The following is a 144,179-nucleotide window of genomic DNA, read 5'->3' on the forward strand; positions in this document are numbered from 1 at the left end:
TTTTTTCCACGAAAAATGCATCTTACATCGGTGAACGTTCAGAATATGTTAGCAGCTCAAAAAAGGCCTTAAAATGCATCTTAGGCCTGCAAAAATGTAGAAAACCTTGGAGGCCCTAAAAAGGGGTTTACAGGCATCCTAGTCCCCCTAAAGTCCAGAAAATGTTGGTGGGCCAAAAACTGAGTCAGAGAGCTCTGAATGTCCCAAAAACATGTGAAGCCTGAAAGGGGCATTAACCCGCATCCTAGACGACTGAAATTCCCAAAAATATTTTTGGCACGAAAAAAGGAATCCTACACCCCTAAAAGTTAAGAATATGTTAGCATCCCAAAAAAGGCCTAAAAATGCAACTTAGGCCTGCAAAAATGTTGAAAACTTTGAAGGCCCAAAAAAGGGGTTTACAGGCATCCTAGACCCCCTAAAGTCCAGAAAATGTTGGTGGCCGACAAACAGAGTCAGAGAGCGCTGAATGTCCCAAAAACATGTGTAGCCTGAAAGGGGCATTAACTCGCATCCCTAGACCACTGAAATTCCCAAAAATATTTTTTCCATGAAAAATGCATCTTACATCTGTGAATGTTCAGAATATGTTAGCAGCCCAAAAAAGACCTTAAAATGCATTTTAGGCCTGGAAAAATGTTGAAAACTTTGGAGGCCCAAAAACGGGTTTTACAGGCATCCTAGACCCCCTTAACTCCAGAAAATGATGGTGCCCAAATACTGTGTCAGAGAGCTCTGAATGTCCCCAACGCATTTGCAGCCTAAAAGGGGCATTAACCCGCATCCTAGACCACTGAAATTCCCAAAAATAATTTTGGCACAAAAAATGCATCCTACACCCCTAAAAGTTAAGAATATGTTAGCAGCCCAAAAAAGGCCTAAAAATGCAACTTAGGCCTGCAAAAATGTTGAAAACTTTGAAGGCCCAAAAAAGGGGTTTACAGGCATCCTAGACCCCCTAAAGTCCAGAAAATGTTGGTGGCCAACAAACAGAGTCAGAGAGCGCTGAATGTCCCAAAAACATGTGTAGCCTGAAAGGGGCATTAACTCGCATCCCTAGACCACTGAAATTCCCAAAAATATTTTTTCCATGAAAAATGCATCTTACATCTGTGAATGTTCAGAATATGTTAGCAGCCCAAAAAAGACCTTAAAATGCATTTTAGGCCTGGAAAAATGTTGAAAACTTTGGAGGCCCAAAAACGGGTTTTACAGGCATCCTAGACCCCCTTAACTCCAGAAAATGATGGTGCCCAAATACTGTGTCAGAGAGCTCTGAATGTCCCCAACGCATTTGCAGCCTAAAAGGGGCATTAACCCGCATCCTAGACCACTGAAATTCCCAAAAATAATTTTGGCACAAAAAATGCATCCTACACCCCTAAAAGTTAAGAATATGTTAGCAGCCCAAAAAAGGCCTTAAAATGCAACTTAGGCCTGCAAAAATGTTGAAAACTTTGAAGGCCCAAAAAAGGGGTTTACAGGCATCCTAGACCCCCTTAACTCCAGAAAATGATGGTGGCCCAAAAGGTGCGTCAGAGAGCTCTGAATGTCCCAAAAACATTTGCAGTCTGAAAGAGGCATTAACCCGCATCCTAGACCACTGAAATTCCCAAAAATAATTTTGGCACAAAAAATGCATCCTACACCACTGAAAGTTAAGAATATGTTAGAGCCCAAAAAAGGCCTTAAAATGCATCTTAGGCCTGCAAAAATGTTGAAAACTTTGGAAGCCCTAAAAAGGGGTTTACAGGCATCCTAGACCCCCTAAAGTCCAGAAAATGTTGGTGGCCCAAAAACAGGGTCAGAGAGCTCTGAATGTCCCAAAAACATTTGCAGCCTGAAAAGGGCATTAACCCGCATCCTAGACGACTGAAATTCCCAAAAATATTTTTGGCACGAAAAAAGGAATCCTACACCCCTAAAAGTTAAGAATATGTTAGCAGCCCAAAAAAGGCCTTAAAATGCATCTTAGGCCTTCAAAAATGTTGAAAACTTTGGAGGCCGAAAAAAGGGTTTTACAGGCATCCTAGACCCCCTAAAGTGCAGAAAATAATGGTGGCCCTAAAACTGTGTCAGAGAGCTCTGAATGTCCCATAAACATTGGCAGCCTGAAAGGGGCATTAACCCGCATCCTAGACCACTGAAATTCCCAAAAATAATTTTGGCACACAAAATGCATCCTACACCCCTGAAAGTTAAGAATATGTTAGCAGCCCAAAAAGGCCTTAAAATGCATCTTAGGCCTTCAAAAATGTTGAAAACTTTGGAGGCCGAAAAAAGGGGTTTACATGCATCCTAGACCCCTAAAGTCCAGAAAATGATGGTGCCCAAATACTGTGTCAGAGAGCTCTGAATGTCCCTAACGCATTTGCAGCCTAAAGGGGGCATTAACCCGCATCCTAGACCACTGAAATTCCCAAAAATAATTTTGGCACAAAAAATGCATCCTACACCCCCAAAGGTTAAGAATATGTTAGCAGCCCAAAAAAGGCCTTAAAATGCAACTTAGGCCTGCAAAAATGTTGAAAACTTTGAAGGCCCAAAAAAGGGGTTTACAGGCATCCTAGACCCCCTTAACTCCAGAAAATGATGGTGGCCCAAAAGGTGCGTCAGAGAGCTCTGAATGTCCCAAAAACATTTGCAGTCTGAAAGAGGCATTAACCCGCATCCTAGACCACTGAAATTCCCAAAAATAATTTTGGCACAAAAAATGCATCCTACACCACTGAAAGTTAAGAATATGTTAGAGCCCAAAAAAGGCCTTAAAATGCATCTTAGGCCTGCAAAAATGTTGAAAACTTTGGAAGCCCTAAAAAGGGGTTTACAGGCATCCTAGACCCCCTAAAGTCCAGAAAATGTTGGTGGCCCAAAAACAGGGTCAGAGAGCTCTGAATGTCCCAAAAACATTTGCAGCCTGAAAAGGGCATTAACCCGCATCCTAGACGACTGAAATTCCCAAAAATATTTTTGGCACGAAAAAAGGAATCCTACACCCCTAAAAGTTAAGAATATGTTAGCAGCCCAAAAAAGGCCTTAAAATGCATCTTAGGCCTTCAAAAATGTTGAAAACTTTGGAGGCCGAAAAAAGGGTTTTACAGGCATCCTAGACCCCCTAAAGTGCAGAAAATAATGGTGGCCCTAAAACTGTGTCAGAGAGCTCTGAATGTCCCATAAACATTGGCAGCCTGAAAGGGGCATTAACCCGCATCCTAGACCACTGAAATTCCCAAAAATAATTTTGGCACACAAAATGCATTCTACACCCCTGAAAGTTAAGAATATGTTAGCAGCCCAAAAAGGCCTTAAAATGCATCTTAGGCCTTCAAAAATGTTGAAAACTTTGGAGGCCGAAAAAAGGGGTTTACATGCATCCTAGACCCCTAAAGTCCAGAAAATGATGGTGCCCAAATACTGTGTCAGAGAGCTCTGAATGTCCCTAACGCATTTGCAGCCTAAAGGGGGCATTAACCCGCATCTTAGACCACTGAAATTCCCAAAAATAATTTTGGCACAAAAAATGCATCCTACACCCCCAAAGGTTAAGAATATGTTAGCAGCCCAAAAAAGGCCTTAAAATGCAACTTAGGCCTGCAAAATGTTCAAAACTTTGAAGGCCCAAAAAAGGGGTTTACAGGCATCCTAGACCCCCTAAAGTCCAGAAAATGATGGTGGCCCAAAAGGTGCGTCAGAGAGCTCTGAATGTCCCAAAAACATTTGCATTCTGAAAGGGGCATTAACCCGCATCCTAGACCACTGAAATTCCCAAAAATAATTTTGGCACAAAAAATGCATCCTACACCACTGAAAGTTAAGAATATGTTAGAGCCCAAAAAAGGCCTTAAAATGCATGTTATGCCTGCAAAAATGTTGAAAACTTTGGAAGCCCTAAAAAGGGGTTTACAGGCATCCTAGACCCCCTAAAGTCCAGAAAATGTTGGTGGCCCAAAAAGAGGGTCAGAGAGCTCTGAATGTCCCAAAAACATTTGCAGCCTGAAAGAGGCATTAACCCGCATCCCAGACCACTGAAATTCCCAAAAATATTTTTTCCACGAAAAATGCATCTTACATCCGTGAACGTTCAGAATGTTAGCAGCCCAAAAAAGGCCTTAAAATGCATCTTAGGCCTGCAAAAATGTAGAAAACTTTGGAGGCCCAAAAAAAGAGGTTACAGGCATCCTAGACCCCCTAAAGTCCAGAAAATGATGGTGGCCCAAAAACTGTGTCAGAGAGCTCTGAAAGTCCCAAAATCATTTGCAGCCTGAAAGGGGCCTTAACCCGCATCCTAGACCACTGAAATTCCCAAAAATATTTTTTCCACGAAAAATGCATCTTACATCGGTGAAGGTTCAGAATATGTTAGCAGCTCAAAAAAGGCCTTAAAATGCATCTTAGGCCTGCAAAAATGTAGAAAATTTTGGAGGCCCTAAAAAGGTGTTTACAGGCATCCTAGACCCCCTAAAGTCCAGAAAATGTTGGTGGGCCAAAAACTGAGTCAGAGAGCTCTGAATGTCCCAAAAACACGTGAAGCCTGAAAGGGGCATTAACCCGCATCCTAGACGACTGAAATTCCCAAAAATATTTTTGGCACGAAAAATGCATCTTACATCGGTGAAGGTTCAGAATATGTTAGCAGCTCAAAAAAGGCCTTAAAATGCATCTTAGGCCTTCAAAAATGTTGAAAACTTTGGAGGCCGAAAAAAGGGTTTTACAGGCATCCTAGACCCCCTAAAGTGCAGAAAATGATGGTGGCCCAAAAACTGCATCAGAGAGCTCTGAATGTCCCAAAAACATTTGCAGTCTGAAAGGGGCATTAACCCACATGCTAGACCACTGAATTACCAAAAATAATGTTGGCACAAAAAATGCATCCTACACCCCTGAAAGTTATGAATATGTTAGCAGCAAAGGCTTTAAAATGCATTTTAGGCCTGCAAAAATGTTGAAAACTTTTGAGGCCCAAAAAAGGGGTTTACAGGCATCCTAGACCCCCTGAAGTCCAGAAAATGATGGTGGCCCAAAAGGTGCGTCAGAGAGCTCTGAATGTCCCAAAAACATTTGCATCCTGAAAGGGGCATTAACCCGCATCCTGGACCACTGAAATTCCCAAAAATAATTTTGACACAAAAAATGCATCCTACACCCCTGAAAGTTAAGAATATGTTAGAGCCCAAAAAAGGCCTTAAAATGCATCTTAGGCCTTCAAAAATGTTGAAAACTTTGGAGGCCGAAAAAAGGGTTTTACAGGCATCCTAGACCCCCTAAAGTGCAGAAAATGATGGTGGCCCAAAAACTGCATCAGAGAGCTCTGAATGTCCCAAAAACATTTGCAGTCTGAAAGGGGCATTAACCCACATGCTAGACCACTGAATTACCAAAAATAATGTTGGCACAAAAAATGCATCCTACACCCCTGAAAGTTATGAATATGTTAGCAGCAAAGGCTTTAAAATGCATTTTAGGCCTGCAAAAATGTAGAAAACTTTGGAGGCCCTAAAAAGGTGTTTACAGGCATCCTAGACCTCCTAAAGTCCAGAAAATGTTGGTGGGTCAAAAACTGAGTCAGAGAGCTCTGAATGTCCCAAAAACACGTGAAGCCTGAAAGAGGCATTAATCCTAGACGACTGAAATTCCCAAAAATATTTTTTCCACGAAAAATGCATCCTACACCTCTTAAAGTTAAGAATATGTTAGCAGCCCAAAAAAGGCCTTAAAATGCATCTTAGGCCTTCAAAAATGTTGAAAACTTTGGAGGCCGAAAAAAGGGTTTTGCAGGCATCCTAGACCCCCTAAAGTGCAGAAAATAATGGTGGCCCTAAAACTGTGTCAGAGAGCTCTGAATGTCCCAAAAACATTGGCAGCCTGAAAGGGGCATTAACCCGCATCCTAGACCACTGAAATTCCCAAAAATAATTTTGGCACAAAAAATGCATCCTACACCCCTGAAAGTTAAAAATATGTTAGCAGCCCAAAAAAGGCCTTAAAATGCATCTTAGGCTTACAAAAATGTTGAAAACTTTGGAGGCCCTAAAAAGAGGTTTACAGGCATCCTAGACCCCCTAATGTCCAGAAAATGTTGGTGGCCCAGAAACAGGGTCAGAGAGCTCTGAATGTCCCAAACACATTTGCAGCCTGAAAGGGGCATTAACCCGCATCCTAGACCACTGAAATTCCCAAAAATATTTTTTCCACGAAAAATGCATCTTACATCAGTGAATGTTCAGAATATGTTAGCAGCCCAAAAAAGACCTTAAAATGCAGCTTAGGCCTGCAAAAATGTTGAAAACTTTGGAGGCCCTAAAAAGGGGTTTACAGGCATCCTAGACCCCTAAAGTCCAGAAAATGTTGGTGGCCCAGAACCAGGGTCAGAAAGCTCTGAATGGCCCAAAAACATTTGCAGCCTGAAAGGGGCATTAACCCGCATCCTAGACCACTGAAATTCCCAAAAATTATTTTGGCACAAAAAATGCATCCTACACCCCTGAAAGTTAAGAATATGTTAGCAGCCCAAAAAAGGCCTTAAAATGCAACTTAGGCCTGCAAAAATGTTGAAAACATTGAAGGCCCAAAAAAGGGGTTTACAGGCATCCTAGACCCCCTAAAGTCCAGAAAGTGATGTTGGCCCAAAAGGTGAGTCAGAGAGCTCTGAATGTCCCAAAAACATTTGCATCCTGAAAGGGGCATTAACAGGCATCCTAGACCACTGAAATTCCCAAATATAATTTTGGTACAAAAAATGCATCCTACACACCTGAAAGTTAAGAATATGTTAGCAGCCCAAAAAAGGCCTTAAAATGCATCTTAGGCCTGTAAAAATGTTGAAAACTTTTGAGGCCCAAAAAAGGGGTTTACAGGCATCCTAGACCCCCTGAAGTCCAGAAAATGATGGTGGCCCAAAAGGTGCGTCAGAGAGCTCTTAATGTCCCAAAAACATTTGCATTCTGAAAGGGGCATTAACCCGCATCCTAGACCACTGAAATTCCCAAAAATAATTTTGGCACAAAAAATGCATCCTACACCACTGAAAGTTAAGAATATGTTAGAGCCCAAAAAAGGCCTTAAAATGCATCTTAGGCCTGCAAAAATGTTGAAAGCTTTGGAAGCCCTAAAAAGGGGTTTACAGGCATCCTAGATCCCCTAAAGTCCAGAAAATGTTGGTGGCCCAAAAACAGGGTCAGAGAGCTCTGAATGTCCCAAAAACATTTGCAGCCTGAAAGGGGCATTAACCCGCATCCCAGACCACTGAAATTCCCAAAAATATTTTTTCCACGAAAAATGCATCTTACATTAGTGAACGTTCAGAATGTTAGCAGCCCAAAAAAGGCCTTAAAATGCATCTTAGGCCTGCAAAAATGTAGAAAACTTTGGAGGCCCAAAAAAAGAGGTTACAGGCATCCTAGACCCCCTAAACTCCAGAAAATGATGGTGGCCCAAAAACTGTGTCAGAGATCTCTGAAAGTCCCAAAATCATTTGCAGCCTAAAAGGGGCATTAACCCGCATCCTAGACCACTGAAATTCCCAAAAATATTTTTTCCACGAAAAATACATCTTACATCCGTGAACATTCAGAATGTTAGCAGCCCAAAAAAGGCCTTAAAATGCATCTTAGGCCTGCAAAAATGTTGAAAACTTTGGAGGCCCAAAAACGGGTTTTACAGGCATCCTAGACCCCCTTAACTCCAGAAAATGATGGTGCCCAAATACTGTGTCAGAGAGCTCTGAATGTCCCTAACGCATTTGCAGCCTAAAAGGGGCATTAACCCGCATCCTAGACCACTGAAATTCCCAAAAATAATTTTGGCACAAAAAATGCATCCTACACCACTGAAAGTTAAGAATATGTTAGAGCCCAAAAAAGGCCTTAAAATGCATTTTAGGCCTGCAAAAATGTTGAAAACTTTGGAAGCCCTAAAAAGGGATTTACAGGCATCCTAGACCCCCTAAAGTCCAGAAAATGTTGGTGGCCCAAATACAGGGTCAGAGAGCTCTGAATGTCCCAAAAACATTTGCAGCCTGAAAAGGGCATTAACCCGCATCCTAGAGCACTGAAATTCCCAAAAATATTTTTTCCACGAAAAATGCATCTTACATCCGTGAACATTCAGAATATTAGCAGCCCAAAAAAGGCCTTAAAATGCATCTTAGGCCTGCAAAAATGTAGAAAACTTTGGAGGCCCTAAAAAGGGGTTTACAGGCATCCTAGACCCCCTAAAATCCAGAAAATGTTGGTGGGCCAAAAACTGAGTCAGAGAGCTCTGAATGTCCCAAAAACATGTGAAGCCTGAAAGGGGCACTAACCCGCATCTTAGACGACTGAAATTCCCAAAAATATTTTTGGCACGAAAAATGCATCCTACACCTCTGAAAGTTAAGAATATGTTAGCAGCCCAAAAAAGGCCTTAAAATGCATCTTAGGCCTTCAAAAATGTTGAAAACTTTGGAGGCCGAAAAAAGGGTTTTACAGGCATCCTAGACCCCCTAAATTGCAGAAAATAATGGTGGCCCTAAAACTGTGTCAGAGAGCTCTGAATGTCCCAAAAACATTGGCAGCCTGAAAGGGGCATTAACCCGCATCCTAGACCACTGAAATTCCCAAAAATATTTTTTCCACGAAAAAAGCATCTTACATCCGTGAACGTTCAGAATGTTAGCAGCCCAAAAAAGGCCTTAAAATGCCTCTTAGGCCTGCAAAAATGTTGAAAACTTTGGAGGCCCAAAAAAGAGGTTTACAGGCATCCTAGACCCCCTAAAGTCCAGAAAATGATGGTGCCCAAATACTGTGTCAGAGAGCTCTGAATGTCCCTAACGCATTTGCAGCCTAAAAGGGGCATTAACCCGCATCCTAGACCACTGAAATTCCCAAAAATAATTTTGGCACAAAAAATGCATCCTACACCTCTGAAAGTTAAGAATATGTTAGCAGCCCAAAAAAGGCCTTAAAATGCTTAGGCCTTCAAAAATGTTGAAAACTTTGGAGGCCGAAAAAAGGGTTTTACAGGCATCCTAGACCCCCTAAAGTCCAGAAAATGTTGGTGGCCGACAAACAGAGTCAGAGAGCGCTGAATGTCCCAAAAACATTTGCATTCTGAAAGGGGCATTAACCCGCATCCTAGACCACTGAAATTTCCAAAAATAATTTTGGCACAAAAAATGCATCCTACACCACTGAAAGTTAAGAATATGTTAGAGCCCAAAAAAGGCCTTAAAATGCATCTTAGGCCTGCAAAAATGTTGAAATCTTTGGAAGCCCTAAAAAGGGGTTTACAGGCATCCTAGACCCCCTAAAGTCCAGAAAATGTTGGTGGCCCAAAAACAGGGTCAGAGAGCTCTGAATGTCCCAAAAACATTTGCAGACTGAAAGGGGCATTAACCCGCATCCCAGACCACTGAAATTACCAAAAATATTTTTTACACGAAAAATGCATCCTACACCACTGAAAGTTACGAATATGTTAGCGGCCCAAAAAAGGCCTTAAAATGCATTTTAGGCCTGCAATAATGTTGAAAACTTTGGAGGCCCAAAAAAGGGGTTTATAGGCATCCTAGACCCCCTAAAGTCCAGAAAATGTTGGTGGCCGAGAAACAGGGTCAGAGAGCCCTGAATGTCCCAAAAACATGTGCAGCCTGAAAGGGGCATTAACCCGCATCCTAGACCACTGAAATCCCCAAAAATATTTTTGTCCACGAAAAATGCATCTTACATCGGTGAAGGTTCAGAATATGTTAGCAGCTCAAAAAAGGCCTTAAAATGCATCTTAGGCCTGCAAAAATGTAGAAAACTTTGGAGGCCTTAAAAAGGGGTTTACAGGCATCCTAGACCCCCTAAAGTCCAGAAAATGTTGGTGGCCCAAAAACAGGGTCAGAGAGCTCTGAATGTCCCAAAAACATTTGCAGCCTGAAAAGGGCATTAACCCGCATCCTAGACGACTGAAATTCCCAAAAATATTTTTGGCACGAAAAAAGGAATCCTACACCCCTAAAAGTTAAGAATATGTTAGCAGCCCAAAAAAGGCCTTAAAATGCATCTTAGGCCTTCAAAAATGTTGAAAACTTTGGAGGCCGAAAAAAGGGTTTTACAGGCATCCTAGACCCCCTAAAGTGCAGAAAATAATGGTGGCCCTAAAACTGTGTCAGAGAGCTCTGAATGTCCCATAAACATTGGCAGCCTGAAAGGGGCATTAACCCGCATCCTAGACCACTGAAATTCCCAAAAATAATTTTGGCACACAAAATGCATCCTACACCCCTGAAAGTTAAGAATATGTTAGCAGCCCAAAAAGGCCTTAAAATGCATCTTAGGCCTTCAAAAATGTTGAAAACTTTGGAGGCCGAAAAAAGGGGTTTACATGCATCCTAGACCCCTAAAGTCCAGAAAATGATGGTGCCCAAATACTGTGTCAGAGAGCTCTGAATGTCCCTAACGCATTTGCAGCCTAAAGGGGGCATTAACCCGCATCTTAGACCACTGAAATTCCCAAAAATAATTTTGGCACAAAAAATGCATCCTACACCCCCAAAGGTTAAGAATATGTTAGCAGCCCAAAAAAGGCCTTAAAATGCAACTTAGGCCTGCAAAATGTTCAAAACTTTGAAGGCCCAAAAAAGGGGTTTACAGGCATCCTAGACCCCCTAAAGTCCAGAAAATGATGGTGGCCCAAAAGGTGCGTCAGAGAGCTCTGAATGTCCCAAAAACATTTGCATTCTGAAAGGGGCATTAACCCGCATCCTAGACCACTGAAATTCCCAAAAATAATTTTGGCACAAAAAATGCATCCTACACCACTGAAAGTTAAGAATATGTTAGAGCCCAAAAAAGGCCTTAAAATGCATGTTATGCCTGCAAAAATGTTGAAAACTTTGGAAGCCCTAAAAAGGGGTTTACAGGCATCCTAGACCCCCTAAAGTCCAGAAAATGTTGGTGGCCCAAAAAGAGGGTCAGAGAGCTCTGAATGTCCCAAAAACATTTGCAGCCTGAAAGAGGCATTAACCCGCATCCCAGACCACTGAAATTCCCAAAAATATTTTTTCCACGAAAAATGCATCTTACATCCGTGAACGTTCAGAATGTTAGCAGCCCAAAAAAGGACTTAAAATGCATCTTAGGCCTGCAAAAATGTAGAAAACTTTGGAGGCCCAAAAAAAGAGGTTACAGGCATCCTAGACCCCCTAAAGTCCAGAAAATGATGGTGGCCCAAAAACTGTGTCAGAGAGCTCTGAAAGTCCCAAAATCATTTGCAGCCTGAAAGGGGCCTTAACCCGCATCCTAGACCACTGAAATTCCCAAAAATATTTTTTCCACGAAAAATGCATCTTACATCGGTGAAGGTTCAGAATATGTTAGCAGCTCAAAAAAGGCCTTAAAATGCATCTTAGGCCTGCAAAAATGTAGAAAATTTTGGAGGCCCTAAAAAGGTGTTTACAGGCATCCTAGACCCCCTAAAGTCCAGAAAATGTTGGTGGGCCAAAAACTGAGTCAGAGAGCTCTGAATGTCCCAAAAACACGTGAAGCCTGAAAGGGGCATTAACCCGCATCCTAGACGACTGAAATTCCCAAAAATATTTTTGGCACGAAAAATGCATCTTACATCGGTGAAGGTTCAGAATATGTTAGCAGCTCAAAAAAGGCCTTAAAATGCATCTTAGGCCTTCAAAAATGTTGAAAACTTTGGAGGCCGAAAAAAGGGTTTTACAGGCATCCTAGACCCCCTAAAGTGCAGAAAATGATGGTGGCCCAAAAACTGCATCAGAGAGCTCTGAATGTCCCAAAAACATTTGCAGTCTGAAAGGGGCATTAACCCACATGCTAGACCACTGAATTACCAAAAATAATGTTGGCACAAAAAATGCATCCTACACCCCTGAAAGTTATGAATATGTTAGCAGCAAAGGCTTTAAAATGCATTTTAGGCCTGCAAAAATGTTGAAAACTTTTGAGGCCCAAAAAAGGGGTTTACAGGCATCCTAGACCCCCTGAAGTCCAGAAAATGATGGTGGCCCAAAAGGTGCGTCAGAGAGCTCTGAATGTCCCAAAAACATTTGCATCCTGAAAGGGGCATTAACCCGCATCCTGGACCACTGAAATTCCCAAAAATAATTTTGGCACAAAAAATGCATCCTACACCCCTGAAAGTTAAGAATATGTTAGAGCCCAAAAAAGGCCTTAAAATGCATCTTAGGCCTTCAAAAATGTTGAAAACTTTGGAGGCCGAAAAAAGGGTTTTACAGGCATCCTAGACCCCCTAAAGTGCAGAAAATGATGGTGGCCCAAAAACTGCATCAGAGAGCTCTGAATGTCCCAAAAACATTTGCAGTCTGAAAGGGGCATTAACCCACATGCTAGACCACTGAATTACCAAAAATAATGTTGGCACAAAAAATGCATCCTACACCCCTGAAAGTTATGAATATGTTAGCAGCAAAGGCTTTAAAATGCATTTTAGGCCTGCAAAAATGTAGAAAACTTTGGAGGCCCTAAAAAGGTGTTTACAGGCATCCTAGACCTCCTAAAGTCCAGAAAATGTTGGTGGGTCAAAAACTGAGTCAGAGAGCTCTGAATGTCCCAAAAACACGTGAAGCCTGAAAGAGGCATTAATCCTAGACGACTGAAATTCCCAAAAATATTTTTTCCACGAAAAATGCATCCTACACCTCTTAAAGTTAAGAATATGTTAGCAGCCCAAAAAAGGCCTTAAAATGCATCTTAGGCCTTCAAAAATGTTGAAAACTTTGGAGGCCGAAAAAAGGGTTTTGCAGGCATCCTAGACCCCCTAAAGTGCAGAAAATAATGGTGGCCCTAAAACTGTGTCAGAGAGCTCTGAATGTCCCAAAAACATTGGCAGCCTGAAAGGGGCATTAACCCGCATCCTAGACCACTGAAATTCCCAAAAATAATTTTGGCACAAAAAATGCATCCTACACCCCTGAAAGTTAAAAATATGTTAGCAGCCCAAAAAAGGCCTTAAAATGCATCTTAGGCTTACAAAAATGTTGAAAACTTTGGAGGCCCTAAAAAGAGGTTTACAGGCATCCTAGACCCCCTAATGTCCAGAAAATGTTGGTGGCCCAGAAACAGGGTCAGAGAGCTCTGAATGTCCCAAACACATTTGCAGCCTGAAAGGGGCATTAACCCGCATCCTAGACCACTGAAATTCCCAAAAATATTTTTTCCACGAAAAATGCATCTTACATCAGTGAATGTTCAGAATATGTTAGCAGCCCAAAAAAGACCTTAAAATGCAGCTTAGGCCTGCAAAAATGTTGAAAACTTTGGAGGCCCTAAAAAGGGGTTTACAGGCATCCTAGACCCCTAAAGTCCAGAAAATGTTGGTGGCCCAGAACCAGGGTCAGAAAGCTCTGAATGGCCCAAAAACATTTGCAGCCTGAAAGGGGCATTAACCCGCATCCTAGACCACTGAAATTCCCAAAAATTATTTTGGCACAAAAAATGCATCCTACACCCCTGAAAGTTAAGAATATGTTAGCAGCCCAAAAAAGGCCTTAAAATGCAACTTAGGCCTGCAAAAATGTTGAAAACATTGAAGGCCCAAAAAAGGGGTTTACAGGCATCCTAGACCCCCTAAAGTCCAGAAAGTGATGTTGGCCCAAAAGGTGAGTCAGAGAGCTCTGAATGTCCCAAAAACATTTGCATCCTGAAAGGGGCATTAACAGGCATCCTAGACCACTGAAATTCCCAAATATAATTTTGGTACAAAAAATGCATCCTACACACCTGAAAGTTAAGAATATGTTAGCAGCCCAAAAAAGGCCTTAAAATGCATCTTAGGCCTGTAAAAATGTTGAAAACTTTTGAGGCCCAAAAAAGGGGTTTACAGGCATCCTAGACCCCCTGAAGTCCAGAAAATGATGGTGGCCCAAAAGGTGCGTCAGAGAGCTCTTAATGTCCCAAAAACATTTGCATTCTGAAAGGGGCATTAACCCGCATCCTAGACCACTGAAATTCCCAAAAATAATTTTGGCACAAAAAATGCATCCTACACCACTGAAAGTTAAGAATATGTTAGAGCCCAAAAAAGGCCTTAAAATGCATCTTAGGCCTGCAAAAATGTTGAAAGCTTTGGAAGCCCTAAAAAGGGGTTTACAGGCATCCTAGATCCCCTAAAGTCCAGAAAATGTTGGTGGCCCAAAAACAGGGTCAGAGAGCTCTGAATGTCCCAAAAACATTTGCAGCCTGAAAGGGGCATTAACCCGCATCCCAGACCACTGAAATTCCCAAAAATATTTTTTCCACGAAAAATGCATCTTACATTAGTGAACGTTCAGAATGTTAGCAGCCCAAAAAAGGCCTTAAAATGCATCTTAGGCCTGCAAAAATGTAGAAAACTTTGGAGGCCCAAAAAAAGAGGTTACAGGCATCCTAGACCCCCTAAACTCCAGAAAATGATGGTGGCCCAAAAACTGTGTCAGAGATCTCTGAAAGTCCCAAAATCATTTGCAGCCTAAAAGGGGCATTAACCCGCATCCTAGACCACTGAAATTCCCAAAAATATTTTTTCCACGAAAAATACATCTTACATCCGTGAACATTCAGAATGTTAGCAGCCCAAAAAAGGCCTTAAAATGCATCTTAGGCCTGCAAAAATGTTGAAAACTTTGGAGGCCCAAAAACGGGTTTTACAGGCATCCTAGACCCCCTTAACTCCAGAAAATGATGGTGCCCAAATACTGTGTCAGAGAGCTCTGAATGTCCCTAACGCATTTGCAGCCTAAAAGGGGCATTAACCCGCATCCTAGACCACTGAAATTCCCAAAAATAATTTTGGCACAAAAAATGCATCCTACACCACTGAAAGTTAAGAATATGTTAGAGCCCAAAAAAGGCCTTAAAATGCATTTTAGGCCTGCAAAAATGTTGAAAACTTTGGAAGCCCTAAAAAGGGATTTACAGGCATCCTAGACCCCCTAAAGTCCAGAAAATGTTGGTGGCCCAAATACAGGGTCAGAGAGCTCTGAATGTCCCAAAAACATTTGCAGCCTGAAAAGGGCATTAACCCGCATCCTAGAGCACTGAAATTCCCAAAAATATTTTTTCCACGAAAAATGCATCTTACATCCGTGAACATTCAGAATATTAGCAGCCCAAAAAAGGCCTTAAAATGCATCTTAGGCCTGCAAAAATGTAGAAAACTTTGGAGGCCCTAAAAAGGGGTTTACAGGCATCCTAGACCCCCTAAAATCCAGAAAATGTTGGTGGGCCAAAAACTGAGTCAGAGAGCTCTGAATGTCCCAAAAACATGTGAAGCCTGAAAGGGGCACTAACCCGCATCTTAGACGACTGAAATTCCCAAAAATATTTTTGGCACGAAAAATGCATCCTACACCTCTGAAAGTTAAGAATATGTTAGCAGCCCAAAAAAGGCCTTAAAATGCATCTTAGGCCTTCAAAAATGTTGAAAACTTTGGAGGCCGAAAAAAGGGTTTTACAGGCATCCTAGACCCCCTAAATTGCAGAAAATAATGGTGGCCCTAAAACTGTGTCAGAGAGCTCTGAATGTCCCAAAAACATTGGCAGCCTGAAAGGGGCATTAACCCGCATCCTAGACCACTGAAATTCCCAAAAATATTTTTTCCACGAAAAAAGCATCTTACATCCGTGAACGTTCAGAATGTTAGCAGCCCAAAAAAGGCCTTAAAATGCCTCTTAGGCCTGCAAAAATGTTGAAAACTTTGGAGGCCCAAAAAAGAGGTTTACAGGCATCCTAGACCCCCTAAAGTCCAGAAAATGATGGTGCCCAAATACTGTGTCAGAGATCTCTGAATGTCCCTAACGCATTTGCAGCCTAAAAGGGGCATTAACCCGCATCCTAGACCACTGAAATTCCCAAAAATAATTTTGGCACAAAAAATGCATCCTACACCTCTGAAAGTTAAGAATATGTTAGCAGCCCAAAAAAGGCCTTAAAATGCTTAGGCCTTCAAAAATGTTGAAAACTTTGGAGGCCGAAAAAAGGGTTTTACAGGCATCCTAGACCCCCTAAAGTCCAGAAAATGTTGGTGGCCGACAAACAGAGTCAGAGAGCGCTGAATGTCCCAAAAACATTTGCATTCTGAAAGGGGCATTAACCCGCATCCTAGACCACTGAAATTTCCAAAAATAATTTTGGCACAAAAAATGCATCCTACACCACTGAAAGTTAAGAATATGTTAGAGCCCAAAAAAGGCCTTAAAATGCATCTTAAGCCTGCAAAAATGTTGAAATCTTTGGAAGCCCTAAAAAGGGGTTTACAGGCATCCTAGACCCCCTAAAGTCCAGAAAATGTTGGTGGCCCAAAAACAGGGTCAGAGAGCTCTGAATGTCCCAAAAACATTTGCAGACTGAAAGGGGCATTAACCCGCATCCCAGACCACTGAAATTACCAAAAATATTTTTTACACGAAAAATGCATCCTACACCACTGAAAGTTACGAATATGTTAGCGGCCCAAAAAAGGCCTTAAAATGCATTTTAGGCCTGCAATAATGTTGAAAACTTTGGAGGCCCAAAAAAGGGGTTTATAGGCATCCTAGACCCCCTAAAGTCCAGAAAATGTTGGTGGCCGAGAAACAGGGTCAGAGAGCCCTGAATGTCCCAAAAACATGTGCAGCCTGAAAGGGGCATTAACCCGCATCCTAGACCACTGAAATCCCCAAAAATATTTTTGTCCACGAAAAATGCATCTTACATCGGTGAAGGTTCAGAATATGTTAGCAGCTCAAAAAAGGCCTTAAAATGCATCTTAGGCCTGCAAAAATGTAGAAAACTTTGGAGGCCTTAAAATGGGGTTTACAGGCATCCTAGACCCACTAAAGTCCAGAAAATGTTGGTGGGCCAAAAACTGAGTCAGAGAGCTCTGAATGTCCCAAAAACATTTGAAGCCTGAAAGGGGCATTAACCTGCATCCTAGACGACTGAAATTCCCAAAAATATTTTTGGCACGAAAAATGCATCCTACACCTCTGAAAGTTAAGAATATGTTAGCAGCCCAAAAAAGGCCTTAAAATGCATCTTAGGCCTTCAAAAATGTTGAAGACTTTGGAGGCCGAAACAGGCATCCTAGACCCCCTAAAGTGCAGAAAATAATGGTGGCCCTAAAACTGTGTCAGAGAGCTCTGAATGTCCCAAAAACATTGGCAGCCTGAAAGGGGCATTAACCCGCATCCTAGACCACTGAAATTCCCAAAAATATTTTTTCCACGAAAAATGCATCTTACATCCGTGAACGTTCAGAATATGTTAGCAGCCCAAAAAAGGCCTTAAAATGTATCTTAGGCCTGCAAAAATGTAGAAAGCTTTGGAGGCCCAAAAAAGGTGTTTACAGGCACCCTAGACCCCCTAAAGTCCAGAAAATGATGGTGTCCCAAAAGGTGCGTCAGAGAGCTATGAATGTCCCAAAAACATGTGAAGCCTGAAAGGAGCATTAACCCGCATCCTAGACGACTGAAATTCCCAAAAATATTTTTGGCACGAAAAATGCATCCGACACCCCTGAAAGTTAAGAATATGTTAGCAGCCCAAAAAAAGGCCTTAAAATGCATCTTAGGCCTGCAAAAATGTTGAAAACTTTGGAGGCCAAAAAAAGGGTTTTACAGGCATCCTACACCCCCTAAAGTGCAGAAAATAATGGTGGCCCTAAAACTGTGTCAGAGAGCTCTGAATGTCCAAAAATACATGGGCAGCGTGAGAGGGGCATTAACCCGCATCCTAGACCACTGAAATTCCCAAAAATAATTTTGGCACAAAAAATGCATCCTACACCCCTGAAAGTTAAGAATATGTTAGCAGCCCAAAAAAGGCCTTAAAATGCATCTTAGGCCTGCAAAAATGTAGAAAACTTTGGAGGCCAAAAAAAGTGTTTTACAGGCATCCTAGACCCCCTAAAGTGCAGAAAATAATGGTGGCCCTAAAACTGTGTCAGAAAGCTCTCAATGTCCCAAAAACATTTGCAGCCTGAAAGGGGCCTTAACCCGCATCCTAGACCACGGAAATTCCCAAAAATATTTTTTCCACGAAAAATGCATCTTACATCCGTGAACGTTCAGAATATGTTAGCAGCCCAAAAAAGGCATTAAAATGCATCTTAGGCCTGCAAAAATATTGAAAACTTTGGAGGCCCAAAAAAGGGTTTTACAGGCATCCTAGACCCCCTAAATTGCAGAAAATAATGGTGGCACTAAAACTGTGTCAGAGAGCTCTGAATGTCCCAAAAACATTGGCAGCCTGAAAGGGGCATTAACCCGCATCCTAGACCACTGAAATTCCCAAAAATATTTTTTCCACGAAAAAAGCATCTTACATCCGTGAACGTTCAGAATGTTAGCAGCCCAAAAAAGGCCTTAAAATGCCTCTTAGGCCTGCAAAAATGTTGAAAACTTTGGAGGCCCAAAAAAGAGGTTTACAGGCATCCTAGACCCCCTAAAGTCCAGAAAATGATGGTGCCCAAATACTGTGTCAGAGATCTCTGAATGTCCCTAACGCATTTGCAGCCTAAAAGGGGCATTAACCCGCATCCTAGACCACTGAAATTCCCAAAAATAATTTTGGCACAAAAAATGCATCCTACACCTCTGAAAGTTAAGAATATGTTAGCAGCCCAAAAAAGGCCTTAAAATGCTTAGGCCTTCAAAAATGTTGAAAACTTTGGAGGCCGAAAAAAGGGTTTTACAGGCATCCTAGACCCCCTAAAGTCCAGAAAATGTTGGTGGCCGACAAACAGAGTCAGAGAGCGCTGAATGTCCCAAAAACATTTGCATTCTGAAAGGGGCATTAACCCGCATCCTAGACCACTGAAATTTCCAAAAATAATTTTGGCACAAAAAATGCATCCTACACCACTGAAAGTTAAGAATATGTTAGAGCCCAAAAAAGGCCTTAAAATGCATCTTAAGCCTGCAAAAATGTTGAAATCTTTGGAAGCCCTAAAAAGGGGTTTACAGGCATCCTAGACCCCCTAAAGTCCAGAAAATGTTGGTGGCCCAAAAACAGGGTCAGAGAGCTCTGAATGTCCCAAAAACATTTGCAGACTGAAAGGGGCATTAACCCGCATCCCAGACCACTGAAATTACCAAAAATATTTTTTACACGAAAAATGCATCCTACACCACTGAAAGTTACGAATATGTTAGCGGCCCAAAAAAGGCCTTAAAATGCATTTTAGGCCTGCAATAATGTTGAAAACTTTGGAGGCCCAAAAAAGGGGTTTATAGGCATCCTAGACCCCCTAAAGTCCAGAAAATGTTGGTGGCCGAGAAACAGGGTCAGAGAGCCCTGAATGTCCCAAAAACATGTGCAGCCTGAAAGGGGCATTAACCCGCATCCTAGACCACTGAAATCCCCAAAAATATTTTTGTCCACGAAAAATGCATCTTACATCGGTGAAGGTTCAGAATATGTTAGCAGCTCAAAAAAGGCCTTAAAATGCATCTTAGGCCTGCAAAAATGTAGAAAACTTTGGAGGCCTTAAAAAGGGGTTTACAGGCATCCTAGACCCACTAAAGTCCAGAAAATGTTGGTGGGCCAAAAACTGAGTCAGAGAGCTCTGAATGTCCCAAAAACATTTGAAGCCTGAAAGGGGCATTAACCTGCATCCTAGACGACTGAAATTCCCAAAAATATTTTTGGCACGAAAAATGCATCCTACACCTCTGAAAGTTAAGAATATGTTAGCAGCCCAAAAAAGGCCTTAAAATGCATCTTAGGCCTTCAAAAATGTTGAAGACTTTGGAGGCCGAAACAGGCATCCTAGACCCCCTAAAGTGCAGAAAATAATGGTGGCCCTAAAACTGTGTCAGAGAGCTCTGAATGTCCCAAAAACATTGGCAGCCTGAAAGGGGCATTAACCCGCATCCTAGACCACTGAAATTCCCAAAAATATTTTTTCCACGAAAAATGCATCTTACATCCGTGAACGTTCAGAATATGTTAGCAGCCCAAAAAAGGCCTTAAAATGTATCTTAGGCCTGCAAAAATGTAGAAAGCTTTGGAGGCCCAAAAAAGGTGTTTACAGGCACCCTAGACCCCCTAAAGTCCAGAAAATGATGGTGTCCCAAAAGGTGCGTCAGAGAGCTATGAATGTCCCAAAAACATGTGAAGCCTGAAAGGAGCATTAACCCGCATCCTAGACGACTGAAATTCCCAAAAATATTTTTGGCACGAAAAATGCATCCGACACCCCTGAAAGTTAAGAATATGTTAGCAGCCCAAAAAAAGGCCTTAAAATGCATCTTAGGCCTGCAAAAATGTTGAAAACTTTGGAGGCCAAAAAAAGGGTTTTACAGGCATCCTAGACCCCCTAAAGTGCAGAAAATAATGGTGGCCCTAAAACTGTGTCAGAGAGCTCTGAATGTCCAAAAATACATGGGCAGCGTGAGAGGGGCATTAACCCGCATCCTAGACCACTGAAATTCCCAAAAATAATTTTGGCACAAAAAATGCATCCTACACCCCTGAAAGTTAAGAATATGTTAGCAGCCCAAAAAAGGCCTTAAAATGCATCTTAGGCCTGCAAAAATGTAGAAAACTTTGGAGGCCAAAAAAAGTGTTTTACAGGCATCCTAGACCCCCTAAAGTGCAGAAAATAATGGTGGCCCTAAAACTGTGTCAGAAAGCTCTCAATGTCCCAAAAACATTTGCAGCCTGAAAGGGGCCTTAACCCGCATCCTAGACCACGGAAATTCCCAAAAATATTTTTTCCACGAAAAATGCATCTTACATCCGTGAACGTTCAGAATATGTTAGCAGCCCAAAAAAGGCATTAAAATGCATCTTAGGCCTGCAAAAATATTGAAAACTTTGGAGGCCCAAAAAAGAGGTTTACCGGCATCCTAGACCCCCTAAAGTCCAGAAAATGATGGTGGCCCAAAAACTGCGTCAGAGAGCTCTGAATGTCCCAAAAACATTTGCATCCTGAAAGAGGCATTAACCCGCATCCTAGACCACTGAAATTCCAAATATAATTTTGGCACAAAAAATGCATCCTACACCCCTGAAAGTTAAGAATATGTTAGCAGACCAAAAAAGGCCTTAAAATGCATTTTAGGCCTGCAAAAATGTTGAAAACTTTGGAGGCCAAAAAAAGGGTTTTACAGGCATCCTAGACCCCCTAAAGTGCAGAAAATAATGGTGGCCCTAAAACTGTGTCAGAAAGCTCTCAATGTCCCAAAAACATTTGCAGCCTGAAAGGGGCCTTAATCCGCATCCTAGACCACTGAAATTCCCAAAAATATTTTTTCCACGAAAAATGCATCTTACATCCGTGAACGTTCAGAATATGTTAGCAGCCCAAAAAAGGCATTAAAATGCATCTTAGGCCTGCAAAAATATTGAAAACTTTGGAGGCCCAAAAAAGAGGTTTACCGGCATCCTAGACCCCCTAAAGTCCAGAAAATGATGGTGGCCCAAAAACTGCGTCAGAGAGCGCTGAATGTCCCAAAAACATGTGTAGCCTGAAAGGGGCATTAAACCGCATCCTAGACCACTGAAATTCCCAAAAATTATTTTGGCACAAAAAATGCATCCTACACCCCTGAAAGTTAAGAATATGTTAGCAGCCCAAAAAATGCCTTAAAATGCAACTTAGGCCTGCAAAAATGTTGAAAACTTTGAAGGCCCAAAAAAGGGGTTTACAGGCATCCTAGAACCCCTAAAGTCCAGAAAATGATGTTGGCCCAAAAGGTGAGTCAGAGAGCTCTGAATGTCCCAAAAACATTTGCATCCTGAAAGGGGCATTAACAGGCATCCTAGACCACTGAAATTCCCAAATATAATTTTTCCACGAAAGATGCATCTTACATCCGTGAACGTTCAGAATATGTTAGCAGCCCAAAAAAGGCCTTAAAATGCATTTTAGGCCTGCAAAAATGTTGAAAACTTTGGAGGCCCAAAAAAGGGGTTTACAGGCATCCTAGACCCCCTAAAGTCCAAAAAATGTTGGTGGCCCAGAAACAGGGTCAGAGAGATCTGAATGTCCCAAAAACATGGGCAGCCTGAAAGGGGCATTAACCCGCCTCCTAGACCACTGAAATCCCCAAAAATATTAATTCCACGAAAAATGCATCTTACATCGGTGAACGTTCAGAATATGTTAGCAGCTCAAAAAAGGCCTTAAAATGCATCTTAGGATAGCAAAAATGTAGAAAACTTTGGAGGCCCAAAAAAGAGGTTTAAAGGCATCCTAGACCCCCTTAACTCCAGAAAATGATGGTGCCCAAATACTGTGTCAGAGAGCTCTGAATGTCCCTAACGCATTTGCAGCCTAAAAGGGGCATTAACCCGCATCCTAGACCACTGAAATCCCCCAAAATAATTTTGGCACAAAAAATGCATCCTACACCCCTGAAAGTTAAGAATATGTTAGCAGCCCAAAAAAGGCCTTAAAATGCATCTTAGGCCTGCAAAAATGTAGAAAACTTTGGAGGCCCAAAAAAGAGGTTTACAGGCATCCTAGACCCCTTAAAGTCCAGAAAATGTTGGTGGCCGACAAACAGAGTCAGAGAGCGCTGAATGTCCCAAAAACATGTGTAGCCTGAAAGGGGCATTAACTCGCATCCTAGACCACTGAAATTCCCAAAAATCTTTTTTCCATGAAAAATGCATCTTACATCCGTGAATGTTCAGAATATGTTAGCAGCCCAAAAAAGACCTTAAAATGCATTTTAGGCCTGGAAAAATGTTGAAAACTTTGGAGGCCCAAAAACGGGGTTTACAGGCATCCTAGACCCTCTTAACTCCAGAAAATGATGGTGCCCAAATACTGTGTCAGAGAGCTCTGAATGTCCCTAACGCATTTGCAGCCTAAAAGGGGCATTAACCCGCATCCTAGACCACTGAAATTCCCAAAAATAATTTTGGCACAAAAAATGCATCCTACACCCCTAAAAGTTAAGAATGTTTTAGCAGCCCAAAAAAGGCCTTAAAATGCAACTTAGGCCTGCAAAATGTTGAAAACTTTGAAGGCCCAAAAAAGGGGTTTACAGGCATCCTAGACCCCCTAAAGTCCAGAAAATGATGGTGGCCCAAAAGGTGCGTCAGAGAGCTCTGAATGTCCCAAAAACATTTGCATTCTGAAAGGGGCATTAACCCGCATCCTAGACCACTGAAATTCCCAAAAATAATTTTGGCACAAAAAATGCATCCTACACCACTGAAAGTTAAGAATATGTTAGAGCCCAAAAAAGGCCTTAAAATGCATCTTAAGCCTGCAAAAATGTTGAAAACTTCGGAGGCCCAAAAAAAGAGGTTACAGGCATCCTAGACCCCCTAAAGTCCAGAAAATGATGGTGGCCCGAAAACTGTGTCAGAGAGCTCTGAAAGTCCCAAAATCATTTGCAGCCTGAAAGGGGCATTAACCCGCATCCTAGACCACTGAAATTCCCAAAAATAATTTTGGCACGAAAAATGCATCCTACACCCCTGAAAGTTAAGAATATGTTAGCAGCCCAAAAAAGGCCTTAAAATGCATCTTAGGCCTGCAAAAATGTTGAACACTTTGGAGGCCCAAAAAAGGGTTTTACAGGCATCCTAGACCCCCTAAAGTCCAGAAAATGTTGGTGGCCGACAAACAGAGTCAGAGAGCGCTGAATGTCCCAAAAACATTTGCATTCTGAAAGGGGCATTAACCCGCATCCTAGACCACTGAAATTCCCAAAAATAATTTTGGCACAAAAAATGCATCCTACACCACTGAAAGTTAAGAATATGTTAGAGCCCAAAAAAGGCCTTAAAATGCATCTTAGGCCTGCAAAAATGTTGAAATCTTTGGAAGCCCTAAAAAGGGGTTTACAGGCATCCTAGACCCCCTAAAGTCCAGAAAATGTTGGTGGCCCAAAAACAGGGTCAGAGAGCTCTGAATGTCCCAAAAACATTTGCAGACTGAAAGGGGCATTAACCCGCATCCCAGACCACTGAAATTACCAAAAATATTTTTTACACGAAAAATGCATCCTACACCACTGAAAGTTACGAATATGTTAGCGGCCCAAAAAAAGGCCTTAAAATGCATTTTAGGCCTGCAAAAATGTTGAAAACTTTGGAGGCCCAAAAAAGGGGTTTATAGGCATCCTAGACCCCCTAAAGTCCAGAAAATGTTGGTGGCCGAGAAACAGGGTCAGAGAGCCCTGAATGTCCCAAAAACATGTGCAGCCTGAAAGGGGCATTAACCCGCATCCTAGACCACTGAAATCCCCAAAAATATTTTTGTCCACGAAAAATGCATCTTACATCGGTGAAGGTTCAGAATATGTTAGCAGCTCAAAAAAGGCTTTAAAATGCATCTTAGGCCTGCAAAAATGTAGAAAACTTTGGAGGCCTTAAAAAGGGGTTTACAGGCATCCTAGACCCACTAAAGTCCAGAAAATGTTGGTGGGCCAAAAACTGAGTCAGAGAGCTCTGAATGTCCCAAAAACATTTGAAGCCTGAAAGGGGCATTAACCTGCATCCTAGACGACTGAAATTCCCAAAAATATTTTTGGCACGAAAAATGCATCCTACACCTCTGAAAGTTAAGAATATGTTAGCAGCCCAAAAAAGGCCTTAAAATGCATCTTAGGCCTTCAAAAATGTTGAAGACTTTGGAGGCCGAAACAGGCATCCTAGACCCCCTAAAGTGCAGAAAATAATGGTGGCCCTAAAACTGTGTCAGAGAGCTCTGAATGTCCCAAAAACATTGGCAGCCTGAAAGGGGCATTAACCCGCATCCTAGACCACTGAAATTCCCAAAAATATTTTTTCCACGAAAAATGCATCTTACATCCGTGAACGTTCAGAATATGTTAGCAGCCCAAAAAAGGCCTTAAAATGTATCTTAGGCCTGCAAAAATGTAGAAAGCTTTGGAGGCCCAAAAAAGGTGTTTACAGGCATCCTAGACCCCCTAAAGTCCAAAAAATGTTGGTGGCCCAGAAACAGGGTCAGAGAGATCTGAATGTCCCAAAAACATGGGCAGCCTGAAAGGGGCATTAACCCGCCTCCTAGACCACTGAAATCCCCAAAAATATTAATTCCACGAAAAATGCATCTTACATCGGTGAACGTTCAGAATATGTTAGCAGCTCAAAAAAGGCCTTAAAATGCTTCTTAGGCCTGCAAAAATGTAGAAAACTTTGGAGGCCCAAAAAAGAGGTTTAAAGGCATCCTAGACCCCCTTAACTCCAGAAAATGATGGTGCCCAAATACTGTGTCAGAGAGCTCTGAATGTCCCTAACGCATTTGCAGCCTAAAAGGGGCATTAACCCGCATCCTAGACCACTGAAATCCCCCAAAATAATTTTGGCACAAAAAATGCATCCTACACCCCTGAAAGTTAAGAATATGTTAGCAGCCCAAAAAAGGCCTTAAAATGCATCTTAGGCCTGCAAAAATGTAGAAAACTTTGGAGGCCCAAAAAAGAGGTTTACAGGCATCCTAGACCCCTTAAAGTCCAGAAAATGTTGGTGGCCGACAAACAGAGTCAGAGAGCGCTGAATGTCCCAAAAACATGTGTAGCCTGAAAGGGGCATTAACTCGCATCCTAGACCACTGAAATTCCCAAAAATCTTTTTTCCATGAAAAATGCATCTTACATCCGTGAATGTTCAGAATATGTTAGCAGCCCAAAAAAGACCTTAAAATGCATTTTAGGCCTGGAAAAATGTTGAAAACTTTGGAGGCCCAAAAACGGGGTTTACAGGCATCCTAGACCCTCTTAACTCCAGAAAATGATGGTGCCCAAATACTGTGTCAGAGAGCTCTGAATGTCCCTAACGCATTTGCAGCCTAAAAGGGGCATTAACCCGCATCCTAGACCACTGAAATTCCCAAAAATAATTTTGGCACAAAAAATGCATCCTACACCCCTAAAAGTTAATAATGTGTTAGCAGCCCAAAAAAGGCCTTAAAATGCAACTTAGGCCTGCAAAATGTTGAAAACTTTGAAGGCCCAAAAAAGGGGTTTACAGGCATCCTAGACCCCCTAAAGTCCAGAAAATGATGGTGGCCCAAAAGGTGCGTCAGAGAGCTCTGAATGTCCCAAAAACATTTGCATTCTGAAAGGGGCATTAACCCGCATCCTAGACCACTGAAATTCCCAAAAATAATTTTGGCACAAAAAATGCATCCTACACCACTGAAAGTTAAGAATATGTTAGAGCCCAAAAAAGGCCTTAAAATGCATCTTAAGCCTGCAAAAATGTTGAAAACTTCGGAGGCCCAAAAAAAGAGGTTACAGGCATCCTAGACCCCCTAAAGTCCAGAAAATGATGGTGGCCCGAAAACTGTGTCAGAGAGCTCTGAAAGTCCCAAAATCATTTGCAGCCTGAAAGGGGCATTAACCCGCATCCTAGACCACTGAAATTCCCAAAAATAATTTTGGCACGAAAAATGCATCCTACACCCCTGAAAGTTAAGAATATGTTAGCAGCCCAAAAAAGGCCTTAAAATGCATCTTAGGCCTGCAAAAATGTTGAACACTTTGGAGGCCCAAAAAAGGGTTTTACAGGCATCCTAGACCCCCTAAAGTCCAGAAAATGTTGGTGGCCGACAAACAGAGTCAGAGAGCGCTGAATGTCCCAAAAACATTTGCATTCTGAAAGGGGCATTAACCCGCATCCTAGACCACTGAAATTCCCAAAAATAATTTTGGCACAAAAAATGCATCCTACACCACTGAAAGTTAAGAATATGTTAGAGCCCAAAAAAGGCCTTAAAATGCATCTTAGGCCTGCAAAAATGTTGAAATCTTTGGAAGCCCTAAAAAGGGGTTTACAGGCATCCTAGACCCCCTAAAGTCCAGAAAATGTTGGTGGCCCAAAAACAGGGTCAGAGAGCTCTGAATGTCCCAAAAACATTTGCAGACTGAAAGGGGCATTAACCCGCATCCCAGACCACTGAAATTACCAAAAATATTTTTTACACGAAAAATGCATCCTACACCACTGAAAGTTACGAATATGTTAGCGGCCCAAAAAAGGCCTTAAAATGCATTTTAGGCCTGCAAAAATGTTGAAAACTTTGGAGGCCCAAAAAAGGGGTTTATAGGCATCCTAGACCCCCTAAAGTCCAGAAAATGTTGGTGGCCGAGAAACAGGGTCAGAGAGCCCTGAATGTCCCAAAAACATGTGCAGCCTGAAAGGGGCATTAACCCGCATCCTAGACCACTGAAATCCCCAAAAATATTTTTGTCCACGAAAAATGCATCTTACATCGGTGAAGGTTCAGAATATGTTAGCAGCTCAAAAAAGGCCTTAAAATGCATCTTAGGCCTGCAAAAATGTAGAAAACTTTGGAGGCCTTAAAAAGGGGTTTACAGGCATCCTAGACCCACTAAAGTCCAGAAAATGTTGGTGGGCCAAAAACTGAGTCAGAGAGCTCTGAATGTCCCAAAAACATTTGAAGCCTGAAAGGGGCATTAACCTGCATCCTAGACGACTGAAATTCCCAAAAATATTTTTGGCACGAAAAATGCATCCTACACCTCTGAAAGTTAAGAATATGTTAGCAGCCCAAAAAAGGCCTTAAAATGCATCTTAGGCCTTCAAAAATGTTGAAGACTTTGGAGGCCGGAACAGGCATCCTAGACCCCCTAAAGTGCAGAAAATAATGGTGGCCCTAAAACTGTGTCAGAGAGCTCTGAATGTCCCAAAAACATTGGCAGCCTGAAAGGGGCATTAACCCGCATCCTAGACCACTGAAATTCCCAAAAATATTTTTTCCACGAAAAATGCATCTAACATCCGTGAACGTTCAGAATATGTTAGCAGCCCAAAAAAGGCCTTAAAATGTATCTTAGGCCTGCAAAAATGTAGAAAGCTTTGGAGGCCCAAAAAAGGTGTTTACAGGCATCCTAGACCCCCTAAAGTCCAGAAAATGATGGTGTCCCAAAAGGTGCGTCAGAGAGCTCTGAATGTCCCAAAAACATGTGAAGCCTGAAAGGAGCATTAACCCGCATCCTAGACGACTGAAATTCCCAAAAATATTTTTGGCACGAAAAATGCATCCGACACCCCTGAAAGTTAAGAATATGTTAGCAGCCCAAAAAAAGGCCTTAAAATGCATTTTAGGCCTGCAAAAATGTTGAAAACTTTGGAGGCCAAAAAAAGGGTTTTACAGGCATCCTAGACCCCCTAAAGTGCAGAAAATAATGGTGGCCCTAAAACTGTGTCAGAGAGCTCTGAATGTCCAAAAAAACATGGGCAGCGTGAGAGGGGCATTAACCCGCATCCTAGACCACTGAAATTCCCAAAAATAATTTTGGCACAAAAAATGCATCCTACACCCCTGAAAGTTAAGAATATGTTAGCAGCCCAAAAAAGGCCTTAAAATGCATCTTAGGCCTGCAAAAATGTAGAAAACTTTGGAGGCCAAAAAAAGTGTTTTACAGGCATCCTAGACCCCCTAAAGTGCAGAAAATAATGGTGGCCCTAAAACTGTGTCAGAAAGCTCTCAATGTCCCAAAAACATTTGCAGCCTGAAACGGGCCTTAACCCGCATCCTAGACCACGGAAATTCCCAAAAATATTTTTTCCACGAAAAATGCATCTTACATCCGTGAACGTTCAGAATATGTTAGCAGCCCAAAAAAGGCATTAAAATGCATCTTAGGCCTGCAAAAATATTGAAAACTTTGGAGGCCCAAAAAAGAGGTTTACCGGCATCCAAGACCCCCTAAAGTCCAGAAAATGATGGTGGCCCAAAAACTGCGTCAGAGAGCGCTGAATGTCCCAAAAACATGTGTAGCCTGAAAGGGGCATTAACCCGCATCCTAGACCACTGAAATTCCCAAAAATATTTTTGGTACGAAAAATGCATCCTACACCCCTGAAAGTTAAGAATATGTTAGCAGACCAAAAAAGGCCTTAAAATGCATCTTAGGCCTGCAAAAATGTTGAAAACTTTGGAGGCCAAAAAAAGGGGTTTACAGCATCCTAGACCCCCTAAAGTCCAGAAAATGATGTTGGCCCAAAAGGTGCGTCAGAGAGCTCTGAATGTCCCAAAAACATTTGCATCCTGAAAGAGGCATTAACCCGCATCCTAGACCACTGAAATTCCAAATATAATTTTGGCACAAAAAATGCATCCTACACCCCTGAAAGTTAAGAATATGTTAGCAGACCAAAAAAGGCCTTAAAATGCATTTTAGGCCTGCAAAAATGTTGAAAACTTTGGAGGCCAAAAAAAGGGTTTTACAGGCATCCTAGACCCCCTAAAGTGCAGAAAATAATGGTGGCCCTAAAACTGTGTCAGAAAGCTCTCAATGTCCCAAAAACATTTGGAGCCTGAAAGGGGCCTTAATCCGCATCCTAGACCACTGAAATTCCCAAAAATATTTTTTCCACCAAAAATGCATCTTACATCCGTGAACGTTCAGAATATGTTAGCAGCCCAAAAAAGGCATTAAAATGCATCTTAGGCCTGCAAAAATATTGAAAACTTTGGAGGCCCAAAAAAGAGGTTTACCGGCATCCTAGACCCCCTAAAGTCCAGAAAATGATGGTGGCCCAAAAACTGCGTCAGAGAACGCTGAATGTCCCAAAAACATGTGTAGCCTGAAAGGGGCATTAACCCGCATCCTAGACCACTGAAATTCCCAAAAATATTTTTGGTACGAAAAATGCATCCTACACCCCTGAAAGTTAAGAATATGTTAGCAGCCCAAAAAAAGGCCTTAAAATGCATCTTAGGCCTGCAAAAATGTTGAAAACTTTGGAGGCCGAAAAAAAGGTTTTACAGGCATCCTAGACCCCCTAAAGTGCAGAAAATAATGGTGGCCCTAAAACTGTGTCAGAGAGCTCTGAATGTCCCAAAAACATTGGCAGCCTGAAAGGGGCATTAACCCGCATCCTAGACCACTGAAATTCCCAAAAATTATTTTGGCACAAAAAATGCATCCTACACCCCTGAAAGTTAAGAATATGTTAGCAGCCCAAAAAATGCCTTAAAATGCAACTTAGGCCTGCAAAAATGTTGAAAACTTTGAAGGCCCAAAAAAGGGGTTTACAGGCATCCTAGAACCCCTAAAGTCCAGAAAATGATGTTGGCCCAAAAGGTGAGTCAGAGAGCTCTGAATGTCCCAAAAACATTTGCATCCTGAAAGGGGCATTAACAGGCATCCTAGACCACTGAAATTCCCAAATATAATTTTTCCACGAAAGATGCATCTTACATCCGTGAACGTTCAGAATATGTTAGCAGCCCAAAAAAGGCCTTAAAATGCATTTTAGGCCTGCAAAAATGTTGAAAACTTTGGAGGCCCAAAAAAGGGGTTTACAGGCATCCTAGACCCCCTAAAGTCCAAAAAATGTTGGTGGCCCAGAAACAGGGTCAGAGAGATCTGAATGTCCCAAAAACATGGGCAGCCTGAAAGGGGCATTAACCCGCCTCCTAGAGCACTGAAATCCCCAAAAATATTAATTCCACGAAAAATGCATCTTACATCGGTGAACGTTCAGAATATGTTAGCAGCTCAAAAAAGGCCTTAAAATGCATCTTAGGATAGCAAAAATGTAGAAAACTTTGGAGGCCCAAAAAAGAGGTTTAAAGGCATCCTAGACCCCCTTAACTCCAGAAAATGATGGTGCCCAAATACTGTGTCAGAGAGCTCTGAATGTCCCTAACGCATTTGCAGCCTAAAAGGGGCATTAACCCGCATCCTAGACCACTGAAATCCCCCAAAATAATTTTGGCACAAAAAATGCATCCTACACCCCTGAAAGTTAAGAATATGTTAGCAGCCCAAAAAAGGCCTTAAAATGCATCTTAGGCCTGCAAAAATGTAGAAAACTTTGGAGGCCCAAAAAAGAGGTTTACAGGCATCCTAGACCCCTTAAAGTCCAGAAAATGTTGGTGGCCGACAAACAGAGTCAGAGAGCGCTGAATGTCCCAAAAACATGTGTAGCCTGAAAGGGGCATTAACTCGCATCCTAGACCACTGAAATTCCCAAAAATATTTTTTCCATGAAAAATGCATCTTACATCCGTGAATGTTCAGAATATGTTAGCAGCCCAAAAAAGACCTTAAAATGCATTTTAGGCCTGGAAAAATGTTGAAAACTTTGGAGGCCCAAAAACGGGGTTTACAGGCATCCTAGACCCTCTTAACTCTAGAAAATGATGGTGCCCAAATACTGTGTCAGAGAGCTCTGAATGTCCCTAACGCATTTGCAGCCTAAAAGGGGCATTAACCCGCATCCTAGACCACTGAAATTCCCAAAAATAATTTTGGCACAAAAAAATGCATCCTACACCCCTAAAAGTTAAGAATGTGTTAGCAGCCCAAAAAAGGCCTTAAAATGCAACTTAGGCCTGCAAAATGTTGAAAACTTTGAAGGCCCAAAAAAGGGGTTTACAGGCATCCTAGACCCCCTAAAGTCCAGAAAATGATGGTGGCCCAAAAGGTGCGTCAGAGAGCTCTGAATGTCCCAAAAACATTTGCATTCTGAAAGGGGCATTAACCCGCATCCTAGACCACTGAAATTCCCAAAAATAATTTTGGCACAAAAAATGCATCCTACACCACTGAAAGTTAAGAATATGTTAGAGCCCAAAAAAGGCCTTAAAATGCATCTTAAGCCTGCAAAAATGTTGAAAACTTCGGAGGCCCAAAAAAAGAGGTTACAGGCATCCTAGACCCCCTAAAGTCCAGAAAATGATGGTGGCCCGAAAACTGTGTCAGAGAGCTCTGAAAGTCCCAAAATCATTTGCAGCCTGAAAGGGGAATTAACCCGCATCCTAGACCACTGAAATTCCCAAAAATAATTTTGGCACGAAAAATGCATCCTACACCCCTGAAAGTTAAGAATATGTTAGCAGCCCAAAAAAGGCCTTAAAATGCATCTTAGGCCTGCAAAAATGTTGAACACTTTGGAGGCCCAAAAAAGGGTTTTACAGGCATCCTAGACCCCCTAAAGTCCAGAAAATGTTGGTGGCCGACAAACAGAGTCAGAGAGCGCTGAATGTCCCAAAAACATTTGCATTCTGAAAGGGGCATTAACCCGCATCCTAGACCACTGAAATTCCCAAAAATAATTTTGGCACAAAAAATGCATCCTACACCACTGAAAGTTAAGAATATGTTAGAGCCCAAAAAAGGCCTTAAAATGCATCTTAGGCCTGCAAAAATGTTGAAATCTTTGGAAGCCCTAAAAAGGGGTTTACAGGCATCCTAGACCCCCTAAAGTCCAGAAAATGTTGGTGGCCCAAAAACAGGGTCAGAGAGCTCTGAATGTCCCAAAAACATTTGCAGACTGAAAGGGGCATTAACCCGCATCCCAGACCACTGAAATTACCAAAAATATTTTTTACACGAAAAATGCATCCTACACCACTGAAAGTTACGAATATGTTAGTGGCCCAAAAAAGGCCTTAAAATGCATTTTAGGCCTGCAAAAATGTTGAAAACTTTGGAGGCCCAAAAAAGGGGTTTATAGGCATCCTAGACCCCCTAAAGTCCAGAAAATGTTGGTGGCCGAGAAACAGGGTCAGAGAGCCCTGAATGTCCCAAAAACATGTGCAGCCTGAAAGGGGCATTAACCCGCATCCTAGACCACTGAAATCCCCAAAAATATTTTTGTCCACGAAAAATGCATCTTACATCGGTGAAGGTTCAGAATATGTTAGCAGCTCAAAAAAAGCCTTAAAATGCATCTTAGGCCTGCAAAAATGTAGAAAACTTTGGAGGCCTTAAAAAGGGGTTTACAGGCATCCTAGACCCACTAAAGTCCAGAAAATGTTGGTGGGCCAAAAACTGAGTCAGAGAGCTCTGAATGTCCCAAAAACATTTGAAGCCTGAAAGGGGCATTAACCTGCATCCTAGACGACTGAAATTCCCAAAAATATTTTTGGCACGAAAAATGCATCCTACACCTCTGAAAGTTAAGAATATGTTAGCAGCCCAAAAAAGGCCTTAAAATGCATCTTAGGCCTTCAAAAATGTTGAAGACTTTGGAGGCCGAAACAGGCATCCTAGACCCCCTAAAGTGCAGAAAATAATGGTGGCCCTAAAACTGTGTCAGAGAGCTCTGAATGTCCCAAAAACATTGGCAGCCTGAAAGGGGCATTAACCCGCATCCTAGACCACTGAAATTCCCAAAAATATTTTTTCCACGAAAAATGCATCTAACATCCGTGAACGTTCAGAATATGTTAGCAGCCCAAAAAAGGCCTTAAAATGTATCTTAGGCCTGCAAAAATGTAGAAAGCTTTGGAGGCCCAAAAAAGGTGTTTACAGGCATCCTAGACCCCCTAAAGTCCAGAAAATGATGGTGTCCCAAAAGGTGCGTCAGAGAGCTCTGAATGTCCCAAAAACATGTGAAGCCTGAAAGGAGCATTAACCCGCATCCTAGACGACTGAAATTCCCAAAAATATTTTTGGCACGAAAAATGCATCCGACACCCCTGAAAGTTAAGAATATGTTAGCAGCCCAAAAAAAGGCCTTAAAATGCATTTTAGGCCTGCAAAAATGTTGAAAACTTTGGAGGCCAAAAAAAGGGTTTTACAGGCATCCTAGACCCCCTAAAGTGCAGAAAATAATGGTGGCCCTAAAACTGTGTCAGAGAGCTCTGAATGTCCAAAAAAACATGGGCAGCGTGAGAGGGGCATTAACCCGCATCCTAGACCACTGAAATTCCCAAAAATAATTTTGGCACAAAAAATGCATCCTACACCCCTGAAAGTTAAGAATATGTTAGCAGCCCAAAAAAGGCCTTAAAATGCATCTTAGGCCTGCAAAAATGTAGAAAACTTTGGAGGCCAAAAAAAGTGTTTTACAGGCATCCTAGACCCCCTAAAGTGCAGAAAATAATGGTGGCCCTAAAACTGTGTCAGAAAGCTCTCAATGTCCCAAAAACATTTGCAGCCTGAAAGGGGCCTTAACCCGCATCCTAGACCACGGAAATTCCCAAAAATATTTTTTCCACGAAAAATGCATCTTACATCCGTGAACGTTCAGAATATGTTAGCAGCCCAAAAAAGGCATTAAAATGCATCTTAGGCCTGCAAAAATATTGAAAACTTTGGAGGCCCAAAAAAGAGGTTTACCGGCATCCAAGACCCCCTAAAGTCCAGAAAATGATGGTGGCCCAAAAACTGCGTCAGAGAGCGCTGAATGTCCCAAAAACATGTGTAGCCTGAAAGGGGCATTAACCCGCATCCTAGACCACTGAAATTCCCAAAAATATTTTTGGTACGAAAAATGCATCCTACACCCCTGAAAGTTAAGAATATGTTAGCAGACCAAAAAAGGCCTTAAAATGCATCTTAGGCCTGCAAAAATGTTGAAAACTTTGGAGGCCAAAAAAAGGGGTTTACAGCATCCTAGACCCCCTAAAGTCCAGAAAATGATGTTGGCCCAAAAGGTGCGTCAGAGAGCTCTGAATGTCCCAAAAACATTTGCATCCTGAAAGAGGCATTAACCCGCATCCTAGACCACTGAAATTCCAAATATAATTTTGGCACAAAAAATGCATCCTACACCCCTGAAAGTTAAGAATATGTTAGCAGACCAAAAAAGGCCTTAAAATGCATTTTAGGCCTGCAAAAATGTTGAAAACTTTGGAGGCCAAAAAAAGGGTTTTACAGGCATCCTAGACCCCCTAAAGTGCAGAAAATAATGGTGGCCCTAAAACTGTGTCAGAAAGCTCTCAATGTCCCAAAAACATTTGGAGCCTGAAAGGGGCCTTAATCCGCATCCTAGACCACTGAAATTCCCAAAAATATTTTTTCCACGAAAAATGCATCTTACATCCGTGAACGTTCAGAATATGTTAGCAGCCCAAAAAAGGCATTAAAATGCATCTTAGGCCTGCAAAAATATTGAAAACTTTGGAGGCCCAAAAAAGAGGTTTACCGGCATCCTAGACCCCCTAAAGTCCAGAAAATGATGGTGGCCCAAAAACTGCGTCAGAGAGCGCTGAATGTCCCAAAAACATGTGTAGCCTGAAAGGGGCATTAACCCGCATCCTAGACCACTGAAATTCCCAAAAATATTTTTGGTACGAAAAATGCATCCTACACCCCTGAAAGTTAAGAATATGTTAGCAGCCCAAAAAAAGGCCTTAAAATGCATCTTAGGCCTGCAAAAATGTTGAAAACTTTGGAGGCCGAAAAAAAGGTTTTACAGGCATCCTAGACCCCCTAAAGTGCAGAAAATAATGGTGGCCCTAAAACTGTGTCAGAGAGCTCTGAATGTCCCAAAAACATTGGCAGCCTGAAAGGGGCATTAACCCGCATCCTAGACCACTGAAATTCCCAAAAATTATTTTGGCACAAAAAATGCATCCTACACCCCTGAAAGTTAAGAATATGTTAGCAGCCCAAAAAATGCCTTAAAATGCAACTTAGGCCTGCAAAAATGTTGAAAACTTTGAAGGCCCAAAAAAGGGGTTTACAGGCATCCTAGAACCACTAAAGTCCAGAAAATGATGTTGGCCCAAAAGGTGAGTCAGAGAGCTCTGAATGTCCCAAAAACATTTGCATCCTGAAAGGGGCATTAACAGGCATCCTAGACCACTGAAATTCCCAAATATAATTTTTCCACGAAAGATGCATCTTACATCCGTGAACGTTCAGAATATGTTAGCAGCCCAAAAAAGGCCTTAAAATGCATTTTAGGCCTGCAAAAATGTTGAAAACTTTGGAGGCCCAAAAAAGGGGTTTACAGGCATCCTAGACCCCCTAAAGTCCAAAAAATGTTGGTGGCCCAGAAACAGGGTCAGAGAGATCTGAATGTCCCAAAAACATGGGCAGCCTGAAAGGGGCATTAACCCGCCTCCTAGACCACTGAAATCCCCAAAAATATTAATTCCACGAAAAATGCATCTTACATCGGTGAACGTTCAGAATATGTTAGCAGCTCAAAAAAGGCCTTAAAATGCATCTTAGGATAGCAAAAATGTAGAAAACTTTGGAGGCCCAAAAAAGAGGTTTAAAGGCATCCTAGACCCCCTTAACTCCAGAAAATGATGGTGCCCAAATACTGTGTCAGAGAGCTCTGAATGTCCCTAACGCATTTGCAGCCTAAAAGGGGCATTAACCCGCATCCTAGACCACTGAAATCCCCCAAAATAATTTTGGCACAAAAAATGCATCCTACACCCCTGAAAGTTAAGAATATGTTAGCAGCCCAAAAAAGGCCTTAAAATGCATCTTAGGCCTGCAAAAATGTAGAAAACTTTGGAGGCCCAAAAAAGAGGTTTACAGGCATCCTAGACCCCTTAAAGTCCAGAAAATGTTGGTGGCCGACAAACAGAGTCAGAGAGCGCTGAATGTCCCAAAAACATGTGTAGCCTGAAAGGGGCATTAACTCGCATCCTAGACCACTGAAATTCCCAAAAATATTTTTTCCATGAAAAATGCATCTTACATCCGTGAATGTTCAGAATATGTTAGCAGCCCAAAAAAGACCTTAAAATGCATTTTAGGCCTGGAAAAATGTTGAAAACTTTGGAGGCCCAAAAACGGGGTTTACAGGCATCCTAGACCCTCTTAACTCCAGAAAATGATGGTGCCCAAATACTGTGTCAGAGAGCTCTGAATGTCCCTAACGCATTTGCAGCCTAAAAGGGGCATTAACCCGCATCCTAGACCACTGAAATTCCCAAAAATAATTTTGGCACAAAAAATGCATCCTACACCCCTAAAAGTTAAGAATGTGTTAGCAGCCCAAAAAAGGCCTTAAAATGCAACTTAGGCCTGCAAAATGTTGAAAACTTTGAAGGCCCAAAAAAGGGGTTTACAGGCATCCTAGACCCCCTAAAGTCCAGAAAATGATGGTGGCCCAAAAGGTGCGTCAGAGAGCTCTGAATGTCCCAAAAACATTTGCATTCTGAAAGGGGCATTAACCCGCATCCTAGACCACTGAAATTCCCAAAAATAATTTTGGCACAAAAAATGCATCCTACACCACTGAAAGTTAAGAATATGTTAGAGCCCAAAAAAGGCCTTAAAATGCATCTTAAGCCTGCAAAAATGTTGAAAACTTCGGAGGCCCAAAAAAAGAGGTTACAGGCATCCTAGACCCCCTAAAGTCCAGAAAATGATGGTGGCCCGAAAACTGTGTCAGAGAGCTCTGAAAGTCCCAAAATCATTTGCAGCCTGAAAGGGGCATTAACCCGCATCCTAGACCACTGAAATTCCCAAAAATAATTTTGGCACGAAAAATGCATCCTACACCCCTGAAAGTTAAGAATATGTTAGCAGCCCAAAAAAGGCCTTAAAATGCATCTTAGGCCTGCAAAAATGTTGAACACTTTGGAGGCCCAAAAAAGGTGTTTATAGGCATCCTAGACCCCCTAAAGATCAGAAAATATTGGTGGCCCAAAAACTGCGTCCGAGTGCTCTGAATGTCCCAAAAACATTTGCAGTCTGAAAGGGGCATTAACCCGCATCCTAGACCACTGAAATTCCCAAAAATAATTTTGGCACAAAAAATGCATCCTACACCACTGAAAGTTACGAATATGTTAGCAGCCCAAAAAAGGCCTTAAAATGCATTTTAGGCCTGCAAAAATGTTGAAAACTTTGGAGGCCCAAAAAAGGGGTTTACAGGCATCCTAGACCCCCTAAAGTCCAGAAAATGTTGGTGGCCGAGAAACAGGGCCAGAGAACTCTGAATGTCCCAAAAACATGTGCAGCCTGTAAGGGGCATTAACCCGCATCCTAGACCACTGAAATCCCCAAAAATATTTTTTCCACGAAAAATGCATCTTACATCGGTGAAGGTTCAGAATATGTTAGCAGCTCAAAAAAGGCCTTAAAATGCATTTTAGGCCTGCAAAAATGTAGAAAACTTTGGAGGCCCTAAAAAGGGGTTTACTTGCATCCTAGAGCACCTAAAGTCCAGAAAATGTTGGTGGGCCAAAAACTGAGTCAGAGAGCTCTGAATGTCCCAAAAACATGTGCAGCCTGTAAGGGGCATTAACCCGCATCCTAGATGACTGAAATTCCCAAAAATATTTTTGGCACAAAAAATGCATCCTACACCTCTGAAAGTTAAGAATATGTTAGCAGCCCAAAAAAGGCCTTAAAATGCATCTTAGGCCTTCAAAAATGTTGAAAACTTTGGAGGCCGAAAAAAGGGTTTTACAGGCATCCTAGACCCCCTAAAGTGCAGAAAATAATGGTGGCCCTAAAACTGTGTCAGAGAGCTCTGAATGTCCCAAAAACATTGGCAGCCTGAAAGGGGCATTAACCCGCATCCTAGACCACTGAAATTCCCAAAAATAATTTTGGCACAAAAAATGCATCCTACACCCCTAAAAGTTAAGAATATGTTAGCAGCCCAAAAAAGGCCTTAAAATGCAATTTAGGCCTGCAAAAATGTTGAAAACTTTGAAGGCCCAAAAAAGGGGTTAACAGGCATCCTAGACCCCCTAAAGTCCAGAAAATGATGGTGGCCCAAAAGGTGCGTCAGAGAGCTCTGAATGTCCCAAAAACATTTGCATTCTGAAAGGGGCATTAACCCGCATCCTAGACCACTGAAATTCCCAAAAATAATTTTGGCACAAAAAATGCATCATACACCACTGAAAGTTAAGAATATGTTTGAGCCCAAAAAAGGCCTTAAAATGCATCTTAAGCCTGCAAAAATGTTGAAAACTTCGGAGGCCCAAAAAAAGAGGTTACAGGCATCCTAGACCCCCTAAAGTCCAGAAAATGATGGTGGCCCGAAAACTGTGTCAGAGAGCTCTGAAAGTCCCAAAATCATTTGCAGCCTGAAAGGGGCATTAACCCGCATCCTAGACCACTGAAATTCCCAAAAATATTTTTGGCACAAAAAATGCATCCTACACCTCTGAAAGTTAAGAATATGTTAGCAGCCCAAAAAAGGCCTTAAAATGCATCTTAGGCCTTCAAAAATGTTGAAAACTTTGGAGGCCGAAAAAAGGGTTTTACAGGCATCCTAGACCCCCTAAAGTGCAGAAAATAATGGTGGCCCTAAAACTGTGTCAGAGAGCTCTGAATGTCCCAAAAACATTGGCAGCCTGAAAGGGGCATTAACCCGCATCCTAGACCACTGAAATTCCCAAAAATAATTTTGGCACAAAAAATGCATCCTACACCCCTAAAAGTTAAGAATATGTTAGCAGCCCAAAAAAGGCCTTAAAATGCAATTTAGGCCTGCAAAAATGTTGAAAACTTTGAAGGCCCAAAAAAGGGGTTAACAGGCATCCTAAACCCCCTAAAGTCCAGAAAATGATGGTGGCCCAAAAGGTGCGTCAGAGAGCTCTGAATGTCCCAAAAACATTTGCACCCTGAAAGGGGCAATAACCCGCATCCTAGACCACTGAAATTCCCAAAAATAATTTTGGCACACAAAATGCATCCTACACCCCTGAAAGTTAAGAATATGTTAGCAGCCCAAAAAAGGCCTTAAAATGCATTTTAGGCCTGCAAAAATGTTGAAAACTTTGGAGGCCCTAAAAAGGGGTTTACAGGCATCCTAGACCCCCTAAAGTCCAGAAAATGTTGGTGGGCCAGAACCAGGGTCAGAAAGCTCTGAATGTCCCAAAAACATTTGCAGCCTGAAAGGGGCATTAACCCGCATCCTAGACCACTGAAATTCCCAAAAATTATTTTGGCACAAAAAATGCATCCTACACCCCTGAAAGTTAAGAATATGTTAGCAGCCCGAATAAGGCCTTAAAATGCAACTTAGGCCTGCAAAAATGTTGAAAACATTGAAGGCCCAAAAAAGGGGTTTACAGGCATCCTAGACCCCTTAAAGTCCAGAAAATGTTGGTGGCCCAAAAGGTGAGTCAGAGAGCTCTGAATGTCCCAAAAACATTTGCATCCTGAAAGGGGCATTAACAGGCATCCTAGACCACTGAAATTCCCTAAAATATTTTTCCACGAAAAATGCATCTTACATCCGTGAACATTCAGAATATGTTAGCAGCCCAAAAAAGGCATTAAAATGCATCTTAGGCCTGCAAAAATATTAAAAACTTTGGAGGCCCAAAAAAGGGGTTTACAGGCATCCTAGACCCCCTAAAGTCCAGAAAATGATGGTGGCCCAAAAACTGCGTCAGAGAGCGCTGAATGTCCCAAAAACATGTGTAGCCTGAAAGGGGCATTAACCCGCATCCTAGACCACTGAAATTCCCAAAAATATTTTTTCCACGAAAAATGCATCTTACATCCGTGAACGTTCAGAATATGTTAGCAGCCCAAAAAAGACCTTAAAATGCATCTTAGGCCTGCAAAAATGTTGAAAACTTTGGAGGCCCAAAAAAGGGGTTTACAGGCATCCTAGACCCCCTAAAGTCCAGAAAATGATGGTGGCCCAAAAACTGCGTCAGAGAGCTCTGAATGTCCCAAAAACATGTGCAGCCTGAAAGGGGCATTAACCCGCCTCCTAGACGACTGAAATTCCCAAAAATATTTTTGGCACGAAAAAAGGAATCCTACACCCCTAAAAGTTAAGAATATGTTAGCAGCCCAAAAAAGGCCTAAAAATGCAACTTAGGCCTGCAAAAATGTTGAAAACTTTGAAGGCCCAAAAAAGGCGTTTACAGGCATCCTAGACCCGCTAAAGTCCAGAAAATGATGTTGGCCCAAAAGGTGCGCCAGAGAGCTCTGAATGTCCCAAAAACATTTGCATCCTGAAAGGGGCATTAACCCGCATCCTAGACCACTGAAATTCCCAAAAATAATTTTGGAAAATGCATCCTACACCCCTGAAAGTTAAGAATATGTTAGCAGCCCAAAAAAGGCCTTAAAATGCATCTTAGGCCTGCAAAAATGTAGAAAACTTTGGAGGCCCAAAAAAGAGGTTTACAGGCATCCTAGACCCCCTAAAGTCCAGAAAATGTTGGTGGCCGACAAACCGAGTCAGAGAGCGCTGAATGTCCCAAAAACATGTGTGGCCTGAAAGGGGCATTAACTCGCATCCTAGACCACTGAAATTCCCAAAAATACTTTTTCCATGAAAAATGCATCTTACATCCGTGAATGTTCAGAATATGTTAGCAGCCCAAAAAAGACCTTATCATCGAGTTTATCATCGGCTTCAGTCTGTTTGCCATTACTGCAGTGAGGATCTTGCTATCTTGGTTTAGCGTCGATAGCGGTCTATAAGATCCACAAGCGGTACTCAGTTTATCTGGCTTGAGGAGCGGGAAGATAATCGCCTCCCTGGGGGTCCATGGCAGCCATTCCTTTGTCGAACGCATAGCCAGAATTGGTGGAAGCAAGTCAGTCATATACGTTTTGAAAAACTCGCTCGGGAGGCCATCTGCCCCTGGAGCTTTATTGGTGGGTAGGGTTTGGATTACGTTTTCCAGCTCTTCCAGTGTGAGTGGTGCATCTAATCTCTCTCTATCTATAGCCCCAAGCTTACACAGGCAAACCTCCTCCAACATCTCCAGTATATCAATTTCCTCTTCCTCACTCTTCTCTGTGTATAACTCTTGATAGTATCTATAGAAGCAATCATTCACCCCTTCCTGGGTGTCCTCTATCACGCCATCGCCCCTGTGTATCTCCCTGATTGCCTGTCTTGGAGCCTCACTCTTGCACAACCACGCTAGCAGCCTGCCTGGCTTATCACCTTCTGCATGCTACCTTTCTATATATCTTCTATAGTTTAAGTTGCTTAATCTTTCCCAATGGGCTTTACATTTCTCTTGTAGTTGGCGTATGGCCTCGGCTTCTCCTGATGAATCTGCCCCCCCTTGCATTCTGTTCTCAATCTCACTTTCTGTGATTTGCAGATCCTTCAATATACCTCCTTGTAGTCCTTTCAACATTGAGATTGCCTCTCCTCTCACTACCACCTTAAATGCTTCCAACAGCGTACCTGCCAACCTCACACTCCCCGTATTAAGCTCAAAGTATTCTTGTATAGCCTTCCTCAAGTCTTCTCTAAATATAGTATCTTTCAGCAGTTCCGCTCTGAACTTCCACGTTGGTATCCTCGGTCTGGGCGGGGAAACCCGCCATGTCACGATCAGCGGCGCATGGTCCGGTAGGACTGCCGCCTTGCACTCTGCACTTTTCATCTCCTCTACCATTGCACTGGCCACAAACATGTAATCCAACCTTGTATGTAAATTATGTGGGGCTGATTAAGGTGAGTACCCCATGTGTTGTGAGTGAAGCCTCCTCCATATCTCCATCATACAAAACTCCTGTGCTAGTGTGTCTAAGGCTTTCGCCACTGGGTTTGGCCTAGTAATTTTCCGATCAGATCTGTCTTGCCTGGGGTCCAGTGTACAGTTGAAATCTCCTCCCATTATAACTGCTCCATCTATATATGAACTGATCTTCGCATACAGGTTTCTGAAGTATAGCACAGTATCATTGTTTGGGGCATAAATATTAATTATATTCACCTCTCTGTTCCCTACTTGTCCTTTCAATAACACCAGTCTGCCATCTGTCTCTACCTCCCATTGTACCAATTTGAAAGAGATATGAGGTGCTATCCATGTTATAACACCTCTGGCATACGCCGAATACGTTGCACCAACTGTGGTCCCTTTCCATTTCCTCTTTATGACCTCTAGTTTATGTTGGTCAAGTGAGTTTCTTGTATCAATGCTATATCTATTTTGTCCCTATTCAGGTACATCATGACCTTTTTCCGTTTGATATAACTATTTAACCCCTGCATATTCCATGTCACTATCTTCAGGTCCCCCATATCAACCGTACCCTACTCCTCCCACCTCTTCTCCCCACTTCCGTCTAATTGATCCGGGTTGTATCTGCAGACTCTTCCAATTAAACTCCCCCAATTCCGCCCTCCCTCCCCTCAACCCCCCAAACCAAACTACCCTTAAGTCTACCCTGCCCTTAATCCCAACTTCTCCCAACTTTTTCCCAGCTCCATCCCTGGATCTCACACACCCCCGCATCTCGCCGTCCTCCCGGTCTACACTGGTACTCAGGTCGCAGGAGGTGGATACTATACTACTAATATCCTAACTAAACTATATATGGAGGGTTGAGTCATGTTCCTCAGTGTCGCTCCACTGCTACAATATTAGTGCTTCTCACATTTTGTTGTTTACATAACATCAGCCAACTGGGGTCCCTAAACCATTCTAGAGCTTCCTCTGTTAACTCAGCTTCTTTTAAACAATGTCTCAGTCTCTTACTGCCTATGGCCCACGTACGGCCGCTATTCAGTTTGTACCCCACAGTCCTGTGACTCAACCAGGAGAAAAGATCAGTTCACTTATCCGTTTCATCTGCTGTCGGGCCTTCTGCTCCATCAGGACAGTTCATCCCGTCCATCCATGTCGCTTCGTCTTCTGGAGTCTCGAAGAAGTGTCCTGCGTCGCTGCATAAGGCCTTCAGTTTCGCTGGGTATAGCAGTCTATACTTCAGGTCAGACTCTCACAACTGCCTTTTAACAGCCACGAAAGTCAAGCTTTGCTTCTGCACTAGGAATGTATAATTTGGGTATGCTGTAACAGACGCCGACTCTCCGCTGATCGCTCCGCTCTTCCGGAAATACTCCAGGATCTTCTCCCTGTCCTTGTAGCTTAGGATTTTTGCTATGATCGGCCGAGGTGGAGCACCTGGCGGGGGTTTCCTGGTCTGGGCTCTATGTGCCCTTTTCACCGTGAACCCTTGGGAGAGCCCCCCACCCTATTTCCTGTTTTAGCATATTTTCAATATAATCCGTAGGGTTGGGATTCTCTTCTCCTTCCGGGAGCCTCCCAATGCGAATGTTACTGCTGCACACTCTCCTTTCAGCTTCTTCTGCTCGGTTCTCCAGGTTATTTACTCTTTGTTGCAAGGTGTGGATCTCTCTGGTGCTTTGTGGGATATTTTGACCCATTCCAATGTGACTCACTACATCACTTAACGGCAATGGTGAAGAAAACAGCCCAAAATGACCGCTCTGACTCCTGTGCACGCTAAAATCTTTAAAACAGCGTTTGTGTCACAACCAGAAAAAGGCTGCACACCCTGCCACACACAGTTCAGGGGGGGTGAAAACAGAGTCATCACTGCAGGAGCATGCCAGTGGGCTATGCCACAGTCAACATGGAGCAAAGTGAATGAAACAGCATCATTGTGCTGAAAACCCGAAAACGCCTTTTTAAAATTACATTTTCTTAACTTTAAAAAGTGCTGTTTTTGGTGCCAAATCCATTCATTTCTGCTGAATCATTGAGATTAAAGGGCCCTGCAAGGACCAGGATCGTCAAAGTGTGGCTAAGAGGAACCAGGCCTCATTGGAATGACAGCTCCTACAAAATGTATCTATGAAAAAGCAACCCAGGAACACTGGTTTTCATTTTCCACAGGAATAACATGGCTATTTCTTTGCAAAAAATATCAGGAAACAGCTGTCCAGAGAAACTCTAAACAAAGGCATGATACATGTAGTCATGCTGCAAACAATTCCAGCACTCAAGGGAAGAACTAGTGCTGACTAAAATGTGTATTTGCTGCAGATGAAAACCGGATTTAAAGAAATACGTTTAATGTGCTTTTTCATGAATGAAGAACAAAATCACCTATTTTTAAAGTATATTCTTGTGTAAAGGATTAATTATATAAGAATGTCAAGGGATTTGCTAATGTTAAAAATCCACCTATAAACTCTTTTAATTTTATATGTTTAAAGCAAAGATTTAAAAGGTGAAAATTAAAGCTAAACCCAGTCTGAGTTAATCAACTATATAAATAAACACCTGCTCTGACAGTTCATAGCCCTGAGAAAGGTTGACACCTCCACTGCTGGCACAGGAAAGGCTAATAGCTGCTGGGAGGCCTTGAATACTCATGACAAAGGGACTTCATTAGATATTCGTCTTTGCCCCAGGTGAAGACAATAGCAGGCTTGAACACTCACCCTTCCAAGGGGTGGGGCAGGAAGCTCCACTCTCAAGGGAGAAGCACCTCATTCAACATCAAAGAATTTTACATTTACTTACAGTTCAGAGAAAGAAAAAAAAACTGACATGTGACTTTTGGGTTTAAAATGCTTATTTTGCCACCGAACTTCAAGACAATTAACGTGGTAGCAAGAATGAGAAAAAATGTGAAAAGTGCATACATCTAAATCTGAATTTATGCTATTCATGTGAAAACTTGGTAGAATTTCTTACTGCGTAAGGAACAGAAGTTACAAAGAATAACCAATTGCGCAGAAACTATTAATGTTGCAAACCTAACATTGTGTACACATATTCTAGGGGTAATTACGCATGTATGTACAGAATTGGGAAATGTTAGGCCAAAACTTTCAGGGTTAAAATAGCCAAAATCCAACAGGAAGACTAAACAGACTTGGGGGTTGGACTGAAATGTGACCCACAAAATATGTAACTTGGGTATCTGGTTTTCTTAGAGGGCATAACTACATAAATGTGTATTTGTGGGAAAGTTAGATTTTGGTTCCATTGGCTAGGGGAGGTTCTAGTCATTTTTAAAAAATCATCCCATAAACATGACATCCCTTTCTGTCATCCAACCAGTGAAAAGTAAGGCGGAAACTGTGCTCCTAACCAATCATAGCATTGTGGCTGTGGGTTGTAAATCTGCCCCTAACATAAACTTTAGTGATGTCATTTGGCATGATAAATAAGGGAACCTCACAACACACACAGACACCGATTCCTGACTTCATCCTGATTTCTGTGTGGCACCCTGCTCCTGAATTCTCCATCTTTCTTCTTTATTCCAGATTTCTTTGCAAAGGCAAGACCTCTGCATTGCTGAACTCCTTTCCAGCTAGGCCCAAATTCTGAAGCCATCCCAAAAACCTAAGGGAAGCATGTTTGATCCAGTCTGGCTTGCTCCACTAAATGCTTGTCTGCTCCAAACTCGCCATCCCACTGATCTTCGGTCTCCAGTAACCAGTCCAGTCTGAGGTGCCAGTGCAGGTGACCAGAACCACCCAGCTGAACCTGTTGTGCCAGATGTGCCCTGCTGTCCTTTATTAGACCCGATCCATGTGATGACCAGAACCTTTGACGGTCCAAATTTTTAAATTAAAGTGGACTGTAAGTATTAATAGGGATCATAGTAAACCATAGCATATCTTGCCATGCCTTGTCCTATCCCAATCTCTAAACCATCCTATCTTTACCTTAAGAACCTGTAATATTGTCACAACCATTTTTGCAACCCTGTCTGTGATTACTAGTGTTAGCACCTATTTTCTCTTCATTTTTGTTTTACTAGAACATAAGCCATTAGTGATTTTGATTAAATAAAGTAATTTCCCTAAAGAAAACGGGGTATCCACCACGTGAATGGTTACAACGGCCGTGTAACTGTGGAGATTCACAGGTGGCATTCTCTTTTTCTTAGCCATTAAATCTAGTTTAAGTCAAATTAACCTGTCATTTTAAAACCGATTTTCTGTTTTTCTCTGCTCTATTTTTCTAAAAACGCCTGTCATTCAACATTGCATAACTTCCGCAATTTAATAGCTAGAGACTTTGTTTCAACTCTGACTTGTAAAATCCGTTTAGTTAATTTTAGGGGGGAATTTGCATTTTTGCAAAGTTTTACACGTGTGATTATTCTTTTCAATTATTTTCAAACTTCCATTAAGATTCAAAGTGCATAATTCTGCTCAACCTACAGCTCATGTTTGTAAGGATCCTTCCCATGTTTCTCCCATAGAGATTTATATTGATTGAAGGACTTTTGAACACTTTTTCATTGTTTTGGTAAGCCATTTTCGATTGTCATTTTAAAAGTGTAAGATTTGCAAACCGTTTTTCTCTCTGGTTTGCGGAGGGAATGTTGTATTCAAATCCTGTACACTGTTCTTTATTCCTTACGCACATCTGTTTAGAATTGTTCATTTGTGAGTGGAGGAACATTGCAGGGGGAAATCCTGACCGAAGTGCTATCTTTCCAAACAAGCCAAAAGTGTTTTTTCTCTTGTGTTTTATATTCTGTGTTGCTAAAAGTGAATTTAACTACCCTACATACCTTTTTATCTGTTATTGTCACCACATTGGTGATTGCTGCTCCCTATTATAAAGCATATGTGTGATTTGAATTTTAAATAAATAAATAAATAAATAAATAAAATAAATAAATAAATAAATAAATAAATACATAAATATTACCTTTACCAACCAGCCTGATTCCTGGTCCATTGTGACCTGGGGGTATTTTAAGAAGGGGCAGAATATTGAACCTATAGACATTATAAAATAAGTATTTCATTTGTGCATTGCATACTAGGCTGAGACCAGGGTGTGTAGCCTGACTGAAATCCTTAACAGATTTGGGGGCTTGTGCCTTGATTTTGAGTTTGAGATACCACCTGTGACAGTCTAGCACAGCAGACTAACCTGCAGGGTAGAGACACCTTGTTTGGTTGGTGTACTGTGCTACACTGTACAAGCACCTCTCAAAACAAATACTCCAAAATCAGGCCTGTTGGTAAAAGTGAAAGTAAATCAACCCTGAAATAATTCATAAAGAAATTGATAGTTCCAAAATGGCGATTCCTGTAGAAATCAATATGGCTAGGGAGCATAACTGCAGTAGCTTTTTGTCGGGGGTGAGTGGCCAGAACAGAATGAACATGTCTGGCTGCAGGAAATCAAAGAACAAGTCACTGCCATGGACCTGGGTACATCGCAGGACAAGGGCCCATTACACCATGCTCTTAGTGTATTGTACATGGCCCCAAAAGTGAAAGAGGAGTAGGATAAAATTGCCAGAATAGCGGCCTACCTATACCTCCACATAGGAGTAATGGAGGAAAAGTACGCTGCAAACATGGTTCTGGCAAAGAACCAAGTTGAAACACTAGAGAGAATCCAGAATGATCTAGACTCTGCAGAACAAAGGCTACTGAAGAGCCAAGAATTAGAGACAGAATCTAGAGATTATGTCACAAAATTATAAGAAGAGCTGGCTCTCCTACAGCAAGAGAATGCAGAGCAAACTACCCAATTACATACACTTAAAGAGGAGTGTCAGGAAAGGGTGGACTCTCTGCAACAGAGTCAACAGAAACTGGCACAACAATTACATTTTAATAGAGTCTGCGTAGAACGGATGGTCATCCTACAAGACCAGATAGACAAATTAAAAGAGGAAAATAATAAATTATTAAAGACCTCCACTTTCAAGAGGAATTTGATGAGGAGCGCCAGAAATCCTATGTATTCGAAAAACAAAGGGATGAGCTGGCTGAACAGAGGGGCACTCTGAGTCAGGAGAGAGACACCTTAGGCCAGGAAGTAAGCCAATTAAAAACAGAGCTAGAGGGAAGAAAGCTGGCCCTCCAGGGGTTCAATGGATTAAAAACAGAATATGAGAAGCTACTAGAGCAAACCAGACAGGTGGAGGATGCTCTGGAAAAGAACACCCAGGCCAATGATGCTAAAACTCAGGAGGTGAGTCTCCTGCAGCAGAAATTGGTCCAGTATTCCTGGTCCCGGCAGGAAGCGCAGCGAGACAAGGAGGCGCTCTGTGAAAAGAATGATGTGCTCCACCAACAGGTAGCAATGCAAGAATTATTGAGACCAGTAAGGCCTCGATAGAGGAACAAAAGGCTGGATTTTTGCTTATCACCAGGGAATAGGGGCTGAAAGGGAAGAGGTAGAGAGGGATAGAGCAACCCCTGATCCTAACATCAGGACCCCTGTAATCAGGGACTCTAACCCCTTCAACACCATGAACTCTGCCACTTTCATGTCCACTGTCCCATATTAACCAGCGGCCATGGGGACAGTAGACTTCAACAGAATTTGTAAGATGGGACTGACAGATCATCGCCCCCCACAAATTGATGGACGGGCACCCCTGTACAGATCCCCAAATGTTGGGACTAATATCTCTGACCAGGAGGACTCATATGAGGGGAGAGTCAGGGAACTGGATTCACCAAAATACCGCCTTCCAAAAGATCAGTTTGTTACATTTGGTGGGAACTCCCAGAAATAAAGCCCAAAAAGAGTATCCTAAAGACATTTTCCCAGGTATGGCAGTGGGGGGTGTACTCAGCCAATCCTGGGAGCAGGGGAGAGTCAGAAGAATCTTCTAAGTACCACAGGCATAAGGAAACTAAGCCCCCACATTCTGCAAGACATTCTCAAGCTCACAGAATCAGGGAGCGCCTAGAGGATCAAGAAGCCACCTCCAGTAGTAGTGCCTCTGAGTCGGAGGACGAGTGGACTCGGGTGACTAAAACCAAAAAGGCAAACAAAATCAAGAGAGCTATGCAAAAACATCCCTTGAAGCAGATCAAGACCATTAGGAGTGTGATAACTCCCTATCATAAAAATGCAGAGTATTCGGTCTGTGAACACCTTCATTTATATGAACAGATGGACACTTTTCATCTGAAAGACAGTCAGAATAACATCCAGAATGTGAAATGGACATTCTCCCCTGAGTACTCCAGCTTCTTTGTGGGACTGGAGGATCAGAACCACTCAAGATGGTCCACCTACAGGGCAGCTATATTAAAACACTTCTCTGGTCATAGAAACCCACAAGAGGCCCGCAAGGCTGCCTAAAGTCTGCAGTGTGGGGAACATTAGGCCCCACAAGAATGTGCACAGAGCTCAAACGTGCCTTTGCGCAGACCACCAGGAGGGTGCGCACAGATATTAGGGAGTTCATCAACACCTTCTTCCAAGCACTCCCAAAATACATAATGACCCAGCTGGTGAGGGACTTTCACGAGAAGAGATCAATGGACTGGCTCATAGAACAGGCGACCCATATTTATGAGGTGCAAAAACCTGTAGATAACAAGAACACCAATAAAAAAAAACCAAACCAGCCAACACCCCTGCTGCTGCTAAGGTGGCGGAGGTGAAGGTTGTCCCCATTCTAGATCTCGAGATGGGGGGGCCTAAAAATATATCGGTACAAAATGTATCCAACCAAAGAACCAGAAGGTCCTCAGGCCAATCCGAGACAGGTAGTCAGGGAGGTAATCCCACAAATGGGACCCCAACTCCCCTGATTACATTAGCCCCTGAAACAAGGATAAGAAACCCATCCTGGGGTATGTGTGGACTCCCCCAGCCCAAGGGGGGATCCAACCAGGAAGGTAACAACCCAGGAAACTTCCCTTCTAACTTTCCCCAGGAGGGCAGTAATCCCCCAAATGCCGGGTTGTTTCTTTCCTCGGTACCCTCAAAACTTCAACCTACAAAACAACCCTCCTTTCTTTCCCCACTTTCCTGAGCACAGACGGCCCAATCTGAGACAGGGGAGGCCAAAGGTGGAGGGTTACCCCAATTTTCCCAGCCCAGGGTATTATGGGAGAAGGGATAGCTACCCTTCCCATGAGTCACCAAGAATGGCCCAAAGACCCCCTTACCAGCCAGAGCGGGTGTCACAACTGGAGCACCAGGTCCAGAACTTGTCCCAGGATCTGGGTCGCATGTTGAGGGCTCAGCAGAACCCTCAGGTGAACATGGCGACTCAGAACTCCACAAACCAAGGGACTGGTACTCCAGAACAATGACGGGGAGAGAACCCCGACAACTCACCGGTTCCAAAGGAGGAGGCACAGGGGGAGAAGGGGTTTGTAAAGCCTTAGAGGAAGCTTCCTTCACTACTTGTGAAAAGTCACTGGAAACCCAGGAACCGGGACCAAAATCTCCTGCCCCCGAAAGTCTGCAACCCAAGGAACAGAGGGCGGGTAGGAGAAATGAAGGACCTAAAACGACCCATTTTGTGGAGTAGGTTTGTGTCCTCCAATTTGAAGGAGAGGGGTCCTCAGAGGATTCTGGAAGAAAGATCTTCTCCTTCAGGGATGGGAGAACTCCTCCCAAAGAAAAATGGGTCCCGAGAGATCCTAATGAAGACTGGGTGAATGTGGTGACTGAGTTAGGATCGCCCATCATTGAACCCCAGAATGATAATCCAGAAAACCACCTTGCCCAAACCTATTGTGGGGACTGCCTCCAAAAATGGGGGGGCGGCCCAGAATCAGAGAGCCCAAAACTCTCCCAATATCCAACTGCCACATTTTTCTTACAGATCCCCAAGCTCCCACACAGAATCATGTCCAAACCTATTCTGGTGACTGCATCCAAATAAGGGGGGGGGCAGAATCAGAGAAAGAAGATTGTCCAGTTCCCCAAAGCCATTCAGGTGACTGTCTTCAAAGGGGGGGGGCAGCCCCAAATCAGAAAAGGAGGAGCCCGAGACTCCTCGAATCCCGAGTGTGAAATTTCCTGTTCAGATTCCCAAACTACCCAACTCCATTCTGGGGACCGCCTCCTAGAAGGGGGGGCAGCCCAGGACCAGCACAAGAGGAACCCCAAACTTCACCAACCACTTCTGTTGACTGCCTCCAAAAAGGGGGGGCAGCCCAGGATCAGAAAAAGGGGAGCCCGAAACTCCACAAATAGCGGTTTGCCAAAAATCTTTGTCAGATTCCCCATCTCCAACACCGAATCATGACCAAACTATCCCTGTGTTGGAGTCAGAAATATGGAAATTGACCACCCAGCTTACCCAGAATATCCATTACCTTTGCCCATTGAAGGAGAAAGAAGGTAGATTCTACGCCTCCATCCAAGTGCAAGGGCAATGTGCAATTCCAGCACTGGTGGACACTGGATCCCAAGCAACTCTGCTGTCAAAGAGGACCTTTGAGCAGCTAAATTCAGGAAGGGGGGAGAGATACCAGATCCCTCTCACCCCTCTTCCTTGATAACTCCAGAACTTCAACAGGAAGGAAATTCCTGTCGAAGGGTCTGCAGAGCTGGAAATTAAAATAGGTTGACACAAGATGAACCACCCTGTCATAGTCATGGCACCAGAGGGAACCCCCTGTCTATTAGAGAATGACATGTTCCGTAGGTTGTCTCCCCTAATAGACTGTGTGAATAAGGTACTCTTGACCCAGACTCACAGGCCAATCAAATTAAAACGGAGTGCCAACCACGTTAGTCTAAATGGCACATGCCACATGGTTGAACAAAAACCAGACCAAATTAAGTTTCATCTTCAAAATAATGGCATACCTGAAATTACTATAATTGCTATGGGACAACAAACTGGTGATGGGCACTCCTCTCCATTTCTGCAAATCAACCTTCCCTCCAGTCTCAAGTGGCATTCCACACTGGAAGGAAATACTCTGAAATTCTATACTAATTCACAATCAGAAAATCCCAATTCCATAGCCTAAATTGATAACAAACCAGCACCAAGTGTAGCTGGCATTCAGAAGAAGGGCGAACAGCTCCTCCTCCCGATTCAGTTAAATGATGGGAAGGAGTCTGTCCTCGCCGAGTTGACTTGAATAGCGAAGAAAGCTTCATCAGCAAAGTATTATTCAAGAAACTCCCAAAAGACCAGACCCTGTCCACCGTTGAGTCAATTTGTCCATGGGTCCTGGGCCTGGAAAGCCCCCGTTCCACACATCGTCTGCTTAGCAGTTATATGATAAAAATTTCTAGCGGTGATAAAACCATATAACACAATTTTTGGGTCGTGCAAGGTGTTCCTTTCTGCCTTTTATATGGGCAGTCACATCCTCAACTGACTCGAGATTAATTTGGACCCCAGTTATTGCCAAGCCTGGTCCCAACTGGAGAGTAATCTCAGGGTCCTGTCCATCCTAAAGAAAGCCTTCCGGTTAGCCCCAGTGCTACGGTAGGAAATGGAAGTTCAGAAATGGAGGAGAGGTCACCATCTCTGGCCTCGCCTGCAGAATCTGCATCCCCAAAGGCCGACTTGACAGAAAAAAAAGTGGGTCTACATCAATCAGCTAAAGAGTTGCCACCCCAGGCACACTTTGCGGCAAATAGAGGAGCCTGCAGAAAACCCAGTGGGAGAGAATTCTGAAGCATAGGAATATTTCAAATTGCCACTGAATGCATCCATGGAATACTTCAAATTGTCACTGAATGCATGCGTATATCCCACTGCTGAAATCCAAATTGGAGGACAGTAGGGGGGAAAATTGCCATAACTGGTTTGTGTTCTGATGTATAGATTTGCACTAATTATACCCAACAACCAAGGAGGACCTCCTCTGGGACCCGGAAGGAAAAACCCAAAGAAATCCAGAGTGTCGCTTCACACCAGCAAAGAAAACCTGAGAGAAGACGGGGTATCGTTCCTATTCCAACCAGAGCCGGCGAAGAGAGCTTGTCGCATCATTTGCTGATGGAAGAAGAACTTACACCTGAATAAACCTGCGTTTTCACAAAAAGAAAGAAAAATACTACTTGCCGACTTCCCCACTACTGGAAGTCAAGCCGAAGAAGGGGGTGGGGGGTTCTGTGGGATATTTTGACCCATTCCAATGTGCCTCACTACATCACTTAATGGCAATGGTGAATGAAACAGCCCATAATGACCGTGCTGACTCCTGTGCACGCTAAACTCTTTAAAACTGCGTTTGTGTCACAACCAGAAAAAGGCTGCACACCCTGCTACACACAGTTCAGGGCGGGGTGCACACAGAGTCCTCACTGCAGGAGCATCCCAGTGGGCTCTGCCACAGTCAACATGGAGCAAAGTGAATGAAACAGCATCATTGTGCTGAAAACCCAAAAATGCCTTTTAAAATGACATTTTCTTAACCTTAAAAAGTGCTGTTTTTGGTGCCAAAGCCATTCATTTCTACTGAATCATTGAGATTATAGGGCCCTGCAATGCCCAGGATCATCCAGTGTGGCTCAGAGGAACCGGGCCTCGTTGGAATGACAGCTCCTACAAAATGATCTATGAAAAAGCAACCCAGGAACCCCTGTTTTCATTTTCCATGGGAAAAACGTGGCTATTTCTTTGCAACAAACGTCAGGAAACACCTGGCCAGAGAAACTCTAAACAAAGGGATGATACATGTATGCATGCTGTGAACAATTATTCCAGCACTCAAGGGAAGAACTAGTGCTGACGAAAATGTGTATTTGCTGCAGATGAAAATCAGATTTAAAGAAATAAGTTTAATGTGCTTTTTCATGAATGAATAGCAAAATCGCCTGTTTTTTAAAGTATATTCTTGTGTAAAGGCTTAATTATTTAAGAATGTAAAGGGATTTGCTAATGTTAAAAATCCACCTATAAACTGTTTTAATTTTATATGTTTAAAGGAAAGATTTAAAAGGTGACACTTAAAGATAAACACAGTATAAGTTAATCAACTATATAAAAAAACTGCTCTGACAGTTCTTAGCCCTGAGAAAGGTTGACACCTCCACTGCTGGCACAGGAAAGGCGAATTGCTGCTAGGAGGCCTTGAATACTCACGAAAAGGGACTTCATTAGACATTCGTCATTGCCCCAGGCGAAGACAATAGCAGGCTTGGACACTCACCCTTCCAAGGGGAGGGGCAGGAAGCTCCACTCTCAAGGGAGAGGCCCCTCATTCAACTTCAAAGGATCTGACATTTGCTTACAGTTGAAAGAAAGAAAAAAAAACTGACATGTGACTTTTGGGTTTAAAATGCTTATTTTGCCACTGCACTTCAAGACATTTAACTTGGCAGCAAGAATGAGAAAAATATGAAAAGTGCATACATCTAAATCTGAAGTTATGCTATTCATTTGAAAACTTGGTAGAATTTCTTACTACGTAAGGAACAGAAGTTACAAAGAATAACCAATTGTGCAGAAACTATTAATGTTGCAAACCTAACATTGTGCACACATATACTAGGGGTAATTGTGCATATATGTACAGAATTGGGAAATGTTAGGCCAAACCTTTCAGGGTTAAAATTGCCATAATTCAACAGGAACAAAATATGTAACTTATGTATCTGGTTTTCTTAGAGGGCATAACTACATAAATGTGTAATTTTGGGAAAGTTAAATTTTGGTTACAGTGGCTAGGGGGGGTTCTAGTCATTGTAAAAAATCATCCCATGAACATGACATCCCTTTCTGTCATCCAACCAGTGAAAAGTAATGCGGAAACTGTGCTCCTAACCAATCATAGCATTGTGGCTGTGGGTTGTAAATCTGCCCCTAACATAAACTTTAGTGATGTCATTTGGCATGATAAATAAGGGAACCTCACAACACACACAGACACCGATTCCTGACTTCATCCTGATTTCTGTGTGGAACCCTGCTCCTGGATTCTCCATCTTTCTTCTTTATTCCAGATTTCTTTGCAAAGGCAAGACCTCTGCATTGCTGAACTCCTTTCCAGCTAGGCCCAAATTCTGAAGCCATCCCAAAAACCTAAGGGAAGCATGTTTGATCCAGTCTGGCTTGCTCCACTAAATGCTTGTCTGCTCCAAACTCGCCATCCCACTGATCTTCGGTCTCCAGTAACCAGTCCAGTCTGAGGTGCCAGTGCAGGTGACCAGAACCACCCAGCTGAACCTGTTGTGCCAGATGTGCCCTGCTGTCCTTTATTAGACCCGATCCATGTGATGACCAGAACCTTTGACGGTCCAGATTTTTAAATTAAAGTGGACTGTAAGTATTAATAGGGATCATAGTAAACCATAGCATATCTTGCCTTGCCTTGCCCTATCCCAATCTCTAAACCATCCTATCTTTACCTTAAGAACCTGTAATATTGTCACAACCATTTTTGCAACCCTGTCTGTGATTACTAGTGTTAGCACCAATTTTCTCTTCATTTTTGTTTTACTAGAACATAAGCCATTATTGAACAACGGCCGTGTAACTGTGGAGATTCACATGTGGTATTCTCTTTTTCTTAGCCATTAAATCTAGTTTAAGTAAAATTAACCTGTCAATTTAAAACCGATTTTCTGTTTTTCTCTGCTCCATTTTTCTAAAAACGCCTCTCATTCAACATTGCATAACTTCCTCAATTTAATAGCTAGAGACTTCATTTCAACGACCTTATACCTATAGCTACATCCCAACATAAAAACCTATCTGCCCTACTAGGGGTTGCACCTATATTGTCCCCCTACTTCGGCCTCACAGGGGTTGCGTAAGTGTCCGCAGGAGTGGAACAATCCTAGGTATGCCTTTTTCGTGCCTTCAGGAGTATGTGCACTTCCCCTACGTGCAGGGAGTGATGGCGCTCAGTTCTTCTCTGGTGTCCCACTTCTCTGTGTCGTTCCTCATTGGTGTCTTATTATTCCGTGGCTCCCAATATGACTGTGGTCCTTCAACTGACTTAGTTCCTTATTCATGTCTCGGTCGGGTGGTTTGTGCACTACCTTGCAGCCATTCAGTGTCCGCCTTATTCAGCTAGGGCTGGTGTCACATCAGGCTTATGTGGGCCCACCGACTTCTCCAGCCTGTGATGACAACAAGGAGGTGTGAATTGGGGGCACTCACATTCCTGGTTGGGCCTGAGCTTCTTTGTTCGGGCCTGTACTGGTGTTTAGTGTGGACACCAGTACCCAGTAATGCCCTTTCTTGTGTTCTGTCTCTGGGCACTTCTTTGACAGGGCTAGATCGAGCACCGCGCCCCACGCACATCAGTTAGGTGCCACGGTGCTCTTTGTTTGTGACTTTCAATGTCCCCAGTACTTGCATGGAGTGGCCACCAGGGGTATATTATGGTCTTGCCATTGCATGTCTCACACCGTGGTATAACACTTTACAAACAGTGCTAATATTAATTTAGCAGGCCATGTACTATTCCCGTGCATATGCTCGACCTGCAGAGGCAGCTGCATTAGGTGATCAGCAGAAATTAATGATGTCCCCTGTCAAAACACACTAATCTCATTCCTGCTATAAATAACATCCTTTGTTTACTTCTTCCATTATATTAACTAGTATGGTTTCCCCACTTCAGGCTGCCACTCTAGCTGCTTATTTTTAATGGATACTCTTTTCTAGGAATGTATAAAAGATCTGGATATAGAAGTGGAGGCACGTGGATCAGAGTCGGTGGACCAGCTTGCTGGTGCTGTTGTTACAGTAAAGAAGAAGGTTTCATAGAAAAGCAAGAAAGATACGGTAAGTTACAAACAATTTCATTTTCAAACAGTGTTTTGTGCTGGTGCCTTCATAACATGCTTTTTTTTAAAATCTAAGTTGTCCAATACTGTATGTTGGATTTACATTGAACATGTTTTTCAAACCTATCTTCTAGTTGCCCGATGGTGTACGAACTATGCCGACAGCGACAGAAATCAGAGATGCTGCTTGCCAAAGGGATTTCACCATGGAGCAACTATTATTTGAGGCACAGCATGTTCAAATCAATAAGCAGACTCAAGGTGCTTTTGCCCAATGGCCAGAAAATGAATTTAATGTGACCAGCGAAGCCAGCAAAGTGTTGTTGGACCATTGCTACAATGTGACTGCTCCACCAGATGAAGATGAAACTGAATGTAATGAAGGTGCTTTTGAATTAGTCGCAGACCGCATGACACAATCGACACTCGCCAAACAAAGGCCACCCAAAAACCAATCAACATAGATGTTTTCTCAGATTCATGTTCAAGTAACATATGCTGAAATGACCGAGACTGAAGCATCAAAACAATTGACAGAGGAACTAGACCAAGATCCCGACTACAGTATGTCCAGTTTGGCTGATATGTCAACCACAGTTCAGTCAGAAACAACATTAAAACGGGATGATAATCTAGTAAAGGAGCTTTGTATTTGACAGCTGCTTGATGGAGATTATAATGATGCTGAAATGTGTGCATTCAGTGAGAGGGGCAGTATGTGGGAAGCCATTGGTGAATGTGACTTGTGTATCACAAGGCAGTAACCTCAAAATATATGCCACCTGTGAAATGCTCCATGAAAAATGTTCATGGTCCGCTCAACCAATGCTGGGGAAACTGCCAGCTGGGAATCTACTGTGTGCAGCTGCTTTACTTTTCAGTGGGTCTAGTTTCAGTAAGTTGTCCAGTTTCTGTGAATTTGTGGGACTCCATTTTATTTCTAAAATGCAGTACTATAAATATCAACGTCAATATCGATTCCTTGCCATTAGTGAAGCTTGGAAAATTGAACAATTGTCTATTCAAAGTACATTCTCTGAAAAACGGTTCAGGCTAGCTGGCGATGGACAGTGTGACAGCCCTGGATTTTCAGCAAAGTACTGCGCATACAACTTTCAGGACATGGAAAGTAAAAAAAATTGTGAGTTTGGTGGTCGTGCAGGTGTCTGAATGTAAATCCTCAGTGGCCATGGAGAAAGTTTGTTTTATAAAATCACTGGAAGATCTCCAATCGGGGGAATGCAAATCGACCTCATTGCCATGGACAAGCACGTTTCAATAGCCAAGACAATACGAGAGCAGTTCCCAAATACTCGCCATCAATTTGATGTATGGCACGTCGCCAAATCCATCAATAAAAAAATCTCAGCAGCAGGGAAAAAAAAGGTTTCGAAAATATTTTACAGTGGTCCCAGTCTTTCAGCAACCATCTTTGGTGGAGCTCCAAAACTTGTGATGGGTCTGTGGAAATTCTACTAGAGAAATGGCGGTCACTAATGCACCACTGTTCCAACATTCACTCTTCCACCAATGTGAACATGGCCCTTTGTCGCCGGAGCAGGAACGGAAGAAGAAGTGGTCGATTCCATCTTCACCTTCACGCAAAGCCCTTGAGAAGATTGTGTTTGATAAAACTATTGCAAGAGATCTGAAGGGACTTACAGAATTCTGTCACACAGGAGATTTGGAGGTGTTCCACAATATGTGCCTAAAGTACAGGCCAAAGAGATTGCATTTCGGCATAGACGATATGAAATATAGGATATTACTAGCGGTATTAGCGGATAACAAGAATGTAGGCCGTGAACAATTGGGGACTGCAGGAAACTTTGGGATGCTTCGCTACACAATGGCCTTTACAAAAAGAAGCAAAAAATGGGCGGTCAAGCCAGTATATGAGGAAATGGAATTCGATTTTGTGAAAGATCTTATTATGATTGTCTTGGCGATACATGCTCACGGAATTGTGCGCGATTTTGTTCCAAGTACATATACATTGCCACAAAACATTGCCAAGGTGCCCTGTCCACCTAAAGCAGAGCTCGTGGAACAGTTCACTTCCAGGTTCAAATGACTACTATCTGTTTTTTTTGATGAACAATGTTTTTATGAAGTGTCCATATAAAGCATCCAATTTGTCTTTTGAAATCTATCCCCTTTGTCAATTTTTCAACAAGTTCCATTTTTACGAATACCATACAATCTAACGCTGTGCTTTCACACTTCCGAGTTTCGTCAACCTACTGTGGGACATACACTGATCGAAGTGGGTTGTTGGTGAGAAATAGCTGCACTCTGACCAATATGTGCATGGGGGCATTGTGTTGGGGGTCGTTCCTAATGTAAAGAAGGAGTGGGTCGGTTGAGCTGCCCGCCACCATACATTATACGCGAAAGTGACACCCTGCTCTTGCACTCATGGGGGGCGCCTCCTTTGCCCTTCTGCCACCATGGGGAAGAAGGCCCTGACATAAGCACAGGTGGGGCACTGACAGCCCCCAAATTTTTCCTCCTGAGCCTATGCCTCACAAGTCCCTTTTTCATCGATGCACCGAGACAAGATGTTGCCAACTAAGAATGTATCTTTATTCTGAGTGAAGGTCAGCAGCTTTGATTTTTAGCTTGCGCGCTCAGCAAGCTCATGCATCACACAAAGTATAAGGTTCAATTGTTTTTCGACCTTGAGAGAAAGACATGATCCCCAAAGGAATTAATTAAGGGAGGGGTGTAATAATGTCAAATATGATAAGGTTCACCATTCCAAAACTAGACAAAGGATCATGCAATTTAATTTTATGAAAAGGCATTGATCTGAATGGTGTCTCTGCATTACGCTAAGAGAATGGGTATGCCAAATGCAATGTAAGTTTTACTTATGTCTATTTCTATAGACCAATGACTCAATTTATCATTAGCCTGCCATTTTTGCTAGGTTACATTGTACTGGGTTGTTCTTTGTGGCATATTGCAATGACACGCTAGTACAACCTGTGTGTGTACTTGTCTTTGTTCCCGGGCACATGGGGAGTTCAGCATCGAGATGCATGTAGACCACCACTCGGTTCCCCCAGGTTCAACGCTAATATTTAATTAAAATGCTGTACATGTGTTATTCGAATTGTAGCGTCAGCTTCCACATCCCATTTCGAGCTGAACATACTCCATAGCACTAACCTCTGACTATAATTGTGGACTAGTTATTACATTGTTTTCTCTGTGTTGCCATTGTTTCAAGTCTGTGTTCATGATTCGTTTTAACGCAGGCAGAATTAATAGGTAAAATTATAAATTGTAATAAATATAAGCTATTGAGACACATTTCTGTTATGTTTTCCAAACAGCTACATCGTGCCTTTCTGCGATTGTCATCAATTCCAGATCCCAACAGACGGGTTTTTCAACCGCCAGCTGCAGATACTTTTGAATGGCTGAGTCACAGTGACCCTTTTTTGGGATGATCGACACAAGCCCGTATGCCCTTACGTGGTACCAGCGATAAGGAGCAACCTGTCATCGTTTACGGTGGACTAGCGCCAAGCTGATGCCCAAGCCTTGCGATTCACAGTGCGTATGATGCGCTTCTTATGCCTACCCAAAAGGACACCGCGTGACTCACGATAAACATTTGTGGACCGAGAAAAAAGAAAATAGATTCCCATTTCATTGAATATGGCAATCGTTAATTGTGAAATAAAAGTACTTTAAAAATTATACTGTTTTGCTATTTCATTTTAAAGTATAGTTTTGTATTCCGAGTTGTGACGTGCTGTGTTGTGGGTTGATGTGTGTTGATTTCCAGGTATTGCGTCACATCACGTAGGTGATGACTGGGCGCGTTCGGCTACGCTGCCCAGTAACGTCATGGAGTTAGGCGGAGAATATCATTAGGTTTGGTGATGTCAGCTGAGGGGCAGGGGATATGATTTAGTGCCACCAGGGCAGTCCACCTTGGGCGATGCGGACACTGATCAGATTATCACAAGATGGCCGCGCCCTGCTGCCTGATTTCGCATGTGTACAAAAGAGGAAAACTACGCTAAGGTGCATTGGAAATGTTTGTGCGATCGATCAACGTATACTTAAAAACACATGCCCGAACCCTCGGGACAATAATATTTCAGAGCGCACTAGTCCTTTAATGTAATAAAGCCATACCTAAGACAACCCTTGCAAAAAGATTTTAATAATTTCCAAGCAAATATACAGTATACAACAAAAACAATACTGACAATTCCATAGTGTGATTATGCTAAACATGCTACTACTCAAATGGGCAGGATCCATGTTTCATTAGTTACCATTTTGCAAACCTCATGACTAGACGTTCCCAAACCTTAAACACAAATAAAACGATTTATAAATTATTCAAATGTAGAAAGTAGACAAAGTGAAGTTACTAAAAATATTAAGCACTTAACTTGAAAATAGCAAGGTGTACACATGCAAACGAAACACACCAAGCATGTGGTCTGAAGTCGACTTACCTGATAACTATGTGTGCATTTGTAAAAACATTACATGCTATGACATGCCAATAAAAAGCACACTTGCAAGTGCATTTTATTAGCATTAACCCTGTGAGAACGCATGTCATACTTTCTCTTTCAAATACTTTGAGTGAGTTCAATCCTCACTCCCATCCAATCACAAACACAATGTTTGCAAAATATTTAAAAAGCATATCAATTGGTTAAATATTACGCGAGTACATCACAAAATGTGAAACTCTTCCACTGTATGTTTTACAAAAAAAATAAAAATGCATGCATCAATGGCACATAAATACACGGAGTGACATGAAAACATGTCAAAAAATAATCCAAAAAACATGTAATAACAAATTTGGCAACAGAATAACAACTGTCAACATGACTAAAATATAAATAAATCAATAGCCTGCTAAACACTAAAGGCATCTGTGGGTTTACAGTTCATTTTAGAAAAGAGTTAAGTTTAAGCTTATTCAAAGTTCATTCAAATGCTGGAGAGATATGATAGGTGTGGACTAATTTGGAAGAGTGTTGTTAAGTAAAGTTCATTCATTTAAAACAGGAAAAAACTAGAACAAAGCATGACATTGATTCTTGCCCAACAAGGTCAAACAGTGATCATTTATGAAGAGATCCATGTGTACAAGTAGTTGTTTTATACAGTGTATGGCCTGGCTTTCATGAGTTACATGGCTAATGAACCATCTATATTGCTACATTTGATCAATCATGTTAGTGCATTTATGAGTTATCTTCATTCCACCAATTCCCTACCGTGTTTAACTCTGTACTTTATTGCCACCTTCGTTGTGCGCTCTCCTCCAGCATGTGCGTGCTTCAAGATACAATTACATATTTATTCGTATAAGAATGACTATACTTTATAGAAAACCTGTGTCTGGAATCTGAATGCTTTGCATTTATGTTACGGATGTATTGCACATGTTACTTAACGTTGTAAATTAATTTCGTGAAAGGTAAAATAATGTTCATTTAGGTTTTGGTTTATACAGTTGGTTTAGCCAAAAACAAATGCTATGAGTAAGAGGAAGGGAGGATGATATTCTCGGATGGATAGCTCTATGCCAATACTTCGGCTATGTTGCCTACCTTGCCACGATCCATGCTTATCCGATGTGGGAATTGGTATCCCATATCACAAAATGGCATGCTATTGCCTATTTCATGCTATCATTCAGATTTACAAAGTGGGATGTTTTGTTAGCAGCTTTTATTCTGGAATTTAGCATGCTTATCTAACTGACCTTTCTTGTTCAATTGATCAATGTCTTAACAAATGGACGTTACAATACAAGTGTTTCAAGTAAGCTCTGCTAACTGCGGGACATAATGCATCTGTCTTTTTATTGCTTAACTGCATTGCCATTCGAGGTCCATATTCTGTCAATGCTTAGTGAAAAGAAAACGAGCTCTGGGAGTTAGACTAGATCAGGTGATGATTAACAAAGTATGTACTTGTACTAAAGTGTTGAAGACTCAATAGAGCTGATTTGTCTGACTGCTCAGCAATATTAGTGACTGAAACAGGCTGATCACATAACAACAAAATATTACGCTCAAATTCGGCCAGTTAAATTGTACTGAAACACAGGAATATTAAAACCGGAATTCTGTCACAAATAGGTGTGCATTTTGTTCGCTTAATTTTTATAAAGACAGTATTTATTTAAGTGATTTTTGATGGAACAACTCATGTACACAGAGGAGCATAATTCATAATCATAACTGCCTGCAGTGTTGCATGCTTAAATCCTGTAGAGAGTTACACTTGTTTTACAACTTCCTTACTTAGATCCCAGGAAAGTGAATTAGGGGCCACACTAAATTACTCAAGGATGATTTGCCACAAGAAATATAGTACAACAGCGTTAATGTGTAAATGTGGCTAATGCACAGTACTTTCATGGAATTCTCCTGGATTAAGTTGCTGACATATGGGTTTAAGAACCCCCTCACACCTAATGCTATTCAATTGGTGATTTTAAATTGTAAGAATTGTAGATTCTCTGTTAGCCGGATACATATATAGTCCAATGTCTTAAACTCCATATGATAGACCTGTATGTAGTAGAATCTGACATGGAGTGATGTGAGATATCCCACCCTTATGTAACTAGCCGATACTGATTTTCTACAAAATGCCTAAGGCTCTAGTATAAACCTCCATTCATTATTTCCAATGGTTTTCAACTGGATCCAGTTGAACACATATGTGTTTTCTACTTGCCCTAAAAATCCAGCAAGAATGTTCGTGGTGCTTTTTCTCCATTCCTGTGTATTGCGCAATCCTCCAGCCCCTTCTCTATATATATACAGGTATCACCATTCTGTCTCCACTCTTTGCCTTCCTCCGCACCTCTCCATTCCTCAGTTCTCACCCCAATTCCCATGCTCATCATTATAAATAATGTGAACGTACTTCTGATTTGGGGAGGAGATTGTTTTATCCTAATTTACTATGGTAAAATATACATTGATTTACAACAAAAAAAGCTTGTCTGTCAGTCAATATGTTTAATCAGATTCAAAATTCATCAAACACATAAAAATACATAGCACAAAATGAGTTACAATCAATAAAATCCCTTCACTCACACATCAATATAAATTCAACACCACAAATTACATATCAAATTACAGTGCATAAAATATCAATTCATACTAAAATACCAATACTAAGAACATGTGATAAAAAACAAGAAAACATTCATAACAGCAGCCCTCTTGATGACAAGATCCAATAATCAAATAGCCCAATTCTTGGGGTAAAGTAGAGCAGTACATCTAGCCAGATAGAATCATTCACCTAACAACGCCTTCCTGAGATGCATGGCTCTTTTAAAAAAACAAAGTAATGCCCACAGAGTCAGTACTCTGAAGATACAGGATAGCAGGCCTATGGAAGTGGATATTAGCCTCCCTTAGTACTGGCAATAGGGTTGGACGTCTAATCTCACTGTAACCAGGGCAAAACAATAGCAGGTGGGCCAAATCCTCTTTTATATAGCCACACTCCGGACACCCCGCCAAGTCCGGGTAACCACTCCATTTAGCTATGTTTCCTTCAAGGAGAAGGCAATCACACCTTGCACGTGTGGTTAGCCAGCAATCTTTCCTGGCAGTGCCCCAAATTAAATAGGGCTGTATCTCCTTTGCCCAGCTAATCACTGCGTGATCTTTATCTGAATTAATCACATGCTTCCGAAAGGTTCTTTTCATTGCAAACAGTTCCCCCAAAATGCATTTGTAGCTTCTCATCTGAACTTTAGTCAGGAGTGCATCTGGGGGAGAAAGAACCCTTATATTGCCCTCTACCATTGATATTCACCAACTACGCTGATGACACGCAATATTTCATCCCGTTGTCTGGCTCACATGACAAGGACGAAGCAGCCATTAATAAAATCTTTGCACTTATTGAATCCTGGATGATTCGTAATAAGTTAGCGCTTAATAAGGATAAAACTGAGCTGCTTGTAATTAGATCATCCTGCATGCTACTGAAATTGGGCCCGAGTTATTAAAGCTTTGATTTAGGAACTGAAGAAATCATCCTGCTGTTGAAAGTTAAAACCCTGGTAGTGATATTCGATCAGTGTCTTACTATGAAAAATCATGTAAGCAGTCTAGTATCATCATGGCGCCTACTATATAAAGTTGTTGCACACCTAAGACCTCTTATTTCACAAGATAATGTGGAGACCATCACCAGATCCATCATAGAGGCGAAGATCGATTGTTGTGCCAGCCTACTTATGAGAGTTGATAAAGCTACGCGAAAAGAACTACAAGTCTGCCAAAATGATGGAGCCATAAGAGTGGTAAGGAGACTTAAACGCAGAGATCATATTACTGCGGAAAACGCACTTTTCATTGGCTGCCAGTCGAGTCCAGAATTATTTTTCGAACTTTGACTATTACACAGAAATGCAGACAGGGAAATATGCCCAGCTATTTACAGCACCTCCTGACCATTAGAACCTGTGCTAGAACACTAAGATTGAATAATGATCAACATCTCCTGACTATCCCTAAATGCAGAACAATGAAAGTTTCGAACACAGCTTTCTTTGCATTTGCACCTAAGGCTTGGATTTCCCTTCCTCTAGAGCTGAGAGGGGTTGAATCTCTAAATATTTTTAAAAAGCAACTGAAGGCCCACTTGTTTAATTAGATATTAAACTCCTGCTTTCTTATGAACTATATATTGATCTATGATATCGGCTCTTAGTTAATTGTTTTTTTTAATTTCTTTGTGTATTTAGCCAAAAAACATGACTTTTAACACATTGTAATTTAAATCAATAATCCAAGCATAATTACAATTGTTTAAAATACAGAATGAAATATCTTTGTTGCAAAAGGTCACACAAACAAAAACTAAAAAGAAATGACAGTGAAGAACCCACACCCATTCAAAGAAACTTTCACATATTTAGAGAAAAGAAAAGAGAAGAGGAGATAAAAAGAGAGGAAAAATATAAGAACGTATAAGTAAAAAGAAAAAGCACAGAAATTTCCACAGTGCATCCCAAGGTTAAAAAAAAGAGGAACAAACCAAAGAAAATAAAATAAAGTGGAGAAAAAATTAGGACCTCAGTAGACAATATAAAATCAAAAATGATTGCCCTCCATAGCCATTCTAAGAACTAACCATAACATCCCCCTTTATTCCAGTTCAATTGAAATCTTTAAGCAGAAAGACCACCTCAGACATAAGAAAAGTTTCATTTCCTGATGTTAGTCTTTGCCAAAATGTATCTGAATCAAGAGATCGAGCATCATGTACGAATCTTCGAAATCTTTGCATTCTTTGAGTCCATGTCCCTGGGCACTCAGACAAAAGATGATGGGCTGATTGTATATCCATTCCATCACATTTGTCACATATATGTGTTGGATATTTTTCTTTATCTCTGATGTGCAGGATTTCTAAGGTTAGTAAGAGATTTAATCTAAATCTTAAAAAATCCATCTGAATTCCAGGGTCAGTAGATTGCTTTAAATATGATGGTAGATAGGACCTTGGTTTATCTGTTAATATCATGGATGATGATAACTTTGCTGATATCATCTTTCCAATGGTCCTTACCCAAGCCACACGCTTCATTGCTTCCTTTGTTTTTAATGGATTTTGCTTGCTTTGTTTTTAATGGATTTTGTATCAGGATATCATTGGAACTGTCTGATTGCAATAACATATCACATTTAGATCTTAATTTATTCAAGAACAAATTATTCGAACTATGCATTGCTATGGTCACCTCCTAGTATAAGGATCATTTCAGAGGATCTAGTATTAACCTGTACATAGATATCCATTTCCATTCCATCCGTGCAACTAATGTGGTAAGAACCATTTCATATCTTATACAGGCAATACGTATGCAGTTGGGGAGCCCAAAGTTCTTCTTCAGATTTTACCCTCAATTTTATCCCAATCAATATCAAATGAATAGAAGTTGGACTCCAGGCCAAATATAATCATCGGGACCACATTGCCAATATAAAACTTCAGAACAGGAAGAGTTGAAAACTTATAATATTGCAAGCAAATCTCCTTCATTTTTTAGCCTAAATTTACTATTTTTAGATCAATGGTCGAGAGCAGGTTTTTGGTTGGGAAAGCTGTATTCTGAGACCCCAAGTAGGTAACTTCTTTGGAAATTGGAATTATCAAATTACCCAATTGCCATGTAAAAGATTTCAATTTTCTTAATGGATGTTTAAATATGATTATTTTCAATTTGTGTGCATTTATTTTCAAATCGTTTTCTAATGTACAATTAGACAGGGGTATTAATAAATGTTGTAGTCCCCCATGGGTATAATCTAGGACCACAATGTCGTCCGCATAGGCTAACCGAATAGGCTAACCAATCTATTTTCATATTACCAACTTTTGGGCCAACCAAACCAATCTCTCTCAACCAGTGAAACAGATCTGATAAATAAGGGATGAAAAGAAAAAGCACAATCAAACATTTTTGTCGTACACCTCTTTTGATGTCAATTGGCTGGGAGAGAATCCCTGACCTAGATATTCTGACATTTAAAGAGGACCTTTGACAAAGTTCTATTAGGATGGAAAGTAGATTATCTGGCAGCCCCCAATTTTTCAGTTTCCTCCATAATCGATCTCTATTGATATTATCGAAAGCCTGGGAAAGGTGTACCCAGGCTCCAAATAGAGGTCTGCCTCCATTTACGAGGGACTCTGTGCTAAAACAACTCAGGACAGGAGTATTCAATGAGGTCGATAGTCCCCTCCAAAATCCTGTCTGTTGTTTTGGTATTATACCTTTGTTCTTAGCCCGTTTCTCCAACTCACCCAGTATTAGACTTGAAAATATTTTACCATCAGCATCTAAAAGTGAAATAGGTCAGTAATTGGCTGCTGCCTGGTGGTCCCCCTTTTTATAGATAGGGATTATGATGGAGTTTCTCTACAACTCAGGGGATTTTTTCAGAACTATTTATGTTATCAAACAGAATCTTTAGTACCCTCGCTCAAAGGGCCTGATTTTGCTTCAGAGTTACATTGCTAAATCCATTGGGGCCTGCTACCCTAGATGCTGACAATGTCTTTATCAGAGTTTCAATATATTCACTGGTATAGTTTAACTGCCAAATTGAGTTTATTTTTATTTTGTGTTCCTGAGTGACTGATTTCCATACAATTTGGAAAAGTGATCTATTCAGGTCTGCTCCTGAATTAAGGTATCTTGCAAGTGACTAGAGGAAATCTTCATTGAGTTAATAAAGGTCCAGATGTTTCTAGAATTTCTTGTACAGATAGCTTTGAGCATTTCCTCCCTCTCTCTCTGTTTTATCAAGAACATATGTGACCTCATCCAATTGCTATAGGTGTTGTTTAATACTCAGATTTCTTCCTCAAATTCTTTGGGGTCTCTAATAGATTTTTTTAATAAGGACCTCTGACGTCTTTTATACCTTTTCCAGTCCTGTTAATTGCTGTTCTGTCTTGTCGCACCCTCAAGCCCCAGAGTCCATGACGCCGCATATAAAATAAAGTAAAGTAAAAGTAAAGTACCAAGGATTTGTATATATAACCGAGCCACGGGATTCTTCTCCAGCCATCCCTAGACATTAAAGGTCTAACTATAAAGTGGCAGAGTGATGCACGTTCATTTGCCCATATTCTGACCCAGAAAATTATAGGGGCCAGCACCCACTGTTCCTCCCAAAATTCCATACCGAGTTCTCTATGGATAGAGATACAGGGAGAGGAATTCTGGAGCCCCAGTAGCCTCCTAAAGAACATATTATCCTTCAATTGTAACTCATAAACTTTTTGAAAGCCCCACAGTGGAGCGCCATACAGAGTAACAGCTTTCGTTTGTGCCGAATACATTTTTAGCACAGCATCTAACAGTTGGCCCTGACAGCGAGACAGAAAATGGGATATACTCCCTACTTGTTGGGTTAGTTTGACTGATTGTTCTTTTACATGAGGCATCCCTGTGAGAGATTTGTAAAATCTTATCCCGTGGTACTCAAAGTCCTTCACCCTTGGGATGATTTCCCCATTACATATCATAGGACGCATTTTCGCTGACCGCTTTCTGTCTACACAGGCCATTAGGATTTATTAGTATTGACCTTGAGCCCCAGGTTTCCCATAAAGGTTGCATACGCATTAATAAGAATCTGTAATGCTCTAGGGCACCTGGCTAGCAACACGGTATCATCCAAATACACCAGCATAGGAAAAGCCCTGCACCCCAAAACCAAATAATCCGCCTTTGTATCAATTAAATCCTTTAGGAGCCTGTTAATATACATGCAAAAGAAGATGGGAGCCAGAACACATCCCTGCCAGACACCACATCCAACCTTAAAACTACCTGTGCAGTGTCCCACCCGGGCCACTGCAAACACAGGCCTCAATATCTCTGTGTCTTTCCTCCAAAACCTTCAGGATATCTTCCTGGCAACCCACGGACCCAAACACGGCCCTTAATTTTGACCTATCTACTTTGTCAAAGGCTGTGCTCAGGTGCATGAATGCAAAGTACACCTCCTCACCCTTACAGAAAATACAATTGGCCACCAACAGGTACAGATTGAGGATCTGCTCCATGGTTCCCACCCCGGGGTGAAAATCAAACTGCACATCAGACAAAACCGACTCCTCTGAGAGCCAGGCCTCTATTAATCCCAGCAAAACCCTCCCAAAGATCTTAAAGGTTGTGTCCAAGATCGAAATCGGTCTATATGATATCGGGCTTGCTGGGTCCCCCTTCTTAAAGATAGGAAAAATAATGGCCTTTTTCCAAGAGGAAGGATAATGACCCATCTCCATACAAGCATTGAACACTACCATTAGTAGCGGGACCCACAAATCCAAGGGATCCTGAAATAAATCTGTAAGGAATTACATCAGGACCCGGCGCACGATTACGGGTTTGCTGGCTAATAGTTCGGGACACATCCTCCAACTTAAACTTCAAACAGGAATGACTATGGCCAGGTTTATTCACTAAAGTCCCTCCACTGAACAAGTTCGCAAAATGCTCCAGCCATGCTGCCTCATCCACATGGGTCCCGCTTGACCTTTCCATTATGGACTTGGAGGCACCCCCCAGTCCATAATGGATCACATATTCCCAAAAAGCCTTCTGATCATTACGTTTGGAAGCGTCCAGAAAGCCCTCCCAGGCTTTTCCTTCAACCTCCAATTTCCTTCTCATAAGCTCCCTCCGATATTTAGCTAAAGTGTGAGCATTTTCGCTTCTGCTGCAAACCAGAGCCCTTAAAGCCTTCAACAGTGCTCTCTTAGCACCTTTACAAGCCTCGTCGAACCACCCTGTATTGGGAGCCTTTCCATTCCTCTTACTGAGTGCCGTGAAGCTTTTGGAGAAGGCCCCCAGAAGTTCCACAAAGGGATCCACAATTACTCCAGGGCTTAAAGTGCCATCCAAAATACCGAGAATTAAAGCTAAATTCTCTGATATAGTCAATATTTGCAAATTGGCATCCCTGATCTTTTCCCATAAAATTCTCCTAGTGCAGGGAGCCAGCACCTTTACCGGGCACACTGAAAGATCTCGTGGACCCCCCCTCCCCAGCACCTCCTTCACTGTAAAATGGATAGGATGATGATCACTATTAACATCCGGCAGCACTTCAAAACCCACAGCCCTATCGCAAAAAGGTCCAGTGAAATACAAAAGTAATCAATTGTGGACGAGCCTGGATGGTTATTAAAGGTCAAATGGCCTGGTATATCTGGTGCTAGCGACCATTAACCGTGCAAAACCCCATTCAGTTAACCATAAACACATTTGGAGACCCTTAGCACAGCCCCTAGCATCCCTCATCTGTGGCTGTGGAATTCTTAACATCTGGTCCTCTAATGGATCTAATAAATCTTTGGGCAAACCAACACCCATTTTGAGATTGAAATCCCCTCCCCATATATAGTGCTCATTCCTATTCTTTTTGTTGACAAACAGATTATCAATATATACCTTCACCCTTGATAACTTATCTGCCTCTGCTTTGTGGGGGCTGTTATACAAATTTATAATTAGATGCAGATCGCCCTTTACAGGGGAAAGGTGGATCACCTATAGGAAGTCCATATTGGTCTCCAACACCCTGCAATCAAGAGATATCTTAATTAGAGTTGTCAGGACCCCGTGGCATCTTTCGCTTGCATTTATCTTTGCAGGGATCCCAAATGATAAGAAACCATCCAGCAAAGGGGTCTCCAATGGCCAAGTTTCCTGCAAGAGGATAACTTCATGGGCTTTTAAGAGCTCAACAATATCTGTCCTTTCAAACTTCTCCCTCGTCCCGGTTATGTTCCATGATAGCAAGCGGGATGCTGAAAATACCATATTGAGAGCCCTGCCTCCCACAGGGAGCTCTATAGCCCGCTCCTCCTCCCATTCCACTTTATCCTCTTAGTCGACCGGCCGGACTAGGACACCTGTGTGTTAATCCAGATCTTCACATGAGGTTAGAGCCTCAAACCAGTTGGCTAGCTCTGGCCAACTAGTATGCTGCTTTCCCCTCATACGACGTAACCCACCCCGGTTTAGTATTGTCCTCCAGCCCCCAACATTGCTGTGGCCAAAAAGTGGATACCAGGGGCCTGCCCCCTATCTTCATTCTGCACCTCACCCCACCTACATTTCCACACTGACCCTTCCCTGGGGCGACATGGGCCTCAACACCTAAGTAAAAGTATTCCAGAGAGAAGACTACAATAGAGTATGCTACCATTGGGTTTAAGACCTCCACACAATCCCCTTCCAGATGTTTGGACTTTGGGTCAACCCGGCCTACCCTTCTTGCCATGAGAATGATGGATGGATCAACTTTTGGCTCAATCAGTTTACTATTTATCCAGTGCGTTGCTTTGTTCATTAGGGAGACGGCTAACTCAAAGCCACCCTGAGAAAGCTGTGGAAAACCTGTAATTACCCCTAAAAAGCAGGCTGCTGCAGGAGGCAGATTCAGGGTGGTTTGATCCAACACCACTGAAGACAGTATGGCCCCAGTAACTCCCACCCCACACCTAGAGCTTTGCTCATTCCAGCTCCACCTCTGAGTAATGCAATTTGTAGAAGCCCTTTTTGTTTTAGGTGTGAACTCCCTCGCACCGGCAATGGGGGCCACCTGCCTGACCACTACCCTATCCTCACCACTGCTCACTTTGGGTACATCCCTCTCCAACCCCACCACCCTGCTAGACCCAGCCCCCACCCCCACTCCAATGCCGGCCATACCCAAATCCGACACCTTATTCGTTAGAGATCCAATAGAGTTGTCCGTAATTTACCAAAGTACTCATAACCCCGCCTTATATGTCTGTAATGATTCAAGAACCATCTGCAGAAGCTTAAGTTTTGCATCTAGCAATGATTTGAGCCAAAGCTTGTCGTCCTCGTCGGCAAATGAGGAGTCAAAATCAGAGCCTTGTTCACTTGCCAAACACCCACCAATAGGGCTACTCACCCGGGGTCTACCCAGCATACTCACACCCATCCCAGGGGCTAACTCCTCCCTTACCATTACCCCCTCTCTAGCACACCCTTCCTGACCTTCACTAACCACTATGGCCATGCTTTCCTGTTGGAAGCCCAAAGCTTGGGCTTGGCCTTCTGCCTGTTTCCCCGTTCCCACCAAACTACCCATCTCACCACTGCTGGCAAGTATTGGACTCCCACCTGTGGGAGGGACACCCTCCCTGGTGACTTTGTCTGCTGCATTAATGCAGCTCACAATTTTACTAGCCATTACATCCAGATAGGATTCCAGCGACCTTTGCAGAAGGTTAGACTCAAGTTTGGGGGTCTCTACCTGTTTTTGCAGGTTTAGCATGTTGAGGCTTTTCAGTGCGTTTTCCAGATGCCCCCAATATCCCTTCATCCCCTGCTTTCCCTTTCCCCATACTAAGGTATAGTAATGGCAAAATGCAAAGTTACGAAATTGAACAGTAGAAAAAGGAGAACACAGATAAAAGCAAGTTAAAACAACTGCACAATTAGCAAACGCCCATGCACAGTACCAATGCACAATGCCAATCAGAAAAGGACAGACAAAACAGTCTGCCGCTAAATTTAAAAAAAGTAATCCTAAAAATCCTATAAATATTGGGAATCCTAAAAACAGCTAGTATAAAAAATGTATAACCGAGACATAAAAACAAATATGCAAAGGGTAGGTATAAAATGTAAAAAAATGTAAAACAAAAAACAGGAAATCCAAACTTTCACCACACAAAAAGAAAAGTCAGTAGACCTCGACCACTTTATAAAAAAAACAGCCATATATCATGGAGGAAAGGGAGCACCCGCCAGCTTAAGGAGCAGCCTTAGTTGGCCTCTGCCCCCCTGAACCTCCTGCTCCTCTTATCGGTGTGTGAAAAGAGTGTTCTATAGACGTCACAGACGTTCCCAGCACCGAAATCAGTATGCAGGAAAGTTTCAAGAGCGTGAAGTCTGACTGGAGCACATAAACAATGGGTGGGAAGCAAATCCGAAAAAACAACTGGCAGAACAGGTAGTCACAGTTAGTAGTCACAGTTTGCCACCGCCCCGTTTATACATTCATATGTTTAGTTGATAGTTGATGGGCTCCCTGGGCACTTTTATTACAGAGTAAGTAAGTCCGGCAGCGATGACAAACCGTCTCGACAACCTCACGGAATAAAACGATGAAATTAAAGCGCGAAGGAAAGCGTACTGGCTGACAAGTAATTACACCCTCCAGCAATTAGTGGTAACGTGTGAATACACCTGAAGCACAAAGCAATGTTGCTTTCAAACCAATGAAATTCACGTACCTTCCAATGCCACTTACAATTGTGTCTTAGTGAAAGGCATAAACAGAATGTTAAACGCAGGTTGCACTCTGTTAATTACAACTAGAAAATAATGTGCTTTAGTGCTTAGTGCCCCTGCACCCACCACATACAACCATTAACCACTTCACCACTACTTCTTGCACTGCACCGCGCTCCGCGCTATTGAAGGGCTTATGTAGTAACTTCAGAGAGTACAGGCAAGGGCTCCTCCACTTCAAATGGACAGGGAAAAACACTCAGGAGTCAACCACCATTAACCACTTCACCACCGCTTCTTGCACTGTGCTGCGCTCCGCGCTATTGAAGGGCTTATGTAGTAAATCCAGAGAATACAGGCAAGGGCTCCTCCACTTCAAATGGACAGGGAAAAACACTCAGGAGTCAACCACCATTAACCACTTCACCACCACTGCTTGCACCGCGAAAAGATTGTAAGCATCTTCAAAAGGTCACCAGGCTGCTGTGGTCACACCTTATTACTGCGCCAGAAAAAATTATGCTGGAGACTAAGTCCAATTGCTGTTGTGTGATAAGGAAGTTTAATTGATCTGCCCTATGGATTACACGTGTTTCGGCAAGGTGCCTTTCTCAAATCAGGGCTTATCTAATTATGACCCATCATAAGTGAAAATAATAACTGCACCATCCAATCCCCATGTACCAAACCACATCGTAAAAATCAAGGTAAAACGGAATATCCAGAAAAGAAAGTTAAGTAATTCAATCAAACATTATTGAGAAGAAAACAAAAGCAAATGGCATTTTTTAAACGTATGCATTTCCATTTCAGTTTCCCATTCACAGAGAGAGAGGGTAGGGGATAAGGGATGGATGTTTAGGTTTGGAAAAGTCAAAAGGAAAAAAGGAAAACACATTAGAAATTAATAATTGGTGAGTGGTTGTGATTGAACAAACTCGTGCTAAGTGTGCTGTAATGTGAGAAAAGATCTCTTACCCAACTTTATTTCTCTTGATCATTACTGGAAGTGTAATAACGGGGATCAATCCCAAATGTGAGGTAAGGGCGTGGGAGAGAATGGAAAGAAGGTGGCGGTTTGTGAACACTTCTATGCACATTGTCAGCTAAAGTTGCAAAAAGGCGCTTTTACTTTTAATGCGGGTTGCATCATGTTAAAAGGCTCGCGCTGCCCTTGGTTCCATTTTAATAGAAGTTAAGACTAATTTGCTAATATTTGCGGTTGTACATTAAAAGCCACAAATGGCGTGTGTGCTGTCAGTTGATTTAAATAGCTTAGACCCGATTTTTACATTCACATGTGGCAATAGCTGTAACTGATTCAACAAGTGCTACTCTTTGTATTAATATTAATATTTGCGGTTGTACATTGAAAGCCACAAATGGCGTGTGTGCTGTCAGTTGATTTAAATAGCTTAGACCCGATTTTTACATCACATGTGGCAATAACTGTAGCTGATTCAACAAATGCTGCTCTTTGTAATAATTCGACTATGTGCTGGAATTAAGCGCATTCTGATGCGATTGGTCCTGAGAGCGGGTGGGCTGTCAAGGACCCCAGGGCTTACCTGCAAATATCATTGCCGCGTCCCACGTTCAAGCGAAGTGTTCCTGTGGTCCCTGCTTGTTGCCATGTAATGAGGGGATGACTTGGCAACTAAATCCCTTGTTTGTGTCATTGTCGACTGTCTGTTTGTCTACAGGTTTAGAGTCGGCCATGTTGTAATGTTCTTTGTGATAACCTCTTCATGGGAGACACAAACTGAGTGCTAATCACAGCGTTCTATTCCTTAGCTGTGTGGGAATCTTATGTTACCATTTATTATTTGATTCATACAGGAGTATTAGAAGCTTGAAATGCATTAAAACTCATAGTCACGTTCCAATTGTTACTAGGTTTGTCTCATGGGATTCTCAGTGGTGTATTGTGGGAACCGTAGTACTGTGTTGGTTACAGTTCTGAAGAGTTAGAATTTGCCTAAAAATCACTTGTAAAGAGTTTTGCATTAAAACTCATAGTCACGTTCCAATTGTTAGTAGGTTTTTCTCATGGGATTCTCAGTGGTCTATTGTGGGAACCGTAGTACTGTGTAGGTTACAGTTCTGAAAAGTTAGAATTTGCCTAAAGATCACTTGTAAAGAGTTTTGCATAAAAACTCGTAGTCACGTTCCAAATGTTACTAGATTTGTCTCATAGGATTCTCAGTGGTGTATTGTGGAAACCGTAGTACTGTGTAGGTTACAGTTCTGAAAAGTTAGAATTTGCCTAGAAATCACTTGTAAAGAGTTTTGCACAGTACATATTTGATACGTATTGTATTTAAGGTTGCCCTTGATTCCGGTTGTATCTTAGTAAAAACCTTATATGTATTGAAAGTTTTTAAACCCTGGGGGTAGACAGTTCCTATTGATGGTTGCATGTGCGTGGGAATCTTAAGTCACGAGGGATTCACAGTGGTGTATTATGGGAATCATAGTTATTAGCAACATTAATATTCTAAATGTGTTTAAGAGTGCCAGGAAAGCCAATATAGTGAAAACATAAGTTACATATCCATCAAAATTATATCTTAGTATAGACCACATTGTTGATGAACATATTACAGAAAATATGACATCTCATTGTCCGTGTTTAGGCCAGTCTCCACACTTCTGAAGCAACAGATATATCTGGCCTCTTCACGGCGAAGAAGCAATTCCTGCTTGCTGCCCCTAGGTCCCATTGTTACTTTCTTTAAACCTATAAATCTAATGTCTCCTTTGTCTTGCAATTGGTGTACTTTCTGCCAGTGGTCGGCTAGGGGTAGGTTTTTGTCTTGGCTGCCAATTGTTGAGAGGTGCTCTCTTATCCTTATCCGTGGCTGTCTGATTGTGCTGCCGATGTAAGTTTTTTTACAGACAGATATGATCGCATAGACAACATATTCTGTTCGGCAGTTTATCTGGTCCTTTACTTTTGTTTGAATTCCATTCATGTCTTTGTAGAAATCTGTACTAGTCGTTGCATATCTGCACATAGTGCAAGTACCACATCTTCTAAAACCCGGCCTTGGGTCGTCTAACCAGGTCAAAGTTTTTAGTTTTTTCTTTTCAGGTAGTAATGATGGGCTTAGACTGGTTCAAAGTGTTTTCGCTCTTCTATAGATTACAGAAGGGTGATCATGAAGAAAAATCCCTACGTGTGGGTCAAGTTTGAGCAGATGCCAGTTTTTTTCGAGACTTTTTCTGATCTCATGATTGTTCGCACAATATGTAGTAATGAATTGTACTTTAGTGTCTTGAGTAGGTTTGTCCTTTTTTAACAAGGTTTGTGTTCTAGGTATTAGTTGCGCCTTGTCCTGGGCAGCTTGTATGCTTTTTTGTGAATAGCCTCTAGCCTTGAATCTATTGGTTAAGAGATTGCATTCCTCCTTGAAATGTATTGGGTCGGCACAGTTCCTTCTTGCTCTTATGAATTCCCCTTTAGCGATGTTTCTAATCACCGGTTCGTGATGACAACTAGTGGCAAACAATGTTGAGTTGACTTCTGTCTCCTTCTGGTAAGTTCTGGTTATAAGTTTGTTGTCTTTAGTTGAGATTGTTAGATCCAGAAAGTTAATTTCCAATTGACTGCTTGTGCCTGTAAATTCAATGCCCCAATTGTTGTCATTGGTCTGAAGTCTGAAGCTTTCTAAGTCTTGCAAGGTGCCATTCCAAATAAAGAAGACATCATCAATGTAACGTGTCCATTTGATGATATTAGTTTTGTATGCATCTGTTGTATAGATCAGGAGGTCTTCGAACATGCCCATGACTAGGTTGGCCAATGCTGGGGCGTATTTAACGCCCATTGCCACGCCTCTTTTTTTGCTTATAGAATTGGTTTTCAAAAATGAAGATGCTATTTTCTAATGTCGCCATGAGCATTTCTTTTATCATGCATACAAAATGGAAATGTGATGTGGATTCCTTCATAAATGTGTAGGTTATTGTGTCCAGAGCCAGGTTGTGTCCAATTGAGGTGTATAGGGCTTTAACATCCCAAGTGGCAAGATGGTATGTTGGGAGCCATTCAACTTCTTCTAACATTTGTATTGCTGATGTAGTATCCTTCAAATATGCTTGGATTGCTTGTGCTCTTGGTCGCAGTATGTGGTCAAGATATTCTGCCAAAGGCTCGGTTGCCCAACCTATTCCACTGAGGATGGGCCTCCCTTCAGGGATATTGGTAAATGGTTTGTGTACCTTTGGGAGAAAGTAGATGGTTGGAATAGTTGGTTTGGGAATGAGTAGAAAACGTTTTTCTTCATCCGAAATAAGACCTTGGCGATGCCACCCTTGAATTAAGTTACTCAACTCTGTGATAATGTATTTATTTGGATTGGAGGCCAGTATTTCGTAACAGTTAGCCGTCTCTAAATGTTGTTGTGTCATTTTGATATAATCTTGTATGTTCATCACAATGATGTTCCCTCCCTTTTCAGCTTGGTGCCAATTGCGGTAGAAATTTAGATTGTGGTTTGAGCTCTTTTTGTATGAGCCCTACTGGTGAATGTCCAATTCTCGCAAAGTTTGATGCATTGGGAAAGTGTCTTCTTTGCAACGCAAGCCGACAAACAGTACAAGCAGAAGGACAAAGTTACCGTCAGCGAATTTACCATCAAAGATTTGGAAAGCATTCACATATTGAGATCGCTCCAGGAACCAGACACTTTCCCAATGCATCTAAATTTCTACCGCAATTGGCACCAGACAACATGATAGACGCTTTCTATAAATCAGTGACACGAGATCTACACAAAGCTCATGACAAACCGGGAAAAACCAAAAAAGGAAACAAGATAACCTAACAGTACAAGAAAAAAGAAGCACTTCGACTTTTAAGAACGAACAAGTAATTAGTTATTAAGGAAGCATCGCCAAGGTCTTATTTTGGATGAAGAAAAAAGTTTTCTACTCGTTCCCAAACCAACTACTCCAACCATCTACTTTCTCCCAAAGGTACACAAACCATTTACCAATATCCCTGAAGCCTTTGGCAGAATATCTTGACCACATACTGCGAACAAGAGCACAAGCAATCCAAGCATATTTGAAGGATACTACATCAGCAATACAAATGTAAGAAGAAGTTGAATGGCTCCCAACATACCATCTTGCCACTTGGGATGTTAAAGCCCTATACACCTCAATTGGACACAACCTGGCTCTGGACACAATAACCTATACATTTATGAAGGAATCCACATCACATTTCCATTTTGTATGCATGATAAAAGAAATGCTCATGGCGACATTAGAAAATAGCATCTTCATTTTTGAAAACCAATTCTATAAGCAACAAAAAGAGGCATGGCAATGGGCGTTAAATACGCCCCAGCATTGGCCAACCTGGTCATGGGCATGTTCGAAGACCTCCTGACCATACAACAGATGCATACAAAACTAATATCATCCAATGGACATGTTACATTGATGATGTCTTCTTTATTTGGAATGGCACCTTGCAAGACTTAGAAAGCTTCAGACTTCAGACCAATGACAACAATTGGGGCATTGAATTTACAGGCACAAGCAGTCAATTGGAAATTAACTTTCTGGATCTAACAATCTCAACTAAAGACAACAAACTTATAACCAGAACTTACCAGAAGGAGACAGAAGTCAATTCAACATTGTTTGCCACTAGTTGTCATCACGAACCGGTGATTAGAAACATCGCTAAAGGGGAATTCATAAGAGCAAGAAGGAACTGTGCCGACCCAATACATTTCAAGGAGGAATGCAATCTCTTAACCAATAGATTCAAGGCTAGAGGCTATTCACAAAAAAGCATACAAGCTGCCCAGGACAAGGCGCAACTAATACCTAGAACACAAACCTTGTTAAAAAAAGGACAAACCTACTCAAGACACTAAAGTACAATTCATTACTACATATTGTGCGAACAATCATGAGATCAGAAAAAGTCTCGAAAAAAACTGGCATCTGCTCAAACTTGACCCACACGTAGGGATTTTTCCTCATGATCACCCTTCTGTAATCAATGGAAGAGCGAAAACACTTTGAACCAGTCTAAGCCCATCATTACTACCTGAAAAGAAAAAACTAAAAACTTTGACCTGGTTAGACGACCCAAGACCGGGTTTTAGAAGATGTGGTACTTGCACTATGTGCAGATATGCAACGACTAGTACAGATTTCTACAAAGACATGAATGGAATTCAAACAAAACTAAAGGACCAGATAAACAGCCGAACAGAATATGTTGTCTATGCGATCATATATGTCTGTAAAAAAACTTACATCGGCAGCACAATCAGACAGCCACGGATAAGGATAAGAGAGCACCTCTCAACAATTGGCAGCCAAGACAAAAACCTACCCCTAGCCGACCACTGGCAGAAAGTACACCAATTGAAAGACAAAGGAGACATTAGATCTATAGGTTTAAAGAAAGTAACAATGGGACCTAGGGGCAGCAAGCAGGAATTGCTTCTTCGCCGTGAAGAGGCCAGTTATAAGTGTGGACACTGGCTTAAACACGGACAATGAGATGTCATATTTTCTGTAATTTGTTCGTCAACAATGTGGTCTATACTAAGATATAATTTTGATGGATATGTAACTTATGTTTTCACTATATTGGCTTTCCTGGCACTCTTAAACACATTTAGAATATTAATGATACTAATAACTATGATTCCCATAATACACCACTGTGAATCCCTCGAGACTTAAGATTCCCACGCTCATGCAACCATCAATAGGAACTGTCTACCCCCAGGGTTTAAAAACGTTCAATACATATAAGGTTTTTACTAAGATACAACCAGAATCAAGGGCAACCTTAAATACAATACGTATCAAATATGTACTGTGCAAAACTCTTTACAAGTGATTTCTAGGCAAATTCTAACTTTTCAGAACTGTAACCTACACAGTACTACGGTTTCCACAACACACCACTGAGAATCCTGTGAGACAAATCTAGTAACATTTGGAACATGACTACGAGTTTTTATGCAAAACTCTTTACAAGTGATCTTTAGGCAAATTCTAACTTTTCAGAACTGTAACCTACACAGTACTACGGTTCCCACAATACACCACTGAGAATCCCATGAGACAAACCTAGTAACAATTGGAATGTGACTACGAGTTTTAATGCATTTCAAGCTTCTAATACTACTGTGTGAATCAAATAATAAATGGTAACATAAGATTCCCACACAGCTAAGGAATAGAACGCTGTGATTAGCACTCAGTTCGTATCTCCCATGAAGAGGTTATCACAAAGTACATTACAACATGGCCGACTCTAAACCTGTAGACAAACAGACAGTCGGCAATGACACAAACAAGGGACTTAGTTGCCAAGTCATCCCCTCATTACATGGCAACAAGCAGGGACCACAGCAACACTTCGCTTGAATGCGGGACGCTGCAATGATATTTGCAGGTAAGCCCCGGGGTCCTTGACAGCCCACCCCCTCTCAGGACCAATCGCATCAGGATGCGCTTAATTCCAGCACATAGTCGAATTATTACAAAGAGCAGCACTTGTTGAATCAGCTACAGTTATTGCCACATGTGATGTAAAAATCGGGTCTAAGCTATTTAAATCAACTGACAGCACACATGCCATTTGTGGCTTTCAATGTACAACCGCAAATATGAATATTAATACAAAGAGTAGCACTTGTTGAATCAGTTACAGCTATTGCCACATGTGATGTAAAAATCGGGTCTAAGCTATTTAAATTAACTGACAGCACACACGCTATTTGTGGCTTTTAACGTACAACCGCACATATTAGCAAATTAGTCTTAACTTCTATTAAAATGGAACCAAGGGCACCGCAAGCCTTTTAACATGATGCAACCCGCATTAAAAGTAAAAGCGCCTTTTTGCAACTTTAGCTGGCAATGTGCATAGAAGTGTTCACAAACCGGCACCTTCTTTCCTTTCTCTCCCACGCTCTTACCTCACAGTTGGGATTGATCCCCGTTATTACACTTCCAGTAATGATCAAGAGAAATAAAGTTGGGCAAGAAATCTTTTCTCACATTACAGCACACTTAGCACGAGTTTGTTCAATCACAACCACTCACCAATTATTAATTTCTAATGTGTTTTCCTTTTTTCCTTTTGACTTTTCCAAACCTAAACATCCATCCCTTATCCCCTACCCTCTCTCTGTGAATGGGAACCTGAAATGGAAATGCATACGTTTAAAAAATGCCATTTGCTTTTGTTTTCTTCTCAATAATGTTTGATTGAATTACTTAACTTTCTTTTCTGGATATTCCGTTTTACCTTGATTTTTACGATGTGGTTTGGTACATGGGGATTGGATGGTGCAGTTATTATTTTCACTTATGATGGGTCATAATTAGATAAGCCCTGATTTGAGAAAGGCACCTCGCCGAAAAACGTGTAATCCCTAGGGCAGATCAATTAAACTTCCTTATCACACAACAGCAATTGGACTTAGTCTCCAGCATAATTTTTTTCTGGCGCAATAATAAGGTGTGACCACAAGCAGACTGGTTTCCTAATTTAACAAACGGAGTTGAGGAACTCGAAGTCTCCCTTCTATGGCACACCAATGCGACAGTGCAAATGTTTGCATTTAATCAGGTCGCGGGGGTTCTAAGTGATATCAACCCAAAAGTTCCTTCAAAAAAATATCTTCAAAAGGTCATTTCCTCATAGATCGAAGTGAGGATGCTACCATGAAATTAATGCGACAAGCGACTTCCTGAGAAAAAGCCAAACATGGGTGTCACATTTTTGTCAAGGATTCCAGGCGCAGCAACAGATGCATCTATTTATATATTTTTACGTTTTAAAAAAGGCATGATTGGGGCTTTTGAAGACACAGGGCATGAGATGGCAGTGCACGTGTAATCAATACATTGCCACACAGTGACTATGACTGTCATATAATTGTGTCATTGGGGCAGTTGAAGCTACCCATCACATCTGACAGACAAAGCATTTTGGATTTGCTATGCTTGTTTGATCTTGTTATTAAAAAAAACATAGAATTAACTGTTGCCTTAACTTTTGCTACATGGCTGAAAGCCTTATTGTGTTGTTACAGCTTGCACATGTTTGAGCTAATTTTAACCATATTCTGCTTTACCTTAAACATATAGACCTTTTCTACGCAACGTTGGCATGAATGGTAAAATTGTAAGGTTTGATAGTGAGAGATCCATAATTAAAAGACGGTAAACTCGTCAGCCTGTGACAATCAATTTGACTGTGTAGAAGCAGGCAATCTTAGCTAGTAGTATTTCCAGCAAACAGTCAGGATTTCATACGTATTTCTTTCATTGGTGGCTTTTTGTAGGGTGTCAGAGGCGCCTTTCAGTGGTATGTTGCTGTTTTGCCGACTGCACATTCTAGGTTGCACACAAAGAAGCACATACGAATGGAAAATGCAGCGTAAAGCCATAGCGAAGACAAAGTAGAACCAGTTTGCTTGAACAGAATGTCAATGATGAGGGACCTGGGGAAGGTAAAGAGAAAGCCATGTGTGCGAAGTCTAAGTTCTATTCCCAGGACACACCACGGGAAAAGGAAGTAAGGGGCGGGGGCAGAGCACAGAACATCACCAGACCACCAGGCCTCACACCGGGTCCTTTCAACCTTTCAAATTGAAATGATCACACACACACACAATGGAGGGCACTCTGTGACTTAAACAAATACAGCTTGATAGCTTTTCTTACATGCTCAATTCAGGGTTCAGCTTTCCCGACTTCCCCGCTGGCTGCCTTTCTTTGTTCTGTCTGGCATTGGCCAATAAACCTGTCTCGTGCTAATCAGCAGCCACTCGCCCCCTCCCTCCATTGCTTTAGGAGTGGCTGTTGGTATTCTGGGATCCTCTGAGGTGGCATCAGTGTTCACAAACTGAAGGCTTTGTCCCCTTATACATGCATTTTCTGGCCGAAAACAGACCTCTCCATTTTCCAAAAGGTGTTCAGTTAGAAGCTTTCAGTTTTGTGGTGTGAGTTAGAAAATGTGATTGGAGACTAATGAAGTTCAGGGTGGGGCTCGTGTAAAGCACAATTGATGATAACACCACTGTAATGTGTGCACCACGGCTGCACTGAATGTATTCCAATTGGATACAAGGGCAAGGGTGGTGGGGTGACATCACAAAGTACTGTTGAGATGTGTGAAGAAAACACAACGAGGCACTTGTGGATGGGAAACACAGGGTTACAGTGGGTTTTCCCATACGTACGAACAAATAAAGAGAGAGATAAGAGAGAGGAGAGGAGAGGAGAAGAGAGGAGAGGCGAGGAGAGGAGAAGGGAGGGGAGGGGAGGAGAGGACTCTGCAAGGGTGGCGAAGCAAAGTAGATTCGAGAAGGAAAAGAAAACGAACTGGTCAGTGGGGCAATTGTCAGGTGGTGAAATAGTAAAGCTGTGGTTCACCTCTCAACCTCCTCAAAGCAACTGAGTCTGAAACTATATTTCATGTGTCCCCTGATTTTTAAGTTTAATGAGAATCTTCTCCTCACCTCAGCATAAGGCAGTCATTATTTCGTGTGTCCCCTGATTTTTTAGTTTCATGAGAATCTTCTCTTCACCTCAGAACAAGGCAGCCATTATTTCGTGTGTCCCCTGATTTTTTTGTTTCATGAGAATCTTCTCCTCACCTCAGCATAAGGCAGTCATTATTTCGTGTGCCCCCTGATTTTTTAGTTTCATGAGAATCTTCTCTTCACCTCAGAACAAGGCAGTCATTATTTCGTGTGACTCCTCATTTTTTTAGTTTCATGAGAATCTTCTCCTCATCTCAGAATAAGGCAGTCATGACTCATCGTGTCATGCTGAGGTAAACGAAGCCATCTTGCGAACATGATTTTGAAACATGTAAATGCTGACAGGAAATCCCAGATACTCTCCTGAAATGCATGCTCATAATTTACATTGTGTTAGAAGTCTAAAATATACAACACTGTAAGAAAATATATTTGGCACAGCCCCCAAAGTTAGCTCACTTGTCACCTTTATGTAGCGTATGTTATGCTGCATACATGATTTCCTTCAGTGCTTTAAATGGGCCGTTACTTGCTGGTCCTGAACACCTGAACTTCATTTATTTCAAAGACATAGTACCGGCACTTTGCAACAGTTACCAAGTGCACCGGGATAGTGAGTACATGCACTTTTGTGTTTCCATTTCAAGCACTGAGCTATTACTTAAGTGCTACTAATGTTTATGCACCGCAAAGTAGAACTATACAATCTATGCAATACACCAAGGGCTCTATTAACAAAACTGTGGGCCCAGTTCATTGAATGCTTAGCGGCAAGTCAAATTGGCTTTGCACTATCAACAAACACCCTGATTCACAGGGCCCGATTCATGGAATCATATGCACGTAAAATAGGATACTGGCGTGCGCAACTGCGCACAAATCCGCCTTCGTCGATTCATGTAATCGAACGTACGGTACTTTTCCTGGACTTTAAATGTATGTGCAAGCCGTCGAGGGCCTTCAGCGAGACTCCAAGCAGAGCATGGGCGTGATTTGCGCAGAGGGCTGGGAAGGGAGGGGAACACCAAAATTGGGGAACAAAATGCGAAAAAGTGGGCGTTCTGAGGGACGGCCTGCAGGCAGTCCCTCACACACCCACAATTGTGGGGCACGAGACGTATTGATGGATTTGATCATGCAACCTCTCGGCCGGAAAATGGCCATACAAGTTCTTCAGAACCCGGGGTGCGTGTACTCAACAGGGATTCCGATGTAACTTAGGGGTGGTTGCAGGCAGTGTAGCGGGGTGCAGGAACGGTTTATGGGGGTTCACACACAGATTTTCTGAGTTTAGACCAAGTTACAATTTTTCATACGCAGGTTGACAGGGTGACAGGAACAGTTACAGGGGACGCTGTGCAGGGTCCCCGAGATGCAGGTCTGCTTGCGGGGGACCCCACAGACTGTTAGAAAGAGCGTGTATTTGTGACTGGGGGAGTGCGCAAAGCTAACTGATTTGGCTGTTTATGCTTTGTGTGTGGGCGTGTCGAGGGCGCACCAGCTGCAACTTGCGAAAACAGTTACTTTGCACAAACAATTCCATGAATACGCGGGGCACGCATTTTTTATTCTGCACGCAGGGTCACGCAGTGTCCTTCTCGGTAAGCGGCCCTTGTGGGATTTCTGCGCACATTTCGATGAATCAGGCCCACAGAACGGTGCAGTGCAAAGTCACTTTGCACTGCAAAAATACACTTTGCACTGCTCTGTGAATCAGGAAGTTTGTTGGCAATGCAAAGTCACTTTGCACCGTGCTAAAAGTTGCATGAATCATGCGATTTATATCTGTGCAAATGCAATGTACACTAGGGCAAACATTGCTCAGATTCAAAAAACATATTTTTTCAATGCATTTTTGGACATTCCACTAGTGTTACTTGGACAAACATTGCCCTGGTGCAAAAATGTATTGAAAGCATAGATGTTTTGCATCCGCGCAATTTTTGCACTAGTACTACTTGCATTTGCACCGATGCGAAGTTTCTGTGAAACGATACATTGTCTCGATGTGTACCTGGAGTTCTTCTGATTTATGGAACGCTGAGACATTGCTGCAGGGATTAGCCTGCTTGAAAGCCCCTTTCCCGGCTCGAGACTGCGCATGTTCTTTTTGTTCCACCTGAAGGAGGACCGTGTGTAAAATACCGGCATCGCACACTGCCAAAAGCATCCGTTTCATCTAGCACGATTGATAGGGTTCAACCTGCTATCTTAAAGCCACACCTTCTGGAGGCGTAGCATCCTGGCTCTCCTGGCCCAGGTAACATTATGAAACCAACAGCAAACTGAACAGAAAAGGCATCAGAGATGAAGCCGGGCAAAGAGGAGCCCAAGAGTCAATACTCGCAGCGAAAAGTCTCTGTACCAACCACTCATAAAGAAATATTGATTTAATGTTGGCAGCCGGGGAGAAGGGGAAGGAGAAGGAATATAAGGGTTTCTTGAAAGGCAATCTTTATTCAGGGACTTCCTGCCAGACAAACACAGGAATTGCTGGCCAGCCAGTGCCCTCCAGGGTCCAGCCAAATGCATTTCATCAGGTGGACTTCATCCTTTGCCAGAGCTTGAGACAGAGGGGACGAACTGCATGCATGCAGAAGAATGCATGGTAAACAGTTTCCTCTGCAAACGAGAACACTCTGTCTGATGGACGTCGAGTGCACTCGCGCATCATGATTTGCAGTTGCGCTCACTTGGAGCTTTCAACATCGCGGGGCGAACGATTGATATGCTTAAGGAAATGCACAACGTTGTGTAGACATCGACTGATGTGAAATGCAATTAAAGTGCATTATAAATATATCATTTCCCCTAAAGAAATGTTAGAATAAAAGCCGTGTGTTGTGCCGTCATTTCTGGAAGGAAAGGGGAGGATACTGAAGTCCCATGTGAGAGTACCAGGGCCTGACATACAAAAGCCCTTTTCAATGGGAAAACCCCGTTGAAAAACGCTTTGTAAATCAGGCTCTTAGACTTAATAACTTTGCTTCCATGGTGGCAGAGCTGGCTCAAGGTGCGATCAAGTGGTGCAGTCACACAGGGCCTCTGCACCGCTAAAGTCTGCCTCCAGCTCACACAATGTAAAGTGTCAGACATTGCACCTATTGAACAATCAGGCCACGCCGGGCAAACAGCAGGGGCCTCGAAATGTGATTATAAATCTCGCACAGGACATTGGTAGACCTGGGGCCGGCTCTGCATGGTGGGGTTGTTTTTTGCCAAGGGGATCCGCGATAGTCCTCTGGGCTAATGATTTGACATCACCTTTTGAGTTCCTAGTTCTAGCAGAACAGAATCACACGTACTCAAATATTAGCAGTTTCTGAGTGTGAGTTACGGGGGGTAGGGTATGCCAGCATGGGCAGTGGACTTACTAATGGACAACACAGCACACATCTCATGAAACAAATGTGAACAATGTGAGCATAACAGAATGTTTACAAATGATTTTGGGTGTGTCAGTAACATAAATTAAGCCAAAAAAGTAATAAAAAATGACCCAGTTCTTGTTGTAGGCATCCAGGGGACTAAAACAAATGAAACTGATTGGCTCTACAAAGGTTTTGGACAACAACTCCGATCGGCCTTAGCCAGCACAGTCAATGGTGAGGGATCATGGGAGTCCTAGTCCACAGCATCTGCAGAGCAGCAGGTTTGAAACCTCTCACCAGATAGGTGTTTTGTACCCACTGCCGCCATAGCCATGCGGTTTAGAATAGTGGCTACAGTAAATTTTAAGCTGCACAGACACCATTGACAAGCTCTAGTTCATCATTACGGAACATATCTTGATATTAGCTTGTTAAACACATGCCTTCATTGGGAAATACACAATTATTTAACAAGGGCTCTATAGAGAATGTTCATACAGAGGTCTGGGCTAAAACACGGTTGTAGACCCTCCCGAGTGGGCACCTTCCCATGGACCAGGTTATTTGGCCATGTTTGTTCTCAGTTGAGGGGCTCCCAAACCATTTTGTGGACTCTGTAGATAATGTGTTTTGTGTCATGATTACGTCGTCTCCACCTCATCTGAGGGGGTTAATCCTTCATATCTGTGGAGAGAAATGAACACTGCCATTAGACCCACTGGCAAACACCAATATATCTGTCAGTTTTTGCATGAGAAGGACCAAGCTAGATTAAGGCTCATCAAATCATTCATTGTGCATGTTGCATTGCCCTGTACCCAGATGGTGGGCACGATTTGCCAAGTTTGATCCATTGAACCAGTATGCTCTTGGCATGGACAAAAAGTGCAATCCGTTACAAAAAAGTGCAATCCGTTAGGAGTCAGAGTGGGATACCAGCAATACAGCAATTGCCTTTTCCGGTGAGAATTCCAGTTAAACATGGTTATCCAACAATGGGCTTTTGGGCCTTTACTTAACTACACTAAGGATAATTCCAGTTAATTGACGTTTCATCTTAGAATATTTCTTAGTGTCAAATTGTAAGACCATTTGACCAAAGATGCAACCCTACTGCAACGTCCCATGGATTTCGTTCATCACTCTGAATCATTCGTCTGTGTTTTTGACGTTTCCTTATTGGGTCATATTATTTGTACTTTATTGTTTTAAAGGTGCTTTTTCACAAACAGAAAGGTATTTACAGTGAGAATAATGTAACAGCTGAAAGGCTCGGAAGAGGTCATCTCACAGTCTCAAACGGGCCGGCTCGAGGATTCAAGAGAAAGTCAATTGCAAACCCAACCAAATGTATGGATTTCAACGTGCAACCCCATGTCGGGAAAAGTCACAAGCAAACCCTGTGATCTAACCGCCACATGATAGCAGGTGTTAAGTTTAACAGGCAAAGGATCCAATGGGTATAAAGCATGCAATGCACACCATACAAATGCCGTACAGCCACGATGAACACCGCAATAGAGGGAGCTATCGTACATGGACATAGGAGGAGGAGGATGTCAAGGGCACAGAGTTTCACACAACATACCACGCTGTTTGGCAAGTCTAACGACCAGGTGTATGCTAGGTACCAGTCCCCCCCATGTCATCCTAAACCTTCTCAGGGAGTGGGAGCAAGACCTAGTATCACCCACCATCTGCTCCCAGGCTCATACAACCCTTGAAAGGGTGCTGACAGGACTACATTTCATTGCCACAGGCTCCTTTCAGCGTACCACTGCCATAGTTTGTGAGTTTTCTCGGGCCACACAATTCCGCTGTGTCTACCAGGTATTGGCCTGAATAACATCACGTGTGTGTGTGTGCACAGGCACGTATATATGCCAAGAACACTGGAGGAAAAGCAGAGTGTCCCAGGATTTCTATGCAGTTGCTTACTTCCCACGTGTACTTGGAGCCATCGACTGTACACATGTTACGTTATGGCCCCCCGCTTGATGGAGCACATATACTGCAATCAAAAGCACTGGCATTCCATCAACGTGCAGGTCATCTGTGATGCAAATGGAGTGATCATGCATGTTAATACCAATTCCTCTGGTAGCATGCTGACAGCTAAATTTACCGCCAATCAGCACTCTACTGGGCTGTGGCATCTGGAAAATATGGTAAAACCTGACTCACTGGTGAGTATGATCTGACACGCACATGCATGCATGCATGCACGTGATACACTGAATAACAGTCCAAGACAATAAATGCCAATAACAACCATGTGCACAATTGCCGTGGACAGTGCCTACCCGCTATCACCGTTCCTGCTGACGCTATACAGGAATCCTGCCACACCAGCTGAGGTAAGCTATAATGCAGCACTCCTAGCCACTAGGGGAATAGTGGAGCACACATTTGGGGTGCTTAAGTCACATTTCCACTCCCTTGACCACTTTGGTGGGGTTTTGCTATATGCCCCACGAGTAGTCTGTAAAATCAGTGTGATAGCATGTGTACTGCAAAAATGTTGCACACAGCGTGGCATGCCAGTTGACATGCAGGTGGGATATCGCCCTCAGCCACAGCACCACCCTTGCCCATGGTTGGTCAAAGGGCACAGGGAGAGGCTGCACGCAACTAGCTGTTGCAAACATACTTTACCTGAAAACATGTACCTGCGGAGCACACACAGTGAGGCCACTGTCCTGGTCCCATTAAATGATGATTTGGGGCCTATCCTTCATGCCCATAACAACCTCCTGAGAATGTGTGCCTGGGAGAGGCAAATTGTGTGTGTCCATTACACATAAAATAACATGCACCAAACACTGACACAGTCATAGCAAGTGGAATCAACAGTGTCCATCTGGTCCACACCAAAGCACACAACACAAGCAACAAACTCCCCGACCACTGTCACGTGGACACCACCAACTATTGTGCACATAGACTCCCAGCAGCACAAAGAAGAACACAAGTAGAAAGGCACAGCACAAAATATAAAACTGCAAATAACACATGTGAGGACTGCCCTGGCCAAGGTATGCATGTCTCACAGCAATTCACAGATGGAGTGGCCAAACCATTCCATCACAACAAGTATGCTCACAATACACATTCACATAAAAAGTCATGCAGACCTTGAGAAATGCAAGTGCACTGCAAAAAAGATGCACACATCTCTCACCTCACATCTTTACCCTTGTGAGCTTGCACCAGCTGTACCCTGGAATGCATCTGTGCTCCCCTCCGAACGTATGCAAACCATTTACTCTGCTGAGGTGTTGCATGCACGCATCCAACAGCAATGTCTCCTTCAATCGCAGCAACCATCTTCCCCTGCAGAATGCCACAATAGAGAAAAACAACACAAGGTCAGGGCAGGTAACACATCCATGCACCAATTACACTGAAACATGTGGTCCCCTGATTGGCATGCAACAAATCAGCCAAACATCACCATGTGTCCCTAGACACATGCACATTAAAAAGGGGGGGTCCTGGGAGTACCTCTGCCAGGTACTAGTCCTGGCTACGAGATCCTTAGCCAGATTCATTAGCTCACCATCTTTGACAGAAGAGAAATATCCTAAACATATCAGCCTTTGTCTTGCCCTGAGGCAGTCCAGCACCAAAATGCTAGGCAATTCTCCTCTGAACAAGAGAGCCAACAGTAACCTCAGACACATGTTTCAGTCTGGTTGGACCTCATCAGTAGTGTGGAGCTGTGCCTCTCTAAGAATAGTGAGCAAAGGGACCACGTCTGGATTCCTGTTAAGCGGAAAACCTGTGCAGTTTCCTCTGGGACCACTGCAAAAGATTCAGGCTTACAGGTGTTGGCAGTAAACCCACTTTGTAACTGTCTGTACCACACAGATTCACCTGGTAGCTGTGGCTGAGCAGTCAGACCTCTCTCAAGAAAAGTTAGGCAGTATGTGGAGTATACAAAATAGGGCAATTTACACGGTAGAACAAGCAAACACGGAACAGAGCTTGGGTGTAAAGATATATAGGTATTTATTTATAACAACACATCTATGGAAAACACTCTGGCACTAATACGGCAAACAACTTCAATCACAATTACTATAAGTAAATCAATCCCCCTAACAATAGTTCGACAAGTCTAGGTTCAGTGGCACCACTTATTTGCAGACAGAGGTGAATGCTTTAACCTAGATGGCACTCTAGTATTCGTTAGGATGGGAGAGAAAAGGCAGGGTATGAAATCAACTCAGTACCAACACTTTTACGAACAAATGCAAGGCAAGTAAGGCAGGGTCTACTGTAGATCGCAAAGTTCAGAGGCCAGGCCCACTCGGAGAGAGGCAAGGCGAAATGTCCCAAAAAGTATCACAGTGGAAATGCACTTCGAGTCTTTGGCGCAAATTGTCACAGAAAGATTGGTCCAGTTAAGAACAGAAAGTTACGAAGGCTTGGAGGCGACCCAATGGAGAGGCGAGGATTAAGACACCTCATGCTAACTGTCACGAGGCAAGCCAGGCGGACACGGTACCTTGTATGTGGAGAGACAGCACCACCTGGGAAGAGACCAGCCGCGGAGTGCTCCGTCACAAGGCACCACCTTTTGGTCGCGGTACGGGATAGTGGCTATCCGGTTGTCGGGGTGCTCAGCACGGGCAATTCGACCGCTACGCCCTGGAAGCGAAGAAAAAGCAAAGGGGACTGGTTGTTCCCACCAGTCAGGGGAAGAAGACTCTCCGGCGGGGAGATCTCCTCTGTCGTCGGGAAGTGGTGAGTCGGTTCAGCAGGGCTCCACCGGAGGTGTCATCGTTGCAGGTCGGCTCAGCTTTACCCTCATCGGATTCTTAGGTCCTGTGGCGACTTCTGAAGATCCAGTCCCAAAAGCCCTGCTTTTATGCAGAAAACCCCCATTCATTCAGCCTAGCTGTCAATCAAAACACGCTAAGTGGTGAGCAGGATGGCTCACCACTTGGGCCAATCACACCAGAGTGCGACTTGAGTTGGCAAGGCAACTCAGTCCAGGGTGCCTAAACCCCCTCCCACACCCCCTGTGGTACCCAGACAGAATGGCACCACTTTGGAGGGCCTCTGTGCAGAAGCCCGCCAAAAGTGGAACAAAGGGCTCAACCTTTGGTTTAGGAGTCACAGAGATGAACACAGACGCCATTTTAAAAACCGAGTTCTGGGAGAAAATACCAACCGATAGATTTATTTAAGATAAATAAACCGGTGGTATGTTAGAGATTAACGAGAAAAAGTATTAACCTCCAACAATGGGAAGAATCCCATAGAGCTATATTCGGGGTCAAATATAACAAGTAGTTTCCACTGCCACCAGCCAAAACTCGACGAGGGGGGACGGGACAGTGCCCCCTTGAATAACAGACCCAGGGGTAATCGAATTACCCCTACCAGTATGTCCACAATAGGATGGTTTGTACTAGTTCTGTAAGTAAATTTAGGTCTAGTAAAGCCAATGGTGACTTTACATGCCCTGGGAGACAGTAGTCAGTCCCAGGGTATGGAGTCTATGGTGGGGATCCTCTAGGATGCCCCAGTGTTACGGCATGGAGGGTGCGGTGTAACACACATAGAAAAACATATGAGACCCTATGGAGTAAAAGACCTTATAGCCCATAGAACACATTGACATTCAAAGGAATTAACCACATTCATGTCCAAGAGTGGGAGAAAAGAGTCTCACTCTTGGCAGGATGGAAAAAAACAAATTCCAGAAATCCAGCAAAGCTGCTGGGGGACTCACTAGGTTAGGAAATTCAGCCTAAACATAGAAATCTCCCTAACAATTACCCTAGTAACTTAGGGTAAGACCAAAAGTTACTTAAATTATGCAAATTAACAAGGGGGGGTTATAGGGTTCTGATTGGCTGAAAATGCACAAAGAATCTGCCTGAGGGGCTGTAATTGGATAGACAAACCCAACAAATAAACCCTAGAATCGTTGTGAGATTTGAGGATCCTGATTGGTCAATGAATAATCCCTGAGACCTGGATGACTGCCAGAAATTCAACCAGGGATACCTGGATGCCAAACACCAGCCCCATTCTCCCTGTAGCGATACATCTTCCTTGAAAGATTGTAGGGGACCACAAAGTCAGTCTTTACTAAGTTCATCCCTGAACCCACTAGTCAGACATTCAGCACCGTTTGTGAGTTATTACTTAACTACAGCATGTTTGACCAGGCAACACAAACTTTTTTGAGCCTCATCACAAGGTTGGCGGTATACCAGTGATAATTGTGCTGGGATACCGCCAGCGCAAATAGCGTTACCGCTATTCGGTCCGATGCTATTAGGGCCTGATCATGAGTATCGGTAAGGGGTAAATCCCCATTCCCCATTGGGTCCATTAGACCCAATGGGTTTGGGATGGCGCTATTAGCACCAGCGCGATTAGCGTTGCACTATTAGCATGGAAAACTGGTGGAAAGAGGACTTTTTTTCCTCCAGCTAAATGCTGGAGGTAAAAGTCCACTTTCTGCCCAACTCATGACTGGGCCAACCCTCAAATGCGGCTGTAATACTGTTACCACCATATTTAAGGGTCACTGCACAACTCATGATGAGGCCCAAATTTGTCTCTTCTTTTTAATTATCCCACCACACCTCGACACCTGTTGCCATGAATGCAACACTTGAATTCTCTTTTCCTTCCACCTCTGACTGCCTTGACAGCAAAAGCAGCAGATTCACAATAGACTAAGCCATACACCTATCTTTGACTTTAGCAATGACCTTTTTACAGGACAGTAGTTAGTGATTGATTTTGTGACAGGCACGATAGACTTTGGCCTATTCTGTTGACACCTGCTGCTGTCAGATCCGAAACTTTATTTTGGTGTTCCATGAAAGCAATTGTTAACACTGCTGTGGCTCTTAGCTTAAAGACATTAAAGTTGCTTTGGTTGACAATCAACTTCCTAATGCGCTTTTGGCAGCTGCTCGCAACCAGACCCCGCTGTCACGTATGGGGTTACGGGCCAGGGGCAGCCAAAACATTTCCATACACATTCAATACAATATTGAAAACTGAACAATTAAATCTTTCATCATTTTATCAATGGTGTGCTATACCCATGTAGTTTATGTACACTGCAAAATTCAAATTTGAAAACTATTGAGTCAGTGATTATAGCGAGCTGTGATCTGGTGTGGACTTCATCTATTGCATTGTATAACAAGAAGAGCATGGTGGCTCCCATTGTCAACTTTATGATCACCACATAGCATAATATTGTGTTACTCACTAGAATTAAACCACAACATTTTCAGAATGGAACAGTATTCCTGAAATTATATAAAAAAAAACATATCCTAGCAGGAAGGGTGATTTCTTGCCACCTCTCTGATCATGGATCTACAACGTTTGGCTCTCCAAATGTTTTTTATTATGGCTCCAACTAGTCTTAGCTAGCATGGTCAATGATTAGAGGTCATAGGAGTTGTAGACCAAATATCCAGAGACGCATGCTGCAGACCTCCACTTTTAACGCTATAATATGTGCCTACTCTGCAGTCATTACATCATATATAGAGGGTGTGCATTTCTGGTCTTGGTCCTGCGGAAACAATTTGGGGTTCATACTTGGGATCTGCAAAATACAAAGCTGTGTATGCAGTATTTCGATACTGTTCAGGGGAAAAGGCATACCAGGCATATTTCATGTACTGTAAAAGTAGCTACAATAATATCCTATGCCCTATTTACATGCAGAAACTTTGTACAAGTCAGCCAAATACCTCCAAGTCAAAACTAGTGTTCTGTTGCATCTTAAAAGACAGAATTCCAATGTCTATAAATTATAAATATTTCTGAATGTTGCGGGTCCATGCCAACTGCAAGAACTTTATGAGGCCAGAAGGACACAGCACAATGCAAAGCAATGACTCTTTTCCCTCATATTAGACAGAATATATACTGCAAGAACAGTCACTTTTTGTACTTATCTCCACTATTCAAAGAAATAGAAAAGGTAGTGAAGAGACATTCCTCGTTTCGCCCCAACTCCTCAAACACAATCTACTCACACCTCACTTGTACATTTTGCCACCTTTGAGGGATGCCGCAATTTGAATATGAATTACTCTGTGGCCTGGAAAAATGCCAAAATGTACTTAAACACCAAGGCAATACACCAATATCATTGCTCTCTTTGTTGGACTACACTCCAGCCATGAACGTTAAGAATTTTTACAAGAAGCGTGCCAAGCCACTTAATCTCCTCTTCAGATTTTGGAAGGCCATTCACACCTCTAACGGCACCTTAATGCCAAAGTGCCCTGAGAAGCCACCCTCCAAATGTTGTGGTCAGTATTTAACAAGATAAGTAATGCATGGTCTGACCAGTTGTAAACCCTTCACCTGGTAAATTCTATCACTCTCATGTATACTCTACTGCAATGTGTTCTGTCGGTATACTATGCTATGTAAATCTAAATTCCTATTCCTTCCTTCCTTCCTTCCTTCCTTCCTTCCTTCCTTCCTTCCTTCCTTCCTTCCTTCCTTCCTTCCTTCCTTCCTTCCTTCCTTCCTTCCTTCCTTCCTTCCTTCCTTCCTTCCTTCCTTCCTTCCTTCCTTCCTTCCTTCCTTCCTTCCTTTTCCACCTCTCTCTCTCTGTCTCTCTCTCTCTGTCTCTCTCTCTCTCGCTCCGTGGTGCACTCCTTGTCATCTCTCTTTCTTCTATAACAGCTCAGGCTTTGCAAATTGAACAGTTCATTCTGAACATCTTATGTCATGCGGGTGAGATGGAGCACTAGCACCGGGACAGTCACTTGAAACAATCCAGAAAGCCAAATGGGTACTCATGTGAAGATATTGTCCAGAATGTCTTTTGCTTGCCCTCCATTGACCTTGCTTGTCATCTTTCCCTGGAGTGTCTGTATCTCTTGTATAGCAATTAGAGTTCCATTAGAGGCATCACCATCAGGAGTGGTAGTGCAACAACTTGTCCCAAACGTGGCACAGGCACCTACTTCGGTGGCTGTTTGGAGGTCCAGGACAAACCTATTTTGAAGGACCTCCAAGCGCAAGGCTCTCATCTCATCTTTAATTGTGTTTAAAACTTTTGCTGTTGAGTTGGCCAGTTGCAATAACTCATACTGAGTCAGCTGCAGCCATTTCGAATTTGCAACAGCCTGTATTGCTGCAATGAACAATGAAGTGACAAAGGTGGCAGCTGTGGAAAATAAACGGTACTCATTTGGGATAGCAGCCAAGTTTTCTGTGCTCTTTCTTGAGAAATTATTGCTTTCTCATTTTCTTCTCATTATTTTTTGCTGCTCATTTTGTTGCACCATTTTCCCTGCAGTGCAATCTTCATGGCAGTGCTATTCTGAGGCACCACAAGTGCAGGGCTGTGCAAAGTAACAAGGGTGCAAACTCCACCCCAGTCAGGCGGAAGCTGGGTATATGCTTTAGATCCGCAAGCCCACCAAAATTACATCAATGCTGGTGTTCCCAGCATCAGTGCTGCATTCTTCACCACCTTGACGCAGCCCAAATTAATCCCCAAAATAATTGACTCACTTGACCTGCAACACAGAGGGAATCGTGTAAAGCTCCTTATGTCAACTGGTTGATGTTTTTCATGTAACCAAGTTAAAGCATGAACATATTTTCCCCAAGTTGCTCAACAGCTGTAATTAACCTTGGCTACCACGTTTTGTTCAAAACCCACCAGTCCTTCAGCAGGACACTGCATTATCCCCCCTCCCATGTGTCCCCATACCATACTGCTCCTATTCTCATCAGTGGCATTGTGTGACACCAGGGGACACTTTGACCTTCTTTAGTTGTGCATTGCAATCTTCAATAGTCTCGGGAGGATATTGTAGGGGTAACGTGCTCGCCTTGGAAGCAAGAAGACATGGAGCACCACAGGTTCAATCCCTGGGACCATGCTTAGAAACCTCTGGGTATTAAGCGTGTTATAAATAACCTATCATATTCTATCATATTCTATGGTCTATTATTTGTATTCCCCCCTGTCTGTTTAGAACCTTCAGTGACATATTCCATCAATTTATGCTGGGTTTCCTCAATTTTAAGCAGTTGTGTTAATTTTACAAAGTTGTCTTCGTATACATTTTCCCCTTCATCCACCCAGTGAACGGCTACTTTTTTCCCCAGGAATACATTTCGAGTTTTACAGAGAGACAGATGCATTAGGCACATTACCTCCTCATAGGACACAACCTGGGGCAGGAAAAGCTTGGACATTCCAACTACTTGTGGAACGAGAGAGGACATGTAGCTTGTGCCATTCTCTCTCTCTCTCTCTTCCCACACGCATCATCACATCATACCAAATATTTTCGGTTAACACATTATCCTTTTCCTCAGTGCCACTGTGGAAGCCTTCCAAATTCATCACATTTCTCTCTTTTTTCATTCAATTATGTTTCACTTTTTTATTTAAAAACCAAATTGAACAAAAGCATTAAAAGTACACTAAAACATATTAACATCATTACGCTCCAGAAACCTAAAAATGTTTTTATTTGTCACACATTTTGCATTATAACCTTCTTCAACACCCTCTTTCACTGGCTTTTTATAAATTCTAAGAAATGTTAAAAAATAAAAAGAAAGTTTGCTTATACGCCCCATTATGTTGTGCTTTGGGAGACGGTGCTCTTGTCTTTGCGAATGTCAGCTATGTGGACCCATCCATGCTGTCCTTCGATCTTTACTGCAGTTGGTGTTGAATAGATGACAGTATGTGGACAAGTGAAGTGTTCTTCTTTCCACTTCCTGATGTGGTGTCACACAAGGATATGGTCACCTGAAAAAAGAGGTGCTGTTTGTGGGAAATGTTCATTTGGATCACCTGATTGTCCAGGTTGGTTTTTTAGGCCTCTTCAGCAAGGAGATATAGTTTAGGGACTTGGTAAAATATTTAAGATATGTATCAAATCCTCCCCCCCAGAATAGCAGAGGAAAAGTGAGTATCAGAGATAGTATGCAACAACGGAATTGGCGCATGCATTCTCCGGCACCTGCAACAAACTCATGAGGAGTTAAGTGATGATCTCCTCGAAGCATATTTCCTAGCACAAACAAAGCAAGAGCCAAGCAACAGACCCATGATTTTTCAAGCGTTTTTGTAAGATTAGCCAGTTGAGTTTTCAGCAGTCCATTCATCTTCTCTTGCAAACCGTTGGCTTCAGGACGGTAAACAGTACACAATTTAGGCTTTATCCCCAGGAGTGTTATTATTTCCTTTATGAAATCACTGGCAAAGTGCTGCCCATTATCAGAACAAATTTCATCTGGAATCCCTGACATCGGGAGCACCTCCCTCAGGAGAAATGTTGCTGCAGAGCAGGCATCATTGTGGGCACATGTTGCCTCAAGCCAATGCGAGAAAGGACACACAACTACAAGCAGGTACTTGTAAGACTTATGTAATCAAATAGGTACACAGGATCCTATTTATATGTACCACATCCTACTCCACCAATAGGAACATAGATTATATTATAAAAGAAGCATAAGATGGTAAACTTTCTCTACTTCCACCCCTCCTTCTCCCCCAACGATTAGACACCTCTGACAGATTCTCCGGCACTACAGGTCTTGACAACATAGACTGCGTGCGACATTCCAAATTTCCAAAAATATTTTTGTTTAATACAGAATATTTAAATTAAAACATAAGATACTACCCACACCTAACACAGTGTACAAAACTACCACTAAAACCTACAAAATCTAAAAAGCTAAATTTCAAATAAACCACTTTACAAATGGACACAGACGAAATCACATATCACAGTACATAGAAAAAACCTAAATGTGTCACTAAAACAACATATAATCCCAACATGTTTCTGTTCTTTAAAGCCCCTTTCGGGCGAACATTCTTCAGGGGAACATTTAAAACATCCACTATTCTTCTCAACACTGTGTTGAATGGGTAGTTTCAGGCAACCAGCCTGCAAAGAAGAGAAACAGAGGAAACTAATCAGGTCCCCAGGGGAGGGGGTATTACCAAATGTAAAAGTGGAGTTGACTCAGTCAAGAGAACAATTCCACAAAAAGGTTTAGAAATTAAACCAATTAGATTTACCTTAATGTGGTGAATCTTCAACGCACGTCTGTAAATGACAGATAGGCTAATTTTTCTTCATTGAAAAACCAAGATACTTCAAAAGGCGTCTCAATCCGCCGAAAATATCGTCACACCTACAAAGGACACATCACACTACCAATGAGCCACAGATCACTACAGGACAACAGTCATGAATTGTTCAGGATATATTAAATAAAAATTACCTTCACGCAAGTGAAGCCACCCACAACGTGGGGCAGGGGGAGGAAATCCCTTGTAATGACAACCAAGTCTGCAGATGATTACAAAAGAGGACGCAGAACCAATCTGTAATATAAGAAGGGCGGTCACCAACCATCTCAAAGAGCATTAAAATGCACCAATACACCACGGCTCCCAAATGTGTAAAAAAAGGGGAAGAAAAGAAACCATTTCAAGCCCAGCCTAGGTTGTGCATTAGAGCTCATGCTTCCAAACAGTAGTGTCATACACCAGCGGTATTCACAGCCATTAAATGTGTAAAAACATGCTGAACGTGACCAAGTAGTGAGAGATAGTACACAACACCTCAACGTTCAGTAAGTAAAAAACTGCGGAAAAAGGATAATAGCCACCAACATCACTAAAAGTAATGTAGCTACTAAAGTTCAAGAACAACTTGCTCACCTCTAGATTAGGAGAAACAAACTCCTCGCTAATGACTCGCGGGGTTTGAAAGAAGACCGTGCAGCACCAGCATGTGTTTTCACCAAGTGCAGCAAAATGCTCACCACTTCCTAGTAAACACTAAGAAAGGACTATACTTTTCGATTAAATACTCGCCGGCAAGAAAATACAGCGGCCATCTTTTACATACAATCTTCCTAGTGAACACTAAGGAAGGACTACACTCTTCAGTTAGGTACTAGCCGGTAAGAAAAAACTAGCGGCCATCTTTGCATCAAACCACCCAACAACAAGGGGAAGCAGTGTTGAGAAGAAAGTGCACTGGGAGGCACAAAACCATTCAAAAGAAATCGACACAGCATTGCAGAAATCAAGCAACAGACAGTCAAATTTTTGCAAATATAGATGGCACAAAATAAGGAAAACTCAAAAATTTTCAAAACACAGCCAAAATTGCAAACAATAGTCAGATAGCAGAAAACATTTATGTTTGGCTGACCAGATGCCAATCAATACTCTCATTGAGCCCCAGAACATTACTTTGCAATTTAAAAATAATTTTTTGTTCCAGGTTCAATAATTTCTGGTCTGTCTCGGCTTTCCTATGGCCATGCACCTTTTTCAAAATAAAATAGAAGGCACTGCCATGGGTGCGGCCATGGCCCCTAATTTAGCCAACCTCTATGTTGAATATTTTGAAAAAATTGTGATATACCCAGCCACTAATCCTTATATCCATCATGTTTGATTGACAGCTGGGCTGAGTGAATGGGGGTGTGCTGCATAAAAGCAGGGCTTTGGGGACTGGAACTTCAGAAGTCGCCACAGGACCTAAGAATCCGAGGAGGGAGAAGCTGAGCCGACCTGAAACGACGACACCCCCGTCTGCTCCCTCTCTCCAAGAGTGGGCCTTGCAATTGACTTCCTTGCTCTCCAGTAGAACTCTGCCTATCCTGCCTTCCTGTGGTTCTTTGAAAAAGTATTGAAACTTGTGTGCTTCTTTAACTCTGCCTTTTTCCCTCCCTTTCTCTACAACTTATTAGAGTGTCATCTTATGTTAAGTGCTCACCTCTGTCTGAAAATAAGTGGTGTTTCTCACTAAGACTTGTCTAATAAGTGAATAGGGTTGTATATATATGATAGTGACTGTGTGCTGAAATTACTTACCTCTTTTTTGCTAGTTTGATTTACAAGTGTGTTTTTAAATAAATAATTATATACTTTTACAACAAAGCTCTGGTCAGTGTTTGTTTGTACTACTGTGTCTCTGTACCTATTGTGTATACTCTGCATGCTGCCTAACTCTTCATGAGGGAAGTCTGACTGCTCAGCCACAGCTACCAAGTGAATCTGTGTGGTACAGACTGCTAGCAAGTGGGTTTACAGCCAAACACCTTTTGTCTTAAATCTTTTGCAGTGGTCTGTAAGGGAACTGCACAGGTTTCTGCCTAACAGACGCTCACCTGAAAGAGGTGGATGCTGCGTGTCACAAAGGGTAAGGTGGAGTGCTGAGAAGGGGTAGACAGGCGTGGGGATGTGTACCATGAGAATCCTAACAGTTAAGCTTCAGGAAATCCCAAAGAAGGAGTTGGTAAACAGGCTCTAGAAGAGAAAGATGAGCAATATTCTTAACTGATGTGGAGACCTCCAAATGCTGATTCAATATCGGAGCGCCACATGGCCACATAAAGTGAAAAAAGGTGTAACAATTACCTTAATCGCATGGATCAGTCGAATAATACATGTAGACCTCTTTATGATTCTTTACCCCAAAAGGTAATATATTACAGATTGCAAGGGTATGCGATCCACCGGGTTTATAGCATTGGCTGTAACAATATAAGAGAGGAGTCCTTCATGGGTCGGCATCTCTTAATGCTCAGAAAGTTCAGTATAGACAAGGGGCGTGTGAAGTACAAAGACTTCCATTACCTGGAAAGTAGCAGGTTGATATTTACGATGCTCCTAGACTGGTGAGGCTTAACTACCGCCAATCTGATATGCAATCCTCCTCATCGATATCCCGAGCGACAAATCTGCAGTTAGTAAAACAAGTCGTGAGAGACCGCGTGGGGAGGTGGCTCACTGTGTAGAGAACCGGCGCGATAGTGCAGAATGTATGGTCAGCAACGCTTACCCTAAAAAGGCTCAATCGTGCAGGAACGTGACAGGACTTGGCAGCTGCCGCGGTTCCTATCTGTGCGGCGATACTCATCCTCTGTGAGTGTCAAGTCGGGTGCGCGTGCCATGCAATGTGTATATCCGCGTTGTCAAGGGAACTGTGTCCGTCCATAGTGTTTACATGCTTCCTAGGAGTTTGGGGAAGGAGTCGTCCATCTTGGAAGCAGTTGTAACGCTCACCTGGTTCCCCCGGAGGCGCGGGTCTTGATCTGGCGAGGATACTGTCTTCAGTGTTAGGCGCAGGGTTCGTTTTGCTCCCGGACTGGGCCCCCTTCCCACCGACAGTTTAAGCTGAAGAGAGAGATGTCTGCAAGGGTAAACCAAGGTATTAGTGTTTGGAAGGTTCGGAGAGTATCTAGCCCCTCTCGCCCTTTCTTTCCCCGTGGAACTGGGTTGATATTGCGCTTACCTTATATAGGTAAATGCCGGGCTCTCCATCCTGCGTCTTATGCAGGGGCGCTGGATCCAGTTACTTCACTGGATGCGAGCTCTGCCTCTTGATAGCAGAGGATTTGCTGAGAGCGAAGACGCCGTTAATGCACGAGCGTGCCTTGCAAGTATTAAAGTTCCTTTTGCTTTGTTTTCTTCTCTTTCAAAAGTCTTAAGTCTGTAAAGTCTATGTCTTTCCCTTTTCAGATGCTGTGACGATGAAGATTATCCTTCTAATGGCACGTAAGTAGAAAGACTGCACTAGCGCTGGAGAATGCTCTGTAATGTCTCTTTAGTCTTTGCAGGTGCTGAGGTGCAGCGCGAACAGATTGAAAGCGAGCATAACACAGGTAAGCAGTCTTGTAACTAAGCGTTACTAACCGATGTATCTTGCCTTGCAGGTGCCGGAATGCAGCGCGAGCTGAGTTGGAACGGGCGTAACACAGGTAAGCAGAACTTGTAGTTGAATATCACTGACCGATGTTCTCTCTCTTTGCAGATGTCGGATGCCGGAAGAGAAAGGCAGAAAAAGGCGCCTTGGATGCTGCCGTTGGATTAGGTAAGTAGATTCACTGCCTTTACTTTAACCTAACCTGTGCCTTTGTTTTGCAGGAGCTGCCGAAGACTGAAGAAGACTGAAGATTGGATTCCAGCAGGTTATTTCGTGTTCACCGGATCTGGAGCTGGAGGTTTCCTGGAGCTGACACGGTGAGCGTCCTGCTGCAGATGCAGAATAACGCGAAGCACGTGAAACCAATCGGGTGTGGTTTAAATAGCCTTCTGTAGTGCTTAGGCGTCTCCTTCCACGGCCCCACCCAGGTAAGAAAAGAGTTCCAGATTTCTAAAAGAGTTCCTGTGTTCTGCTTCCAGGGAGTGGCTCCTGCTCCACCCAGACAGAAAAAGTAGTTCCAGGCAGAGAAGGATCCGGAGACCAGTTAGCTGGTAAGTAAGCAGCATGGTCTGCTACAGGTAGGTCCACCAAGCACTCTTATCCAATATGAGCCCGGCGCTTCCTGTGCCGGGACCAGTCACCATCATGAGCCTGGCGCCACTGGCGCCAGGACAAGGTCCAGAGGGTCCCTATAGGGACTGGCTGGTTCCTGGGATCAGAGTCATGGGCCTGCTTCCAAGGTCGTGGGGCAAGTCCTGACCCCTTGGAAGCAGGGATCATGACAGCAGTGTAGTTAAAGGACTGCAAGTGTGGTCCAGTGTCACAGAGTCGGTGGTATCTATATATTTGGAAGGTATAAAATCTAAGAGATGTGAAAAGTACCCGTTCAGTCTAAAAAAGAAAGAAATATGCCAGGTATTTAAATCGTGCAAGAGTCTGATCACTGTCCAAGAAACAAGATGGTACCCGTTGGAGCTTGATGTGCAGATAGTGCTAACGTAGTAGCGCCTGGTGGAAGCCTTCTCAATAGTGAATGCAGCAGCAGCAACTGCTTGCTCACATGGGAAATGTCCCTGCATTACTGCATCCAGTTACCCACAGTAATATGCAAGTGGATTGTATCCTTGTCCCTTTTTCTGAGTCACTACTGTTGTCATTACTTTTACATCTGAATGTGAAAAAAGGTAAAACTTTTCTTTGCAATTAGGAGTTGCTAACACTGGTGCATGCACTAGTTCATGCTGTAACTCATCAAAGTTTTCACCCATCTCAGCTGTCAATTTTATGTAGCTTTGTTTTTCTGTGCTTCTTTTAGTGCTTGCAACAATGGCCTGGAAATAATCAGAAACCCATGCTCTGTAACAGTTGCACAAGCCCAAAAACTGCAGCATCTCTTTCACTGTTTTGGGTCGTGGAGTCTTGTGTATAGCCTCTACTCTTTCTCGTGTTATTTTTCTTCTGTCTGCTGCCACAATCTGACCAAAATACACTGCATTCTTTTACAGTATTGCAATTTCTCACTGTCAACCTTGTATCCTTTGTCTGCGAGCAAATTCAGTAGTGTCACTGAGTCCCTTCTACAATCCTCTACTGTCATAATGCACACCAATAAGTCATCAAAGTACTGTATCACTGTGCTAGCAACCTGCAAATTCCTCACGTCTATTTGTATTACTCTGTTGAAGATGTTAGGCCCTTCACAATACCCCTGAGGCATTCTAGTGTGTTCGAACTGTCTCGCACGATACGTAAAGACGGTGGGATACCTGGAGTCTGGGTGTAGTAAAATGGAGAAAAATGCGTTTCTAGGTCAACTACTGTAAAATAGTGTGCCTCTGCATGAACGCTGCGAATAATCGTTACAGAATAGGGAACCAATGGATACTCTGCCTCAATAATGTCATTCAGAGGGCTTACATCCTGTATAAAACGCCAAAGCCCTCCCTTTGCTTTCTAAATAAACAGATAGATAGCTGTGTCACAAGGTGATGAGTTCACCTGTATTATTCCTTGCTGCCATAGGTCATGCAGTGTCTCGTATATATCCTCGTCTGCTTCTCGATAAAGTGGGTACTGCTTTACTCATGGCAATAGTGCTCTCTCTTTTAACTTGATATGTACCACTCCAGCCCCTTTAAGTATTCCTAAATCATGGGATCCTGTTGTCCACGAATTCTGCAAATATTGTGCTTTCTGTTTTGTTATCTGGGTCATATGGGGCAGTGCCCTTTCATTTATGTGTACTAGGCAAAGTAGGCTCAGTTTGAAACACTACGTCTCCTTCTTCATTGTCTTTTGTTGCAAACACTTTGTGTCACTCCTGCCAATGTCAGTGTGGGGTCAATGCATAATATTGAGTGCCTTTCCATGTTGTTCTCATCAGTGGCAACTTGTATAACCATGTCTTTTCATACCACTACTTCCTCCAAATACAGTAGAGTGTGTGTGCCTGAGCTGAGGAGGGACACTGAGGCCTAATGAGAAATGTGTTGTATAGCCGGAACACCTTCCCTTCAATTCCTGGCAAGCATCCCAACAATACGTGTACCCCGTACACAAACACCTCTATGTGTGTGGGTATCCCACTTATTGTGCTGTGTGCATAGTATGCCTGAATCAGTACTGCCAACCGAGCTGGATACATCCTGTGTGTGGTGCATATCATCCCCTTCTCTTAAAATGCATTTGTGACATTCAGTTTACTGAGTAGGTGCTGATGGGAGTGTCTTTTGAATACAGCAAAGGTGCTACAATGTGCTTGGCCCACATTGTCAAGGGTAAATCTTTTGTCAGAAGAACTTTCAAAATTGTTCCCGAAAAGCCTTGTATGTCCAAACTTTTATTAGATAATGTAAATCCTTCTTCCTTGATGCATGATCTAGTTGCTCCAGTATCTACAAGAAAGGAAAATCCCCTCTGTCATATCTGAGCTGCGACCTCTGGTTCCTCCTCAGGGTCTTCAGTTACTACTAGAACAGGACACACACTCTCTGTGGGCACCTCAATTGGGAAAATGTGTTAGTGGATGACATAAATGGGTTACCACCCACCACTGTCACTCCTGTGCATTGGGGCATGGTATTCTGTCCCAATATTGGTACCCATTCTGGGATTTGTGTCTGTACTGGTGCCTGAAGTACGCTCACTGTACCTTGAGTTTCTGCTGTTTCCCCACTTTGTACCTGCATTTGTCCCTGGGTAGTAATACCCTGTATTTGTGTGGGCTGTATCTGTAATTGCTGTTGCTGCGGCATTACCTGCAGCTGCTGTGAGTCTGTTGCATGTATATCTGTTTTTAATGTGGCATGACCTGAAGTAGTCAAAAAAGTAGTCTTTGTCAGTGCAAGAAGTAACACACTTTTATTCAGGGCCCCATGCGCAGCTGGGACAGCAAATTCCAACAGATAACGGACAGAACTGTATGAAAAGACTCTGTCAAAGAAATGCCCCTAAGGTTAGAACTTTTATGCAATGCAAGTAATTAGTATTCGTAGTCATGTGACATGAAAAAAATCTCCCCACACAAATCTGATTGGACTTCGCAGTTTGAACCCTCATAGAAAAGCATACATTGCGATCAATAATTGGGTCTGCAAACCTTCCCACACTGCGCTCATTAACACCCTGTGATGTCACAATCCACCCCCATTTCTCACAGCACTCAGTTAAGTAATTGAAACATTTGAGACAACCAGCAGAACTGTAATCAACTACCGTGGGTGCCTCATCCTGATTCTCGTGAGAATAGCCTTTTCTCCATGACACCATCAGAGCCTTGAACCAGAGACGTACTACTACACAAATGTTGAATATCGGGAACACTCTAACCCGTTTCTCACTGACAATTTCCTACTGGGCAATTTAAAACTGCTGTGTTTCTTTTCGACTCTATTAGGAAATTGTATTTCATAAATGATTTTGAATTATAAAATGGTTATGAATTACTTATTCGTTGGCGAAACCCGTGAGATCTAATCTGTGACCTCCAAAAATAACAACCACTGTGTACTTCTCTCAGCGCTGCCCTGGGATTGCAGAATCTACACTAAATCACCAGACACAGTGGCCTTTGCCGCGCACAAAATGCTAACACACGTTTAAAGTAAAAGCAAGCTTTTAAGGCCTATTTACTGCATTTCTTTCTACCACTAAGTGTGATTACACTTACCTGTGCTCCTGTAGATATGATTAGATTTATTAAGGATTATATTTCAAAGATATCAGAAAGAGCCCTATTCCCTTTTACAGTGCTACTCTCGCAGCTTATAAGTGTGTTCCGCTATACCGCATAGAACTTGCATCTTTATTACAATACTGTACAATATGTCATAAGGTATATACCATACCCCCGCCTCATTCTCAACAGAATGCCTCTATGTCTTCTCTATCATTTACCATAACTAAATGTTTTCCCTGGTATATCCGGTGTTCATTTTATTATGGTACTGTATGTGAATGTATGCTACCTGTGGTCTCTATTCCGCTTTCACTCTCAACTTTATGTGTCTGTCTCTCTGTCCCTTCTCTCTCTCTCCCTCTCTCTTTCTCTCTCTCCCTCTCTCTTTCTCTCTCTCTGTCTCTCTCTCCTTCTCTCTCTCTCTCTCTCTCTCTCTCTCTCTCTCTCTCTCTCTATTTGTCTCACTCACTCTCTCTATATATTTGTCTCCCTTTCTTTTGTTCCTTCCTGCAATGTGTTCTATTATGTGGTGAAGTTCTAAAATATTCTAACATAATATTATAGCATGATTTTTCATAACAAAGCCCCCTAAGTGTTGGAGGCCAACTACCTGTAGAAGGAGGACCTTGAGTGCACCATCCAGCTAGGAGGCATTGAAAATGTTACAGTACATTCTGGGTCCATCATGCAGTATCTTACTGGGGTTTATTACACTTTTCTTTGCCTCTCTCTCTTTCTCTTTCCCTTCTCTCACTTCTTTCCCTTCCTGTTCCATACCATTCGCCAATGTATTTTGTTATGTGATGATGTGCTAAAACATACTAACATAACATTATAATAAGATTTGTCTTAACAGATTCCTGTAAAACGCTCCATAGCTCTAGCAGGAGATAGGGAAGTATATGCTGGACTGCACCATAGATTTGGTGAGAAACCTACCCAAATTGCTCAGTGGACTACAGCCTTGGCTCTTCCGTCCATGCTCCCAACAAGCAGCACTCAGAACACAGAAGATGTCGTGTGACCTGGAGGTGTACAGGGCACTCTTTTTACATCTTTGAATGGGAAACTGTAGAGACGCATCAAGAGGGTGGTGTTGGAGCATTTACCATGGTTTTCCTGTCTTCTCATCACCTAAACCCATCCTTATACACCCTCATTTACGTCATCCTCTTGCACCCCTTGCCTTTTATTCACTTGCCCCTACCCTGCAACTCCCATCTACACTTCATATTCCCTCTACATCACACTCCATGCTTTTTGGTCACCTCCCAACACCATCTGTGCACCTCCATCACCTACTCACACACACTGTAACGCTCACCTGAATCCCACGGAGGCGCTGGCCTGGTTCGCGCTTCTGTGACATCTTCTAGGGTGATGCGCAGGGTTCGGAAGACGGACTGGACCGGGCCCCCAAATCTGGCTTGTCTGGCTCGCAGAAGTATCCTTCTGTAGGCAAACATAGGGGATTAACTGTCTGCGGGGTAATGCAATCAGCCTCCCACTTTCCCCTCTCACCCTCCTTGAAACCCTTCTGTGATTCCTCGTAGCGTCTCACCTTAGGGTTTGGAAGGACGAGCTCTCCATCCTGCTTCTGATGCAGGGGCGCGTTGGTATCCAGTTACTTCACTGGATTTTCAGATTGGTGAGAACCAAACTTGCTTGGCTTCCAGGTAAGTTTTTTTGATAAGAGGTTCCCCTTGTGTCCATGCATTAATGTACTAATGCTAGTGCCTTTTTCCCCATAGGGGCCGGGGTACGGAATGCCGGGGAACAGGCACCGACCCGAGATGAGAGGTGAAATCCTTGTAGAAATCAGGTAAGTCTTTATTGAGCGTTTTTTGGTAATGTCTTTTCATTCGCTCATTAACGCTGATGTCTCTTTTTCCCCTTAGAGGCCGGGGTCCGGAAATGCCAGGATGCGGCGCGGACCCGAAATGAAGAGGGAATGAATCAACAGGTAAGTCTTAACATGGAAATTTAGCTTTCCTTATTCCCTTCTCTCTCTCACCTTTTGTTCGGTCTTTTTCTCCCTAGGCGCTGGGGCGTGACTGCGAATCCGGATGATCGCTGCTGAACATGGATGCGCCCTGTAAAGGTGAGTGGAATGCGGCGCTGCAGCGATCGACGCGATGAGCTTTTAAATAAAAGTCTTCCTTTTCAGGATTGTCGGCGAGATGTCTCCGGGATGCGGATTTAGCAGGTAAGGACTTTTCCTTCTTCTGTTCTCCTCTTCCTTTGCAGGTGATCCAGGATGCTGGCAGGTGTGGCAGAAGTCAGGATGCAGGAGCAGACACGGTGAGGGTCCAGCTGCTAGATGCAGAACAAAGCGAAGCACGTGTGGCTGTTCGGTGGGGTTTAAATAGCCTTGGAAGAAGTTCCAGGTATGTATCCTTCCTCCAATCAGGTATGTATCCTTCCCCGACCACGCCCGGATGGTAAATTAGTCCCACAGGTAAAGTAGTTCCTTTCAGGCCTCAAGGAGGCCGGGATCCTGCAGCATGGTCTGCATCAGGTAAGTGCACCCAAGCACTTCCATAATGAGCCTGGCGCCTATGGCGCCAGGACTGATGTCTTTTATGAGCCTGGCGCCATTGGCGCCAGGACACTGTCCAAAGGGCCCCTATATGGGGTTGCTGGGTCCTTCCTTGGGGACTGGATGTCCGCTTTCGGGGACGCAGGGCTTGAACCGGCTCCCCGGGAGCGGGCATCATGACAGCACTCCCCCCCAAGGCCCCTCCCAAGGTTGTTCCCTCCAGGGGTTTTGGTTTGTCTGGGAAGAGTCGGTGGAATTTCCTGACTAATCGAGGTGCATGCACATGGTCGTTGGGTTCCCACGACCTCTCCTGAGGTCCGTACCCCTTCCAATCAATTAGGTAGTACAGTTTTGACCTAAACATTTTTCAGTCTAAAATGTTCATCACTTCGATTTCGGGCTCCCCATCTATTAGAATAGGTTCTGGAGGTTTGAGTTGTCGGGTGCCGGGTACCACTGGTTTCAGAAGTGACACATGAAAAACAGGGTGAATTCGCATACTACCTGGTAAATCAAGTTTAACAGCCACTGGGTTAATTATTACCTTAATAGAATAAGGTCCCAGATATTTTGGGTTACAAGTTTGAGGCCCTTTGAGTGGTAAATGTCTAGTAGCTAACCACACTTGATCCCCAATCTGATACGGAGGTGCTTCACTCCGATGTAGATCAGCATTCTCCTTGTATTTTCTCTTGGCTTGTTGTAAATGTGTAGTTGCCTCTTTGAAGGCTTGGGTAATTGTAGAATGCAGATGTTCTACTGCAGGCATTCCGAGGTTCTGAGGTGAGTCAAGGTTTGAGGTTCGAGGGTGATGCCCAAACAAAGTATAAAAAGGACTGTGGTCAGTTCCAGAGTGTACCGAATTATTATATGCGTATTCGGCTATCCAAAGAATATCTTTCCAGTTGCTTTCAGATTGCTGTAACATACACCGTAAGTATTGCTCAAGGGTCTGATTTGTCCTCTCGGTCTGACCATCGGTCTGAGGGTGGTGACTGGTCGATAATCTTACGTCGATCTGCGCCATTTGACAACATGTGCGCCAGAAGTGGGAAATGAATTGGCTTCCCCGGTCAGAGATTAGTATAGATGGGAATCCATGTAGCCGAACAATATTTTTGAGGAATTCTTTGGCTACGACAGAAGCTGAAGGTAAACCTTTCAAAGGAATAAAGTGGGCCATTTTGGAAAACAAATCCACAATTACCAGAATAGTATTGTACCCCGAACAAGGAGGCAGGTCCGTAATAAAATCCATTGATAGGGTGTGCCAGGGTGCTGGCGGTATGTCTAGAGGTTGAAGGAGACCGGCTGGTCTTTTCTTTTGACTTTTATTTTGGGCGCAAACACCACAGGACATCACAAAAGATTTAACATCTTTTCGCCAAGAGGGCCACCAAAATTGTCGTTTCACCTTTTCCTCTGTCTTGGCAATACCGGGGTGTCCCTCTATTAATGCATCATGATAACCGGAAATAACTAGTTCGTGTAATTCCTTATGTGGCAGGAATAAGCGTCCTTGGAAATAAGGTAAAGCATTATCTATGGTAAAGTCTGATCCCTTTTGTATCCAATCCTGTAAGGTTGTAGGGTCCAGGAGTTGTTTCACTCTGGCTTGAATGTCTTCAAGCGTCTGTAACAAAGTCATGCCTAGAATCCTCTGTTCGGGAATTATTGGTACTGGTTCTGAGTTTGTATCAGATTCTCCCATTCCAATTCGGGATAAGGCGTCTGCTTTGCCATTCCTGCAGCCAGGTCGAAAGGTAATCACAAAATCAAATTCAGCGAAAAACAAAGCCCATCGGAGCTGCCGTAATGACTGAGCCTTGGCGGTTTTCAAATACTGTAAATTCCGGTGATCAGTGATCACTGTGATGGTATGTCAAGCGCCAAGCAGATAATGCCGCCAGGCTTTAAAAGCGGACTTAATGGCTAACAGTTCTTTGTCCGTGATTGCATAATTAACCTCGGGTGCCGAGACTTTTCTGGACCAAAATGCTACGGGATGCAGTTGGTTGGTTTCGGGATCTCTTTGGGAAAGGACAGCTCCCATGGCTAGGCTGGATGGGTCAGTCTCGACAACATAAGGGAGATCTGGACGCGGGTGTTTCAATATAGGTGAAGAGGTAAACTTAGCTTTTAAATCCTGAAAGGCCTGCTCGGCTTCTTCAGACCATTCAAAACGTTTATTTTTCCTCAAGAGTGCAGTAATGGGTTGTACCACGTGTGAAAATTCTGGGATAAACCTGCGATAGAAATTGGCAAAGCCGAGCATGTTTTGAACCCCTTTTACAGAGCTAGGTGATGGCCATTTGAGGATGGCATCCACTTTTCTTGAGTCCATTCGGACTCCTTTGGGTGTCAGGATGAAACCTAGAAACTCGACTTCTGTGGTATGGAAAACACATTTCTCCAATTTAGCAAATAGTTTGTGTTGGCGCAGTTTTTCAAGTACTGCCCTGACGTGTTTTCTGTGATCAGATTCCGAAGAGGAGTACACCAGAAAGTCATCGATATATACGACAACACAAACATCGATGAGTTCCCGAAGGACATCCTTCATGAAGTATTGGAAGGCAGCCGGCGTGTTACACAATCCGAAAGGCATCACCTGGTACTCGAATTGTCCGTATTTAGTACGGAAGGCAGTTTTCCATTCGTCGCCTTCTTTAACTCGTACCAGATGATAAGCCCCCAGGAGATCTAACTTGGTGTATATGCAAGCGTCCTTCACCTGGTCAAGGAGTTCAGGGATCAGAGGCAGAGGATAACGGTTTTTAACCGTTATCTGGTTCAATGCGCGGTAATCGATACAAGTTCTAAGGTCGCCTTCTTTTTTGGGCACGAAGAACAAAGCCGAGGATGCCGGGGACTTTGACGGGCGAATAAAACCATTAGCTAGGTATTGATCCAAATATTGTCTCAAATGCAGATTCTCAGGTTCGGTAAGGGCATAAATCCTGCTACAAGGGGGTTGTGCACCGGGCACCAGATCGATTTGGCAATCGTACGATCTGTGAGGAGGTAACGTGTTGGCCTGTTCCTTTTGGAAGACGTCCTGAAAGTCTTGGTATTCCGGAGGTAGTTGCATGGAGGCAGAGGTTACACATGCTAGATTAATCTTCAGGTTTTCTGGGTAGCAGGTTTGTGTACAATCCGGGAAGGTTATTCTCTTAGCTCGCCAATCAATTCGAGGATTATGTGTCTCTAACCAAGGGATTCCAAGAATAACCTGAAACTGTGGAGCCTTGATTACATCAAACACAACACCCTCCCGATGGCCGCCGGGACCAATAAGAGTCACCTCAGTAGTGGAATGTGTTACCGGTCCAGAGGCAATTTCAGTTCCATCGACTGTGGTGATGACATCTTTGCTGGTTTTATGACGGAGAGGGAGGTTAATCCTAGAGACCAATTCACGATCCACATAGTTTCCAATAGCCCCACTATCGATGTATGCCTTTATTGCATGCAACCGCTTAGGCTGTTCTGGATCTACGCGAACCATTGGCACAATGAAATGCAAGGTCTGAGAGTTAGTTTTCAAGCTCGGCAAGCAGACCCCAACACTTGTCGGGCGGAGTCGTTTCCCGAAACAGTGTCTTCATGGTTTTTATCAGCGGCTCCTACCGCCTTTCAGGGCGGTTTTGCTGGGCAATCTCGTAGAAAGTGTCCAGAATTCCCACAATAAAGACATAATTTTAACTGCCGCCTCCTTTCACGTTCCTTTTGAGTTAAGGGTCCTTTAACCCCTCCAATTTGCATAGGCTCAGAGACATCAACTCCCTTGGGATTAGCATGGGTCTTGACCAACACCCGGGTCTCAAACCTGGACTGATCTGCTTTTCTGTTTTGAAGTCTGTGATCCAATTGGACCACTAAGTCTAAATACTCTGTGCATTCTTGGGGAGGATTTACAACTTGGGCCAAGACATCTTTAAGTTCTCCGCATAGACCTCGATAAAACAACGTGACTCTATTATCCTCTGGCCATCCCGTTTCCACAATTAGTCTATTAAAGGTTGCAATATAGGATAGGAGGTCCTGATTGCCCTGTCGCAGGGATAGAAGTTCGTCATCCAGAGCCTGCCCCTGAGAGTGTCGAGCAAATAACCTTTCCATGCTTGCTTGAAACCTTTGAAAATCACGGAGAATCGGGTCATCTTGAGTAACCAGTGGAACTGACCAATCGGCAGCGCAGCCGCTGAGATATGACAATACAAAGGCTACCTTGGTCTGATCATTAGGGAAGGCCCCAGGTCTGCATAGGAAGTGCAAACGACACTGATTCATGAATACGGCAAATCATTTGGGGTCCCCAGCAAAGCTTTCGGGTGGGGCCAGCGGCATGTTTCCAGGTAGATTAATCTGCACAGGGTTACTGGAAACCACAGGAGCGGGGTTCCCTCCGGAACCGGGTAGAGGAGTTTGCCCAGCTTGACCTTGCAAAAGCTGTCTGGCCAGGTCATCAGTTCTTTCCTTTGATATTATTAATTCCCTCCTGAGGGCATTTGTCTCTTGACGAGTGGCATGTACTTCGGCCCGTAATTCCCCCAGTAATTGGGCCAACTGATCAGTCTCCGAACTTTCCATAGCGCCTGGGTGGGAATTTGTAGGAAGGCTTCACATTCTGTAACGCTCACCTGACTCCCACGGAGGCGCTGGCCTGGTTTGCGCTGCTGTGACCTCTTCTAAGGTGATGCGCAGGGTTCGGAAGACGGACTGCCCGGGCCCCCAAATCTGGCTTGTCTGGCTTGCAGAAGTATCCTTCTGTAGGCGAAAATAGGGGATTAACTGTCTTCGGGGTAATGCAATCAGCCTCCCACTTTCCCCTCTCACCCTCCTCGAAACCCTTCTGTGATTCCTCGTAGCGTCTCACCTTAGGGTCTGGAAGGACAAGCTCTCCATCCTGCTTCTGATGCAGGGGCGCGTTGGTATCCAGTTACTTCACTGGATTTTCGGATTGGTGAGAACCAAACTTGCTTGGCTTCCAGCTAAGTTTTTTTGATAAGAGGTTCTCCTTGTGTCCATGCATTAATGTACTAATGCTAGTGTCTTTTTCCCCATAGGGGCCGGGGTACGGAATGCCGGGGAACAGGCACCGACCCGAGATGAGAGGTGAAATCCTTGTAGAAATCAGGTAAGTCTTTAATGAGCGTTTTTTGGTAATGTCTTTTCATTCACTCATTAACGCTGATGTCTCTTTTTCCCCTTAGAGGCCGGGGTCCGGAAATGCCAGGATGCGGCGCGGACCCGAAATGAAGAGGGAATGAATCAACAGGTAAGTCTTAACATGGAAATTTAGCTTTCCTTATTCCCTTCTCTCTCTCACCTTTTGTTCTGGTCTTTTTCTCCCTAGGCGCTGGGGCGTGACTGCGAATCCGGATGATCGCTGCTGAACATGGAGGCGCCCTGTAAAGGTGAGTGGAATGCGGCGCTGCAGCGATCAACGCGATGAGCTTTTAAATAAAAGTCTTCCTTTTCAGGATTGTCGGCGAGATGTCTCCGGGATGCGGATTTAGCAGGTAAGGACTTTTCCTTCTTCTGTTCTCCTCTTCCTTTGCAGGTGATCCAGGATGCTGGCAGGCGTGGCAGAAGTCAGGATGCAGGAGCAGACACGGTGAGGGTCCAGCTGCTAGATGCAGAACAAAGCGAAGCACGTGTGGCTGTTCGGTGGGGTTTAAATAGCCTTGGAAGAAGTTCCAGGTATGTATCCTTCCTCCAATCAGGTATGTATCCTTCCCCGACCACGCCCGGATGGTAAATTAGTCCCACAGGTAAAGTAGTTCCTTTCAGGCCTCAAGGAGGCCGGGATCCTGCAGCATGGTCTGCATCAGGTAAGTGCACCCAAGCACTTCCATAATGAGCCTGGCGCTTATGGCGCCAGGACTGATGTCTTTTATGAGCCTGGCGCCATAGGCGCCAGGACACTGTCCTAAGGGCCCCTATATGGGGTTGCTGGGTCCTTCCTTGGGGACTGGATGTCCGCTTTCGGGGACGCAGGGCTTGAACCGGCTCCCCGGGAGCGGGCATCATGACACACACCCATTCAAGTCTCTCTTGTTCCTTTATAACCACTGACTGCCATCCCCTTTCACTTTTTATTCCCTGTGTGCCACACACACCCTAGTCCCACAGTGTGGCTCCTACAAATAACAGTGTTAGTGCCCTGAAATGCTTCAATTATGCTCTGAAAACCATTTAAGCAGAGAATGAGCAAGTGATTATAAATATCTGTAAGCCTAGCACAAGCATTATGGTATTCATTCTGTACAAAGGCCTTACTCGTCTTTTCAGAACCACCATCCTCGTGTTTTGAGAATGCAATGTTCAAGGGTAACCACATCCAGCTTCACTAAGAAAAATATAAATTATTTTTGCCAATGCAAAGACAGAACCTATGGGCCCTCTGCTCCCTCCCTATTTTTACACAGTACTTGCTTGTGCTGCAGACCAGTGACAGCATCAAGCATTCCCCACACACTTCTCTTCCCCTTTTGCCCCAACACCCATGATAATCAACCAAAGGTCCACATACCACAACCTTCTCTCTCTCTCCTTTGGCTCTGATACCAGTGGCAGCCCTCAAAAGTCCCCTTGTTACAAACCCACATCTCTTTTCTTTGGACTCACACATTAGTGTCAGCCATCAACCTTCCTCTCCTGCTGACTCTGAATGTTCCTTCACCTTCTTTCCTTCCTTCTCCAGTTAAACCCTGTAAGAAACTCGTTGATGTTACTGAACCCTTTAACATACTGTGCTGCACTTGTGTTATTACACCCCTAAAATAAAACATTTAACAACAGTTGTAGTATGTACTTCTGTATTGTGCTACATGTATGTACTGCTTCACTGATGCAGTAAATACTAAGTAGCTGAGCAACATAACATAATGGTACAAGCATTCAGAGCAGAGTATACATTGCATTCACCAATTGGTTGAGGGCCCATCATGCTCAACAACAATTTTGAGCACCTTCTTCTTTGTGGAAAATCATCGCTGCTCAGCTATACATGCGATGAGGACCTGCCATGAAAACATTGATCTTTCCCCAACAGCTCTGCCTTGTTGGTTGGCTTGTGCACATGCATGTAGTTCCTCCTAATGTCTTCATTACCTATGATTAGGCGTGACCACCAGCCTCTTATCTCCACCTCGTTTGAGGCTGTGAAAACAGACCCCTGGTCATCAGTCACTCATGTCAAAACTCACCCTAGGCTGTGTCTCAGCACTAAAAGACAGGTTTGCCTAGGTTCATGTGCTCATCAACATGATTAAACATATACAGTCGGGAATTTTAAGGTTCTTACACTCAAAGAGATACTACTCTGGCACATTGCTCTGAATTATGCACTTGAAACAGGAGTTATCATGTTAATGCATTTAATATGACCCACTATCTTTCAAGGGTTCTTATCCCTATTAAACAAGCTAAAGCAAAAGAAGATATAACATAACATAACGGTCACACCTATGAACAAGATTGCCATGCAGTCGAAGAGCTTGTTTGAATGTGTAACAGAACAAGTGGTGGTTTAATTTAACAACATGGGTAACCTTTATCTCTTATTAGGCTATGCTACACTATACTATATGCCATTAGTCTCCATACACCCAGCAAGCATCCACCTATCACTCACGTTTAGGGTGGAATGAGCTTCAAATGAAACAGCTCCTTCTGGGGTTGACGAGTTCTGCTTAGCTGGGACTGGCTGTCCCGCTAGTATGCTGCTGCTGCTCTGCATTCTTCCCCAGCCCCTCTGGCTTGAAATGGACTGGCAAGACTGCTGGGCTGCCTGCTTTCACTCTCTTCCTCATCCTTCTGCTGGGCTATATATCTATCAAGTAACATGGCAGCTCTGCACGTGTGGGTTCGTCATATCTGCTGTTTGGAACAGTTAGGGAGCTAGCACATCACTTTGTTCTTTTGAGGTAGAACTCCTATGTAAAACTATGTTAGATGGGTTTTTGCAAATCAAAGTGAGATCTCTGTACCTGTTTAGTATATGCCCTCACTGTATTCTATGGCATTTGTGAACTTATGCACCATCGCAGCATCGTAATGCTAGCTTAACGAACTGTCTATTATCAAGGGATATCTTTCTTACTTGTTACCTATTTATTTCCATGGTACCCTAGGGGCCTTGGCATTGTGAATGTGCAAGATGCTTTTGTTCGCGCCTGTCAATTACCTGTTCTTGAATCCTTATCAGATATAACACTTGCCTATGTGAGGTTAAAAGGCTGCTCTCAGATAACACCCAATGGTGTAAAGTCAAACAGGCTGCTAGCTGACATTTGTGGTCAGACGATCTGCCAGAACAGGAAAGCACCATTTTATGGTCATTGGCTCATCTAGCAGAGCTTATGAACACTTGTTCCTCAAGTGTCGCACACGGTTTATGCATCATTAAATTCTATGTTAAAGTGTGGTGTATATTTAAAGAACACCTTTCATGGATACAGGTTGTATAAGATATGAAAAGCAGTGTCTGAGTTCATGTCACCTCCCTCAAGACAGTTGTCATAGATCAGAGATTTGTAGCACTGAGAAGCCATCATTAAAAACCTCTAGGAGATATATTTTCAAAACAGGCAACCTATGTTGGTGGCATAAATAAAGCATGCACATCCTAGCAATGGTGAGTAATGATTACTGCATACAAACATAAATAAATTACTTGGTGAATACATGTGTGCCTAGACACATCTTGCAGGTGCTAGGAAAAATCAAATGAATACATTCATCACACTTTCAAGCAGTTAGTGGTTATTGCTAACACAAGCATAAATGAATACATATATTTAACAGTGAGGTATTGAGGATAAGTCCAATATTCTGTTACTGGAAATAGCTAAGAATGCATGAAGGAGTGCATGTATTTAATCTGAGGTGTTTAGGCTAATTCAAACTCCTTACTGGCAATAGTTTCAAGGTAAGATACAGGCTTCTTTGAGAACCCTTTAGAAATTAACAACCAGCATATATTGGCTCTTGACTTTCTGGCCCAAGGCACTTTAGAACATGTGATCTTTAGCTTATGACCACATGTGTAAACCGTCCACAGTTTAAATTGGTGCTCCTTGAGGTAGACCAAAATGTGAGTGCCTCTGTTACCCACAGTGATTTGCAATTGTAGTTCATCCAATACGTACGTATGCTGTGTGCACAAACTTGTACCTTGAGGTATAAATTGGTATATTTTCAGTTCTGTGGCCCCTGATTGTGATGCCAGTAGTGGTGGATTCTGCAAAATGTCCGGCTTTCTGAACACAGGGTTTGCTGCCAATCTTCTTTTGATGTGCATTAGGAAGAAAAGTGGTGAAGGAAACAAAATGTGCATGTCAGATTTCTGCAAGGACATGGGCATTGGCTTATTTTGCCATGCACTCCTGGAACCAGAGGTATCCATCACTTGTCTTGAATGTGGTGGCTTCCTGGGCCCCAGGGTTTGAGAGAGGCATGTGTCATCTTGTGTCTGGCTTGAATCAGGTTTTGTGACTGGAGGCTTAGCTGTTTCACTTGCTGGTGTGTTGGTCTCATGGGGGACATCTGAACATACTTGTAGCTTTCGTCAATCTCAGAGTGGTTTCATTTTCATTGACATGTTCCCATGGCAAGCTGTGGCTTCTTTGGGGGTTTCAAGGAAATCACAGTAGAACACTTAAGGGTAGAATCTCTGGATGCCACACACGGTTCTGCGCATGGACAAAGTTCTGGCAAGTCAAGCAAGCCACAATGCAAGTCTGGATGATGAGACTCTGACCCCCACGTTCTTGGCAAGAAGCGATTCATTGGTGCATACTATGCATCTGGCAATAGCTGATACTGGTGACTTTGTCATGATCAATGAGAAAATGAAATGTTTTTGAAATTGAGCACATTGCTGGTGCCCAAGGTATCTGCATAGCTCAGCTCTGAACCAAAAATGAGTTGCTTCGAGGCACTTCATGTTGCGAACATTCATAATTCAATGTCTACAGCAGCATGAAAGAGAAAGTTCAAGTATTAGCAGCAGTCCACACAAAGAACCAATTGGCAAATAAGTCAGTGTTTTAATGAATGTGTCCAGCATGGCTACCCCTTTTTGAAGACCTTTTGTGGCAGCCATTTTAACCACAGAAAAACCATCATTCATGCCAGTTAACTGTGAGCTGTTGATTAAAAAATGCATGGCCTTTTCCATTTAATCTTCAGAGGATAGTAGAGATGCAATCTGTTTGACCACTGTGGAGTGTGCTTCAAGATAAAACTCTTCACTGCTGCGCACTCTTAGATGCATGTTTTGCAGGCGTGCCATTTGCAAGCTCAATTTTGGAAATTGTAAGGGTCTTAACTTGAGACTAGGCCAGTATGGGGATTTGAATTGTGATGTAGTAGGCGTATTCAAACTAAACCTACAGCACTTAACTTGCATACTCACAGTGACCAGGGTTGGAACCACAATTGCAGCATGACAACACGACTCATTGAATTGCACCAGATATGAGCCATTAGATAAGTTCTGTACTTGACTGTGAAACAATGCAATTGGTGTAACATGAAGTGTGCATTTAGTGTTACTGTCACAGGAATTCCCTGGCTCTGCAAGCGTTCAGACCATGCAAGTGTACCCTCCGCATTCACATAATGAGTACAGTGTTATTTCAAGACTTGAAGGGTACACATGCATATGAATAAGGTACTACATAGTCTTCCCTGATCCAAGTGTCATTACCCAAGGAATGCAGTTCCCGACATACCATGGAAGGTGTCATATGAAGGGGAATATTTAACACACCATGCTAAATCCAATTAGTCAAGTCTGGTACCCAGGCAGATGATGCTCCAAAAGCTTTTTATAAGTACACTAAGCAACAAGAACGTAGAGCCTGACATTGCCTGGCATGTTGCAACCTTGGACAAGTTCATTGCATTTATTTGTTCTGGCCATGAAATGACATTCCAATCTGGGAACCCTCTGCTAAGAGTGTCCAGAAAATCTGCAAGGAAGGCATGGTATCAAAGCAAGAAAGACACAAGTGATCACAGTTCAACAGTGTTTATTAAACTGTAAAAATGGGCGCGATAAACGCCTACTCTAAACATAAATCTAAGATGGGAGCAAGCTACTACCATCAAATAATAATAATAATAATACAGTCCTGGTGGAGTCTAGTCAAATAAAAAGGGCCTATATTAAGAAAAAACTATTGCCAATCCTTAATGCTATGCTACAAAATAGTGTGGCGGTAATGTTCACAAAGAAAGAAAGAAGTGTTCTCAAAATGATAAGTCAGGATGTTATGGTCCGGGTCTCCCTTCCCCATGTTTGAAGCACAGGACAAGTTGGGACTCTCAAGCCTACACACCTCTGGGCTTTTCCAGCCTAAGTTTGCAGTTCCTTTTTACAATATCAGGGCCTTCTGTGGCCAAGTCTCCTTTATGCAAAGTCTTTTGCTTCAGAGGGCCTGATGTATCACAATCAACAAACAAAAAGTTCCTTCTATTAGTCTTCATGTTGGGAAATTATTCGTCACCCGAGGATTCCTTTCAGCTGGGCTCTGATCCCCTTCACAATGTCAACCTCCCTCAATTGGGCTCAGACCAACAACTCACTGTGGACATCCCTCATTTGGGTTCAATTTGTCACCACAATGCAGTTCACTTAGCTTTTCACTTCACAGCATCATCATCTTGTAATATTCAGGAATCTTAATGTCTTTTTAAACAATTCTCCATGTTACCTTCTTCATTGTACTTAGGCCTCCCTCGTTAGGGTTCAGACCTTCCTTCACCTGCTTCTCAAAGCATTTGCAAATTCACCCAGAGTCTTCTGAAGGGTGGTTACGTCAGGCTGGGTCACTCTGTGATTCTTTGGCAAGTGCAAGTTTCACCCTAACACAATGTTCATGGCGTTCCCCTCAGTAACTCAGTTCATTTAATTCTCATAACGTCTCAAAGACTTTCGACTGTACAAGGGGGTTGGTTTGACCCTTCCATAACCACTTTGGCTTCTCATGCTGGCATTCTGAAGAACTTCTTGGTTTTTGTAGTTTTTCTCACGTCAACATATTGTCCTTGTTAATTTGTTAGAGTCTTTCATATGAGCGCCCATGTGGCACTGGACCACTCTAATCCTAATACTGCGGTTGTTCACAAAAGACGTTTGTCTATTAGCTTCTTTTCTTTTAAGCAAACGTTGCCACTGCAACTTTTAGGATAACACCGTCCGGGCCGCTATCAATTTCCTCCGACACACAGGCTATGCTGCACTTGTTGGTTTTTCTTCAGCTGGAGTCAAGGATGCTACCATGTCGGCAAGCTCTTTTCCCCACCCTGGCTATCAGTGTGAGTGGGCCCTGTGTACCGTTGACATCTGCCACACCAATCGCCAACTTCAATTCCTGGTCTTTTCTTTTATCGAAGGCTTCACAGCTCTGGGTTGAAACGGAGAAGGGCAACTTCCTCTTTGCTGTCCTTTCGGTTTCCACTGCCTTTTTCCTCCGTTTGAACTGCCGTCCCGGAATAGCTGCTTCCTCATGCATTCGGCCTTGCTCAAAGTGTACTCTCGTGCACCGCCTTGTATCCCTGTGGGGAAGGGAAAGGGCCATCGGGTGTGTGTAGTTATCGGCAATTGCCTGACTCCGCCTGACCCTTGTGTTGGGACATGTCAGGTAAACAGTTCTGGTGTTAGTCCATTGTCTTTTGCATTGTGAGTAAGTATTTGTGTAGGAAAGGGGGGTTAGGGTAAAGTTTTTAAATATCTTACTAGGTAGAATGGGGAAAAGGTGTCATAAGGAAGCGGGTACCGTGTCTTACCCGTCGGTGTCCCACTTCCACTCCCCAAAGATTCCCCATCCAGGTGATCCTCCCGCACTGGTCCACCTCTAGGAGGAACTCGATCCAATAGCGATGGCTGTGTCCTGGCCACCTGGACGACAGATCCCCAGGGACTAGCAAGTGAGACACCTTCAGGTTTCTCACACCATAGAAAGACTTACTGCGGCTTCTTGGTCGCTTCTAATCATAGACAGATCACTCTGAATCAATTCCACTACATCTGTAATGACATCACTTAGCGCATAGAAGCCCTGCTCTAGCGCTTGTTCATTAGAATCTGATGCATGAATCCTAGTCACACTGCCTCACTTTCTGTCTGCAGGATTTGCATGATTGCTCGTGACCAAGTGTACCTTTTACCTGTTATTGATGTGTGTCCCATCTCACAAGGTACTCTAGGGTCAGAGGTGGTGCAGGTAGTAGATCTCCTGACACGCCCACTCTGTGTGCACCTCAGAACAACAGCTGACTGCATGATAGCTGTTGAATTCTCTTCTTTTATGAAGTTATCTATAGATTGTGTCACCTCACTCAGGTGATACTGTGAAAGCATTCCTTGGCCAGGCTTACTTATGGATATAGCTTGTGTCAGGGAAGTTTTATGGGAATTCCACACCCTATATGGACCAACACTGGTTCCTGCTTGTCTTGTATTGCATTAATTTGCTTGAACTGCCCATAATACAGGACTCCCTGATGCGTAAGTAATATGCTTGGTGCCATTGCATTCTTTTTCTTCTCTATAGGACGCGCTCCAGAACTCATGTTCTTCCCTCTTCCAGTCAGGGTAGAAGTTCAAGTTCCTATTACTGCAAGAGGTCTGGAACTTCATATAATTTATAAAATACATCAAATGTGGGAATCTACATGCAATGTCTAACGTATGAACACCTTTGATTTGGCATATCTGCTGATCCCAAGTTGACCACAGAGGGACAGTTTCCCGCCATGTTTGTTCAGTCATGTTTGAAAGGTATTCTCTGTCAAAAATGACTGAATCTGCAACATACATGTGCTGTGCACCATTTGGCTCTGGAGGGAATTTATATTGATTTTCAAACATGTAATCCCCTGCTTGGTATGGTCTCAGTGAAATATATGGGAATTGCGCTTGGAATTCAGGACTAGCGGTTTGGAAAGGCACTGCACAAAGTTCCCAGAAAGTTTATTTGGGCCACAGGATAGGCTCACGTTTGACAAGTAAAAAGGCATTGTAATATTGCACATAACACACATTGCACTGAATCTCATGGAGATCCTCAGCATCATCAAAAGCATCAAACAACGCCTCGTTCACCACTAACACTGTACCCATCAACCTCAAAGAAGCATGGGTTTTTCCCTTACTAAAAAAGTAATTGTTGGACCCTGCATTGACCAATAACTACCACCCATTCACCACTGCACTAGTCCTTCTCAAAATCGTAGACAGAGCTGCCTACAATCAGATACACGACTACCTGGAATCAAATCTCATCCTGGGAATGCGCCAATCAGGATTCAGACCAGGTCATCATACAGAATCAGCTCTTCTAGACCTTAAAATACAAATGGACTCATTCAAAGACATGGGCACACCAACCCTCTTGGTCTATATCTATCTGCAGAATTTGACTTTGTAAACCATAAAACACCCTGCCACCACCTCACATCAGCCGCCAACTTCTCAGTAGAAGCCACCAACTGGACTGCCTCCTTTCCTGAAGGGAGAACAATGAGAGTCTTTTCTGAAACTGCCAATGCTGCTCCCATCCCGATCCCATGTGGGGTACCCGGGTATCTTGTGTGTCACTGTCACTATACAACGTTTTCACAAAACCACTTTTTGACCTGCTTGACGGACTATGTATCCTATATACCAACTACGCAGATGACACTCAAGGCCTACTCCCGCTGTCAGGATCCTATCACAATGATTGCCTCATGTTAAACAAAGTTTACACTACCATCCAGGCCTAGATGGCTGCCAATCACCTATGTCTCAATGATGACAAGACTGAGATCTTGATAGTAAGTTCACCAGTGCTAAACCTCACAATAGATGGAACTCCGATTCCAGTCTCCAAATTGATCAACACCTTGAGCATTTGCAAACCATAGGGAGAGAAACTCTTGAGCATGAAAAATGCATTGTTCTGATAAAAGATAATGGACACTGTTGGCTGGGATATGGTAGTATGGGCAAATGGGGGTGAGGATGGGTGGGTGAGCAGGGCGAGTTAGAGTAGATGTGTGGGGGAGACTGTGGAGTGAGGAAGTATGGGTGGGTGGGGTGGGGTACAGTATGTCAGTGGAGTTAACAGAGTGGGTGTGGAGTGTGAAGGAAAGTGGGTGAGCAGAGTGAGTTAGAGTAGGTGAGCAGGTTGAGGGATAGCGGGGTGATGTAGAATGGAGTGAGGTAGAGTAGTTGAGTAGAGTGAAGTAGAGTGGTCTGAGCAAGGTAAGGGAAAGTGGATCGATGGGGTGAGGAAGAGGAGATGAGGGTGCTGGGAGAACAGGTGAGGGAGATTTGGTGAGTAGATCAGGGTAGAGTAGATGAGCAGATTGAGGGAGAGTGATTGAGTGGGAATATATAGAGTGGGGCGATGGAGTGTGGTGATGAGTGGGGTATAGGTGAGGGGGTAAGAGGTGCGAGTTAGAGTGGGTGAGGTAGAGTGAGTGAGTGAGTAGGGTGAAGTACAGCAGATTACAGAACTGTAACTGATCTTGCAGTGCTCCACTTTCAGCTAATACATCGATAAGCACAATAGATTAATCTATGTATTCACCACGGCACCCATAATGTCGACTATAAAAATGCTGATGCCCATTATGGCCCCGCACAGTGATTACATAGATTACTGGGCCCGGCATTCCCATAACCAACTCCCCCCTATCCACATACCTTTTTGGCAGGACACGTGAAGTTTGTCTCTGTCTCTTCTCTGATCTTGAGGCATCAGTTATTGCCCACTAACATAGGTATGAACGGTGCTGCAGGGTCCTTTTTTCATTTTTTTCATTTTTCTTTATCGTACCCTGCTACCATCTAATGGAAGTGGGGGACACCCCTGCAACCCTTCAGCCCCACTACACTGACAAAGGGGAGCATGGGACACCCCTGCAACCCTCACTCCCAATAGTCGGCGTAGTGGGGGGCAGCATGTTATTACTGCGCAAAGGTCCAGTAATGAACAAGTCGCAATATTCGGGGCATTATTTTGGTATTATTCCCAATAAATTACACCTGTGGTGATACCGATCCCATGACCGCATAACAGGTTTAGCTTTAGCTGCCAAACGGATAATCTAGTTTCAGCAGTTCGTCGATGATCTTGCATTGATGCCTAAAGTGAAGGATAGAAAAAGAGAATATTACCACATCTAGAACAACTTGTTTCGACACCGGACATGCTTTTAGAGTAATAAAATGGGTAGTCACAACTTCTTTCACATATATGTATACAACACAACTAATTTTGCAAAGTCCCATCTGTTGGCAGATACAAGGTTACATATATAAATCAATGTAATGTATATCAAATATTCCAAGTTTGGATATTGTAGCCCAATCAAGCTTTACAAAGCTTTCTTGTCCTGATATTTAATTAGCCTCTTCTGCATTCCCACTGGTGTGGTAAAAATGGCAGACAGCATGAGGGAATCGCAAGTGTGATGGACTGTTTCTTGGTGTTTATTCTGGACTTATTCAATTAGCCATTGCTGGGATCATTCATTCAGGAATTGCAGTGGGAGCGGGTAGTAGGTGCAACAGGAAAATATCTCATAAGTTGCAATACACAATGAATAACAATAAAGAAAATCTTATCCCAAAATGATGAGCTATCTTGAACCGAGTTGCCTTTACCCATAACACCAGTTTTCACAACAACTTTGCAATATGACCCTGGAAATAATTCTGAACCAGCTCATCAGAATTTTCTGCAACCACAGAAGTATGATAGAGGACAGGATCACCACCATAAAAAACACAATGCAAGGAATATATGCAGAATGAATAAAAAATGCTATGCAAGACTTCTGCAATTTTTAACCACCAACAAGGAAAAAAGCCTAACAGACTGAGAATAAGAGAAAATAAATCTGAGGAAAAAGGAAAAAGAGGAACCAGTGAATTTACAGGCATATCAGATGAATACAGCCGTGCATTGTTACACTTTCCAATTACAAACCGAACCAAGATGAACTATCTCTAACATCCAAACGATTCACATTTGCCCTATGAAATCCATAGACAGAATATAATTATTCAGTGATTTTGAAGAGTTCTTTATAAGACTATGAGGCCCATAACTTGCTTGTGATTCTGGTGTGTTACTGGCAAGCCAGCCTTACCGTTACCAGCGCCTGATATCTCAGTGTTATTGGGATATTAGGGTTGCCAGCAATGGTGGTAAGTTCCCATTCCAATCCCTGGCACTGATAGTACCGGTGATTGCAGCAGTTATTTGCCAGTAGTGGCCTGAACTCCTGGAAAGTCAGGCCTGCCGGTAGAACATTGTCCCTACCGCCAAACTCAGAGTGTGCCAGTCTGGTAAAAATGCCTGAGCCCGTTTTACTAGCATTTCTTCTGCCATTTCTACCAAACCAGCACACTCATAGTGAGCCCCTATGACTCAAATACTTCTTTAATGACCAACAAAAAGAAAATCATCAAACTTGACCCAACCAACAGTTGCACACCTGAAATGTAAAGTTTCAGACACAGAGTAACATTCAGCTTGCTCGATAAAACAAGAAACAGATCAACAAACTATGTCCACTTGAAAGGAGGCCAGTAACATCTTTGACAAATAATCAGCCCATGACCATAAAACCTGTTTTAAAGAGAACAGCAGTAGTCATAATGAACAAAACTGCCTACATACAAGAACCACAAATGTATCATGCTGATTAGAATTAATACACCACACTACATATAGATACAACCAGCAACCTACAAAAGAACTAAAAGGAATGATCATGAAACTTTCTAATGTTATAAAAGAAAATCAAATGGATCTGATGACAAGTGTCCCAATGCCCTTTTACATACTTCCCAAAATTCATTAAGTAGAAGACCTGGGAAAGAATATTATGTCATGCACTGGCACACCAGCAGAAAATATATCAGGCTAGGTGGAACACATTATAACACCCCTTGTAAAGAGCCCTCTTAGTTAAATACTGTAGATGGGTGATCGAATCTGACCCTCACGCCCCCCACACAATCCTCAGCATGTAGACAGAGAAATGACAGATGTGCCTCACTTCTAGGCCCATCACCACCAACTTAAATGTGTCTCAGGTGTGAGAAATGTTACTCCGACAACCGTTCAGACCATACCCAATAGATGACCTAGACAATATTGTAAAGATGGTCCCCACACCATCTTTCTCTGGGCCGCGGCACACCTGGATGTAGAAAGGAACTCTGAGGCACATCATAAAGCTGAAGCAGGTTTTTTCAAAAATACAAGTTCTTTTATTTTCTTCCAGGCAGGACACACCATACAGCAAGGACAACTCTAGAACTCTAAAATCACTAGGCTCACCCTCTTTTTGCATACACTTTATGAAGATGAGGTAATGGCCTGATCATAAGTACAGCCCTTTCCTGCCTGTGATTGGGTTGACTTATATGGCACGATATGACATGAGCAATGTACAATCCCTCTTCCTACTTGTGATTCGCTGGCCTATCTGCCACTCAGAACAAGTCTAAACAGGGTTTTACTCACTCATCCCCCCACCATTGTCCTCTGGATGAACTTTTTATAAAAAAAAGATCTCCACTGGTGTCATCATGACTCACAGCAATTCATAATTTTTAGGAATCGCCTGACCATTCCTGACCTATCACAAAATGGTGGATCACCCTATTTCTGGTCATACTTTGATACCTGGTCTGATTCGAGTCTAGTTCTTTAATGAAATATACTTAGCATGTACTACTTAACAATCCTTCTATCATTTAAGACATTCTGACCTCATAAAATAGATTGTCCTTTAAAGCGCTTCTCTGTAAGGCACTACAATTCTGATTTCTGCAACATTTAGAGCAATTGATCACCCAAATAGTTTATCATCAATCGGTTTGAGGGGGAGTGGGTCTTTCTCCGTTACATTCAGTTTGAGGGGGGACTATAACCACTTCTATACACTATGGAATTGACCTTGATCAAGCAAGTTGACTGACTGTAAGGCCAAAATTCACTAGCATCATCAATGACATCACAATGTAGCCCCACTATAAATGAAGAACATATGAATCCATTGATGAAGTTACACAAACATGCCATAGTTTATTGCATAGAGACACGAAGCACATACTTATGACCCATGTAGGTAAGAGTACAGATACATATACATATTGCTGTGTTCATTACTTTAGTTAAAGCTGAAACCACAAGATGCAAGGAGTTCATGTACTTAGCTTGCATATGCTTGACTGCTCCTAACACAGAGAAGCCATAAGGAGTAATATAGAAGTTATTAGGTCTTTGAAAGGGATGACAGAGAGGAGACAGGTTTTTAGCACAGGGAATGGCTGACACGATCACCACAGCCAGAGGTGAACAGAACCCAGGCACTCAGCCAAGGACAAATGGAGACAGAAAAGTTCCAGTTACCAAGACAATATGTCACCTGCAGAAAATTAGGCTAGCATTGTCACAATCACAGGTGAAAGGGATTCATTTTGTGATTTCAACACACATGACCCAGCTGAACGAAACAATGCCCATTCAACCAAGGCAGACACAGGAAACCATTTCCATCGACTAAGGAAAGAAGACGTTATAAGTGTTGCAGCTGGTTGTTCAACTGAATGCACTCTCCCAGGCCTAGGTGATCAGAGAATGGCAACATTAGGAACATTTTGCACCTGAATGTTCATTCCCATTGCCTTGAAAAAGTACACTCAGTCTAGTAACTGGCCAGAGTCCAGGGATGGGAGGAAACGCACTGAGCAATACCGATTTGGCTGTCACGGGGGAAATAATTTGTTGCAAGAACCTACGGTCTCTCTGTAAACCTGCAACATTGTAGATTAGTACTAGTAGGGGTGGTCTCAGGAGAGACCCCTAGACAAGGTTCTCCAATCGTAGGACTAACCTATAGACTTTACATAAGTAAGCAGCTCAAGCTGACCAATGTAGTGGGCTGATATGTTTGTGGAACGAAACCTGAGTTTGTAACATCATAGCTGTACAAAACCATGCAACACAGCTTAGAAAGTCGAGAGCCATGGAGGATAATTGTTTTCCTGTGTGATCTTTGTCTATTTCTGATGGCTAATAAAAGACAGTAACTTTGCCAACTGGCTGAGCCTTCCATTCTTGTGGCGGGAAAGTTTTGGATAGGAACCCCCGCTAACTTTTAACAAGTTGGTAGCAGAGGACGGTTTGCTAGGTTTTCCCAGCGAATAGAACATCTCGACCCGCCACATGTCAGAAGGGCAGTGTGGTAACCCATGTTAACCAGCGTCTTTAGCTCCATGCGTGGAAAAACAGGAGGCTGACAGGAGCCGTCTTGGAGAAATTCCTACCCGCTTCCCATGGGACGCCTAGCAGACCAGACGGCAGAGTGCAAGGTTGAGGGAGAGTCCGCTTCTGAGAGACCTCAGTAGAATACGACATTTAAGAGTGTAAGTATAGACTTGGCTATATGACAAGAAGGGGGTAGGGACGGTCTGTGTCGTGTCGTTGTTGAAGTTTTTGTCCCATGTAAGGATACCTGTTGGGCAATCAGTTTGGGTATTCAGCTTAGACAGTCGGCTTGGTTCATGGAAGAGAAAAAAAAAGACAACAAATATATTGGATTCCCTGTGGAATTAAGCAGTCAGCTTATTTCATAGATGATTTTTTAATGGTATACGTGGGTATATTGGTTAGCAGAAGAGGCTACCTCATATTGCGGAAGTTGATTTCGTGGGTGAGTCTTACAAAGACGTTTTATCTGTAAGGCGACATTATAGATCGGGGGTTGCGTGTTTTTTTCAAATTCCCTGTTAGGAAAAGACAGAAAGGTGGCCGTATACAGGTTATGTTGACTTTGTCATTGTGTTTCTGGCAGTTCAGAGGCGGACATGTTGTGGGAAGGCTGGATTTCTTTTGTCAGCTCACTTCTCTGCAGTAATGGAGACATCACCAGTGAAGTTGGTTCATAGGACTCGAAGTGTATAGAATGGGGTAAATACATGATGGGTAGATTGTCAAAGGTTATAGAAAAGCAGTGTTGTGCCATTTGGGCGGGGCTTGGGCAGCTCAGGACTTGAATTGTCATTTGACTATTTGGGAGGAGGACTCCGAAAGAAGGGCGGTATGTGGAGCACGCCTGTGTTTGGGGGGGAGCCGGAGAGACTGCTGAGAATGTTTTGCCATATTGTATTGATTAATGGTAAAAGTGTCGAGATCCCAATTTGAGGTCAAGTAAGTATTCACACAGTTATGTATCCAGGTAAAAGAATGAGGGACATACCTCTACAGCATTTATGCAAGTCCCTCCCGTGATATCAAGACAAAATACTTAAATATAGCGTGGAATGGAAGAGCGATACAGAGGGCAAATTGGAAAAGCCATGGCCCAAAGACAGTAGTTTTTCAAAATGTATGCAGCAATGACTAAACACGTATTTGCAGGCAACTTATAAAGAGGACAAGCTGAGTAAACTCTGGGCCACATTAGAACTTTGGAAAATGTTCCAGCACGAGAACGGGTACTGGCTCGATGGCATTGGATGCTGAGCCCCCTCCCACTCCTCAGACAGTTGATACACACACTGCAACAGAACAACAGAACATCAGGGATTCTACGCCATGAAAGAGTAATTAAAAGCAGTGGCTGGATACACCAATCCCACTTTCGCACATGACATTGCAAAGCAAGCGAGTAACGCAGCATGAGATAAAAGCAGTGAGTGCATGCAAAGCTAAACGAGAATGACTTGGGGAAAACAGGACCTAAGGAATGCCAAGACCCTGTACTACCAAACAAATGGGTAGGTGCACACATAGCTCAAGCTAGATGGGAAAACAGTAAGTAGAACTTGGCACAAAGAGAAGGGAATACCCATTGAGAAGGAGACAGAGGAAGATGCTAAAGAATGTGCAGACATAATGGAGGTAGTAGAAAGAAGGGAAAGGGAAGAGGGGGGGAAGAGAAAGTGTACAAAAGGAAAAGGAGCAAGAAGAAGTGTGGGAGAAAGAAGAAAGGGAGAAATGAAGACAGAGAGGACGTAGCAAAACAGAAAGCTAAAGAAGGGTGGGTAAGACAACTACAGATAAAGAGGGAGAGAAGGAAGTCAGAGGTCGATTGGCTCGTTAAAGAACGCTGACATGCAGAAAAGAAAGGGTGCAGGAGGGAGCGAGAAAGAGATGAGAGTAGATAAAGGCACATTTTGAGGGTGACGAAGCTAGGATGGGCTGGCCAAGTTTAGGGGATGACATGGGGGATACTATACGAAGAAGGGTGGAGGATCTCTACCGAAGCAGGGGAAATAGTGCAGGAGGCACACAGACAGGCAGAGGTGCCGAACGTTCAGTGAGGGGGAGCACAATGTTACAGGCCTGACATGTGGCAAAAGGTAGGAAGACGTGACCTTAAAGAGACTCACTTTTGATGAGGGCAAAGACAGCGACGTTAGCCTGGGGACCCTACAGTCAGATGGAGATTCACTGGGAAGTGAGGACGAGGAGAAGGAAGGATATTTATGACACCCCAGGGGAGGGAGTGCAACCAGAGATACAGTGTGGGGAGGTGAAGAAAGCATGGGTAGGAGAGAGGGTGACATCTTGGGACAGTTACAGCACTCTGACGGCAGGCTGGGAGATGAGGGGGAATATTACTCCATATGCGCAGAGGCTCAGGGCCCGACTAGGATGGACAAAGAGGGAAAGGGCAAAGGCTTTCACCATTACTAAGGCTGGAGGGACTACGATGACACAGCTCCCATTACTGGAAAAGGGTGGCTACCGCAGTATATACCGTGGCAACAGATGGATAAGGATAATTTAAGATGCAAGCTGCCTTTGTTAAATGCTGGGGAGAGCAAGTGGATTTCTGAGATCGAGAGGCTGAAAGCAGGGCTGACATTGGCTGCAGAGTACATGAATAATTTACTTTCCGTTATTCTTTGGGAGGTAGCTGGTGATGTGTGGAGGAGAGCAGGGTACCCCAGAGGGACTGCACAGACCACAGCACACAATGGTGTGCCATTCAATAACTGCTGAGCGGCCGTGTGGAAAGCTCTAAGAGTACAGTACCCAGACACGATAGACATAAGCGTGATCATAGCATGCAAAATGTCCCACTCTCATACATTCAGCAGAATTCAAAAGAAATGGCGCCTTGAGATGAGGGAGCCATGGGACAAAACATTGGGGTTATTTTATCATATATTGTGCCAGGGGCTACCAGTCCAGGTGCAAAAACAGCTTAAGAGCACTATTGTAGCCTAATGCAACGAATGCATGCAAGAAGTGTGAGGAGAGAAAGCAGGAGGACGCAAAGCTGGTGCAAAATAAATTATCTACGTATATGATGTAAGGGGTGATGTTGGCGAGTGGAGAAGGGGTGGTCACTCAGCAAGTGCATAAGTGACCACAAATGACAGGGGGAGGGTTTGCAAGACAAGGGGACAGGAACCAATGGTCACAAGGACGGGGAGGGGTTCTGCAGTAAGGGGTTTCAGACATCCAATGCAGCAAAGTTGAGGGGGGTTCCAAAAGAAAACAGCTGAGACCGATTGGGGGACCATTACAATGTTGGGTGTGCAGACAGGTTGGCCACATATTGCAAGTGTGCAGATACAGAAGTGGAATATCTCAAAACGGGGAGATGCAGCAACAGCCCACATATCAGATGGATCAGACTGACTATTATGCCCAGGATTACATACAGGTGCAGGTGCATGTACCACGACAAGCACATGACCAAGACATGCAGATATAGCAATACCAGCCTATGACACATGTATCACAGACACAGGGACTTATGCAGCACCCACAACCAGCACAGCAGACATCAGTCCAAAAAAAGTCATGACCACGGCACATGCAGGCTCCATGACAACAGCTCTTGTGAGGAAATTGGAAGGGATGACCTTTGTAGGGGTAACCCATTCACAGGGATGGGAATGTCAGTATACCGACAATAGGACAGCCCACAGACAGACCTGATGTGTTCAATCCTATTGGTTACACACAAACCAGCCGAGGAACTACATATAGGAGTGGGTACTCTTGTCTCGTAGATACAGGAGTGACTAGGTATCAGGGAGGGAAGATATCTAATGTCAGGCATTGCCATGGATGCACAAGGATTCTCTGGGGCCCTGGAATTGGTTCCTTTTACTGATGAATTGCCACTTTCTGTGGGAGAACACAATTTGACAATTCCATTCTTCTATTCCTGACAGACACCAGTGAATATAATGGGTAGAGACATGATGAGCCGGCTCAACAGGACCATTTAATTCACAGACCACGGGATAGTGTGCTCAATGCCAGGTATTCATTACATGAATGTGAGAGATTTCATCCAGCCTTATTGTGGCTGAACAGTACAGAGGGGGGTGCCAGTAGACATTAAGCTTTTTTCATATGGGATAGAAGTATTAAACGCATGGCTTCCAGGGATACAGGGTAACCTGTTGTGCATACCGAAGCAATTCCTATTCAGGCCAGAGGTTTCTTCAGATGAGAAAAAAGGAGAAGAGAATAGAACTTGAAGTCAGTTATAGTGAGAGATGAGAGGATAGTACTGCATGGGACTGACATTACTGGATGATCACGGAGAACTGAAACAGCAGTAGGGGAGGTATATAGGCTGACTGATGTGACAGATGAGGACCTGTTGCACAACAACCAGTCAGAAAATGGTGATATTTGACATAGGTTTCACACATTGAGTGGAAATATGTTACAGAGAAGTGCTGTAGAGAATGGCTGTGGAGCGAAAACTGCCACCACCATTTCTCGAGGAAGGCTTAGGGTTGGTGCATCAGTCCCTATGACGTGGGCTTGCTAAAAGGGATAGGAGCAGTGAAGATAAAACTCAAACCAAGGATTATCCTACCAAGTGTAAGACAATACCCCCTATCGAGGGAATCAGATGAGGGCATATATGAGACGATCTCTGCACTGGTATAGCAAGGAGGTCTGGTACCCTCAGAATCACAGTGTAACACCACAGTATACCCTGTGAAGAAGAGAACAGGGGGATTGTGGCATTTCATACAAATTTTACACCTTTTAAACCAAACTGTTGAAGCAGAATTTCCATTGATTCTGAATCGAGCGACAATCTTGTGCAGCATCCCAATGGAAGCTTTGTGCTTCACGGTAATTGATGAGAAGAGCAACTTATTTTCTGTACAACTCCACAAAGAGTCACAGGACTTAACATCCTTTTTATATAGAAACTGGAATTGGAAACAAACGAGACTCCCACAAGGGTACTGTGGGTCACTTTCCATCTTCAGTAGGGTCCTACAGGTGGACCTAGGCAACATACGGATAGCGTGCACCGTCATGCAATACATGGATGACATTTAAATTTGTAGCAGAAGAGAAGGAACAGTGTCAAAATGAGTCAGTATATCTGCTGACAGTATTGGCAGAAAAGGGTTATTAGGTGGACAAGGCAAAAATCCAATATTGCCAAAAGGAATTGCTATACATAGGGCAGTTAATATCATAGGAAGGTTGAAGGGTAACTCCGGAAAGGGTGGAAGCAATTCGCAGAACGCCAAGGCCAACGACCGTGGGAGAGATGCAGCAATTTATGGCCTTTTGCAATTACTGCAGAGTTTGGGTATTTGACTATAGCACATACACGAGATGCCTATTGAGCGGGTTTATGGAGGCACAGAAAGGGAGTGGCGACTTGGAATGGACACATGAAATGACAGAGGCTTTTGAGGAGCGGAAGGTAGCAATAGGCACGGCCCCAGTACTAGGGATCCCTAACTATCAGGACAGATTCTATTTGTTCTCGCACTCCAATGCAGTAGTAATGACTGCGGTACTAACACAGAAGATCACTTTAGGATACAAGCATTGACATACTATAGTGGGCAACTAGACACAGTAATGAGTTCGCATTACCAAAATAGGAGAAGGACTTATGGGTATGAAGGGGATATTTGATATCTCCTTCAGATGCCCTATGGCGACAGGAGAACCCAGGCAAGGTAGTTCTACCAACAGAATAGGTGCAGATTGAAACTGCATCATCCTACCCACATGTGTAAAGAGGTACTTGCTGCTCACATTGGGGGAGACTGGTTTGGTCCCAACATGGCAGTGCATGTGACCGCATTCACAGATAATTGCATGACATGTAAAAAGTGTACTGCACAGCATACTTTACGTGGAGTGAGAGGGGCCATACCATGCCCCATAGGACCCTCTCAACACCTCCATATTGATTACGACAACATGATCCCGGTGTGCAAGGGCTACTGCTACATGGTAGTGGTTGTGTGGCCATTCTCCCAATGGATCGAGGCTGGACCCTGTTCACACCCCGATGCCCTTAGGGCGGACACATTCCTTTTCCAGGAAGTATTCCCATGATGGGGGGTGTGCAAGGTCCTGCAGTCCGACAATGGATCCCATTTTGTGAATAAGACTTTTGATAATATCACAACCCTGCTGGGGATACAGCACAAATTCTCCTGTCCTCTACACCTTCAAGCGAAAGCGATGTGTGAGCACCTCAACAGCCTGCTCAAAGAAAAACTAGCCAAAATCAAAGTAACACTAAAGCAGGATTGGCTCTACTGTTTACCCTGGCCCTGTTCGCACTGCACAATCAACCTGGATCCAACCACCACTTAATGCCCCATTAGGTGGTAACAGGAAAGCGCATGCGACTACCCCTGGCTCCTCCAACTAGGGCATTAACAGATGCAGATGCAGCGTCAAAAGTGTTTGGAGATTAAATATATGAATATGTTGCTTCTTTGATGGCTAGTGCATCTCTTATTTCTCACCAACTGCAGACGCAGGGGAAGAGGTCAAAGAACAGCGAGGAAGACAGCAGAATGCCCCTGCAGGAAGTCCCGCCCCTTACTACCTATATGTTGGAAGCCAGAAGTAATGCCATGCTTAACACCAGTGACTGTGACTGTTCCGTGAAGAGCCTTCGAGCAAAGGTATCCACTAGGAAAACCCTATCTGATGTATCCCTGAAGAGATGACAATCTCATGGAGGATGTCCCCGAAGGAATAGGAGAATGAAAGAAAGAGAAGTTGGCAACTTCACAAAAGAGGAGCGTGACACACTGAGAAGAATGGCTGAAGAAGAGAATGTATGGTCCTTATAGAAACTAATGACAAAGTAAAGAATCGAGTAACCTTTCATATGCGAGATGAAGATTGCAGGTGTGACAAGCACTGAAGAAAATGCAAGCCGTTTTATAACTGTACAGATGCAGCAACACAAGTAGACTAAGTAATCTTAGAAGCTGGCTATATGTAGTGAATAGACTGCAGGCAGTGCTTTCATTATATAGAATCTGGACATCGGTGTCACAAATTTAGTAAGCTCAAGCCCATGGAGGAAGACTGATGCTGTGTTGCAGCAAACAAGTAGCTGAGATCATGGAAAGGCCAAGAAGAGCTGCCTGGTCTGAAGCAGCCAAGAACTGGTTATCTGTCTTTGAAGAAGAGTGAGCATGAGGTGCTGAATCATCCCTTGTTAAGGTGCAAAGAAAGAACACCATGAGTGCTAGGTTTATTCATTTAATATAATTAAATGCTCGAAAAGAGGCTGAATTGTGGTCTTCTGTCAAGAGGGCTAAGGATGGAAATAGAAGTGGGCATGCAGTTCTAGACTTAAGATAGCATGTGCTTGCACTCCCATATATTCCCTGGGGCAAGTATACTTTGCAAGGCCAAGTTCATAGACACTCTGCATGGCAGAAGACATGGGTGCTAAGAGGTGTTGGGCTAATTGGGTGGGGAGACACAGTCAAAGCCCACCCACTGACACCTGAGGTACTAGATCACGTGTTGCCAGTGAGCTGAATGTTCCAGAAGAGCACGAGTGTGCCAACCAATTGTAGAAGGCCATATGAGCCTTATAGTTTGATAGCCAATGATGAACCGTGTATCTATTTACTAATGAAGATGACTTGCACTAGGGGTGGGTATGAGTTATCCACCTGACTATAGAGACCCAATCACAACCTGTTCCTGCTTAGAAAGTATACTTAGATATTCCCCTTAAGCCACAACTCCCCGTAGCTCTTTCTTATTTGCCACGTAGTGTGACGTCATGTGTGATTAGTTTTTACTATATACATGTACTTTTTTATGAAAGGCTTCGAGTGAGATTATACCGTGCAACGTCCGTTGATGTTCGTTGAAACTTCCTGTTCTAGACAATTGATATTAAAACAGTGAAGTAATATTGCCTTCTTCCTGAGTTGGTTTGATTATTTGGTGTAAGCGTTACTCTGCGTCCCATCTACTACACGATATGCTATTTATTTAAGGGCCATAGGCTCATGTGGTAGCAGTGGTAGAATGGTTAGACCCATCGATTAAGTTAGCTCCAGTATTTCAGATGATCGCACAACCTCCGCAATCTAGTCGGAAGATTGTAGGATTTCCTGTGGAGAGCGGCTGAATAGAAATCTTGCAAGAAAATCGAGACAGTGGGCAGGGTCCCTCTTTGATGAAATCCCGACCTGGTTTCCACAGGCGCTTTAAAGACAGCAGGCAAAAGTGGCGAGTTGGAGGAGGAGATGCTACCGAGAGCCTTGAGTCAAACGACCGATGGGAAGAGGGGAATGACAAACTAAGGGGACTGGGTTGTGGTAATTATAAAGTAACGGGAGTAACAGGAAATGTTGTATGGCGATAGAGAGAGAGAGATAGCACCTGAGAATCCTGACCCAAGCTGGTCCTGAAGAAATTGTCTCACACTCCAGTCGGAGTCATTAGACTATGTGTGAACAGGTTCACATAAGTAGATGAGTTGAACTCTGTGAACAGAGTATTAATTAGAGGTGAGAGGAAAAAAGGGTGAGCACCATGGTTTTTAAGTGCAAAGTCGGCTAGTCTGTCTGTGTATTTGTGTGAAGAAAAGATGCCGAAGAGTGATATATGTTGTGAAAAAATTGAGATAAAGTCAAGAAGGTATACTATCTATCTAGGGAAGTGGTTGGTACCAATCCAGAGGAAGACAGAGATCATTGAAAAATAGAGGTTTGAGCGGCGATTGTTGGAGCACGCTCATATTTGTTGTTTTTGGTGAAGGTATTTTTATAAAGTCTGGTAAGTATTGACAGTCAATTGAGACTCATCACAATGGGAGACAGTCCTCTGATGCATTTAAGTAAGACACTGCCAAAGCACAAGCCCAAGCTCAAACAGTATAGTGCAGAATGGGAGAAAGGCACGGCAGATATGATGTGCATGCAATGGCCACAAGGGGGATCATTGCCAAAAGCAGTACTGCAACACATGACCACATACTTGCACGTTGCCCACACAGGGAAGAAATTGGAGAGAAGGCTAGCTATTTTAAAGCTTTTGAAAATGTACCAGGAAGAGGGGGAAGATCCACCCCCGAAGAGTGGATGCTTAACCAGTGTAAGGAGAAAGCTGTTGATCCCTCAGCTCCCCTTACCTTCCATGAAGTGAAAGACGCTAGTGCGGAAGAACTAGGGTTGTATCCTTTTGAAAGCAGTGACTGGGTATAGTAATCCAATATATGAACCGCTTGCTTATAGCAGTGATGATAGTCCAGAGAAGAGTAACATCATACAAAACAAGGAAGAGAAAAGCGAGTGATTGAATGTATCGACAGAAAGAGAACAAGAGATAAAGAGATGGAAAGGAGAGAAGGATAAAGCTGACGAGATAACTCTTGTGCAGAATGAATAGATGAGAGGACAGATATTACTCAAGCTAGATGGGAAAAGCATTGAGGAAGTAAGGAAAGAGAAGATCAGGACGAACAGGATAGAAAAGACAGGGAATGAGAAAAAAGATTGAAGGAAGATGAACATAAAAGAAAGAGTAGGGAGCAACAAGAACAGATGTATCAGGAGGAGCAAGAGAAAAAAGTAGAACGGCAGAGGAGCAAAGAAAGTATGACAACAGACAGAGAGCAATAGAAAATAGGGACAAATGAGAAAAGAAAAGAGAAGAGGGGGAAGCGCAGAACCTAAGAGACAAAAGAAAACAGAGACGAAACGAGGAAGAAGAAATCAGAGTAGGAGAAAGGAGAGAAGAATGAAGACACGAGGAGAAGAGAATGAGAAGGGAGGCAAGAAAGCAAAGAGAATCAGATGAAGAGTTAGAATGGAAGAGGAGACAGCCAGAGCTTGATATTAACCTCATTCAAAAAGAGCTAATGGGGACAAGTCCAGCAATATGATGGGACAGAATGCATGAGTTCCTTTCGCTAAAGGGAGCAATGCCAGAGGCATCCAGATTAACATTGGACGAAGTGAACATTGACATAGGAAGTGTCGGCACAGATTTGATAAGGCCTATCAAGAATTGAGGGCAAGTATCAAATCAGGAAGCCAAAGGAAGGGAGATCAATTGTTAGTATTTCAATTATGAGATGAAGGAGAAAATCCATTCAGCCTCGAACACAGAGCCTTATCCTTAAGCAGACTTAACTTAGATAAGGGTGAAGGGGACGAGAGTCACACTAGTTGGGGATTAGCCATTTCAGACAAGGAGAGACAAACCTTCTGTGGGGAAGAGGGAGCAGGTGCATGTACTCCTGAGGGAAGCCTACAGATGGATAAGGAAGTAAGATGGTCCAATCTAGAGCAACCTAAGGATCGGACTCCAGATTCTATAGGATATCCAGAGCATCCCAGAGGCGATCGTATAGTGAGAAAGGAGAAACACCGCCACATGTGAGCAGGTTAAGGTCATTACCGACAAGGAGACGAACAGGTACCATTGTCCCTGCCATGGATAGGCAGATGATGGGAGCCGATTGCGGATTAGGGTTTACACAGTTTCTCTTATTGGAAAAAGGGGGAGCAAGAGTGCAGTATATTCCATGGCCACTGATAGATAACATCATTTAAGATGCAAACTCCTGAGTTTGACGACGGGGGCAGGAAAATGGAATTATGAATTAGAGAAAATGACAGGAGGAAATATATTGGCCATAGGAGACATTAAGGGTGTCCTAACCGCCATTCTTGGGGAAAGAGCTGATGACACATGGAGGAGAGCAGGCTATTCAAGAGTGACAGAACACAGCGCACAATGGAACACTGTTTAATAATTTCAGAGCAGATGTTTCGAGTGCACTCAGGGTGCAGTATCCTAACACATCAGACATGGGTGCAATCATGACATGTAAAATGAAGGAAGATGAAGACCATATTATTTACATTCAGGACATTAAAGCACGTCAGACTCTTGATATGAGGGAGCCATGGGAAAATACAGTGGCATTATTTTACCACATTTTATGTCACGGGTTACCCGTGCAAGCACAGAGTCAAATAAAGAAGCAAGTGGGAATGGAAGCAAAGCCATGGGCTGCAATACAATTGAGTGTCATCAGTGTCAGCTGTTGCAGGGGAAAAACAAAAAGAAAGATGAGGCAAGGATAATTGATGAAGCCAAATTAGTTCAGAAAAAATGGTCAAAATTTGCCATAGAAGGGGTGGTACTGACAAGCGGAGAAGGATTGGGAATGCAGCAAGCAGTGGGTACATCACAGGTGAATAATCACAGCATGATGGACCCAGGAGGGGATAGGTTCATGCCACAAGGCAGAGGCATGGGCTTTAGAGGAAGGGGTGGATTCCAAAACAATCAAGGTGGGTTTCAAAATGCACAGAATGAGAATAAGAATGCACAAGAAGGATTCATCCAAGGGCGACTAGTAAGACGGGCTCCACATGTATGTTGGATTTGTGGGATGACAGGACACATTGCACGTTTATGTGCGAACCAGGGAAATGTACAGCATGGCCACCGTATAGCACACAAACTAGGGAAGGGTTTGCCCAAGATCAGACAGTGTATCAGACACAAGCGCCGCAAATGCAATAGGCACAGCAACCACAAAAAGTGCAAATTAATCCACTGCAAGGGCAGTCACAGCACCCCCCATTCAGACACAGCAGTATGCACACACGGGATAATTACTGACACCTAGAATCGGGGGTGTCACTGTGGTGGGAGGAAATCCTTTCACAGGAACAAGGGTATGCATTGATCCACAATATGTCATGCCTGGCCAATACTGGGGAACTCTCTCGTGACCCCTCCTCACCTCTTTCTTAAAAAAGGGTTGGTCGGGGTCTCCGTTGTCTCTTTTCTTCAGAACTTATTTTCTCCTTTGCACTTCTGGGTCTTGACCTTCTTTTCACGCAAATAAGGACAAGCTCCACAGAAGGCCACCTTGGCAGGAGGAAAACCTCTGGACAAAGGGGACCCCAGGGAGCCAGCCTCCGGAGCAGGAAAAAAGCTCTTAGCACCAAAAATCCCTGCTGTTAAGTGTCAAGTGATTCACTAATGATGATCCTATTGGTACAGCAAATTGTTCCGATTGTGGTGGCAGGACGATTCTAACAATTTCAGACTGATGAGTTCTAACAGTGGAGGCTTGGTAGCAGATTCAAGGGCTTGGGCAGACCATAGGGATGTGGACTGAGCAAGGAGAATCTCAGGTAATAGAGCAGAAATGAAGAATATATTGAGAAGAAATGCCAGAACGGCTGCATAAAGTGCAGAAGCACCAGAAAGGTACGAACAGTCACAGAGGATGAAATGAACACCTTTACGTAGAGAAAATACAGCAAGGAGAGGTTAGCGGAAGAGCCGATGACAGTAAAGAGAGAGAGCGTCGCTTGTAGTGCGGGTACCAGCCAAGGCGGGACTCGGGTGAAATGGAAGCCTCACGAATGAGAGGCGGAAGGAGGAGACCTGAGACTAGTAAGGCAAGAGAAAGATAAAGGCAAGGCAAAAACAACAGGGGAAAAGGTCAAAAACACACAAATGCTCAGTAGCAGGAGAGAACAGCTAGGAGAGCTGCAGCGGGTACCAGGAAGTACAATACAACGCACTGAGCCGTGGCTACAGCACATTGTTATAGTAATCTTGCACCGCAGCGGCCATGTTGGGAGAGGACTAGACTGCGTGCAGTATTTTCCAGATAGCTGTTCCCAAAACCTGATTTGGACGTGTGATACAAAGCATTCTCCATGTGTGCCACATGACAGTATGCCTCCTTCCCTTCTGGGTACCTCCAGGTATGCTCTGATGACTTCTATGAAACCGTTGCAAGAGTAGGAGTGCATGAATGTGGCTCATAGGCTCCAAAGTTCGTTCAGACACAGAGTATCCCTTCCAGTGTACCAAATACTGTAAAGTGCCCCTTCTGTATCTCAAGTCCGCAATGTGTGAAACTTCGTACTCTTCGGGTTCGGAGTCAGCTATGATCTTATGCTGTTGTCACTTCCTTAAAAATGGGTCTGACACAAAAGGTTTTAAGAGGGAAGAGTGGAAGACTGGGTGTACTCTCTTCATCTTTTTTGGGAGAGGGAGTCAATATGCCACAGGATTTATGCGTTCCAGAATGGGGTAGGGGCCAATATATTTAGGGGCGAACTTCCCCAGGTGTACCCATCGGGGAAGGTACTTGGTAGCCAGCCAAACTTGAGATCCAGGAGACCAATCTGGATTAGCTCGTCTCTTGCGGTTGGCCCAGTCCTTATACCCTTGTCTGCTTGTTTCCAAAGATCTCAAAGCATCCTTATGAGTACTCTTCATAGTGTCCAGAAGACTGTCTACTGTGGGTGAATTAGAGGTGGAATGTCCAATCCAAGGCAAATGTCAAGTGTGATAGCCATAGGTACAATGGAAAAAGCTCATATTAATCGCTGTGTGGTGAGAGTTATTATAGGAGAATTTGGCTAAAGGCAGCAATGAGGACCAATTGTCCTGTTCACGATTACAGAAGCATCTGAGGTATTGCTCTAGTGTGGCATTTAACAGCTCTGTCTGCCCCTTACTCTGGGAGTGGAATCCCGATGAAAGTGCCCTCTGTATTCCTAGCTGTAAGCAAAGTGTGGACCAGAATCTGGAGGTGAACTGTGATCCACAATCTGAGAGTATGGTTCTTGGTAGTCCATGAAGTCGAACTATATACTTGAGAAAAACTGATGCCATCTCTGGAGCCGTGGGGAGACCCGAGAGGGCTGAAAAGTGAGCAAGTTTACTGTAAGAGTCGATCGTAACCATGATGGCATGACAACCTTCGGATAACGGAAGGTCTACAATGAAGTCCGTTGAGACATGTTCCCAAGGTTGTGTTGGTAATGGAGGTTGTTGCAATAGACCTAACGGTCTACCAGTCATGGACTTGCTGGTGGCACAGACCGGACAAGTAGACACATAGGTATGCA

Source organism: Ambystoma mexicanum, chromosome 5q, assembly GCF_040938575.1.
Source record: "Ambystoma mexicanum isolate Mex_15411 chromosome 5q, UKY_AmexF1_1, whole genome shotgun sequence".
Classification (NCBI taxonomy): domain Eukaryota; kingdom Metazoa; phylum Chordata; class Amphibia; order Caudata; family Ambystomatidae; genus Ambystoma; species Ambystoma mexicanum.